The sequence below is a fragment of the Eretmochelys imbricata genome, chromosome 27 (genome assembly GCF_965152235.1).
Source record: "Eretmochelys imbricata isolate rEreImb1 chromosome 27, rEreImb1.hap1, whole genome shotgun sequence".
NCBI lineage: Eukaryota > Metazoa > Chordata > Testudines > Cheloniidae > Eretmochelys > Eretmochelys imbricata.
This window is the reverse complement of record NC_135598.1, coordinates 9,871,476-10,013,724: the sequence shown is the minus strand read 5'-3', so window position 1 is coordinate 10,013,724 and position 142,249 is coordinate 9,871,476. Positions and strand designations below refer to the sequence as shown.

General features: G+C 45.3%; 5 protein-coding genes, 1 long non-coding RNA gene and 1 other non-coding gene across 12 annotated transcripts; 3 read left to right on the top strand and 4 right to left on the bottom strand.

Annotated features, from left to right (window-relative positions):
* The first annotated feature begins 7,697 nt into the window (after positions 1–7,697).
* TRNAQ-UUG (transfer RNA glutamine (anticodon UUG)) lies at positions 7,698–7,769 on the top strand. The gene has a single exon. It is a non-coding gene; the product is annotated as a tRNA-Gln (tRNA).
* An 8,003-nt stretch (positions 7,770–15,772) lies between these two features.
* GNGT2 (G protein subunit gamma transducin 2) lies at positions 15,773–17,949 on the bottom strand. Its single transcript, XM_077806301.1, has 2 exons — positions 17,866–17,949; positions 15,773–15,923 (listed from the first exon to the last, which is right to left on the bottom strand). The coding sequence occupies exons 1-2, from the start codon at positions 17,947–17,949 to the stop codon at positions 15,798–15,800; spliced, it is 210 nt and encodes a 69-aa protein (XP_077662427.1). The 3' UTR covers positions 15,773–15,797.
* Positions 17,950–26,297: 8,348 nt separating this feature from the next.
* Positions 26,298–77,427, top strand: ABI3 (ABI family member 3). 2 transcript variants are annotated; one of them, XM_077806061.1, is made up of 8 exons: positions 26,298–26,479; positions 31,324–31,491; positions 34,200–34,376; positions 41,769–41,854; positions 43,794–43,889; positions 44,609–44,805; positions 46,179–46,316; positions 71,629–77,427. In XM_077806061.1, exons 1-8 carry the CDS (start codon positions 26,363–26,365, stop codon positions 71,682–71,684), a joined length of 1,035 nt encoding a protein of 344 aa, XP_077662187.1. In that variant the 5' UTR covers positions 26,298–26,362; the 3' UTR covers positions 71,685–77,427. The 2 variants fall into 2 exon arrangements, with proteins under 2 accessions (XP_077662187.1, XP_077662186.1); XM_077806060.1 differs by lacking the exon at positions 71,629–77,427 and adding an exon at positions 48,224–49,929 and having other exon boundaries at positions 26,301–26,479.
* PHOSPHO1 (phosphoethanolamine/phosphocholine phosphatase 1) lies at positions 51,272–64,202 on the bottom strand. Of its 5 annotated transcripts, none has more exons than XM_077806063.1 (4): positions 63,498–63,817; positions 61,944–62,173; positions 55,467–55,586; positions 51,272–54,309 (listed from the first exon to the last, which is right to left on the bottom strand). In XM_077806063.1, exons 3-4 carry the CDS (start codon positions 55,509–55,511, stop codon positions 53,548–53,550), a joined length of 807 nt encoding a protein of 268 aa, XP_077662189.1. In that variant the 5' UTR covers positions 55,512–55,586; positions 61,944–62,173; positions 63,498–63,817; the 3' UTR covers positions 51,272–53,547. The 5 variants fall into 5 exon arrangements, with proteins under 5 accessions (XP_077662189.1, XP_077662190.1, XP_077662192.1 ...); XM_077806064.1 differs by having other exon boundaries at positions 62,109–62,173; XM_077806066.1 differs by lacking the exons at positions 61,944–62,173; positions 63,498–63,817 and adding an exon at positions 64,184–64,202.
* Positions 77,428–78,637: 1,210 nt separating the features above from the next.
* ZNF652 (zinc finger protein 652) lies at positions 78,638–112,895 on the bottom strand. Its single transcript, XM_077806059.1, has 6 exons — positions 112,549–112,895; positions 90,401–91,556; positions 83,552–83,699; positions 83,146–83,261; positions 81,981–82,125; positions 78,638–81,519 (listed from the first exon to the last, which is right to left on the bottom strand). The coding sequence occupies exons 2-6, from the start codon at positions 91,307–91,309 to the stop codon at positions 81,005–81,007; spliced, it is 1,833 nt and encodes a 610-aa protein (XP_077662185.1). The 5' UTR covers positions 91,310–91,556; positions 112,549–112,895; the 3' UTR covers positions 78,638–81,004.
* A 2,811-nt stretch (positions 112,896–115,706) lies between these two features.
* On the top strand, positions 115,707–118,961 carry LOC144257875 (uncharacterized). Its single transcript, XR_013344609.1, has 3 exons — positions 115,707–115,910; positions 118,056–118,214; positions 118,796–118,961. It is a non-coding gene; the product is annotated as an uncharacterized LOC144257875 (long non-coding RNA).
* A 12,362-nt stretch (positions 118,962–131,323) lies between these two features.
* Positions 131,324–139,567, bottom strand: PHB1 (prohibitin 1). The gene is made up of 7 exons (XM_077806449.1): positions 139,482–139,567; positions 138,285–138,409; positions 137,503–137,664; positions 136,522–136,664; positions 135,222–135,338; positions 133,343–133,438; positions 131,324–132,537 (listed from the first exon to the last, which is right to left on the bottom strand). The coding sequence occupies exons 2-7, from the start codon at positions 138,370–138,372 to the stop codon at positions 132,325–132,327; spliced, it is 819 nt and encodes a 272-aa protein (XP_077662575.1). The 5' UTR covers positions 138,373–138,409; positions 139,482–139,567; the 3' UTR covers positions 131,324–132,324.
* Between the last annotated feature and the right edge of the window lie 2,682 nt (positions 139,568–142,249).

The window sequence follows — 142,249 nt, the reverse complement described above, 5'->3', positions numbered from 1 at the left end:
TCAGGAGCCAAGGGTCTTTTATACAATTCCAGACCTTCCTTGATAGGTCAGAGTCCTTAGGCAAACAATAGGCAATCAGGGCAACTTTGAAGTAGGTTTATTTCCTGAGCACCAGTAATTAGCTACATGAATTAACATAAAACAATTGCCTGTTTTTCCACCATTCACAGATGATTTGCTATACATTTCAAGGAGAGATGAATACAGCGGTATCCTTTGCAGTTCATTTAAATGTTAAGATGTTCTTTTGATCTCCGAATTAACAGAATACAGCAAAGACAGAGACTGTTTGATTATATTGACAGGTTTCAGAGTAGCAGCCCTGTTAGTCTGTATCCGCAAAAAGAAAAGGTGTACTTGTGGCACCTTAGAGACTAACAAATTTATTTGAGCATAAGCTTTCATGAGCTACAGCTCACTTCATCGGAATGCATCCGAAGTGAGCTGTAGCTCACGAAAGCTTATGCTCAAATAAATTTGTTAGTCTCTAAGGTGCCACAAGTCCTCCTTTTCTTTTTGATTATATTGTTGGCCTCTACCAATATATAGATATAAATACACAAAAACACAAACATTATCTCCCCATATGTTTTTAAGAGTTGAATTTGAGTCATTTATCCTGCAGGATGCTTAATACTTTCTAGTCATGTGTCACTGGGAGGCTGTGAAGAAAGGAATTACAGGCCCCAAGAGGTGACTGGGTCCGCAAGCTGGTTTGGGAAATCAATAATACTCCACCAAGCCTTTCATCACCTTCACTACTGTCACCTGTCAAATCCAGTCCTGGATGGAAAATTATTGCCATCTGATGGCTGTTAGATGCCTGCCCCCACCTTTGAAAGATGAGCTTTGTCATCTCAGGCTCTCTCCCTGTCATGTGCTAACCTGTCTCTCTGAGGTCTATTTTTTGGCTCTCTTTTGACTGAACTCCTCTCTAGCCCAGGGCTGTGACTCCTTGGCAGTCACCTGCATAGCATGGTTGCTCAGCTGCTGCTTATACTGTATCTACTAGACCAACAATCCTGGATGCAGCTGTGCACCTAGCATCTTTCCCTAGCATCACCTCCGCACAAGAAAGCTTTTCCAGATTTGAATCTCTCTGGTATCTTCATCACTTACCCCATGATCTAGTCTCATTATGCTTTCCACTGTGGCCTTCCTTGAACATATACACACAGGCACAAAAATCACCTGGGCAGTCCTGGAAGTAGCATTAAAGCCTAGAACCAAGAGTTCATTGGAATGCCAGCATCACTCTCTTCCTTTGTGATGCTTGCTAAGCCCAAGGTACAAGGATCTGGGTGAATGGGGGAAAAATCATCATGAGAAGAAATTATTTGGATAGTCAAACCAGCATGAAACCAGAACCAGTGGAACTGGGGAGCTGTGTGTGTGGTGATGAAAAGCAGGTGGAACAGTGTTAGGCTGCTGGAATCCCATTCTGTTTCCATATTCAGGAGGAGTTGCAGCAGGCCAATTAAAATGGAGGAAATGTAAGCTCTGGCTTCAGCCCCAGGCCCCAGCAAGTATAAGCCAGCCCTGGCTCAAAGGAGGTCACAACCCACTTTGTGGTCACATCCCACAGTTTGAGAACTGCTGAGTTAGAGCAACCTAGGGGCTGCTCTAACTTACCCTCCAGCGCCCAGGACACCCTGTGGGCTTGGGCAAGCAAAGACTAGCCAGAGGGCAACATGCTCCATGTGGCCCTCTCCTGATAGGTCTCTTATTGCGGTGCAATAAGAGGTCTCTTATTGCGGTGCAATGTACCCCTGCCTAACTGACTCCCAATCAGAATACAGGTAGTCCATTCCTGAACCCCTCTGAGAATCTGGGCCATTAGCTTTCCTTTCAAGTTTGTAAAATTATTGAGTTTCCATATAATTATCACTCAACAGCAACACGTATATGGGGTGGGGAGTGGAAACAATACTTGGTGACATGCCAGAGCAGGGAAATAATTTGCTGGGGCTTTACCAATGCTTTCAAGATCTGAAGGCACTAAGCCAGAATTCATGAACAATAGCACTTTGCTAGGTTCAGGGCTTGCCTATGCAACAAAGGCTTTGCTGGAATCAGTATGCCAGGAAAGCCCTCTAGAAGAGATGCAGCATATACCAGCAAAAAGACTTCTTTTGCCAGCATAGTTAAACTTCCTCCCTGAACAACATAAACTATGCTGGCAAAAGGACACTTTAGCCAATATAAACTGCATCTACAGAGGGGAAATTGCCGGCACCGCTCTGTCGGTGAAGGATGTGATTTTTCCCCCACATTCCTAGCAGACAGAGCTGTCAGTAAAACTTTGTAGAGTATACCAGGCTTCAGAACCCTAGAAATACCACCCAACTGCACCCAGCATAAGTCACCTGCCCATCAACGAGCAACGAAGCTGGTGGAATTTCTTCCTGCACTAAAGCATGGGATAAAGAGGACAGAAATTATCTGAAAAAAGAAAAGGAGTACTTGTGGCACCTTAGAGACTAAACAATTTATTTGAGCATAAGCTTTCGTGAGCTACAGCTCACTTCATCGGATGCATACTGTGGAAACTGCAGAAGACATTATATACACAGAGACCGTGAAACAATACCTCCTCCCACCCCACTCTCCTGCTGGTAATAGCTTATCTAAAGTGATCACTCTCCTTACAATGTGTATGATAATCAAGTTGGGCCATTTCCAGCACAAATCCAGGTTTTCTCACCCTCCGCCCCCACCACACAAACTCACTCTCCTGCTGGTAATAGCCCATCCAAAGTGACCACTCTCTTTACAATGTGTATGATAATCAAGGTGGGCCATTTCCAGCACAAATCCAGGTTTTCTCACCCCCCCGTTTTTTTCCCCCCCCAAAAAAATTCCACCATGATTTCAACAATTTCCATCCCACCATCAACCTCAACCTGGTCCAGTCCACACAAGACATCCACTTCCTGGACACTACAGTGCTAATAAACAATGGTCACATACACACCACCCTATACCAGAAACCTACTGACCGCTATTCCTACCTACATGCCTCCAGCTTTCACCCTGACCACACCACATGATCCATCGTCTACAGCCAAGCTCTGCAATACAACCGCATTTGCTCCAACCCCTCAGACAGAGACAAACACCTACAAGATCTCTATCAAGCATTCTTACAACTACAATACCCACCTGCGGAAGTGAAGAAATAGATTGATAGAGCCAGAAGAGTTCCCAGAAGTCACCTACTACAGGACAGGCCTAACAAAGAAAATAACAGAACGCCACTAGCCGTCACTTTCAGCCCCCAACTAAAACCCCTCCAACGCATTATTAAGGATCTACAACCTATCCTGAAGGATGACCCAACACTCTCACAAATCTTGGGAGACAGGCCAGTCCTTGCCTACAGACAGCCCCCCAACCTGAAGCAAATACTCACCAACAACCACATACCACACAACAGAACCACTAACCCAGGAACCTATCCTTGCAACAAAGCCCGTTGCCAACTGTGCCCACATATCTATTCAGGGGACACCATCACAGGGCCTAATAACATCAGCCACACTATCAGAGGCTCGTTCACCTGCACATCCACCAATGTGATATATGCCATCATGTGCCAGCAATGCCCCTCTGCCATGTACATTGGTCAAACTGGACAGTCTCTAAGTAAAAGAATAAATGGACACAAATCAGATGTCAAGAATTATAACATTCATAAATCAGATGGAGAACACTTCAATCTCTCTGGTCACGCAATTACAGACATGAAGGTCGCTATCTTAAAACAAAAAAACTTCAAATCCAGATTCCAGCGAGAAACTGCTGAATTGGAATTCATTTGCAAATTGGATACTATTAATTTAGGCTTAAATAGAGACTGGGAGTGGCTAAGTCATTATGCAAGGTAGCCTATTTCCCCTTGTTTTTTCCTACCCCGCCCCCCTCAGACGTTCTGGTTAAACTTGGATTTATGCTGGAAATGGCCCACCTTGATTATCATACACACTGTAAGGAGAGTGGTCACTTTGGATGAGCTATTGCCAGCAGGAGAGTGAGTTTGTGTGTGTGTGTTTGGGGGGGGGGGGTGAGAAAACCTGGATTTGTGCTGGAAATGGCCCACCTTGATTATCATACACATTGTAAGGAGAGTGGTCACTTTGGATAAGCTATTACCAGCAGGAGAGTGAGTTTGTGTGTGTGTGTGTGTTTTGGGGGTGTGTGTGAGAAAACCTGGATTTGTGCTGGAAATGGCTCACCTTGATTTTCATACACATTGTAAAGAGAGTGATCACTTAAGATGAGCTATTACCAGCAGGAGAGTGGGGTGGGGGGAGAGAAAACCTTTTGAAGTGATAATCAAGGTGGGCCATTTCCAGGAGTTAACAAGAACGTCTGAGGAACAGTGGGGGGGGGGAGGAATAAACAAGGGGAAATAGTTTTACTTTGTATAATGACTCAACCACGCCCAGTCTCTATTCAAGCCTAAATTAATAGTATACAATTTGCAAATTAATTCCAATTCAGCAGTCTCTCGCATTCCACACAAAGATGGACTACAAGCCATCAGGAACACTATCCCCAATAATGTCACGGCAAACCTGGTGGCTGAACTTTGTGACTTTGTCCTCACCCATAACTATTTCACATTTGGGGACAATGTATACCTTCAAATCAGCGGCACTGCTATGGGTACCCACATGGCCCCACAGGATGCCAACATTTTTATGGCTGACTTAGAACAACGCTTCCTCAGCTCTCGTCCCCTAATGCCCCTACTCTACTTGCGCTATATTGATGACATCTTCATCATCTGGACCCATCGAAAAGAAGCCCTTGAGGAATTCCACCATGATTTCAACAATTTCCATCCCACCATCAACCTCAGCCTGGACCAGTCCACACAAGAGATCCACTTCCCGGACACTACAGAGCTAATAAGCGATGGTCACATAAACACCACCCTATACCGGAAACCTACTGACCGCTATTCCTACCTACATGCCTCCAGCTTTCACCCAGACCACACCACGCGATCCATTGTCTACAGCCAAGCTCTACGATACAACCGCATTTGCTCCAACCCCTCAGACAGAGACAAACACCTACAAGATCTCTATCAAGCATTCTTACAACTACAATACCCACCTGCTGAAGTGAAGAAATAGATTGACAAAGCCAGAAGAGTACCCAGAAGTCACCTACTACACGACAGGCCCAACAAAGAAAATAACAGAACGCCACTAGCCGTCACCTTCAGCCCCAACTAAAACCTCTCCAACGCACCATCAAGGATCTACAACCTATCCTGAAGGATGACCTATCACTCTCACAGATCTTGGGAGACAGGCCAGTCCTTGCCTACAGACAGCCCCCCAACATGAAGCAAATACTCACCAGCAACCAAACACCACACAACAGAACCACTAACCCAGGAACCTATCCTTGCAACAAAGCCCGTTGCCAACTGTGTCCACATATCTATTCAGGGGACACCATCCTAGGGCCTAATCACATCAGCCACACTATCAGAGGCTTGTTCACCTGCACATCTACCAATGTGATATATGCCATCATGTGCCAGCAATGCCCCTCTGCCATGTACATTGGGCAAACTGGACTGTCTCTACGTAAAAGAATAAATGGACACAAATCAGATGTCAAGAATTATAACATTCATAAATCAGTTGGAGAACACTTCAGGCTCTCTGGTCACTCGATTTCTGACCTCAAAGTGACTATCCTTCAACAAAAAAACTTCAAAAACAGACTCCAATGAGAAACTGCTGAATTGGAATTCATTTGCAAATTGGATACAATTAACTTAGGCTTGAATAGAGACTGGGAGTGATTGAGTCATTATAGGTTTCAGAGTAACAGCCCTGTTAGTCTGTATTCACAAAAAGAAAAGGAGTACTTGTGGCACCTTAGAGACTAAATAAAATAAATTAGTTAGTCTCTAAGGTGCCACAAGTACTCCTTTTCTTTTTGAGTCATTATACTAGGTGAAACTATTTCCCCTTGTTTATTTCTCCCCCTCCCCCCCCCACTGTTCCTCAGATGTTCTTGTTAATTCCTGGAAATGGCCCACCTTGATTATCACTTCAAAAGGTTTTCTCTCCCCCCACCCCACTCTCCTGCTGGTAATAGCTCATCTTAAGTGATCACTCTCCTTACAATGTATATTTTTTCATGGTCTGTGTGTATATAAAATCTCCTCACTGTACTTTCCACTGTATGCATCCCATGAAGTGAGCTGTAGCTCAGGAAAGCTTATGCTCAAATAAATTGGTTAGTCGCTAAGGCGCCACAAATACTCCTTTTCTTTTTTATAAATGCTTAGTATCCCAGCGCTGCGAAGGTAGTGCCCTCTGGTGGAGGATGGCTTTTTAAGGCACTCCTCAGAGTCCTATCCCTCTGATGAGGAAGGGTTTTGCTGTCTGCCTGATGACCCAGTCCCTGCTTTTTAACTGCAGCCCTAGAGTATGCTGCCCTAACAGTCTACAGAATGCAAAATCTTCCTCCCAGATCCCTACAGTGGAGCATGCCCACTGGTCTCAACTTTGGGACCGTTTGAAAATCCTTTCTCAGAAGGAAATGCCCCATCTGGGTTAGAGAGGTCTCCCACTGCAGTTTGCTGATGTAGGGAAGCAGACTAACTCAGCTGTGGTGCGGCATAGGACCCGGACAGATGAGTTTATAACGCTGAGTGCGAGTATGCACCTTTCTCTCCATTTATATACTGCAAACAGTCTTCCACAGTCATGGTCCCAATCACTCTTGCTTGCAATAGTGTTATTGCAGCATTTAGGGACATCATTAATATATTCTTTCCCAACAAGTGTTTGCACCTGAAGCAAAATTCTCTTTTCGGATCTACACGCTGCAGCTCCACTCTGCGAGCCTGCTCTCCAGCTATGACAGGTACATGTCTTGAGAGCAGAGCAGAGCCGGGATGTGAGCAGAGAATTTCATCCTCGGAGAACACGGCTGTTTTCCTGTCCATAAAACCAAACCAACCAGCTCCTGTCCACAAAACCAAACCCGTCAGTGCTCTAGAGCCATGGTTGCACACTGCAGCTTGCACCAGGGGGTTGGTGAAGCAGCAAGGACCAGAGCTTTTTAAATAAGTGTTTCCACAGATCAAAATCCTCCTCTTGGTAAAGGTTCAACTGTATCCAAAACAGGGATGGAGGGAGGACTAGGAGAGACTACACAAGTCCTCACAAACGCTGGGGAGGTCCCATCTGCCTTTTCTCATGTCTGCAGTTTTTCCTTCCGAGGGGTGCACGGTTGCAGCCTAATTCCCCAGCGCCCACGTTCTGCTGTCCAAGCGTGAGAGAGCCCAGCATGGTTCAAGCGCAGGAGAGACACGTGCAGCAGTATCCGCTCCCGCTGCACGCCACGGGAAGCGACCCTGGTCCCGTTAGCCCTAGTGTCTCCACAGCTTGCAAGCCTGCAAGCGCAGCACGTGGCTTGCAGAATCTTGCTGCAGCATTTAATCAGGGCTTTCTGCGGGGAGCAAACTGCCCTGTGGAGGGTGCATGGTGCGCCCACGCTGGGCTCTGCCTGCCTGGTCCCCACAGGACTGAGGGGGCGGAACGGCTCTTGCAGGGTGGGGGAGAGGATGCTGCGGGGGAAGGAACAAGAAACAAGGGTGTTTTTCTGCAAGGCAGCTAGTAGAGGCTGAGGAAGGTTTCCACGCAGCATATTAACCAGCTGGTCCCATGGTGTAATGGTTAGCACTCTGGACTTTGAATCCAGCGATCCGAGTTCAAATCTCGGTGGGACCTCTGGGGACTTTTTGCCACCGAGTTCGCAGTAAATTCACGGACAGCGCAGAGGCGGGAGGGGAGGAGCTCCAAACTACCCCTCTGGCTAATTTCAAAGGACGAGGGGGCTAAAGTGGGACTCCATTTTGTGTATCGGGAGCAAAGGGTAGCGTTTGCACGTTCTTGCGCATGCGCGAGGAGGTGGGGTGCCGAGGAACCGAAGAAATCCGAGTGATGCCGAAGGGCCTGGCCCCGCCCTCCCTAGCGCAGATTGGCTGAGTCGGGGCGGGCGCCCGCCTGCCCCGCGCTGCTATTGGCTGGGCAGCGATGCCTTTCCTCGCATTGGCTACTTTCCTGTGGCCCGCTGGGTCTTGGTGCCGCCGGGTTCGGGGGCTGAGCGAGGACGGAGAGGGAAGGCTCGGGGGCCGCGCGCCGGGTCGGCGTCGTAGCCTCTTCCCGCCCTCGCCCCTCAGCGCCCCCGCCCGGGCACCGCGGGCTCTGCTGAGCGGCCCGCCCCCGTCTCGCGGGGTCTGTGTCTGTCTCCTGGGCATCCCTGGTGGGCCCCTCAGATTCCCAGCCCCCGCCCCCTTAGCTCTGACCCCCAGGTTCAGGCAGTGTTACAAGGGGGCTTTGCAGCCCGCCTCCCCTCTGTTCAGAGGCGGATTTACCGTGAAACAAGCCGTGTGCCCCCCCCCCACGACAGCCTTCCCCCACCCCCCCAATGCAGGACAAATCTCATCTGACAACCTGCCTCCCAAGTCCCGGCCGGAGACCCGCTGCCCCCCTCCCCACAAGGGGCGCGCCGAGACATGCCGGCAGCCTCCCCCCCTCCGCGCCGTGCCGCTCCCGGAAACGGCCGGCATTCCCCGGTGGCCCCTGGGGGGTGTCTCCGCACGTTACCCGAGCGCCGACTCCGCAGCTCCCATTGGCTGGGAACTGCGGCCAATGGGAGCTGTGGGGGCGGCGCATGGAGACCCCTGGCTCTCCCCGCGCCTAGGAGCTGCTGCCAGAGGGGTGGGGCGGTCGCTTTGGGAGCCGCACTGTCCAAGGTTAGTGACGCCCCCGCTGACCGCACCCGAACCCCCTGCCCCGGCCTGCACCCAAACTTCCTCCCAGAGCCCGCACCCCTCCCACACCCGAACCCCTGCCCCAGGCCAGAGCCTGCAGACAAACTTCCTCCCAGAGCCCGCACTCCTCCTGCACCCGAACCCCTGCCCCAGGCCAGCACCTGCACCCAAATTTCCTCCCAGAGCCCGCACCCCTCCCGCATCCCTGCCCCAGCCCAGAGCCCGCACCCTGCTCTCAAACTTCCTCCCAGAACCCGACCCCCGCACCACCTCCTGCACCCCAACCCTCTGCTCCAATCAAATACCTCACTTTACTGTCATTTACTTCCTATTACTTATAATATAGGAGGAGGATGAAGAAAAAAAGAATGAAAAACGGGGGGAAGATAAGAGAAAGTTCTTTCTCTTGGCTGTGTCCTGAGGGGGATAGGGGGGGCAGCGAAAATGAAGCTGCACACAGGGCCCCACTAACTCTAAGTCCGCCACTGCCTCCGTTCGCAACCCTGCCTGTTCTCTCGCGCTCCCCACTCTTCCCCCCTCTTCTCTTGGTACCCCCTAGCCTGAGCTCAGCTGCAGCTCCGCTCTTGGAGGGAGATACTGGAATTCACTGGTGAGGTACTGTGGCCCAGTGGGGAGTGTGCTGGCCTGGCGCTTGGGAGACCTGGATTCTGGTCCTAGCTTGGCCACTGACCTGCTGGGTGACCTTGAGCAAGTCACTGTCCTGCTCGGTGCCTCAGTTTCCCCTTCCCATTGACCAGCTGTGAGTCTGACTCAGTGGGGTGGGTACCCTGTTTGGCCCTCTCACCTCTCCGCTCATACTCCCAGGGCCTGGTTTTTAGAGGTGTGTACACCATTGACTTGGACTGGAGTGATGGACGCGCAGTGCTCCTAATAAGCAGGCCTGAAGTAACTTGCCTCTTTTAACCAGGTGTTTGTGACGGCCAGCTGATGCAGTGGCTTTGAAATACTGCAACTTCTTAAAGCACAGGTTCTTCAAATCCCAGCCCTTCATCCTTCAATTCGCTGCTAGGTCTGCTGTGTGCCACGGGCAACTGCCTTTCCGGAGTGTCGTGTGTCCTTAGAATGAGAGATGCTAGCAAATTTTAAAATGCATCGTGTAGATTTCAGGATGATTTTTAAGGGCCATTGATGTGTGGACAAAAGTTGTGTTGCAAGAGAAAGGAAGCTATTTGTAAAGAGGCTGTAGCATTTGTTGCCATACTGATGTTGCTTACAAATGAAACATTGGAGTACTTCAGTAGCTCTCCTGGTATTTGAAACCGAGATTGCTCTGACTGATTACAGTGAAGGCTTCCTAGTCTGGGGTGAGATAACTGGTTCTCTCTTTCCTGGCACCTGGATAGATGATACTACCAGCAGATGGCAGACTGGCCACAGGTGGAGATCTGACTGATTTTGTGACTCCTGGTGTCTGTCAGCTCAGAAATCTTGGGAGACAGGCCAGTCCTTGCCTACAGACAGCCCCGCAACCTGAAGCAAATACTCACCAACAACCACATACCACACAATAGAACCACTAACCCAGGAACTTATCCTTGCAACAAAGCCCGTTGCCAATTGTGCCCACATATCTATTCAGGGGACACCATCACAGGGCCTAATAACATCAGCCACACTATCAGAGGCTCGTTCACCTGCACATCCACCAATGTGATATATGCCATCATGTGCCAGCAATGCCCCTCTGCCATGTACATTGGTCAAACTGGACAGTCTCTACGTAAAAGAATAAATGGACACAAATCAGATGTCAAGAATTATAACATTCATAAACCAGTCGGAGAACACTTCAATCTCTCTGGTCACGCAATCACAGACATGAAGGTCGCTATCTTAAAACAAAGAAACTTCAAATCCAGACTCCAGCGAGAAACTGCTGAATTGGAATTCATTTGCAAATTGGATACTATTAATTTAGGCTTAAATAGAGACTGGGAGTGGCTAAGTCATTATGCAAGGTAGCCTATTTCCTCTTGTTTTTTCCTACCCCCCCCCCCCCGATGTTCTGTTTAACTTGGTTTTAAACTTGGAGAGTGGTCAGTCTGGATGAGCTATTACCAGCAGGAGAGTGAGTCTGTGTGTGTATGGGGGTGGGTTTTTGGAGGGGGGGTGAGGGAGTGAGAGAACCTGGATTTGTGCAGGAAATGGCCTAACTTCATTATCATGCACATTGTGTAAAGAGTTGTCACTTTGGATGGGCTATCACCAGCAGGAGAGTGAATTTGTGTGGGGGGTGGAGGGTGAGAAAACCTGGATTTGTGCTGGAAATGGCCTAACCTGTTGCTCACTTTAGATAAGCTATTACCAGCAGGACAGTGGGGTGGGAGGAGGTATTGTTTCATATTCTCTGTGTATATATAAAGTCTGCTGCAGTTTCCACGGTATGCATCTGATGAAGTGAGCCGTAGCTCACGAAAGCTCATGCTCAAATAAATTGGTTAGTCTCTAAGGTGCCACAAGGACTCCTTTTCTTTTTGCGAATACAGACTAACACGGCTGTTACTCTGAAACTTGAAATAAGATTGAGTGAGACCACTGCCTGTCTTTTGTCTATGACCACCTTTTGAGAGGGCTTCACCCTTCCTCTCTCCACTTGTTTGCAGGTGGTTCTGGAGAGTGTGTCTGAATTGCAATGTCAGAGTCAATGTTGCTTCATCCCGTGAGTCTGAAAATGGGGGCAAAATGCAGACTGAGGAATGAAGATATGCCCCCAAAAGGGCCTGAGACCAGGGAATTAGCTGATTTGGGAATATGGCAGGCAGAAAAGCTGAAAACACTAAATTACCTGATGGAGACACTTATCCTTTGCTCTTACTAGAATGTTAATTTCCATGTACTAGTTAGTCTGCAACAGTTTGCCACTTACAGTGTGGTTTTACTTGCAGAAGGTGGCTAGGTAAAAATGCCCCGCTTAGTCAGCAGATCTACACTGCACACCCTCCAACTGTGTATGTTCAGAGTCAGAAATATTGGTTTTTAGTGGCAAAAATAAGATTCTCTTAGCTCAGCTGAAACACAGCAAAGAGATGGAGCTGGGTTGTCACCATTAACAGAACTTTTAACTACATTCTAATTTGGGGCCAAACTCTGCCTTGTTATACTAGTGCTCCTTCCCTCCTCCGCCCCCCCCACCCCCCCCCCCCGGAGATAATGGGGCTAACTGAGTGTAAATGAGTGCAAGATGTAAAGACAACAGCATTACACAGGCGAGGGCAGAATCTGACTTGCTGTTACTGGTGATGATGTATGTCAGAAATAACCCAGCTTGATATTCAGATCCCAAGACAGGGTTGGAGACTGGCCACTGCTGGTAAGCAGAACAAACTTAATTTGGAGTCGCTGAGAGAAGATAAACATGAAGCCCTGTGGTAACATGTCTGCAGAATTGCTTTTCAGATTAGAGCTCCACTCTTCATTCGTGTGTCTTTTAAAGAGAGACTTGCAAGTTGTAGAGGGGGAGCTATATTGCACCGTTGACTTTTAGGCAGAAGTCTCCGTGGAAGAGAGAGAGCAGTTCTGTCTAAAACCAGATGGTATAGTTGACCTGCTTGGGCCATCAGTGGGATCTAAATCTGGGACCTTCAGATCTAAAAGCATGACTCTTCTCTTTGAGCTAAAGGACTAAATCACCTGGGATAATAATAATATTATTCTTGTAAACATTTTGTATGGACAAGGCACTAAAGCAGAGCAAACGCCCACATTCTTTTAGGATGGGTTACACAGACATTATAGGACACTGGACTCTTTTTTTAGGACCCTTTATATTGGCACAAATAAAGTTATTTTCCCTTAATTTTCTGCAGAAATATAACTATGTAGCAGCCTGAATCATAATGGCCATAGTTATAAGCAGGGAGTCACCATGCTGCGCTCATTTTAATTTCCTGAGGGCAGCACTTCTTGTGTCACACTGGAAGGGTGACTTTGGTTTTTCCCCCATCACTATTAATGCATTGTTAGTTCTCACCACCTACTGAGTCTGCTGCCTCTTTCTCCACAACTGTATTGTATGTATGATCCTGGACCTTGGAAATCCCGCCTGCCCTATGGAAGACTTATGACCTGTGGAGGGTATTCCATTGACTAACACTGAGTTCCTGTACCAAGCTGGTGGAATCTTAAAAGTTCCAGGATTGGAGTTGCTTGGTTGCTTCAGGGGATTCTAAGGACGCTGCAGGCAGGGTTCAGGAGGCCCTTGCTTAAACAAATTTCGTAGGCTGGTTACAACCCCTGCTTTCAGTGCTGTTGGTAAATCCTTTGTAAAGACCAGAGACCAGTCAAACAGGAAAGGTCCAGAAAGTCAAATCCCTTTAATACAGATTATTTCACTCTGACGCAGGTTACAAGGAGCTCAGCTTTGATTAAATAGGTCAATCTCCTTTGAGAACGGTAATACCTGGGTATATTTGATCTATCTCCCTCCTCCCCTCCCTCTCAGGTTGGAAATGGAGACAAAGAACAAAGCTCTTATCTGTCAATGGGCAAGTTTTAATTTTTCATAAGTGCCTGATGGTGACATGATGGGTGACACATTCCAGCAGAGGCTGTTGGGAGAGGAAGATTTGGGGGAGGGGTATGAGAAACTGGGTCTTATTTTTAACCTGAAGATGCTTGTCTAGATTAGAAAACAGCATATTCTGTGTGCTGATTGGAAAGACCCTTTGAAAGGATGTCAGATGCTTTGCCCTTTCAGTGCCAACAACGGGCCAAACCGCGCTAATCCTGATTCGGGATAAATTTCCATGAACTTAAATTGGAATTTCACTCAAGGAAAGATTGCTGGGTGGTTTTGCCCTGTGTCAGGTTAACTGAGCAGAGGGTTCTGTGTTCTGAGCTATAAACTCAGGAACGGGTACTTCTCGAAACTACTACTACCAACACCAAAAAAAAAAAAAAAAAGAGGAAGAATGATGAGCAATGTTTAAAATATTCAGCAGATTTATTTATAGTCCACAACAGAATGAACAAAACATCTGCTAATTGCATACAAGACATTGAGCAGGATGATGTCGGCTACTGAGGAAATGCATAATTCTCAATTTGGCTTAAAAAATTAGTTTCTTGTTGTTCCCCCTCCCCACGCTCATCTCTTCTATGGGAGCTAGGCTCCTTTATGATGCATGTAGGGCCTGACCCTGAGAAGGCTGAGCCCCCCTTCCACTTCCATGAGGTTCAGCAGTGGTCAGGAGTGAGCCTCAAGTTAGTGCGAGTGGTGGCTTGGCAGACAGAAATCATGCCAACTACAGAGATTTGTTCGTACGTGGTGCTGACTAAGCCAGTTCTGATGTGACTTCTACTTTGCCGCAAAAGTATCAGAAGCTGGTACTTTGGCATGTTCCAGCGCAAACACTTGACATGCAGAATTGCTACAACAGGAACCAAAAGATAACCCTGCCACCTCTTCCCACGTGACAGTTGTGTTTTATACGGGAGGGAAGAGAATGGACAATTCCTTCACTGAAAAAGCCTTTATTGTCTTTAACGCTACTAAATCTTACACTGATACGTGCCTGCTTCAAACATATCTTTTGTACCTCTAAAGTAAAGTGTTTCATATCCTTTAATATCAAATACACTATTACAGAGAAATCACAGGATGCAGCAGGGGTCTGAGTCGTGGTCTTGGCCACACGTCTCACTCAAAGGGGAAGTGGTAGTGGTGTAGACAGCTCTGCCTCAGGAAGCTTGGATTCCTCGCTGTCTTATTTTCAATATACATTTTTTTCTGTTGATTTAGGTTACTGCACAAATCATTTTTTGAGGGGGAGGGCTCCCCAAAAAATGAAGACACCCATAACCGCATCGGCTCTTGGAACATTTCAGTCTTGGTGGTTGCAGACGGATACACTTCATCTGTTGGACGGGTAACAGCACGGGAGGTGGCAAGGTGAGTGCCTCATGCTGCCCTGCCAATGCCTCAAATCTGTTGTAGGAGGCTCAGTCTCACACTATAGCTCATTTAGTGCTGAGCCTGTTAGCAAGTTAGTGCTAAATGTGGGGCAGCTTAGGGGTACTTGACCACTGGGGATTTGACTGAGATCCACCCGCTAATACCACCCAAGCCATGGAACTGCAATCTGAGGAATAACTCTCACTATCACCCCAGGCTAGGTTTGAGCAGATGGAGCCTGCAAACATTTCTTTGTGGTGCCTTTCCCCATCAATGCTTACTATTGGCTCCTTATTATCTTCCTCTTCTGCATACCCCACACCAGACTCAATTTGTATTCTAAGAGGGTGTTTGTGTTTTAAATGGTTAAATTACATATTATTAAATATTTGTTCTTGCGTAGTGATCTGAGCGCATTGCTGGGGGCAGACGAGGTAGGGGGTGGGAGGGTCTCTCCCCAAATAATGTAATTAATAAAGGAGCAACATCCAAGTAACTGGTAGCCTGGAATGTGGACAGAGTAAATATGTCAATTTATCAGTTCCCCTAAAATCCTTGGGCGTGATAGCTATAATAATACTTAGCACCATTGAAACTTAGATCTCTACGTGCTTTGCCAAAGGCGAGCAAGCATTATTATCCCTATTTTACAGGTGGGGAAACTCTGTCACAGAGGTTAAGTGACTTGCTCACAGTCACCCAACAAGTCAAGTGGAATTGGCTTCCACCTTGTGCTAGAGAGGTCAAGTCTGAAGTTAAGCTTTATAGTCTCAGGGTTTTCTTAATGCCTGATTTAAGTGTTGATTGATAGAAGTGCAGCGAGTTCAACAAATGTGTATGTCTATTAAATTAAATGGAAATCAGCTGTGACGGCCTAGAGAAGAAGGCTGCCTTCTTGCTGCTAAATTTAGGTACGTCTCAAATATCCCTTTTTTTCGTCCCATAAATGTACTGCATTTCAAAAGGGCTGCCCCACCCAATGGAAAGATCACTCTACAGTGGTAAGCAAAATTCTCACAGTCTTCGTTTTGTAGGAGGAAAGGGTCCGAAGTTTGTGAGTGGTGGGGATCAACTAATTATACAGCCTCCCTTCTCCTTAAAAGGGTTCTTATCCTCAGGAACACCTTTCAAAAGAGGGTCCTCTGCTGCCATGGATTCTATATACTCCTTGAGCTCTTTGCCCGTCTTGGAGACCTGGAGAGAAAGAAGAATCTCTTCTTAGGTTATGATAAAGAGATCTCATTACATAGGATTGGCCAGACTGTATCAGACTCATGGTCCCTCATACTCCACTGTTGGAGAGAGGACAGTGGTGAGTCCCAGATGATTCATAAGAAGGTGCATGAAACCTCTCCCTATGTTGGAGTCATCCTAGCCCCTAATTGTTAGAGATTGGCTGAAGATTTTGGAGCATGCCGTCTTAGATCCTTACCAAACCCGTTTCTTAGCATTAACTGTTCTAACTCTGAATAGCCTTGTTATCCATATAAATGTCCAATCCCTCTCTGAATCTTGCACCTTGATGGGAATTATTTTTCTGAAGCAGGCCACTTCCCTGGATCAGCAGCAGGAATTTCCCAGAGCCCCGGGGCATGGTGCTGAGAACCCTCAGCAAGCCAGTAAAGGCTCACTGGAGCTGAGGGTACTCAACACCAGGAGGAGTCAACAACTTCGCTCCTCTGGCACTATGGAACCCTCAACAATAAGGGTAAACGCTCATCTGTACGGGACACAGAACCTTCTTCGGGGCTGGTCCGAGACTATGTCATGAATTTCCCCAGGCACTCAGGGCTAGAACAGGCCTCATCACTTTTCGCTCCAAGTGCAAGGCACGTTTTTTTGACCATACCTTCTCTAATGTAAATGTGTACAACAGAGATATATTTAACAAATAAACCAAAAACCCTAGTAAAGCATGACATTCCCCTACACACACTTCTCCCTCTGGGGAGAGGATAAGAGAATAAACACGTGACAGAGATGTAGTCACGTTGCTTAATGCACTATAGGAAGGTACTCAGATACTCTGGTGATGAGTGTGCTATAAAAACCGATATAGAGTAGACTAGCAACCCTGGGCCAATGAAATAGCCAATGAATTCCATGCAGAGAGACCGCATTGCTACCCCTGCTCCTGTTTTAAGAACTCTGGCCATGTTAATTCAGCTGGGTTATACTGTAGTAATTTAATGGTACAAGATGGAAACTGGCTAAGACTTTTCAGTCATCTAGTCAATCTCATCCCACAGCCAGTGCAGGATTTTGTCTTCTCTAGCACCTGACTTTGTCTTCTCTGCACGATACAACTAGATTATTTTATGGGGTCTCCTATACAAACTAGTTCTCCTGCCCCTTAACCTTTTTTTTTTTAAACCAAGTGGAACATTGCATATAAGTGTCTTAACTCTAATGTCATTCTCCATCAGTTTGGGCCTGATCCTGCTATCATTGAAGTCAGTGGCAAGATCTTGCTATTATCCAAGCTCCCATGGACTTCAATGGAGCTGGACCAGACTTTTTATGCAGCAACAGACACTGTGGGCCAGATTTTTCAAAAGATGGTGGTGTGTTGAGTGCTGAATGTCAGGATGAGGCTAAACTCCTAAAAACCTAGCCCTGTGAGACCAATCCTTCTTTGTGCTGAGTGCTCTCTTCTCCCATATACTGTAACAGGAGTTGAGGGCACTTGGCACTGTACATGATTGGACTGTGTTGGCAAACTGCTATTTTCCATCTGTCTTTAAATACTCAGATGGCAGCCAGAGAAGACTGTGTTCCATATACTCAGGGACCAAGATCCTCATGCCTCATTGATTTCAGTGGGAGTCAGGCACCTAAGTGCCTTTGAGATCTGGGCCCAAATCATTTTCTCTTTGTGCTCTCACTAATTGTCCTTTCCTCTAGCCTTTTTATATGCACTAGAAGCCTGAAATTTGCAATCCTGACAAGTAAAACACAAGGCTAAATCCTATCTTTAACGTGGAAATGTGAAAACTCAGTGACTGGTTTTGTATTTGAGATTTAATTGAAGGCCCTTAAATTGGAGCACACTTTGCCTGGTATAAACGTTGGTCTAGATGGTTACCCCAGAGATTAATTTATCCCATTGTGCTTAGACCCTAATAGAAATACTTGCCATTTCCCTTTCATTCTTCACTTCCTTTTTTAGCTGGTCAAGTTCCATCTTCAGCAGTTCTTTTTCTGTGAGATCTTGAGCCATGTTGCCCTGCAACCAGAGTGGAAGCCCTGTTACTGATTTACATACATCTTCTGGAAATGCTTCTCCTAAGGCAGCCCAAAAGCAGGTATGATCAACAGTTTAGCTTCTCTTAGGACTCAGTGAAGTCAGTGGGGCCTGGAGACACACTAAGGCTATCTATCTGTTTCCCCATTCTGAGCTGGTATGGAAAATCCTTGAATTTCTCCAGCATTCCAAATAGAAGATATAAGCAGATCCTCAGCTGGTTTAAACTGGCAGAGTTTTATTAGAGCCAATGTTGCTATGCTGGTTTAGGTAACATAGGAATTTCCACATTAGATCAGACCAGTTGTCCATCTAGTCCAATATCCTCACCAGCTGTGACCAGTACTAGGGGAAGGTAAAAGAAAACCTGCAGTGGGCAGTTATGGGATTAGCTGCTACCAGAGAGAGTCTTCCTGACCCCCTTGTAGCTAGGCTGATGCCCTGAAGCATGAGGGTTAAGAAGCATGAGGGTTAATAGCTCTTCCAAAGCTTTTTTTTTTTTTTTTGTTACTATAACTGGTTTTTTTGTTACCCAGAAGAACATCTAATGGTTTGATGCTGATTTACACTAGTGGAGGACCTAGACTGATATTAAAACCCCCCACCCAATTCAATATATATATATATATATATATTAGGTGGGAGATTTTTCCCAGGCACAAATGGCAATTAGGGATTTACCTACCTTTGACTTTTATTGGGTGTTAGACTCCTTACTACCATATGTGCCTTCAACCTGACCCTGAACCTCTATTACCAGGCAGCTTTAAGAGGATTCAATGATTTGAGCCTGGATATTGCCTAGAATTGCCCATTTATCTTAAATTAAAAGAATGCTCTAATCGCTAACTGCATCTTTTTGAACTCAGAGCGTACTATACTGAAAGGGAGCGATTTTTCTCAAACCCTATTCCTCTGGATAGGTTTGTTACCAGGTTGCTATTTCCAGCTAAATTCTAATACTTTGCCCTTCTCTAGCACCTTTCATCCAAGAGTCCCAAAGCACTTTATGAACATTAATGAATTAAGTGACATAATGCCCCTGTGAAATACGTAAGTATTATCCCCATTTTACAGACTTGGTGACCTGAAAATCAAACAGCTCTAGTCACTTGCTCACGGTCACAAAGCAAGTCAGTGGCAGCGCTGGCCATGGAACCCAGGAGTCCTGGCTGTCTGTCCTAGCCCAAACCATTATCTGTGCTCTCATTGTATAAAGAGCAACATGAACACAACTTCCTGGTTCTAACTGAAACACTGTTCTTAAATTCATCTGGTATATTTAATTATTGAATATCTCTCAGAATGCTGTGGGCTGGATTTTCAACTGGAGTAAAGCCGCATAACTCCCTGGAAGTCAATGGGTCTGTGCTGATTTACATCAGCTGAGGTTCTGGCCCTTGGAGTCTGAAACTAGTTTCATAGTTGATGTGGATGGGGAAAACAAATGAAGTATTATTCTGATTTTTCCCCCCTGGCCTTTGTCAGTTTAAACCAAAACTTAAATATCTCTAATGCTTTCAGGGTTTGTATTTTATTTTTATTTTTTTTTGGCAATTTTGCTTTAATTTGCAATAATTTAACAATTAACTTGCAAAAGTATTAAAAGGAAACAGCACTATAAGGATATTTTGAACTGTCCAAAGAAATTGAACTTGTTCTGAGTATCTAAATATGTATTTAGACTATACTTCTGATCTTTATTATTTATAAGCTGGGAGATAGCAGATGCAATTAGTTAAGCAACTCCACATAAACAGAATCCTGTTTATGGAAATAGAACAGGGGATATGGAATCTGTGAATAAATTAGGGTTTGCAAAGAATGAGGAATCTTTAGAATAAGTGATGTGCGTGAAATAGTCATTGTTATCTTAGCAGTATTCAGTAAGGCTTCTGGCAAGAATAAGCGTGGCTGCAACTGGTCTGATGTTTGGGTCTAGTTCAGAGAGACTTTTTAAGCAAGAGTGATGTCTTTTACATAGTGTCTTTTTTTTTTTAAATGTTATTCAGAATACCAAAATTAAGTGGCCCACATGATAGATTAATCAGTTTCATATTTAGAATCAAAACATGTTTGGAGGTCTGAGTGCAAAATGTATCTAAGTATAAAGCTGAATGGATTAATTTTAACACACACACTGTGATTCTTCCTGTATATTGCTAGCACTGTTATTGCCATTTTTCTTTGCTCCATCACTTCGTAAGAGTGCACTCTCTATAATGCACTGCAATAGAAATATTCAATATGTCTTGCCCTACCTTCCTCTACCTAGAGTGGTATATACATACTGTCAAATTCCATAGCTGAGACTGTTACACTTTCGTGCCGACCTGCAACTCATTGACACCTGAGTGATAAACCAAGGAAAAGCGAGGCTTTGAAGAGAAGCCAGGACACAGCCTGGAACACAGTGACACAAATGAACGCTGCCACAAAACAGCCCATGCTCTGAGGAAATGAAGGAAACTTACCTACTGGGGTGAAGGCTTTTTCCTTTCCGAAATGCTGAGAAGTTTTAGAGATACATCTGTACAGGCTGCTGAGAGGATGGCCTCTGCTCTCTCCTTCTGCTTCCCACTTGAAGACTTCTTCAGACTTACCAGATGGCCAATGGAGCAGATGTCTTCAGTTCCTAATCTGATAATAAACTCCGTTTATTAAGCTGGTCAGGTGTCAGGCATTAACCTCAAAATCCAGGGTAACCAGACAGGGGGCTGCAGAGGCAGATTTTAAAGCTGATCAATAATTTCATAGCTGGCAACTAACATGCTGCTTGAGTGTTGGTCCCACGATATTAGAGAGAGGTGGATGAGGTAATCCCTTTTATTGGACCAACTTCTCTCTCGGAAGTAATGCTTCCTTTTTCTTCATGTTGTGGCATTTCTATTTCAGGCAGCAAAATTCGAGATCTTCCCTGGTTGTTGGCAGAGTTCTTGTAGCTGTGTGGGTCCAATGAAAGCGGTTACCTTGCTCACCTTATGCTACATAAGGGCAGTCTAGAAAGCACCTCCAAAAGCTTGGGAGTCGGATTTCCAAGAGGCCCCAGAGTGCTCATGTGACCAGCTTCCAGTCCAGGCTGGTCATGAGTGAAAAAAATTGCTAGAGATGGGCACAATAGCCTAAGTTATCTGGGACTTTGTCCGAGGGCCATCTTGACCCATTGCTGCCTGAAGGCTGCTCAGTCGCTTTGTGAACTGAGCTTGGTGGGTCTGAATCAAGTTCCTGGTGAGCAGGGGTCAGTAATCTAAACTGCCCTCTCTTCTCCCACTCCCACACACAACCACTGTTGGCGGTCTCCGCAGAGGGAGGTAAGGATCGAGTGGGCCTCTTTGCCTCCTCCAAGCCAGGACTGAGGAATGCTGGTAGGGCAGCATGGGAAAAAGTTTGCACTGCTTCTGTAGACAGGAAACTGACTCCCCGTGTAGACACGGATAGGTTGACAGACGGATTCTTCCATTGATCTAGCTACCACCTCTCGAATTAACTACATTGATGAAAAAACATCTTCTGTTGATGTCAGAGGCGTCTACGCTGTGGCACGGCTACTGCACTGTCGTTCTGCTGTAGCAGCTGTAGTGTAGAAATACCCTGAGGGCTTGTCTACACAGGGAGCGATTCCAGAATAGCTACTCTTGATTATCTCCATGTGTGGATGGTCTTCATCTGCTTTAAACTCACACCCTACCTTATTCTGGATTAATTTTCACGTGTGGACAAGTCCTGAAACTTGTGACCTCCTTCCCCAACTGCCCCCAGGGAGAAGCAGTGATCTCTCCCTTGTCTGCAGCCCTTCCCCTTCAGCAGAAGAGCAGCCAAAGGCTGAGACCAACTGAGAATGGAGTTGCATCTACTTACTGATCTGGCATGGCGAAAGCAAGTAGGAGGGCTCCTGCACTTGAGACATAAGAGGAATTTGCAGAAGCATTTAGGGTGGGATTCAAGATGGTGCCTAAATCCCATTGATTTGAATGGGAGTTAGGCGCCAAAATCTTTTTCAGTTTGGCATACCTCTGCTGCTTTTGGAAATCAAGGTAAAAGTTAAATTTCCCTGGATTTCATCACAAGCAGTCAGGCTCACTGAAAAGGTTAATGAGATTAGAACCTCAGCCAGTGGTGAGCTGGAGCCAGTTCGCACGGGTTTGCTAGAACCGGTTGTTAAATTTAGAAGCCCTTTTAGAACCGGTTGTTCCATGAGGGACAACCGGTTCTAAAAGGGCTTCTAAATTTAACCGGCCCAAAGTGGCTCCTTAGGGGCCGACTCCACAGGTGCTCCAGGGCTGGAGCACCCAAGGGGAAAATTTGGTGGGTGCAGAGCACCCACCGGCAGCTCCCTGCCCCACCCCCGGCCCCAGCTCACCTCACCTCTGCTCCGCCTCCACCTCCTCCCCTGAATGCGCCACCCCTCCCTGCTTCTCCGCCCCCCCAGGCTTCCCACGAATCAGCTGTTCGCGCGGGAAGCTGGGGCGGGCTGAGAAGCAAGCAGCGGCTTCGGGCTCAGGCCCAGGGAGGCAGAGAGGAGGTGAGCTTGGGCGGGGGGCACGAGGAAGGCCACCCGCGCCGCAGCAGGTAACCGGGGACGGGTGTGTGTGTGTGTGCAGGGGAACCACTCCCCGCCCCAGCTCACCTCCGCCACCCTCGGCCTGAGCTGGAAGCCACCGCCTGCTTCTCAGCCTTCCCCGGCTTCCCGCCGAACAGCTGATTCGCGGGAAGCCGGCGGCAGGGGCGCAGAGAAGCAGAACGGGGTGGTGCGTTCAGGGGAGGAGACGGAGGCGGAGTGGAGGTGAGCTGGGGCGGGGGGGGGGCGCGAGGAGGGCCGCCCGTGCCGCAGCAGGTAACCCGGCGGGGGAGGGGGAGGCGCAGGGGAACTGCTTCCCGCCCCAGCTCATCTCCGCCACCCTCGGCCTGAGTGGGCAGCCGCCGCCTGCTTCTCAGCCTTCCGCAGCTTCCCGCCGAACAGCTGATTTGCGGGAAGCCGGGGGCGGGGGGGGCACGGAGAAGCAGAGCGGGGCGGTGCATTCAGGGGAGGAGGCGGAGCGGAGGTGAGCTGGGGCCAGGCATGGGGCGGAGAGCTGCCAGTGGGTGCTCTCCACCCATCAAATTTTCCCTGTGGGTGCTCCAGCCCCGGAGCACTCAGGGAATTGGTGCCTAAGGCGCCACTTTTGATGTGATCAGTTGGGGGAGCAGCTGCTCCCCCCGCTAGCTACGCTCCTCCGCCCCTAGGAGCCAGAGGGACGTGCTGGATGCTTCCTGGGAGCTGCCCTAGATAAGCACCACCGGGACTCCCCACCTCGTCCCCCAGCAGGTGCCTCTGGCTCTTAGGGGTGGGGTGGGCACCCACTACAGTGGCCCACGAGACCCTCCTGCCCGCCTGGTTCTGGGGGCAGTCAGGGGACAGGGGAGGGGGGTGGATGGGGAACGCAGGGGGGATTGGATGGGGCAGGAGTCCCGGGAGGCGGGGGTGGGCAATGACCCCCTCGTGGGGTGAGGAGGGAACCCGTTGTTAAGATTTTGGCAGCTCATCACTGACCTCAACACAATGTATATTAACAACAAGGGGAAGGGAATGCAAGCCAAAATAGGGAAAGATCAGGGTAAAGAATATTTAGATCAAGTCAGAAGGGCCTGAAGAAATTCAGCCTACACTACTTAAGAAATTAGTTGATGCAATCTCAGAACCGTTAGCAATTGTCTTTCAGAATTTGTGGATGATGGGTGAGGTCCCAGAGTGCTGGAGAAGGACAAACATAGTATCTATCTTTAAAATGGGGAACAAATTGGACCCAGGGAATTATAGACCAGTCTAACTTTGATACCTGGAAAGATACTAGAACAAGTTATTAAACAATCAGTTTGTAAGCATTTAGAGGATAATAGAGTTATAAGGAATAACCAATATGGATTTGTCAAGAACAAATCATGTCAAAACAACCTAATTGGGAGGGCTTATATAGTGGGATCTTGGGGCACAGGGGTCAGTCCTAGGTTTGGTACTGTTCAATATGTTCATTAATTACGTGGATCATGGAGTGGAGAGTATGCGTATAAAATGTGTGGATCACACCAAGCCAGGAGGGGTCGCAAGCGCTTTGGAGTACAGGATTAGAATTCAAAATGACCTTGACAAATTGGACAATTGGCCTGAATTCAACAAGATGAAATTCAATGAAGACACAGGCCAAATATTTCACTTAAGAAAGAAAAAAATCAAATGATAACTATAAAATGGGGAATAACTGGCTAGGTGGTCCTGCTGAAAAGGATCTGCAGGTTATAATGAATCACAAACTGAATATGAGTGAACAATGTGCTGCAGTTGTTAAAAAGTCTAATATCATTCTGGGGCATATTAACAGGGGTGTTGTATGTAAAATGTGTCAGGTAATTGTCTCGCTCTACTCAGCACTGGTGAGGCCTCAGCTGGAGTACTGCGTCCAGTTCTGGACACCGCACCCTAGGAAGGATATGGACAAACTGAAGAGAGTTCAGAGGAGAGCAACACAAGTGATAAAAGGTTTGGAAAACCTGACCTGTGAGGAAAGATTAAACAAACTGGCCATGTTCAGTCTTGAGAAAAAAAGATTGACAGGGGAATCCAGTGAAGCCCTTCAGATATGTTGAGGGCTGTTATAAAGAGGACAGTGATCAATTGTTCTTCATGTCCACTGAAGAAAGGACAAGAAGTAATGGGCTTAATTTTCAGCAAGTGAGATTGAGGTTAGATATAACGAAAACTGTCTAACTCTAAGCATCGTTAAGCTCTGGAATAGGCTTCCAAGGGAGGTTGTAGAATCCCCATCATTGGAGGTTTTGAAGAACAGGTTGGACAAACACCTGTCGGGGCTGGTCTAGGTTTACTTGGTCCAGCCTCCATGCATGGAGCTGGACTTGATGACTTTTCAAGATCCCTTCCAGCCCAACATTTCTATGATTCTGTGATTAGAGCAGCCTAGGAGCTGCTCTAAAGTGCACCAACTGGCTGCGGCCCCCAAAGGGCCATCTGCCAATTGTAGAATAGCTCGAGCTCAGCAGCACTGTGGTCGCATCACCTGTGCTCTGGAGAAGAGTAGGAACAGACTAAACTGGCTGTCAATGGGGACTTGCTCACATTGGGAGAATCCCCAGCTGGGGAGATAAAGTGGCAGTGCAGCACAGAGGGGTTGGAATAGAAGAGCCCCACTGTTGCACTTTATAGTGTAGACTGGACCATAACCAGGTTAAAGCTGTGTTTATGACTAAGTCAAGGGGCAACTGCTATGTAGCATGTGGAGTGATGCCAGGCCCTGCATGATCTCTGGAAAACAGAACTGAGCTCATGGCACAAATATCTGAGCCAGATGTTGGGTTTTGATCTGCCCGAGTTCAGAGCTGTTTCGAGGGGTTGGTTCAGGCCTGTCTCTGCTGGAAACCTTGGTCCCACTGAATATGAGGAACCCCATTGCTTTATTGTATTCGTCTCTAAGGTTTCCCTACTCGTTGGTTTCAGTAGGGCCAGGATTTGACCCCCTAGATGTGCTATGGAGGAGCTGCAGCCGTAGAGAAAACTGAGCATGGCATCTAGGTTCGGCTGTGAACACAGGAACAAATGCCTCAAGCAGATGACAGGAGTGGGACACAAGTCGACGCCTAAGGAACCTGCTGTTGCCTGATAGTTTAGCTTCCTAGCTGTTGGATTCTTCTTGGAAATGCTTCTTTTTCCATCGCCGACTTACTTTTCTGCCAGCGGGAACATGACTCACATCCTTTATCGCTGCTGCTTTTCTCTCGCCTGGTCCCCAGAGCTTCCCATGAGCATGTCTGGTGGCTGTCTCCATATCCCTGCCTCCATTGCTCCTTTTCCATCCACCCATTCCCCAAGAGGATCAGATCAATGGTTTGACACCAGCTTCCTCCTTGCTGCAGCCCAGTGCATGTTGCAATCCCTCTGTCCTACAGAACGTGGGAACCCATTTGTAGCAATCAGTAAACAGACCCAGGGCTAAAATAATAGTTTCCTCTCCTGGCAAGTCCTAAGTTTCCTGAGTTATTCCGATCACCTTGGTTTCTCGTTGTATCAGTCAGCCTCCAGATCAGGGGCTGGGATGCAAGGAACCAAGGGTGGTTAGCAGAGTGTTAGGGGCTGGAAGTCGGGTGTCTTTGAATTAACCCCCAAGATGACTGGGCAAGTGACCAGTGCATAGTGAATCTGAGGCAGATGACTGAGGTCCTCCATTCTCTATGTGAAATGCGAAGGAAAAGGGTCACTGCTGCTGAAGGCAGTTGAAGTGTGACTGAGCTCCTCCCCAGCCAATGACTGCACCAGCGTGTCTGAGAGCTGCAAGGTTCAAAACCCCAGGCTAGGACAGCAGCTCTCTCAGAGAAGGAAGTGGGAACAGAGCAAAGCAGCAGCATGTCTGAACTGCAGAAACTTCAGCAGCATGAAATCCCCTCTGCCAGGCAAGTCCTGAGGGAGAATTACAGCAAACTTCACAAAGTGGCTGACTACTGTGAGAACAACTACATGCAGGTAGGTGCATGCTGTCTGCCCCCACACACCACCCCGAGCTCTATGGTACTGCAGCAGGTCTTCAGGGGCTGGGGAGAATGTGTGCTGGGCATGTGGTGGGCTTCCCCTAATTTGATTGGGCATGTGCCAAAGAGGGGCAGAATCATGAGGCTGCAGGTGCAAAGATCTTGGGCATGCTGTTAGGGGCATGAAAACTTCAGAGACTCTTATGCAAAGGATCAGACATTGCTGTCTGTGCAGAGTTAAAAAAGAAGGAAAGAAAATCATCTTACCTTTTGGAGAGACCAGGACTTGGAAGACCTGGATTCTGGTCTCTGTCATCTTAGGGAAACCACTCCATCTGCTGTGCCTTGGTGTCTTTTGTGTCCTTAGATTGTAAGCTCCGAGGTGCAGAGAGACCATGTCTTCACTGTGGTGGGGCATAGGGGGGAAAGGTATGTTCTTAACTCAAATCCGACCCCAGGGGAGCCTGGTCTTCAACTTGACCTGCAAATGTCTGTGAGACGTAGCATTTGCCTTCTCGTCACTAGGCTTCTACCTTGCACTAGCTAACTTGAGTGAAGGACAAACCTTTTTCCATAGTGAAGACAAGCCCTGTGTGTTTGCAGAGTGCCTAGCACAATAATAATATGTAGCTCTTATATAGCACTTTTCCTCTTTAGAGCTCAATGAGCTTAGCTAAGCAGAAAGCGTTACCCCCATTTACTGATGGGGAGCTAAGGTACAGGCAGGTGAAGTGATGTGCCCAAGGTCACAGGGTCTGTGGGTGGCAGAGCTGGGGAGTGAACCTGGATCTTCTGTCTCCACATCCAGTCTTAATGACAACCCATCCTGATGATCTGTAAGTATAAGCACTGTACTATATGGCAATAAAGACTGGATCCACCCTAATAAGGTTTTCCCTTTGTTAATTTCTAGATAGGTTTTTAAAGGGGAAGAGTGACCAATTATTCACATACAACTGGGGCAGGAGGGGGTGGAGATTCAGTGGGAGGGGGATTGTTCCGCGTGGTGACACCAAGAATCATGTGTCAGGAAACACAGAGGTAAAAGCTGAAACTCTGTGCTCAGCTCATGCACCTGTGAAATAGCAGAACCCCCAAGAGCCGCAAGCGGCAGCCTTGGCTTTGCAGTTTCTGGCTTAGTCACTGCCACAATGCTTCAGTGATAGCTCCTGGGTGAGCAGCGGTCTTCTTCTGTGACTGCTTCATTGAAGAAATTGCAGCGTTGTTCCCTTCCATGTTCGACCTGGGAATTAAAACCCACCTCCTTCCCTTCTCCAGATGGGAGTGGAGAACGATCTTGGTATCTATTCTTGTTTCCTTTGCATTGTGGTAGCACCTAGCAGCCTCAGCTGAGATCAGGGCTCTCGTTGAGGGGTGCTCTAACAAAGCAGTTACAATCCAAATAAACAAGGGGAGCATTATCCTGATTTTATAGGTAGGAAACTGAGGTACAGAGGGTCTCTGGCAGAAGCAAGATTTTAATCCTGGTGTGCGGAGTCAAAGTCCAGTGTGTCTTAACCATCTTTGGTCCATGTGGATTCTAAAGGGATGTACAAACTCTTGGTTTGAGGGATTAAACTAGTCACTCTGAAATGCAGCCACTTCTGGGGTGGAACACAGATGGTACCACACAACCATTCAGGGCACAAAGAGAAGAATTACAATGTGTCTAGTTGAAAATAGAGGTGGAATTTCAATACACAGAATGTAATTGTTCGGGCTGGAATTTGGGCAGGACACCAAGGGTAGCACTTGCACTGCTGTGAAAATGGCAATGGCTGAAGTGGATCTTGAGTGACTACAGATGGCCAGCCGCTTGGTTTTATTTCTCCTGTGAAAATCAGCACCCCCAGCCCCGGAGGTGTGCTAACACCGTGACCACACACTGACTCAGAAAACGTTATCTACCAAATGGCTAGCACTGCTGAGGGGTTCCCGAGAGGATTGCGTCTAAGAACTAAGCTTACCTGACCCTGCTTAGCTTGAGAAGAGGACAGCTTGCAGTGGCACAGCAACAGGCAAACAGTGCTGTAGCCTACCTAAGACTCTTGGGTTGTTCCCTTCAGTTCCCGCAGAACATGGGGGTTTTACAGCCTGATCCAAAGCCCATTAAAGTCAATGGGAGACTCACCATTGACTGCAGAGCCCTTTGCATCAAGCCTTCATTCGTTTCCACCCAGGTCATCTAGAACAGAAGATCCATTTCCAGCATGTCCTGGGCTCGGGGTGCAGGATTCTAGGGCCATGTCTATCGGTACAGCGTCACAGCTGTACCAGTACAGAGAGCTCTCCCATCGGCATAAAAAAACCACCTCCACAAGCGGCGGTAGCTATGTCAGCAGGAGAAGCTCTCCCACTGACATAGCACCATGTACACAAACATTTATGTCGGTGAAATATTCACACCCCTATGCGACATAAGTTTTGCCGACGTAGGTGGAAGTGTAGACGTAGCCTAGCTGTTTTGTTTCCCCTTCCCAAGTGAGAACACCCTGGCGTCCCTGTCCAGAGTAACAGCAAGACGAGGCAAGCAAGGGAATATCTTTTATGGCACCAACTTCTGGTGATGAAAGAGACAAGCTGTCGGGCTACACAGAGCTCTTCTTCAGGCCTGGGAAGGTGTGTGTAGCTCGAAAGCTTGTCTCTTTCACCACCAGACGTTGGTGCCATACAAGATATTCCCTCACCCGCCTTGTCTCTCTAATATCCTGGGACCAATATGGATACAATACCGGCAAACGGGGATTAACAGCTGCCTTTATCCTCCTGTCAAGGCCAGGGTGGGGCTGGAGTAATAGTGTAGTTTCAGGCAGACACAAGTGTCCCTGAGTAATGGGTGTCAGTGACCTGCTCTTGTTCTGTTGACGCAGCTGAAGGAAGTTTGATGCATTTGGAAAGCAGAAGGAAACATCTTAAAATTAAGCCCAATGCCAATTAAAAGACGCTGTCTCTTCGCAGAGTCAGTTGGTTCCGCTTCCTGAGAGCCCCACCCCTTGCCAGCTATGAACTATCCTCCTCGGGGTCTAATTGAGCAGGGACACCACCCGGTTTGCTCCTTGTAAAAGGAATCACGCTAGTGAGCTGGGGCTGGGCTATGGGACCTTTCAACTCTGCCTCTGGCCCTGATTGAAAATCATTGTAACAAATCCAAGGCTGTTTAGGAGTTCATTGTTGTCTCAAACTCTGCCCTCTCAGAACTTCAAAGTGATGCTGGGGATAGAACATGGGATTTTCCTGCTCCAAAACAAGCAGGCATTTAACCTTTGAACTAAAGGGGAATTTCCATGTGCAAAGTAATGCACATTGGTAAACATAATACCAATTATACATATAAAATGATGGGGTCTAAATTAGCAGTTACCGCTCAAGAAAGAAATCTTGGAGTCATTGTGGATCGTTCTCTGAAAACGTCCATTCAAGGTGCAGTGGCAGTCAAAGAAGCAAACAGAATGTTGGGAATCATTAAGAAAGGGATCGATAATAAGACAGAAAATATCGTATTGCCTCTATATAAACTCATGATATGCCCACATCTTGAATACTGCTTGCAGTTGTGGTCGCCTCCTCTCAAAAAAGATGTATTGGAATTGGAAAAGGTTCAGAAAAGGGCAACAAAAATGATTAGGGGTATGGAACGTCTTCCATATGAGGAGAGAGTAATAAGACTCGGACTTTTCAGCTTGAAAAAGAGATGTCTAAGGGGGGATATGATTGAGGTCTATAAAATCATGACTGGTGTGGAGAAAGTAAATAAGGAAGTGTTATTTACTCCTCATAGCACAAGAACTAGGGGTCACCAAATAAAATTAATAGGCAGCAGGTTTAAAACAAACAAAAGGAAGTATTTCTTCACACAATGCACAGTCAAACAGTGGAACTCTTTGCCAGAGGATGTTGTGAAGTCCAAGAGTATAACAGGGTCCAAAAAAGAACTAGATAAATTCATGGAGGATAGGTCCATCAATGGCTATTAGCCAGGATGGGCAGGGATGCTGTCCCTAGCCTCTGTTTGCCAGAAGCTGGGAATGAGCAACAGGGAATGGATCACTTGATAATTACCTGTTCATTCCCTCTGGGGCACCTGGCATTGGCCACTGTCGGAAGACAGGATACTAGGCTAGATGGACCTTTGGTCTGACCCAGTATGGCCATTCTTATGTTCTATGACAGTAGAGGGCTTATGACACATACAGCTGAGCAGTTCTGATCCATCCAGCAGAGGGCAGTGGTTCACATAGACAGTAGCCAGTCTGTTACACCACTGACAGCTGAAGGCTGATTGGCAGGCTGTGTGAATGGAGTTGGTGGTCGTAGATTAGTTCCTAGGTCCAAGTGTCCATGTCACATTTGCCCCCTGGTTGGCTGTCTTAGAAGAGAAGTCAGGAACAAATGGCCCATGGAGATAGAGGGCAGTTTCTCCAGAGCAGCATCTAGACGTGTCAGCTGGGGATAGTACAGGGAGGAGAAGGAGTCTGCACTGACACTACCCAGGCTGTGTTTATCCCCAGGGCAAGTAGTCTTCAGAGCGGTCCACTCCTGCACCTTACACCAGCTCTTCATCCCATGTAAACGAAAACTGGCCTCTTTGATCTCCTCTTGAGACACCAGAACTGTTGGCCTAGATATCAAAGGGCTGGTATCCAAGTCCTGAGTCTCTGAGCCTCTCCAGTACAAAACATCTTAAAGATTATAGTGGTAGAATGTCAGAGAAGCCTGTGGACCCTGAGACCACGCCAGTCTCCTGGCTCTCCCGTTCGGTTGGGTTCTTATACTGTGCCATCACAATGGTGTCAGAGTCTGGCCAGGGTGACTCCCAAACATTTTTGTTTTCTGTTCCAGGCAACAGACAAGAGGAAAGCCCTGGAGGAGACCATGGCTTACAGTGCCCAGTCCTTGGCTAGCGTCGCGTACCAGATCAGCAACCTAGCCAGCAACGTCCTCCAAATGTTGGACCTGCATGCAACTGAACTCCACCAGGTGGAAGCCAACGTCTGCTGCATTGCGCAGGTGGGTGGGAAATGCCTAGAGACAATGGGGGTGGTTCACCCTGGGTATGTCTACACTGCAGTCAGCGGTGGGACTACAGCACACGTAGACCTCCCCGAGCTAGCTTTGATCTAGATGGTGAATAACAACAGCAAAGAAGCCGTAGCCACATGGGCTAACCGCTTGAGTGTATGCCCATGGTGCCGCAGCTTCACTTGTTATGTGAGTCAGCTAGATCACCGCAGGCTCTGGTGTGTCTACATGTGCAGCAATCGCCCCTCTGATTGCAGCGTAGACATAGCCTCCGACTCCTCACTCGCCGTCTATGACTTCTGTGCTGCACACAGGTCGGCCACGCTAAACGTGTGGATCTTTGACGCTGGGCTAGGGGTTGGTCCACGTAAGAGGTTTATATTAGCAGCTGATGAAAGTGCTCCTTTAGCTCGTGTGGTAGAGGCTCGTGTTTTCAGTGCTGAAGGTCTGGGGCTCAAATCCTGCTGTTGGCTCAAGTCGGGTTTGATACCCGCATGTGAGGGATTTCTACTGTACATGCCCCGCTCCGCACTTACAGCCTGCAGTCATTGCTATTGGCGGAGCTACAGCCGTCCTCAGTGTATCTGGGCCAAGCACAGTGAGGCTGTCATCCCTGATCAAGCCACTTAGGTGCTGTCATAGCATGAAGAATAATTGGTGATCCTTCAAAGTGCCCCAGATCCCTTTGGGGAGACAGTGGGGCCTGATTTTCACAGGGGCTGACCACTTGCAGCTCCCGCTGAGTTTGAATGGAGTCGTGGGTGCTCTGCACCTCCTGAGAATCCTGCACTGGTACTTAAGTGATGGCAGTTTTCGAGCCCATGTGCACACCCTGCAACGCAGGCAAACGGCATGAAGACCTCTTTGCCCCACAAGTGGGAAAGCCCTGCAGGAATGGGTCCCAGGAGCCCTGTTCATTTTAACACACAGAATAGCGAGCTGCTAACTTCATGTGGGCTCTGTCCCTTACTGCACAGGAAAGACGGCCCCATAGCTGACTGAAGGGTTTGACTCTCTGCCCAGCAAGACCGTGTGTATCTGACTGCTCCCCCACCCCCATCCTTATCCTTTTGGAGTCTACGGATGTGTGTGGAGCATTCAGTGACAGCCAGCCCTTTTCCTGTGCATGAAAGTTGCCTGGTAACTTTCCTGTTAGCTGGAGAAAAATAATTAGGGGGTGGGGGGGGAAACCTGCTCAGGAAACTGCAGAGGAATGGATTAAATGCTGCGAAGAGCTGGGGCCTTTGCTTGTTTTTAGTGAGGCTCTCAAAGGACTTTCTGAACATGAAGGGCCAGATCTGGAGGATGGTGTGGATTGCACTCTCAGCAAATTTGCGGACGATACTAAACTGGGAGGAGTGGTAGATACGCTGGAGGGGAGGGATAGGATACAGAAGGTCCTAGACAAATTGGAGGATTGGGCCAAAAGAAATCTGATGAGGTTCAATAAGGATAAGTGCAGGGTCCTGCACTTAGGACGGAAGAATCCAATGCACCGCTACAGACTAGGGACCGAATGGCTAGGCAGCAGTTCTGCGGAAAAGGACCTAGGGGTGACAGTGGACGAGAAGCTGGATATGAGTCAGCAGTGTGCCCTTGTTGCCAAGAAGGCCAATGGCATTTTGGGATGTATAAGTAGGGGCATAGCGAGCAGATCGAGGGACGTGATCTTTCCCCTCTATTCGACATTGGTGAGGCCTCATCTGGAGTACTGTGTCCAGTTTTGGGCCCCACACTACAAGAAGGATGTGGATAAATTGGAGAGAGTCCAGCGAAGGGCAACAAAAATGATTAGGGGTCTAGAACACATGACTTATGAGGAGAGGCTGAGGGAGCTGGGATTGTTTAGCCTGCAGAAGAGAAGAATGAGGGGGGATTTGATAGCTGCTTTCAACTACCTGAAAGGGGGTTCCAAAGAGGATGGCTCTAGACTGTTCTCAATGGTAGCAGATGACAGAACGAGGAGTAATGGTCTCAAGTTGCAGTGGGGGAGGTTTAGATTGGATATTAGGAAAAACTTTTTCACTAAGAGGGTGGTGAAACACTGGAATGCGTTACCTAGGGAGGTGGTGGAATCTCCTTCCTTGGAAGTTTTTAAGGTCAGGCTTGACAAAGCCCTGGCTGGGATGATTTAACTGGGAATTGGTCCTGCTTCGAGCAGGGGGTTGGACTAGATGACCTTCAGGGGTCCCTTCCAACCCTGATATTCTATGATTCTATGATCAGCAGGTGTAAATTGGTGTAGCTCCATTGAGGTCAGTGGAACTGTGTCCATTTACCTCAGCTGAGCATCTGCCCCCACATGCCTGATCCTGCAGCATTAAAGTGTGGGAACTGCACCATGGAGTTCAGGAGCAAGCCCTCATTAAGTTTCACCACTCCTTCCCGGGAGGCAGCAACCCTTCCCTGCCCCCTCCACCCCCAACTTTATAGATGGAGAAACTGAGGCACTGAGAGGCATTGGAACTTAAGGACCATTGCAGAGCTGGGAAGAGGACCCAGGAGTCCTGGCTCCCAGGCCTGTGGTCTCCACACAAGAGCCTCTCATTTAGGGGGAAGAGTGCTTTTGGAGCCCCACGAATTTCAGATGGAGAAACTCATGCCTCTTAATGGAATAACTATGGGGGTTTGAGGTTCCTCCAAGAGGAAAGGCCCTGGCGGGGAAGGTGACGGATGGCGATTGTCTCTCTCTGCAGATGGTAGATGTGCACAAGGAGAAAGTGGCTCGTCGAGAGATTGGAACGCTGACAGTCTGCAAGAGGCCCCCCCACTACCAGAAAATCATCTATCCAACATATCAGGAACCCCTGGAAGCTTACTACAGGAAACCCCTCAACTTTAGCACCCTGGATGATGTTGGTCATGGGATAAAGGTCAGAATAAACCCCCCAGGTGAAATCCATCCGGATGGATCCCAGGTCACAGGGAGCTTGAAGTGACCACACTCAGGCTCCGTAATGAGAGAGGCTCTAGTTCAGTTGGGAGTTATTGGGATTGATGGTGTTGCTTACGTAGCAGGGAAGACTAAATCCACTGGAGGACTCCCTGGGTGAGATTCTGTGGCCTGTGTTATGCAGGTCAGGCTGCTAGATGATCACAATAATCTCACCCGGCCGTAGAAAAGTATGGTCATCGGTTTGAAAGTATTAATTTTGTTTGAGGTCCTCCAATTTTTCTTTGGGAGGCCAACTTGACACATCTGAAAAGGCCAGGTTTAGAAAGTGCTGAGCACCTGCTCTGGGAAAATCAGCCATCCTCAACATCTGGCAAGTCAGGCACTCTGAATCACGCATTGCCTCTGAAAGTCTTGGCCTATTAGTCTAAGGTAAAGAGCTCTCAGCTTCACTGAATTCTTCTTTATTCACTCTTCATAGTTTCATCTAGTCTGACGTCCTGTATAGCACAGGTCAGAGAACTGCTCCAAAATCATTCCTGGAGGATTTTCTTGTAGAAAAACATCTAATCTTGATTTAAAAATTGCCAGGGATGGAGAATCCACCATGACCCTTGGTAAATTCATCCAGTGGTTTAATAACTCTCACAGTTAAAAATGGTTTCAGAGTAACAGCCGTGTTAGTCTGTATTCGCAAAAAGAAAAGGAGTACTTGTGGCACCTTAGAGACTAACCAATTTATTTGAGCATAAGCTTTCGTGCCACAAGTACTCCTTTTCTTTTTACAGTTAAAAATGTGTGCCTCATTTCCAGTCTTAATTTGTCTAGCTTCAGCTTCCAGCCCTTGGGTCATGTTAGACCTTTTTCTGCTAGTTGAAGTGTTATGGTGAAGAGTATGTAACTTTCCCCTTTGATCAAAGAGGCTCCACCATGTTTTACAGACATTAATTAACCCTTCAAACACTCCTGCAAGGTAGGGAATTATTATCCCACCACAACAGGTGGAAGACCTGAGGCATAGCGAGGTGAAGTGAGTTGCCTGGGGCCGCAAAGTGAGTCAGTGGCAGAAGTGGGAACAGAATCCAGAATTCTCCCAGAGCCCTGCTCTAGCCAGTAGCCCACACACCTCCCTGAATGCAGCCAACATTGCTGCTGATCCAAATGACGCAACAATCCCAATCCCAAAGCGTCCAATCCCAATGTGCAGTAGGGTCTTGTATAAAACCTGGGATGGATCTTGTGATGTCTGTCTCTAAGTCAGCCGTTCCAGAGTTCCAATAAAAGGGATGGAAGGGATTTTAACCAGGCATTACAATCCAGAGTCACAAGAAAATTGCTGTAGAAAACACTAGAGTCCAAATCTTGCTCTCATGACTTGGGCAACCTTCGTGAGTTTGGTGGGGTTGCGTGGGTGTATGTGAGACACACCAGGAGTTCTGATGTCTCATGCAGAGACAGGCAGACAGACACAGCGTCTCTAAGCGTTTCCTTTGTGGACAGCTAGAGTCCTCTGATGAACCACAGCCCAGCCCTCCTCTTCCTCTTTGAAAGGAAAAAGAGCAGAGCTTGATGAGAGATGGAAGCCTTGGCAGGAGCTGGAGCCAGAGTGGTGCTGGTGTTATTTGCCCTAACCACTGGGCAACCCTCTTCATCTCTCTGGGTGCTGCATTTCTGTCTCCCAGGCATGTGTTGCTCAGATTCTGTTGGTAAAGATCATTTGCCAAAGAAAAAGAAAATGGATTTGTGCCGTTTCCCCGCCTTTTTATATGACGTAGTAAAATGATCTGCAAGGGTTTCTTTTTGCTGCTGCTTATTTTATTTTTTTTGCCTTCCCTGTTTTTGATGGAGAACTTCTTGGATGCCTCAGAGATGCGTGCATGTCACTTTCTCATCCCTGAATGGAGTCGGGGGGCGAGATGCTGAGCCCTTACCATGGAGCTTTGCTCCCCCAGGTTTACAATTCAATAGCCATTATGCACTTTGTTGTTGTTGTTCTGAGACACCGACTAAAAATCCTTTCTTCTCTCGGTGACCCTGATGTTACTCCCTTGGTATCTGTAGTGTTATAATCCTCCCAGTTCTCCAGCTGCCCAGCGAGTTCTTCAGCGGAGAAGATGTCTGAATCCCTTCTGGTATCTCTTCTGAACGCAGCAAAAGTGCCACAACAAGCCCTATTTTTTTCTCCTTTTGTGAGTCACCTTTAAGAAACCAAAAGAAAAAAAAAATCCCCATGCAGGAGGGTTTCATCAGCTAGGTGCCCAGCGATCTGAGACGACCGTAACCACCCGAGATCGAAACTGCCATAGCTAGCTTAATGCAGACACGGGAAGTTGTCTGCTCGGGCTCTCTTTTCCCACGATCGCCTCCACTTTCTCAGCAGCGTGCTCACCACAGCTCTAAGGGCTGCTTCCTCCACCCAGCTCTTGCATGCTTTCTGCTGCTCCCTGTGGCTAAGTGATCAGCCCCATTGGTCTGAAGGACCTTCTCGGTGCTATTTTGTGCATGGCAGATGTCAGACTTTTTCCCAATGAGCTTCGCTTCCGTCAAGGGAGCTAAATAAAGGCCAGATCTTCTGATGTGCTCAGCTCCCCGTGCGATGCCAATGGCCATCTTGTCAAAGCATCAGCACGTACTGGCTGCGCATGAATTCATGTGACAGTCTGTTCCTTAAGGCCCGATCCAAAAGCCATTGAAGTCAATGGAAAGACCCTCCCCCACCCATTGACTTTAGATCAGCTGCTTAATGGTTCTGATCCATTTTTTTCTTGCTAATTCTGGTAGCCTGTGGGTTAATGTTCTCTTGGCTCCTGGCCCCTAGTAAAATGCTGCATTTACCGGAGTAGGAGCATTTTTCTTAGGGTTTGGGCTTGTCCAGTTTGTATTATTTTTCCCTTTAAATATTTTAAAGGGCAGGTGAATGTGGCACTGGTGACAGATGCTGGCTGCGTGGCTTTACAGCCTGGCTAGCCACAGAAAGATGTGTAGCCATGTACCCAATCTTGTCAATATGGTGGCCCAACCTTTTTCCACCTTGTCCTCAGCTCATGCCTCTTGATCCTGTTAGTTTGGCTCTCTGCTGAGAGAGCCACTTTCTGCTGATCGCATGGATGCTTGTCCACCGGGAGCTGGGCTGAAACAGAGCAGACTGGGCCCTGAACAGCTCTTGGATGCTAAGACCTTTTGGTTGCTCACTAGAACATGGACTTAATTCCAACTCGGAGGTCACTGGCTCTGTATCCCAACTGCTTGAGCCATCCAATCCCAGCTTTGGGACAAGCTGTCTGGCCTGCTTGTTTTATTCTAGACCTCAGGCCAAGTGACAGGAAAATTTTTCCACTCTTACATCTTCCTCCTGAGCCTTTCAGATAAACTCATTCGCTGCACTCCGGCAGGCACGACACTTTATAAGAGGAGTCACGCACTAATACGGGGCGGCAGGTTCAGAAATACCCTAGTGCCTTGCTCAGCAGGAATGTCCCGAGAAAGTGAACAAGAGTCTGAACAGATCAAGAGGCCAGATTTGCCCCTGCTGTTGCTCCACTGGCTTAGTGGAGTTACCCCAGGGGAAACCCGGCCTTTTGCGTTCATGTGTAACAAGGTGTAGGACACTATCAGCCCAATGTTACAAAGTTTGGGCTCTGTTCCTCTGGAAAAGTGCCTGGCAAAGGGAGTGATGCACCATGTGCCAATGCTCACCATTTTGAGGGGGCGTCTTTCCTGAGAGCCTTCTCACCAGTGGTGCATTGGCTTGCTGGCCTTGTCTCTTTCACCGTGTGTCTCCTAGCAGCTGCAGCTGTGTAACCTCCTCAGTGGATTGACAGCATGTCCTGTTTCGTTTTGATCTAGCACTCGGTGCTGGCAGGGTACAAAAGAACATGCAGTGATGCATAGTGAGGAGAGTGGCAATTCTGAAATGCGTATTAATATTTTAGGATGTTTTGCCTGTTGGTAACAGGGGAAAAAAGACTTCATCCTATTACTGGCGCTGCCAGGGCTGCTGCTCCGAAGCAACAAGATTGCAGGTTGTGACAGTTAAAGGAGGAGAGCATTTGCACTTGAAAGACGCTGTAGTTGTCCGTCTAACTTACTTTACACCTGTGTAGCCATGGCAGGAGACTCTGGATTCCTTGGGTGGTGTGGTGTAGCAGGAGCCCTGTGAGACAGGACTCCTATGTCAAACTCTGGGAGGGAGTAGGGTCTATTGGTTAGGTCAGGGAGCGGGAATTCTGGGGTCCTGGGCAAGGGAGTATAGTCTGCTAGCTAGAGCAGGACCTCAGGAGTCTTGGATTCCATTCCCAGCTCTGGCTGAGAGCATAGCACGCTGGCTATGAGAGACAGCTGGAAATCATGACTCCTGGAACCCATTTTCCAGTGCCACCCCTTCTGACCCAAGCAGCTAGCCACAAATTGGGGTCTTGTAGGCTGTTCCAGCTGGAGTCAGGGGCCCTTTGATGCAATCTTGTGTAGTTACAAAGTCCTGATTCCATGAACACTGCAGGAACCAAACAACCGGAGATAGTTTCTTTGATTACAGCCCCAAGCCTCTTTTAGCCAGCTCCCCACTGTACTTGTCCAGGCTGTGTGTGTAGCTCTGTCTGCTTCTGTGTGCTTTCTTGCCTTGTCTCATCTCTCTCTCACATACACACCCCCTTACCCCAAAAGATCACCAGCAAAGCCCTCTGCTCACATAGTTCTATTTCCAGGGCAGACTTGCATGTTTGGAGTGGGGGCTGCTATAAAGGAGCTTAACCGTTTCTTAGTACTATCTTAAATGAAGGGCGGTGGTTACACCCACTAGCTCCATAAAGGTTTACCCCAGCCTAAGCACTGGCTTTGCCATGGCTTATTTTGTGGCCTTGGCCAAGCACTTTACTCTTGCCCCTCAGAAGGTGGCATGGGATGGTTGGAGAATTCATGAAAGTTTGTAAAACGCTTTGTAGTCCTTTTTTCAGAGGCCTGGTATGAGGCCTAAGGCCTGAGCTAAAGTAACGGGCAAGACTTTGCTGATATAAAACAAAGTTAAGCTGTGAGCAAGAAGCAGGCCCTGCTCACAGAATCTGGCATGAAGAGGGCTGATGCTGCAAAAACACACATACCTAAAAGGTAGTGGGCACAAGTGGTGTAAACACGTGCCAGGATGGTACCAGAACACTCCAGCACAAGCACATTCCCCCTCAGCTAACAGGAACATGCTGACCCATCCTAAAGACAGGGTTAAAAGGATAATATGATGGATAGAGTTGTTTTGTTTGAACCAACATGTACAAGGTAATAGGCGGCACCTGGACATGTAGAGGGGTCGTAGCTCAATACGTCAGGAGTGAGGTGTAACTTGTTTGTATCTGTGTATAAAAATGGACCTCTGAGGGGTTGTCTTTGTCTGGCCTGGGGGGCAGTGGTAAATCCCGCCACTGACTGAGCCAGTCCATTGTCAGGGAGCACATATTTACTAGCAGAACTGTAGACAGCTGATCCGGAGAGCTAGAGACTGTGTTTCGTTTGGCAATAAACCTGGATGGGTGCCTTTGTAACTTATCGGCATCTGTGGTCATTGGGGTTTCTCTTGGGGTCTGCTGTTCCAGCTATCTGCGCAGAGCCAGGCCAGCACATAGAGGGAACACACCCACTCAGCCGACTGTTATCAACATTGGACAGAGCAGAGCACCACACTGGTGATGTCTGACGATATTCCTCTGATGAAAGATACAGGAAATACAAAGCATTATTATTATTAGTGTAACCCTGCTGCCAGGTGGAGCTGGCAGCAACCATGGCCAGGTTCAATAGCTAGGGGTTCCTTTTCAACAATACAACACAGAAATGGCTTGAGCCCCCACCCAGTGACCTGGGAAAATTATACACCACTCTGGGCACCTCTTGGAGGCAATACTTCCCCACTCGCAAGCACAGAGTCTGAGGGTAGAAAAGAAACGTTTAATGAAACGAGGGAAGTCATCCGACATTAATCAGGGAGAATGCCACAAGCAGGATTCATAATCATAAAACTATGAGCAGGACACCCACCCCAGAGTGTGTGGGGCAGAGCCTTCCTCCTCATGTTCTTGAGTTCTACAACCAACAGTTCCTTTTCTGTGCCCCTCACTGCTCCCTCACCATACCCCACTCACAGTGGTTGTCCCAGTCAGAGGGGGCCCAGGGTTTAGAGATGCATCTGTGTGAGTTCACCTCCCACCTGGGGAAGAAGGCACCTTGTTTGCACTTGCTCTGGCTGGCCACCCTGCCAGATGCAGCTCCTTGCCGCCTGGCTGCCCCGCCAGCTGTGGTTCCTCACCAGCTGCATGTTGCCTCGCCAGCTGCTCATTCTGCTCACTGCCTCACTAGCCCACTCATTGACTGTCAGCCACCTTCTGCTGCCACCTGCCTCTTCTGCTGTGACTACTGCAGGTCAGTCTCTTGGTAATTTTCAGCTCTTTGCAGGCTGGGCGGAAACATTGCCCCATGTCAGGTGATTTCAGCTCTCATTTGAGCACTTTAACATAACAAAGAGGTTCCTAATGAAGCCTGTTTAGCTCTGTCATTGAACAGTGGAGAGGAACAGGTTAAACCAAACGGAGGACCCTTAGAGAGAGGCCACACCTCCTGGCTGAGACACCTGTCCCCAACTCTCTTTCTTTCACAGGGCGCTGGCATTCGAGCCCCTGGCTTAACAAGGTGCTTTCAGCTGAGGGTGGACCCCCTCATTTTGGACAGGTTAAGCACAGTTCTGCTCCCCTTTATTCATACAGTAATGACAACAACATTGGTAACAGCATTTCACTACCCCTGCATTCAGTACTAAAGTGATTTGTATCCCAACACCAGCCAGAGTTGATCACTTTGAGCAACACCGCTTTATCCGCTGGATATCTAAGCAGAGTGGGTATGTTCATGTAAATACAGTTTGCTTCTGAAGTCTTTCCCCCTCCCAGCTAGCTGTCAGGGGAGAATTCATTCAGATCCATCTTACATCAGCAAGGCCTTGTTGTCTGTGTAATCTAGAAGTGGAGACTGTTGCAAGCGTCCTGGCACAAATTAATTCGTTTCTCTCTCAGGGCCCTGGCAGCACTGGAGGGTTTTTTGCACTGCCACAGTTGTACCACTGCAACTGGTAAATTACCTGGGCTAGTTGCACTGGAAAAATCTCCATGTTTTGCGCCCATGCAGTGTGTCTGCATTATGGGTTTGCATTGGTATCCAGCGCAAATATCCCTCGTTTCAACAAGGCTTAAGAATCAGAATGATCTTGGCCACACACAGCTGTACCTCTCTGTGGGAAACCCCCCCGGATTGGTGAGTCTTTGTAAACAAGCTTCTCAGGGTTTGTTCTCTCTTGGCAGCCACTGATTCTTTCTCTCTTCTTCCCTGGCTGTAGGACCAGAGCACACAGTTGTCACGAACGGGAACCTTGACTTGGAAAGGATCCAAGACATCATCTGGACAGTCTACGGGCACCCTGGGGTGAGATGGCACCACTCTCTTGCACTCGATGCCTGGCAGTCCCACTGCCCTACTTTCCGCCCGCCATCCTGTACTAAAAGAGACACAAGCCTGATAAAGAGGTGGCAAGTTTCCCCCCTCCCCACTGGAAAATAAACCTTTCAGATTAGCTCCCGAAAGTCTGACATCTGCCTGAGACTGCCCCTTATGCAAATAATGGTCATGCTTTTCACAGTAAGGTTCCATTTATAAATGGTCTAGAAAGGGTTAATTAAAAATTGATAGATGCTTTACTAAATGGTTGATCGTTTGTTGTAGTGTCCATTAGGTCAGGAGGTTGCTTTTAGCCATGCCTTATCACCCTCTGTAACACCTACTGGTCTGCATATGCCCATCTATAACAGATTCTACTCATGTCAGTAACATGCTTATGGCATCCACAAATAATTTATGAACCCTTTGTAAGCATTTGTAGGCCGTTTATAAATGTGCCCTGACTAGATCGTGACCAAAATAATACTAGTCCAGACATAGCCACAAGCCTTGCAGCAGAGCTGGTCAAAAATGAAAGTGGTATTGTTTGTATTTGTGTTCCAGGGAAAATGCTGAGATTTCAAAATTTACTTTCATTCTGCATTGGGATGATAAAGTAAAAACCTTGGACTCTTTTGCGAGATGATATTCCAGAATATTTCATTTAGGGAAAAATTCCATTTAGACCTTATCAAAACGTTTTGTGTAGGAGATTACAGAGTAACTATAACATACATTATCAGATACAAGATGAAACGTTTCAACTGCATCAAAACAAAAAGGTTTCAATAATTTTCTCTTGGAAATGCAGACAACAGCAGAAGGTCCCCAGAGCAACATTCTGATTTTTGCCAAATCAGTATTTCCAAACATTGGAAAATCTTCCTCCAGCTGTGCCCTGTAGTGTCATTAGTGCAGCTGTAGCATTTTGGGGAAGAACTGTTGATAAAGGACACGCTGGGCTACATTCACGAAAGGTCTTAGGCACCTACCTGCCACTTCAGGCACCTAAATCCCAGAATCGGGGATTCACAAACCCCTGCCCAACTGCCCCCGTACTCTGTAAGTGACCAGCATTGCTCGGCACCTACATTTCTGCAGGGAAAGTTCCCACGGCACCGAGGATTCTTCATGAATGTAGCCCACTGCCTTTAAGCGACCCAGCATATTGAATGGGCCTGGAGACTGACCTCCCTTCTCGGGCCCTCCAGAGCCCTATCAATGCCATGAAGTTGGTGCTTGTTGCAGAAAACGGTCATCATCCAGTTTCCTGGTGTCCGCAGGGCGTGGGTGTCAGGGTGAGGCACACAGGTGGAGTCCAGGGGAGGGGAAAGGTGGTTTTGCCCCTGCCTTTGCGGGACCTGGGCTAAGGCGAACAAAGGGCCTCAATTTGTCAGGCTGAAAGCGCACGGAGTAGTTTTAATCTAAGGTGAAGATTTTCATCTCTGGGAAGCCGGTTTGTTTTTTTCATTGGCTGTCTGGTTGTGCGGAGCCCTGCTCTATGCAAAAGGCCATTTGCTGTTACTGTTTCTGTTATGGGCAGCACGGGACCCCTTTGTGCTTGGGGCTGTACAAGCACATAGCGAGACACAGTCCCTGCCCCAGTAGACTAGACAGGCAAAAAGTGCGAGGGGAAAACAGAGGGGGGAAGTGACTTGCCCAAGGTCACCCAGCAGGTCAGTGCTAGAGCTGGGAATAGGACCTAGGTCTCCTGGGTCCCAGTCTAGTAATCTGCCCACTGCCTCACACTGATTCTCTTTATACCATCATGACAATCTAACACTGAATCACCACAGCTCTGGCATTGATACTTTCAGGCCAAATTCAGAATAAAAAGTCTCTCATTCAGTGGAGAAAGGGCAATGAGTTTCTTCCCCAAGATGCACTGGGGATCTGATGGTGTATTCTGTGTCTGTCCTGACTGCAGGAAAAACCCTCGTATCCCAGAGCCCATTCAACTGCCTGTGGTTCCGGAAGGCAAACTGTCAGCAGCGTCCTCCACATCATCTTTAACATCCCTCAGGTAGCTTGCGTGAGGGCTCCGGCTGGGGGTGTGGGCTCTAGGGTGGGGCCAGAAATGAGGAGTTCAGGGTGCAGGAGGGGGCTCCGGGCTGGGGCAGGGGGTTGCGGTGAGAGGGAGGGAGGAAGGGCTCTGGCTGGGGGTGTGGGCTGTGGGGTGGGGCTGGGGATGAGGGGTTTGGGGTGCAGGAGGGTGCTCTGGGCTGGGACCGAGGGGTTCAGAGGGTGGGAGGGGGATCAGCCCCTGGGGCGCAGGAGGAGGTCAGGGGTCCAGGCTCCAGGCAGCACTTACATCAAACAGCTCCCGGAAGCGGTGGCACATCCCCCCTTCCAGCTCATACGTGGAGGTGCGGCGCTGGCCAGACGACTCTGCACACTGCCCCATTGGCAGGTGCCGCCTCCGCAGCTCCCATTGGCCGTGGTTCCTGGCCAATGGGAGCTGCGGGGGCGGCGCTTGGGACAGCGGCAGCATGCGGAGCCCCCAGCTGCCCCTACACATAGGCGCTAGAGCAGGGACATGCTGCTGCTTCTGGGAGCCACACGGAGACATGGCAAACGTGGAGCGGGGTAAGCTCCTGCTCTCCAGCTGGAGCTTGAGGGCCAGATTAAAACATCTGATGGGCTGGATGCGGCCCGTGGGCCATAGTTTGCCAACTGCTGGCATTCACTCCTTGAGTATGGTTACATATGATTCTGTCACTCTCTCATTTATACCCACAACAGTTCCAGTGGAGCAGCTGGCAACATCAATGCCAAGGTGCCTATCGCACAACCTATGCCGCCCTCACTGCCTCTTCCATTGGACATAGACACAATGCCGCCTCCTCCTCCCCCTCTGCCTCCTGTAGACATGCCCGAACCTTCACCCATTGGTTTTGAGATGCCGCTCCCAGATGTCCCGCCACCATTCGCCATGCCAGGTGGGGCTTGTATTTGACACAGCTTATCCTCAATCAGCTAGCAACTAGCGTGGTATCCCTATGCTGAGCCGTGCTGGGAACTTTGCACCATCAGTGCCCAAGCGTAGCACTGGGTTGTTACAGGCAGAACTGGTTGAAAGAAGATAGAAAACAATTTTTTGGGGAAAAAGATGAAATGTGGAAGTTGCTTCCATTTTGCTTCAAAGCTGGTTTTTCGGTTAAATTTTTTTCCACAAAAGTGTCTGAAAAATTGTGAATTGTCAGAACACAACGGTTTCCCCATGCCCACCTCTTTTGGCCACTGCGTGCAATGAAATGAGTGAGCTCTAGGTTTTATCATCGTTGTGACTCTGTAACCTTTTCCAAAGTTGGGGCTGTTTTTGAAAGTGACAGCATGGCACAAGGGGCAAATGAACCCCTGAAACTGCGCTCCGTAACTTTTCGAAATAGCCCCAGCTTTTCCACATAAAAGTGGCAGAGTTTGAGTTTCATTTTTCCTTTGGCCATGCAATAACCTTCCCCCAGCTGAGGAAGTTCTGTAAAAGTTGAGTGGCAAAATAATGAAGAAAAAAAAGAAGTGGGAGAAAATAGAATAAAATCAACCTAGATATCACTTATTTGATTGTATTCAGTAACAAAAAGGGTGGAAAGACTGAAAATTCTTTTTTTGTTTTGTTTTGTTTTATTTTAACACTCCCCCCCCCCCACCAAAAAAAAACAAAACCCAAACTCAAAGTTTTTTGGTTTGGAAAAAAAATACCATTACTTGTTGAACAAAAATTTTGTCCAAATCTCTGGGCTCAGCTGTTGCCCCTAGGACCTCAGCAAATCTCCACTTACAGGGTGAAATTGCTGTATCAGGTGTATGCACCACTTAACAGAGGAGGCTTAAGTGGGACCTATGCAGCACCTAACCCATGTGCTGGCTCTCTGTATAGGGGTCAGTTGCACCCCCAGTGAAGTTATTCTATGGCGGAAAAACAGATATTCACTGGAGGAGGCTTCCCTAACTGATCTGTTTGCTCCAGTCGCACAGTGGTCAGCCCCACGTGTTATGCTTTTTTCTAAACCATGAATCAGGCTCCCACAAATTGATAAGCTTAAAAAGAATCCCATTTGGGTTCCTTCTGATTTCTGGCGTTGGAGGCTGAAGCGGCCCTGCTGTCAAGCTGTTCTCCACCGCCACGAATCACCATTTTTTAAAAATGAAAGCTGTGTGTCCCGGTTAAGATGATGCCAGGTGGCGGGGCTTCCAGACAGCCACCGAGTACCAGGACACTTGGGATAAAAACAACCACGGCTGGCAACACTTGACCTCTGTTTTGCGATTAGGACTTCATCCCCCTCGTGATTCTCTGGGGATTTTTCTGCAGATGCCGACTTCCTGGAGCTCCCCCCTCCGCCCCTGCCAAGCTTGACAGAGTTTGAAGATTTTGCCCCTCCTCCTCCTCCTCCTCCCCCCCTGGGTACAGAGGAACCTGCGTGGGCGCCAGACAGCTACTTGGAGAAAGGTATCTTGTCTCCCCGTCACTCTCCCCACTTCATTTGGTTGCAGCAGTGGGGTGGGCCAAGCTATCTTGGCTTTAGCAAAGCTTTTGACACGGTCTCCCACAGTATTCTTGTCAGCAAGTTAAAGAAGTATGGGCTGGATGAATGCACTATAAGGTGGGTAGAAAGTTGGCTAGATTGTCGGGCTCAACGGGTAGTGATCAATGGCTCCATGTCTAGTTGGCAGCCGGTGTCAAGTGGAGTGCCCCAGGGGTCGGTCCTGGGGCCGGTTTTGTTCAATATCTTCATAAACGATCTGGAGGATGGTGTGGATTGCACTCTCAGCAAATTTGCGGATGATACTAAACTGGGAGGAGTGGTAGATACGCTGGAGGGCAGGGATAGGATACAGAGGGACCTAGACAAATTGGAGGATTGGGCCAAAAGAAATCTGATGAGGTTCAATAAGGATAAGTGTAGTGTCCTGCACTTAGGACGGAAGAACCCAATGCACAGCTACAGACTAGGGACCGAATGGCTAGGCAGCAGTTCTGCGGAAAAGGACCTAGGGGTGACAGTGGACGAGAAGCTGGATATGAGTCAGCAGTGTGCCCTTGTTGCCAAGAAGGCCAATGGCATTTTGGGATGTATAAGTAGGGGCATTGCCAGCAGATCAAGGGACATGATCGTTCCCCTCTATTCGACATTGGTGAGGCCTCATCTGGAGTACTGTGTCCAGTTTTGGGCCCCACACTACAAGAAGGATGTGGTAAATTGGAAAGAGTCCAGTGAAGGGCAACAAAAATGATTGGGGTCTGGAACACATGACTTATGAGGAGAGGCTGAGGGAACTGGGATTGTTTAGTCTGCAGAAGAGAAGAATGAGGGGGGATTTGATAGCTGCTTTCAACTACCTGAGAAGTGGTTCCAGAGAGGATGGTTCTAGACTATTCTCAGTGGTAGAAAAGGTCAGGACAAGGAGTAATGGTCTCAAGTTGCAGTGGGGGAGGTTTAGGTTGGATATTAGGAAAAACTTTTTCACTAGGAGGGTGGTGAAACACTGGAATGCGTTACCTAGGGAGGTGGTAGAATCTCCTTCCTTAGAAGTTTTTAAGGTCAGGCTTGACAAAGCCCTGGCTGGGATGATTTAATTGGGGATTGGTCCTGCTTTGAGCAGGGGGTTGGACTAGATGACCTTCTGAGGTCCCTTCCAACCCTGATATTCTATGATTCTATCTGAATGGGAGGGGGGGCTACAGCTCACCAGCCGACCACCTGGTCTCATTTATTGATTAGATTCCTTGGGCGCTGATAGCCTAGTGGCATGTTACATTGTAGCCTGCGACCTAGCTCATCGCTTGTAAAGGGATCAAAGGGCTAATACTCCTCCGCCCTCCCCTGTGCTTCTGAGCATAAGCAGATGAAGAGCTGTGGTCAATTAGGGAGCATCACCTGATGGATAGAGTGGGCAGCATGGTCTTGTAGGTAGGGCTGGGACTTAGGTGACCTTCCCAGTTCTGCCACTATCCTGCTGTGTGTGGACTTGGGGAAAACCCCCTCCCCCACGGCCTCCGCTACTTGAGTTTCCCTATCTGTGAGGGGGTTCTGCGCATGAAAAATGCTGCATTGGGGCTAATGATCTGTAGTTCTGGAGCCTGTCTTTGCCACTGCAAGGTGGAGCGTCTCTCTCCTTTCACAGCTTCCCCCCAAATCAGCATCGGGTCAGGAAACCCCATTGCGGAGGAAGTCCTGATTTAAACCGACCTGCTCCCACCCTCTCACTCTCTCCTCCAGACCTTTTTGGCTGACTTGCAGCCCGGGCAGTGCTTTCTGACTGGGTGCAGGCTTAGAGCTCCCACCCACGTATTTTCACAATGATCCTGGCTCTGTTTCCTTCCTTCCCATTCTGAGCTCCTCCTTCCCCTTTCAGTGGTGACCCTCTACCCCTACACTCAGCAAAAGGAGAACGAGCTCTCGTTCCCAGAAGGAGCCGTCATTTACATGACCCGGAAGTACTCAGACGGTTGGTGCGAGGGCGTGACCAGCGAGGCAGAGGGGTTCTTCCCAGGCAACTACGTGGAACCTTTCTGCTGCTGACCCTGCGTGGATGCAGGAGATGACACCACTAAGGACCAGCAGACGTTTTCCTCGTTCACCCTTCAGGGTTAATGGAGCCCATTCTCTCTGCCAAACCAGGGAGGCCACCTCCACTGCCCCTGGCTACAGAATTTATCACTATCCATTTACAATGCAGATTGATCAGATTATAGATTCCCTATTCCCCGTCCTGCGCTGGGGTACAGACAGACCCACCTCCCTGGCAGACGGCGACAGGGAAAGGTAGCGCTCCGCATCCAAGACTTATCAGGAGCAGCTTTGGAGGCCCAAGAAAGTGCCCTGCTTTGGCGCTGCTACTTTCAGGTCAAATCTTAGTCCCCCAGAGCTCAATATGAGTTTTTCCATTGCTTACCCCTGGGGACCAGGCTTGAAGCCTTTAACCTGGAATCCCTTTGCTTGAGGCTTTGATTATTCTCAGCTCTTTTATTTCCACCCCCTGCACGTGCACCATAATCAGAGGATCCTCTTCCAGGTTCCCCAGGGAGCCTGCAGCCAGTCCCTCCCCCTCACCAAAACGAATGCGGCTGAACAGCAGAATGCTGTTGACTAGCTGGGAAGGGAGTCCGAGGTAGGCGTGTGGAGTGCTCGGAGATTCCCAATGCTCGGGGCTGCTCCAAGGCTTCCCCGCTCATGAGTCCTGCAGTAGCTTAGAAGGTGCTGAGCAGGCTCTCGTGGGTCTAGAGAAGAGCCTTTTCCCCAGCAACTGGGATAGTGGTGCCCAAACACGGAAGCAGCAATGGGCAAGAGACTGAATCTCAGTTCCGACAGTCACCTGGTGACCTTGGGCAAGTCTAGTTTCTCAATTTGGAAAGCAGGCACAGTGCTTCCCTGCCTCACAGGGCTGGGCTAGAGATTAACGTGGGCGCGTGGAGTGCCTTTGGCACAAAGCGTGATGGCAGAGCGACCGGCAGCAGCCTAGACAGGCAGAGACACGAGAAATGGAAAAACAACTGGGGAAGGTGGTTGGAAGATAAGAGGATGTTTTGCAATGAGCTTTGGCAACGAGACTAAGTTGTATAAACCAGAGCCAGTGGATCCAGGCTCAAGTGCACAGGAATAGCCCCCTTGTTTCCGGCTCTGTAAGGATACAGAGCCATGTAGTACCCTATCAGGTTGCTGCTTGGGGTATTATGAGCCTTGTCCCCAAAATGCAAATGTTAGCAGAGCTGCAGCTTCTGCTTTGCCTCCCTTGATTCTTTACTGAAAAATGGCAGTTGATTGCCTTGAGGTTTAGAGTGAAAGAAAGGCAGCTCTGCCTTTAAGCCCCACCCAGGGCCTTGCCTCATGGAATTTTGGTGGGCAATCCATGCTCTGAATGCGCTGTAGGGACCCACCTCGCCGATGTCTCACAGCACATTGGAAGTGGAAAGGGAGGCTCATTGAACCTGGTCCCCTCTAATGCCAGGTGCTGTTGAGAGCATTAGTGAGCAGGTCCTCTGCTGCGTGCTGTTGCTCCTGCCTCCCAGCTCCCTCACTGCTTAGATAAAGGTGCCCACTTTTAATAAAGAGTTCTAAAAGCTTGTGTCTCCCCCGGCTGTAGTAGATGGGTGGGAACGTCAGCTGCAGGCTTGCCCCTGCTTAAATATAGCTGAAGTGTACCAGCAACACACCTGGAAACGAGGGGTTAATGTACCTGCAATACCCTTTGTATTTTTTTTTGTTTTAATGTGAGGTTTCCAAAGCGGGGATAGTGGATCATGGGTGGTTTATGGTGCTGGCTCTCCACCTTGTTGCCAGCTGCTAAACTGCAGACAAAAATAATGATCTCTAGGCCATTTAAAGCCTCCTCCAAGAGCAGCTGGGTGATGAGGGAGGGGAATTAATCATACACCTCCCAGCTGGGTGTGGGAATGGCAAAAAAGGGAGAAGGAATCTTCCAAAGAGCTGGCTGTATTATTTTCTGCCATGAGCACGCTCCATAGACCTAGCCCTACTCAGTCACTTTGCCCTTGGCCTGTTCTGTTTACCCCCCTGCTTCATGGGCGACAATGAGAAATTAACACGTTTGTCCTGGAACTCGGGAAGGTAAGTGATGAAGGGAAACGTGGGGAAAAGGACAAGCTCCAGGGTCTACTTAGCCTAAGAGCAGTCAACAGGAAAACTCTCCCCAACTTGACAGATGACCAACAGTTACATCACCTGTGCAATGTTTGCCTTTGGCCTAGTTGTAGCACCTTGGGGCCCCAGTCAGAGACCAGCCCCTTTGAAGTCAAGTGTTTACAGGACTCAGCCCCTGGTAACACCTGGGTGGGTGTGTGGTAGCTTTTAAACGAACAGCATCATTGCAAGGAGTCAGACTCCACAGGAAAAGCCAGTGGCTGATGGAAGTGGATTAAACCGCCTAACTGCCACGTTTACATCAAATGGTCCCAGTGCTAAAACACACTCACCCTTCCCTTCATGAGGGTAGTTGCCTCTGCACCTGCTAATTAAACCCATTTTACAGAGGGATCTAATGAATATGCCAAAGTCCCAGTGAGCCAGGAACAGATCTCATCAGAGGCCCTGCTCCCTTTTCCTGGACCACAGCAAGTCAGTCGACATAATTACCAGGCTTTGCCAGGAGTAAGACACATGACTAGTGGCTAGTGCTAATGGGACCTCTTCCTAAGCTAGTACTCTGGTTTCTGGCACCAGGAAACGTCATTTGCTCCCCCTTCCTCCCCTACAGAGAACCTGCCCCCCCCCAGCCTACCTTCCTTCTTCTGCGTCCTGGGCAGCAGCCCATCAAAGATGAGTGACTAGAGCCAGAGACTGCACAAATGGCTTCTCCAAGTGCCACCCGCACTGCTTTCAACAGCCCCAGGGAAAAGCTGAGAAAGTGAAGTCACAAACCTGTAGTCGCCTGGGCATGTGCATATAGAGATATATATTAATATATTTATGATCGTTAGGGGCAGGTGGGGTGTTCGTTTAAATGTCCACATCAAAATACAACATGCTCAGCAAATTCCAGACAAATGTTTTGTACCTGCTGTTGATATTTACTAGATAACGTTCTGATATTTGTTTTAAAAAATTCCATGGCTTTACGTTCCACATGATTGGAGGGAGGAACAAACAAACAAACAAACTGCAAAGAGGAAGGGAAGCTGGGGCAGCTTTGGTTAGTTCTGTACTGCGCAGAGTTTTGGTCAGGGCTATCGGCTTTGGAGTAGACAGGCTGCAGTTGATCCCGGTAGAAGCCACCATCATGGGCAGTCAATGCTGCGGCTGCGAGTGCAATCACGGGGTAGTTAATACTGCGGTTGCCCAGGGAGAGAATACCGACAAGCAGAGTGGAGAGAGGCTTTGATCCTCTAGCAGTCTGACCCCTCAGGGGATGCTAAACACCACAGGTCCCCTTGCAATCAACAGGAGTTTCAGCACCTCCAGGGATCAGGCCAAGGAAGCGGCTCCATCCTAATATAACCCCCATGCCACGATCTGACCGGTGATTAGTCTACGGCACAAGGAGAGCTTGGTTTATTCTGCTACTTGCTGCTCCACGTGCACTGGAAGCAGCCCGTAGCTTGGGAGAAATAGCTCTCCTGGGTGCTGTCCACCAGGCATCTCAAAATTGCCTTTCAGGAGCTGCTTCAAAGCACAGCTGCAGCACTGCAGTTCAGACAGGGCAGTGGTTAGGCTAGATTTTAAACTAGTTCAATAAACAGGCTTTGGGATCCAGTATGGACATGGGCTACTGAGCACAGGCAGCTGATGAGTAGAAGCTTCAGCTTTGGAAATCAGCTGTGTGTGTAAAAGCATTTGAGGAGGGATGCTCACTTTCATGCTTAAAATAACAACAGAGAAAGATGTTTAAGTTACTATGGAGAAATTTCTGCCCTGGGGGAGAAAATGAAAGCAAAATGGAAGCAAAGTGTAAGGACTTGGCCCTGACATCAGGACATCCAGGAATGGTAATCCAAATTAACTAAGGTGCAAGTTAAAAGTAGATTAGTTAAACTGCATAAAACCCCTGTGTGGGCACACTGATTCAGAATTAAGGTGGCCTTACTTCACTTCAGTTTAATTCACGTTTGAATTAAGCTACATCAAATTAACGCCACTTTAGTTCAGAATGAGAGTGTCCACGCCGGGGTGTAATGGGATTTTAAACTACTCCACTTTACTTTCCTGAGTATGCTTGTGCAAACAAGCCTCAGAAATCCAGATTCAGTGGAATGTTTTAAATGCAAACTAGTTATATTTTGGTGGGGGACAGGGCTTTCCAGCTACATATCACACACTGCCCCCTACATCTCATTATTCCACAGCCCTTTCCTACTGTGATCTGCTCAGAGGGGACAGGGCTGGGGAACTGGAGCCTTGGGGGATTTTCAAAGGTCAAAATGACAGTGATGTGCCTAATTCCCATTGGCACTTGTGGAAAATCTCACTTTTGCTTGCTTAGAAATGTGCTTCAGTGAACCACCCATAACTGGAAACCTAAATCAACAGTGTCCTCCTAACCCCACACCTGAATCTGGTACCGCACCCATGTCTTCTTGTTGTAGCAGCCTTCCTGGAACAAGGGGATATGGGCAGGGTGGCTCTATGAATAGAAACTGCCCCGATTAGGCTTCCACCTGCCTCCTGGACAGAGACGAGCCCCGACAGGGATTCTCAGGAGGTCAGTTTCAAGTCACCTGATGTGGTGAGAAGGAACAGAGGGGTCATGCAGGGGGTGATGACATAAGTGGACCCCAGCTGCTGTGATCAAGTTACAGATTCGGAGACCTCTGCCCTGGGGCTAGCGGGAGCATGGGCACTTCGTAGCCGTAGTTTGTTTTTGTTTCTTTACAAAAATAAAAGAATCATTTGAAAAAAGAATTCAAGGTGAAGGTAAAAATAAAGATCTTGGATAAACACCCACTCTCCTGAACGGGTGTGCAAACTGCATAGAGAACACCTTGTCTCCAGATTGGGAGGAGGGGGCAGAAAAGGGGATCCAGAGAATGTGCTTTTTAAAAGAAAAAAAAAGTAGGGGCCAGGGGAAGAAATCCAGAAGTTCAAAGAGTCCAACTCTGCAAAGCTAGAAATGGAGTCACATCAGCCACTGGGTATGGAGATGCTCCTGAACCTCCCACTTTCCTGCACACTGCCCCCAAGCTGCCTCAAGGGCAGCAGGAGTCTCTTCTGAACCATCAGTCCCTCTCAGCATTTCCTCTTGAGGAGCTCCTGCAGATAGCGGCAAACTTCTACAGCCGAATCCCAGGGAACCACACTGGCCTGGAAGGCTCTGGGTTGCTTTTTCTCCATCTCCTGGGTCATCTGGTGCATGGGGTAGCCCTTCCGCGGGAAAGCAATATCTGTCGAAGTCAAAGCCACGGAAGGGCAGAAGTCATTGGCCCCGTCCCCGACATAGAAAATGCTCTCAAATTCGGCTCCCTCCTGGGCCCGCTCCATCAGGTACTCAGTGAGGATTTTGCGCTTACACATGTTTGCGGGGCACTGGGGGCACTTGTGAGTGTGATAGGGCCCCAAGGTGAGGTAGCCCCTCTTGTCAAACCCAGAGGGGTTGCTAAAGATTTTGCGGAAGAGGGAGTAGACACCGGCGGCTCTCAAAGTGCACTCGATGCCAAACATGTTGGCGTCGGAGAGGAGGATGATCTCAAACTGGTCTTGGTTCTTGGAGAGGAACTGGAAGAGCTCTGGCATCCCAGGAGACAGCGGGATGTTCTCATAGACCGTTTTGTAGTTCAGCATCTTGACCCCTTGGTCTCCCAGGTACTCGAAGACGCGCTGCATGTACTCGTTGTAGAAGCCATCCCGGAAGGTCTGGCGGATGTGCTCTGGAAGCGCCTGGCCTGGAGCGGCCCTGATGATGGAGTCATCGCTGTTCTCATTGATGATGGTCTCATCAAAGTCAAAGGCTAGGAGGTATTTTGGAGGCTTGGGGGCAGCCATGCTGACACCCTGTGAGTTGAACCAATGAGACATGTCAGTTACTCAAGACAGGGGAGAACTCTTTACCCCAGACACCCTGGTGTTGTTAATGGAATCAATCTGACATGGGTTGAGAGCGATCAACGTAACGCTATTTAGGTAAAACAGGGCCATCTCTCCCTCTCTCTGTGTATTTTTCTGTCCTAGCTGGGGACCTAATCTGTTCCTTGTATATCCTAACCCTGACCTGAAGAGGCTTACACGCCCTGTAAAGAGATCATTTTGTCACTCTTAATCCTGGACTTCCCTGCCCTCAAGACATGCCGAGCGGCGTACTGGACTCCCTCTCACAAGAGGGTCTAGTTAACCCTAGGGCAGCACTTTGACTCCACAAACCAGCAGCTGCATCATCTGTGTGTATCTGCCTCTCAATAAGTCCCAGTCACTGTGCTGGGTTACATGCAGAATAGTACGTGGGGAGGTTGCCCCTTAGAGCTGCCAGATTTGCAGGCTCACCCTGGCCTCCGAAAGCCAAGCTAGACTCTTGGGCATCGTCCTGCCACTGAGAGGTTCTGCAGGTCGAATTCTGCTCCCACATGCAACTTTCATCACCTTCAAGTTTTGGGTCTGATTCACCCCCCAAGTCATTCCATTGACACCAGACATGGGCAGTGGCCCTCATGTCTTCAGTTACCCAGGTGCAGCCCCCAGTGCCTCAAAAGAAGAGGGGCCCAAGCATAAGGGAGCACAGCGTCCAGCCCTGCCATTTGAATGCAGCGAGCAGAATTTTGCTGTGGCACATGAGACAGGACAGGACAGAATGCAGCTCAGTGTCCCAGAGCCACATTTTCTCTGTAGGGCTAAGTTTAAGTACTGAAGTGGCAGAACTGCGCTTGCTTGGAACCCCCTGACTTAAAACGGGACTCTGCAGGGGTGTGAGACTCTGACCATGTGGAGAGAGACAGGCAGGCTCGGGGCCTTATTTCTGTCACCAGAAGCCAGCAGCTGTGACTCTGAATATGCACAGGGTGAGTCGATCAGCTGAGCCAGCTTTGCAGGCACTTTTCAGGGCAGGATTGCGCACCAGTGACAGGGGATCTTTATTAAAACAGCTGCTTCATAAGCCGGAGAGGGAGGAGGAGACAGCCCTGTACAAAGAGATCAAAACGTTGGAGAATTGCACTAACCTTAAAAAGGCATCGCAGCCCAACACCCTCAAAGCACCCGTTCATTTTAAGGACACCACTCGCCAAACACCGCTTTTCCTGCTGCTACAGTTTAAGGCTCCCTTTGTGCTGGTCACATCACTGCAAACCACAAGGGTAATTTGGTTAACAACCACTTTGTAGGCCCCCTTGCACTTCAGGGTACTGTGTCAAAAGTCACAACAGATTGCTCCAGTTCCAAAGGAAATAATCTCCCCTCCCTGTCCCGGATGGAACATGCTGGCCTCCAGCACCAAGAACTATAACAGTTATTGTGCAGGGGAAGGGCTGAGTGGGCAGGGAGAGATTGTTTAACGCAGCCGATCCCTCTTAACCCCTTCAGATGCTAAGGGCTTGTCTACACTGCCTGGCATAGGTACTCCAGAATAGCTTTCCCAGGTGGAAACACTCTTCCCAAATAAAAGTGACTTTATTCTGTAATAATTAATGTGCTCACAAGAACAACAAGTATCGGGGGTAGCCATGTTAGTCTGTATCCACAAAAACAACTAGAAATTACTGTGCTCACAAGAGAAAGTCACTTTTATTCTGGAAGAGTGCGTCCACATGAGCTATTCCAGGATAGCTATTGGAGAACAGTTATTCTGGAAGAGCTATGCTGGTCCATTTCCCCATGTAGACAAGCCCCTTAAGCAAAGTGAAAATCTAGGGGAGCATAAAATGCACTGGGCTGTGCACTTACTCTTCCTGGGTTCTGCTGACCCCTTGTGGCTGGTAACTGTAAAAACTGGGCTCTATAAACAGTCAAACCTGCTGGTAATTTTCTGCTGTACTGAGCACCTGCAGCTCCTATTGGAGTCTAAAGTATAAATGGGTGCTCAGTGCTCCTGGGAAATCAGGCAGCTGTTAGCCAAGGGACTGTTCTGGGGGAAGTGAGCATTTGTTGCTCAAGAATTCTGATTTGATGGGGAGTGAGACTTCAATCAAATTCTGTCGGCTTCCTGATCCAACTTTTTTTTTTTTGGTGGCCTCAAAATCATTTCTTTTAAGTCTGTTTTGTTCTAAATCCAGTTTCATAGATTATTCTGGCCAGAAATTGTACTAGGAAGAGTTTTTGCCCTGAACCCTTGTGTTGAACTAATTGCTGCTACTAGAATAAACAACACAAGTTATTTGAACACGTGAAGGTATTTTTAAGTGTAAAGGGACATGGACAACTAAAGTTAGGCTCTAAATTGAAAAGTTGTTAAAATGAGCTTTCCTTGAATCTAGAAACCAAAGTCGTCTTTTCACTTTTAAAAAGATAGCCATTGAAAACATGGCAAGCATTCCTGCACCCAAATATTGCTGCACTAAGAACTTGAAAATGAAACTGACTATAAGCAAAAGTGAAACTGACCTCCTTGATTTTCATTGTCCAAGAAGAGAGAAATGCAAAAAGTAAACAGTACAAACATGAAAAAAGTCATTTGGATTTTTAGAAATTCTTTTCTTCTTAACAATGATTTAATACTAGTGGGTAGCAGAGGTGAGGAAATGTTTGTTTACATCTGATTAAGTGGACAATGTCCCTTTAAAATAGCTTCTATACATGTTCAGCAGTTATAGGCTATGCTATTTTATACCAACTTTCCATTCACAAAATTCTAACCAGTGAGAGTCTCTGGAGAGCCAGGGCCAAGAATTAAATGGTGGGGAAATAATTTCAGTCTAAGCCCAAAGAAGGTGTTAAGATATCAGTGTGAAAGCGGCAATGAAAAGGTGTTGGAAGGGACGTTAATATGTCTCCATAGAAAAGAGTTACTAGTTAAGCTACACCTAAGGGAAAATGGGTCAATCCACACAGATGTGGGAAGCAAACCCGTGTTTTGAAAAGCTCTGCAGGGGCCCAATATTTCTGTGTTTACTCACATGGGTAAGGGCTGACAGATCAGACCCTTGGATTCTTTAAGCTTAGCATGTCAGATTACACACGGACATTTAAAGTCAAGAAAAATAATCACAGTAAATAAGCAGAGTTTTTTTTAAGTCACGCCTTTCACTGGAAGATCTCAAACACCATGCACACAGTTGCCTCCTTTGAGCTAAGTGTTGTTACACAGCAGAGAAATCCTGGTTCAGCAATAAGTGAAAACAATTGAGTCAGTTAATTTCTATTCTTCATCCCATCCATGAACAATAGTTCTGAGGTCTGCAACAGTGTGAGCCAAGGAGATCACACATGGTGATTGTCTGCTTGTCCACAGAGGAGTTCTTGGAAAGGTGGTTGCTTCTTGGGAGATAAAATTTTTCTCTTGGACTTCCAACTTTATCTTCCCCTTAAATGTGTTATTTTCTGTGGAACAACTTTTGAAATTTGTGGCCACCATGGGGAGAATTCTAGCTACTTCTGATGAAGGCTGCACCATCCAAACATATGTAACAATACACATATCAACCTCATGTCCATGAAGGTAAAACAGTGCACTGGGATCAATAAATGTTGATACTCACTGCAGTGTCACCCCTCCCCCATTTTTACATAGGGGCAAGTGAATCATGGACACATTTAGGCTGAAGTTTTCAAAGTGCCTAAAGGAGTCAAGTGTCCAAATTCCACTGAGTTTCAATGAGATTGGGTGCCTAAGAGAGGCAAGCATCTTTGAAAATCCCACTCTAAATGACTTGACCAGGGCCATATAGGGAGTTGGTGGCAGACCCAAGAACAAATCTCCTGCAGAAGTCCTGGCTCCGGCTTCTCCTCTGTAACCACTAGCCCACACTCCCTCACCCCACAGCTTCATCAGAGAAGCTAGACTAATAATACATATTCCTAGCAGGATGTGTCAAGGTGCAGGGTTAGGATCACGTGGGAATAGAACAGACACAACATGGGGCCGGGGAAGGCGATGGCGCACCTAAAAATGCTGTAGAAAATGGTGAAGGCAGGTCATACCTGTGCAGTTAACTTGGACACTTGGTGCCATACCATCATTTTTGTAAACAGCAACGCATTAAATTTCCCCTCCAAGCACTAGCAAGGAGACGTCTCTCAGACGTCCCCTGTACTGTGATTAACAGAACCCAGTGTGGGTCTTTTTGGGTGAGGAGAGGGAAGGCAAAGGAACACAATCTAATCTCTTAAAATCAGCAGCAGTGTGGCCTAAAGGATAGGAACCTGGACTGAAACCTGGGCTTGGCTAACTTGGCTAACTTGGCTAACTGGGCTAACCTTGGCTTAGCCACTGGCCTACAGAATGATATTGAGCCTCAGTTTCCCCATCTGATGATACTTCTCCTCTTCTGTAAAATCTTCCAATTAAAAGTGCTAATTTTTATTATTAACCCAGAGGTTGTGAACATCTTGCCATTCTCATATTGCTAAATGGGCTAGGTCCTGGCTAGCGTGAGAGGGAGGGGAATGGTACGGAACAGGGGTTCATGTTATGGAAGGTTTGAGAACCACTGACTCAGCCAGTTTAGCAATGAATTAAGATCACGTCTGGTAAAATCCATGTCAAAAGCTGGCTCAGTCTGTGAGCAGGAGGGGAGACCAGAGAAGAGAAAAACACTTAACAGGAGTCTCTCTTCTCTCTGTCCTGAATTACCCCATCTAGTAAAGCAATGAGCATGTGTAATGTCCGGTGGGTGAATCAGCAATGCCACATGTACAAAGCATGTGTACATGGACACGAGCCATTGGTTTTGGATTTGCCAGGGGTTAACCACAGAGAGAGAGAAAGAGCGTGAGCAAGCTGTCCACAACCATCATCTTCCTTCACAACAGACTCAGGGCTTGAACCAAAGGTTAGTCTTCCTCCTTGCGCCCCACCCCTACCTTTTTGAAGCCAGATGTTGGTTTGGCTGGAATCAAACAGGCCCACGTAGCACCAGCTGCTGGCACTTATTGGTCACGCAGAATAATAGTGTGGTCAGTGTTAAAACAGAAGGGAAATGAGGGCCTATGAACTCACAGTCAGCACACTACTTAGTTTTTTAGGCTGGCATTTCATAAGAACCCTGCTATGCACTGGTACTGCAACTTTTATCAAAAGGCTATCAAGTGGGTATTACCCCTGTAAGGAAACGGACGCACAGAGAGATGAAGTGACTTGCCTAAGGACACACAAAAGTCAGTGGCAAAGCTGGGGATAGAATCCAGGTCTCCGGACTCCCTGATCCTGTACACTAGCCATTATACCACATTGTCCCCCATTTTGCCCCAACAACAGCCTTGGGCTCCTCTTGAAGGTAGGCTGGATTGCTGTTAAAGAACTTGTGGGTTTTCAAAACTTTTAACAACTGTTGTCAGCTTTCCTTTAAGAACTTTCTGCTTCGTGGCTGGGCCAAGCATGGAACCTTGGGTAACACTCTCGCCAGAACTATTTATATATTGCAATGACTCACCTAAGGGCTGCTTCCTGGGTGGTTGTTCTTCCACCTTCTGTAAAAAAAAAGTAGTCCCTCCAAAATAAAATAAAAGTGGCCGTATTTCCTAACATTATTCAAAGCCTGAATGTTGAAACAGAAAATAGAACAGAAGTTTGCTTATTAATTGCATGAAATACTGTTTTTTGGAAAAGGTTTAAAACAAAATTAAATTTGGGGCAAGGCTCACGGTGCAAAGTGGGGCAGCCATGGAAGGAAGGGTCAGGAGGAATCTGTCTCATGGAGAGGAACTGGTCATTGGGGGAGGGGGCAGATGGAGCTTCTCCCCAGGGTCCCTCACCTTTTTTCACCCTGGAGTAAAGAGAGGCACATACAGTACCTCCAAGCCTTCCTACAGGATCCTCCTGCATTCACTGGGGGGGGGGGGGGGGGGGAGAGGAAGAAAGGGCCAGCAATACTCCTCCCCTTGACTATTTCAATTACAGTGCATTCTGGGGAAACTCTGTGCCCTCCTGTCATTCTTGTTAACCGAGGGCCTAATCCTGTAAAGGGGTAGACATGTGAACCCTGGGAGTCGTAGGAGCAGTCCCTCACCTGCGTAAGCCTTTACAGGATCAGGCCCATAACTAATAAAAATCACATGAAGTCGAGCCTGCATAGGATTTATGCATGTGCCTACGACTTTGTGGGATGAGCCATTTATTTCCAGAATCTAGAATCGCTGAACTTTGGAATCATCTCAGGCCATATAAATTTCCCAAGGAAGAAATAAATAAATAAATTAAATAAATAAATATACAGACCATTAAACGTTAAGTGCAATTGTTTTTCAGGATTCAGTCACACTGTCCCTGTGCTATCTATTCTCAACTCGCTTTGGTCACATCATGTAAAACAAAAGATTAAGACTAAACAAAACTCTGTTTCTCCTGAATGCTTGAAACAATGGGGGAGCTTTCAGGTCCTAAGGGGCCACAGGATCCAGATCCTCAAACCTACTTCCTCAGGTATCCCCCACAAAATCAAAATCGAGACAGAGAGAAGCAGAAGACTACTTATTGTTGCCCCGAATGCAGGCAACTGAAAAACCATATGTCCTCCTCAGCCCGTTGTCAATTACACTAATATTTTTACATGCTAGAGGACTCCAAAGGTGACCAGAGAGCCTGTTTGCCTCACTGGATACTGTTGCTTTTCAATTTATGGGTGACAAGCACAGAGGCTTAGGAACAAGATTTTCAAAAATAGGAGCCTAGAATTAGGTACCTAACAATGGAATTAGGGTTGGATTTTCAAAGGTGCCTATGTGACTTCGGAGTACAAATCACACTGAAAGTCAACTCATGTGCCTTGTGCTCTTAAGATGTCTCAGTGCTTTTGCAAATCCTACCCACAGAAGAGTAAGGAACTAGTCTGACTTTGAAAATTGCCAACACCCACCAGCTTAACTTCATCAGAGGCTGTTGGGTGTTCAGCACTTTTGGACATCGGGGTAACATTTTCAAAAGCATCTAAGTAACCCAACATCAGTGGGTCTTGGGTGCTTTTGAAAATTTTACCCTAGCCTGCTTATTTAGGAGCCTACATAAAGAATTAGGAGTCTAAGGTTTTAGGCTTCGGACCAAATGATTATAGTTTGTTTTACTTCGGCTCTTTAAGAAACTGAACACCATGACCCAAGCTATCTGGGAACTGAATTCCCACCCGCCCAGATGAACAACAAAAAACTCACACAAAAACCAAAATTCAACCCCCCCCAGATCTGGATAGTTTGTGACACTACCAGAGGGTTAAACAGATTTGTGGAAAGCTCTAGGTCAATGCATTATCAGGGTTACATTTTTAAGATGCCCCACAGAAAATTAACCACCAAAATATTACATTAAGCTCAGTGGCTTTTGCAGCAAACTTTGAGGCTACGTGTTTGATTTAGTAATAGATCTAAAAAGTGCCTATTTCTCCAGTTTTGGTGTCATGTGCTAGATGCCTCACAGGGAAACGGAGGCATATGTCAAGTTGGCTCAATTTTGAGTGGCTTGTCGCTTGCCCTTCAGAGGCAGCACTATCTGTAAAGCTACTTTAAAACATGGTCTTTCCAGTTCGTAATATGTAGCAAAGTTACTGCCTTACTTTTTAATTTTGACATTGTGAGTTTTCTTTTGGTGCTTCATTTTTAGGGGAGGGATTTTAATTTACAGCGGATTCAGTTTAGTAGGGAGCTTCTACACATAGCGTTCACTGTTGATCTCTCTTTTAAATATTCAGTACAGTTTGAACTATCTATTCCACACGCACACAAAATCAGGCCAGATGGCAGCTGGTTTGTGGGAGTCCCACAGAAATGCCTGACCCAGAAAAACCTGGAGAAGAACAAACAAGAGGGAGGGGGAAGGGAAGCAGGGAGTTAAATAAATAAAACTTTGTATAGCAAAGTCTGTATTTGTATTATATACTCCATAAACCTGTGGGACACCCTGCTACGGAAAGAGGATCACCTAGGAGCTATATTTAAAGAGTCTGGAATAGAGTATTTTTGGACACATCTCAGTCCAATGCTGTTCCTGTCCTCTCCCTACCCCAGGCTGAGGGATGAATATGCGTAGTTTGGTGGTACAGTGTTACTCACCTGAGGCAGAGGGCAATGGGAAGAGGCAAAGAAAGCAAAGGAGAACAGGATCAGGAGTCAGAAAGGGTATTCTGGAGTGCATGTGTGTGCAGGGGAGGGTAATGGGGTAGAATGGGACTTTGGAGCAGTGAGTGTAAAGATAAAAGGTACCCGGAAAGGAGCAGGAATGGGATATTAGGGACATCAAAGAAGTCCAGACCAGGGCTGAGCCAGAGAGGGTGTCAGAACCCTGTACACATGGATTGGGTGCAATGAATGCAGCATTTGCAGCCCCTCCCCACAGAAAGTACTAGGGTCCTTCCTGGACTGGGACCTAGTTCATCAGCGTATTGACACCTGCTAAACGCTTTTCTCCAATACCAACCCCTGGATCATTGTTTCTGGACCCCCACCCTCCATCCTGGTATTGGTCCAACTCACAACCCATTGCTCCTAGGCACCAAGACCCCTTCTGGTACCAGTGCCAACTCCTGGTCCACGCTTCCGGGATCCCTCCCCCCGTCTCCCCCCTCAAAAAAAAACCCAAAAACCCCCAAAACTTCTGGTTTCAGAGTAGCAGCTGTATCCGCAAAAAGAAAAGGAGGACTCTGTAGCACCTTAGAGACTAACCAATTTATTGGAACATAAGCTGTTGTGAGCTACAGCTCACTGCGTCGGATGCTGTAGCCCAGGAAAGCTTATGCTCAAATAAATCTGTTAGTCTCTAAGGTGCCAAAAAAACTTCTGTTACCAGTGCTACGTCCAGGCCCGCCGCTTCTGGGTGCGCCTCACCCCTCCAGTACACGAAGGGAACCAGCACCGCCTCCTGGCCCATTGCCCCCCAGCATCTACGGTACCAGTCCCAGCTCTTGGTCCATTTTGCCCCCGTATCCCCCCCCCCTTGCCTTCTGAGCGCCCGCTGTTTCATTCATGTCCCTTGGCCCCCTGTGCCCTGCTAGTACAAACATCACCTCTTTGGCCCATTTTTCACGGTCCCTGTGGAACCCGGAACCGGCCGCCCCCCGCTCACCGCCCCTGACCGCCCCGCGCTGCTCCCAGGGGCCAGCGTGCAGACTCACGTGCGATGCCCCGGGGCTCCTGCCCTGGGCGGCCGTCTCCAGCGCCGGCCCGCTTCGACCCGGTCGTGGGGCGCCAGGGGGAGGCTGCAGCTGTTCACGGCAGCATTTTCTTCCCTTCTCCCCGCCCCGCTCGGGAGCCTTGCCCCGGTTCGGGCGGATCAATGGGAAACCCGGCGCCTGGCCTCCCGCTCGGAGCGGGCGGGTTTGCCCTCGCCGCGGGCGGGGAGGCGGGCGGCTCGGGCCGGTCTCCCACCCCGAGCCGGATCTCCGGGCTCCCGCCGCCCCGCGAGCCTCGGCCCCTTTAAAGGGAGGGGAACGGGGCCCGGCGCGGCTCCAGGGGACAGCCGCAGGCCCCGCACGTCACAAACGGGCCAGCCAATGGCAGCCGCGCCGGCGCGGATCAAAGGGGAACGGGAGACCGCCGCGGAGCAAGAGCCCCCCCCCCCCGCCGCCAGCCCTAGAGGCCGGGTCTCTGCCGCCGCCCCGGCGCAGGGATGCCAGCGAGCCCCGCAACCGGGCTGCCCCTCACGCACGGGTGGGCCACGCTGAAGGGGGGCGGGGGCCCCCCCCCATGCCTGCCCGCCTGCCAAGGGGCCGGGAGCCTTGACAAAAGGCAGCTAAACGACCGGAGCCTTTTGCACGGGGTTCGGCATGTCCCCCCACCTGGCTTCCGCATGTCCCCCCACCTGGCTTCATTCCTTCTGCATTGAAGGTCAGTACAATTACAGGCGGGAGGCTGTCCTCGAATCGGTCCCCGCCGCAGCTCTGAAAAGGTCTGGAAACATCTGGCTTGCAGACAGGGCACAGCAGGCAAGGCTGCCCACTTAGGCCGGGCAGGGCTGTCCCTAAAACGCTAACAAAAAGAAAGAAAACAAATAAGGCAAGCCTAAACCCAGAGACTGCAGGAAGTGAAGAAAGCGACCTTAGCCTTTTTAACTAGCCTAGGAGGTGATGTGAACTGGGAAAAGGAAAGAGGCCAAACTGGGTAAGAAATACATTTACTTAAAACTCTTTTGCCATCAGAAACACAGATGTGACCCTCGGTACTGTAGCGCTCTAGTAAGACATTTGTACACCTCTTGCGTCCCATCGATTTCTGTAAGCGTTAGATCTTTGGACTCTTTTATATTTAAGTCAAAACCCTACAACATAGCTCCCTACAAGATAGCCAAAGATAAATGATAGAAGTCAGTGTGCTTCACTGTACGTATTTCTTCCCCACAATTCATCTCTCTTTTTTTGGTTCAATTTTAACTTAAAACGCCCAGTGAAAAAATTGGAGACCAAAAGAACACAAATACGCTCTCTTTGGCTAAACAAGTTGCCCACAACTGGGCAATGGTCTGGTATTAATGGCTAATTTTAGATCTCAACTCTGCCACAGAACAGGGGATTACAGAGAACTCTTCCAAATCAGTCTTCTACAACTGAAGACACATTAAACAAGTTTGTCCACATCCTAAAATATTATCAACAACGCTGTAGGCGGTGCCCTAAGTATCATCGTTGGTTTTGCAGGACTTTTTAATTTGTACCATGGGCTTCAAAGATAAAAGAGAAGCTTGTTCTAAAATTGGAAGGCATGGGGAGAGAGGGAGGGAGTGGTCAGAGCAACATGACATTAAAAACCAAATAGGAGAAGGTTACAGAAGTATTTGTATTTTCTTTTAAACCAAGCTTCCAAAAATGAAAGGACCAGACCAAAATCCAAAAGGATCCCCTCAAACAGCACAACTCCCTGGACCCTGAACCCTACGTTTTGATGGTGTCACTGTATTAGACAGCATACATTACACAAAGCGGTTCTGAATTAAGCTCGATCCCCCTACACTTTCAAACCTTGGCTTGGACTTCCACACTGAGCAAATTTCCCCCTTTTGGTAACGGGTTCAAGGTCCACAGGTGGGAGCCACATCAGGAGCCCTCTGGCAGCCAGGCCGCTGGAGTTTTGAGCACTGCCTTGATCTGACCCTGCTGTTAGTAAAGGTTAGGTGGCACAGTACTTCAAATGCTGGTGGCAGTTGATCCACACTAAAATTTCCAGCATTGCTATCACTAGTGGTAGTTACCATCATTGGCTGGTGTTGCTGACAACGGAAACTAGTGAAGACAAGTCCACTGACTCCCTTCTACACTCAACCTCCCTTACACTTAAGTGTAAAGGAGTCTAATTAGCATGCCAAGGAGTCAGAAGGATGTGTAAACTAAAGTAGTCAACCCCCTACTTGACTTAAACCCATCTGTTGGTCTCTTTTCTTGCTATACTCCTATTTGCTAGCCCCTCAGATTGAGTTACACCATCCTGAACTCTCACACACAGATACACACACCACCTAAATTTTGTTTATGTGGGTGGGAGTCTAAGGACCAGATTCACTACTGCGCTACATCCCCCTGCTAGTGGATAGCACCAGTGCAGGTGGCCAGTGCATCATCTCCACAGAAGCTCCCAGCGCAGGGGGCATTCCAGGAAATCAAAGGAAGGGAGGACCATACTCCAGGGTAGTCGTGTTTCCCAGAGATTTCCCACTGCTGCAAACCCCTAGAGAGCAAGTGACGACAGCTTTATCCTGCATTGAACTAATCCCTGGAAACCCCAGAATAGATGAGATGCAATCCATCTCATCTGTTCCTCTGTGAACACAAAAATTCCCTGTAATGGTGTAACAGGTTGGGTGCAAAGAGCCAAACTACACAAATTTACATTTACTTCTCTTTGAACTTTGGTCACTGTTCTGAACTTGTGAGAGCTTGTGTGTAGTCTTAACAACTCAGCTACAAGCCCAGAAACATTCATGCATGCATGTTCCTTCCAGCTGTTTTTCGCTAACTCTTGATCATATTTTCAAGTGGTAAAAACCGAGGCAGCTTTAAAGCCTGAATTGGTTCAGTGGCCTACAAGAAGTGAGTCTGGCGCCTCAGCCCAAGTGTCCAACACAACTGGCATTATTAATTGGCTCTGATGTTCTCTGGGGAGAGGGCCCCAAAAGTGGAACTAGTTCTAGAGGCAGGTGTTCTCTACAGCACGGACCTGAGGCACACTGACAGGAAAATCAACTGCAGCTACATTCACATTGTATCAGCCTTTTTCCAGTACAAAATTCCCATTACCAATGTTTCTTTTACTATTGTCAGTGATTTGGCATCTGCATAAAATGTATATGTTCTTATGCTCCAGTGGCTAGGGCACTGGATTGGCTAGCTGATCTATTCTACAGCCAGTTTTTCCATTGACTTACTGTGTGACCTGAAGCATCTCTCCTCTGTGCTTCAGTTTCCCCATCAGTAACACAGGAAATTGCCTACCCACTTCTGTAAAGCACTTTGAAATCTATGGATAAAAAGTGCTATATAAAAGCTAAGTATTAGTCAACTGATGTAATGCTACAGTTAGATTTTCAAAGGTTCCTTGGCTGGGAAGTAGCCTCATGGTGTGCTGGGTTATTGAAAAGGACTACCTGCTGCTGACTTACGTTGCACACCAAATGCAATTAGTATTGGGCTAATAAGCATTTCATTAAGAAGGGGAGAGAAAGAAAAGGGCAAAAATGAGTAAAGAACTCTGAGCCAGGGACATGTATTGCTAATTGAGCAGTGGTGGAAAGGCAGTTTGAAGACTACGGCCTACACATTTAAAGCGTAGATCCCCAAGAGCAACTACAGAAGCTGCTGGCTAAGAGTCTCAAGGCAAAAGCCACACAGTGTATAAGAATAGTAGTGAAGAAAGCATGTAACATAAGGCTATAATTCCATCAAGGGTGTATACAATAAAAATAAGCTGTAATGGATTGTTAAGGGAATGCCAAGTTATGATTACGCAGCCATACATAAAATAGGCAACAGGAAAGGGGCCACTTATCAGCTGGCAGAGGTTTCAGCTGTGGTGGTACATACGTACACGCAGCAGTACAGGTCAGCCCTGGCTAGCCAGTTTAGCCACCCTCACAGCAGTATGGTGATGAAAAAAGACTAATAAAGCTCCTTCTCAGCAATGGCAGTTCACACTGTAAAATAAGACCATGCATTTCTACATTTAATCAGATAGCCGACTTCTTGTGCATGCAAGTAAATTCAATCTTGTTCTGTAGTACTATCCTATCAATTCAAAACTAGGAATCACCCCTCCCTCTCTCTTTTGTCAGTTCCCCATAGCTCCCACAGGGTAGCACACAGCTACTGTTGTGATGGATGCTATAAAAAGCCTAAGCAAGACAGACAGGTAAACTACATACTTATCAGGATCCAGCAAGCACTGGTTGTAGATACCGCTAGAAAACCCAAGAACAGCACGCGCAGGAATTGGATTCAGTCTGTGCAATTCACAAGTGGTCAGACAATCCCGCTATCAGAACAGCTGCCATGAAAATGGATACAGCGTCACAGAAATTGAATTGTGGTGCTTTACACTGATTAAGAAAATCAGGTTACATGTGACATTAGCATCCCCAAAGGTAGGATTGTAAGCATTAATTTAGGAAGCAATGAAAGTTTAGTGGGATTAGTATGTGATAATTATTTTGAGAGAACGAAGCCCAAACAGTAGAGCTCTACTAAACCACTATGTTCCTTCACCCAGGGGTTCTACAACATCAACACCAAAGCAATGTGTATCCTCATTTTGTCTCCTTAGTTTGCTTGTTTTAGGGTCAGCAGTAGGTGTGGATCAACTCCACCCACTACCATCTTCTATCTATCGCTCCAGAACTTATTCCTACTGCTTGCTCTCTCTCCTCCAGTTCAAAAGTGGATCCCAAATCCTAATCCCCTGTTGGATGCTTTCCCCAATCACTAGGACTTGGGAGAATGAAGTACAATGGTAATAGCAAATGAGGAGTTAATGCAACTCACATTAAGTCAGTCAGTCTCCACAGTTAAACCAGCCTAAATCACACTCTCCATGGCGATCTAATGTTCATTTCACTAGAAATGGGGAGGGCAATCAACCAAGGATGTCTGTACTCCGATTATACAGAGATTAAACCAGAGATTTGTACTCGCTTTCCCAGCAGTATCTACAGATTTAGAATCCAAAGTTTGTAGTGCAATCCCACTAAATCACTTGGAGTTTACATACGGAGGAATTCTGATTGCACCTGTATTCAGAAAATGAGGGGGTTTTAATTTTAAACTTTAAAATAATTTAAAACGCTAACAAGCATTGGAATACATACTAGATACCTGCAGTGGAACTGGACCTAAGGTTTCCATCTAGCAGGGATTCTATCTAGCTAGAATTACTTCCATTTAAAAGCAGTTATGTGGAATGTATTACATTCCATTTATACAAATAACTTGTATACAAATGTGGAAGGTCACAATTAGTACATATGATTGCATACTACATCATTTGCGACTGTTTAGTCTGCTGAGTCTAGGAAAATATCCAGAAATAGTCCAACATTTCTTTGAATGTGTACTTATTGATATAAAGCCATTGTGTTTACTTGACAGATTACACAAATTATATATCACAAGATATAACTATTATTTGAACATGTAATCAACTATTTATTTCAACCAGTACACATTCAAATACAGGGTATATACACAATATATTTTTATTAAGAATGGTCTGTAATGAAGTACTTGGTATCAATGGCTACCTGCTCACATGTATCTCTCAGCGCTGCACATTGCAGAATGTACTTTGCATGCAGAGTATAGTATTTTTTAAACACTTCGTTTAGTTCTATATCAAATTTCTTTGAACATGTCAAAAGGCGCAGAGGACTAACTATGATAAGTCATACAAATCATGCTTAAAATCAAGGTGAACAAATATACACGAAGCTGTATGAGTGTGCAAGACGTAAAGAGTTATATTCTGTAACATAAAAAGGTCCAACAAATATATCCGACTTTCCATACAACTTCACAGTTATGAGCAGTTTCAGCTCCAGTAGGTATTTTCCTTCAGATGCTGTAATCACCTCAAAACAAGAAGATTTATACATGCTTATTTCTAAAACAAAAAGTCTCAACTCTAATTATAGGGTTACTGGCATATTATAATATACAGTCCCTTTCTTTCTTGGTGATTGTATCATTTTCAGTTACAAATTTGCAACTAAACTGGTCAGATAAATAGGCTTCTTCAGTAGCCACACTGAAGATGCCCTCTTATATTGCCAAGGCATCCAGCAATATAAACAGTCCAGATAGAACAGGAAGTATAGGATAACATACCTAATTTAAATCACAAGGCCCATGTAACGAGACAGAAGAGTTATAAAAACTGGAATTTGACCAGGACACAGTAACTCATATCATATGAAAACTGCCATAGGATCTTTATGGCTACAGATGGTATTTGGTATTTAGGCTTATCTGATAGAGGGCACCATCAGCAGCTCTGAACTTACTAGACCTGAAACAGAGCTTGAAGTGGATACGGTTCCGGGTCATAAAGTAAAATGTGTCATCCCTTTTGTCTATGGCTTTTGCCTTCACATATCAGTTTAAGTGGAACCTCACACTGAGGTACACTGATAGTATCTACCACCTGACTATACTGTATACAATCCATTGTTAGAGAAACCTTACAGAGAGAGGATCATACAAGAAACTGAAGAGAAAAATCTGTGTTCTTGTGATTAGAACATGGGATTGGGATTCAAGATATCTGGGGTCTGGTTCCCAGCTTTACCACTCACTCAGGCAAGTCATACTGTTTTCCCATCTATAAAAATGGGGATAATGTCTTCCACCCAAGAGTGCTGTGACGATGAATACATACATGAGCTGCTCAAATACTAGAATACTGAGCATCACAGAAAACCCTGTAATGCAGGCAGAGATTGTCTGCCACAGCAGTGCTTTCTAATGAACTTCCTTGTTTTTCTCACGTTTATGGAGAAAGGTGTCTAGCTGGCAAAGTCTGACACCAGATATTTCTCTCTGAAGGGCGAAAGGGAGAACTTTTAAACAAACAAGTATATGGAAGCCTACAAATCTAGGTGTCTCACTGGACAGGGATGCACACGCTGCTTCAATTCATTATCCTGTGTTGAGTTACGAAGGCATAAAAAAGGCTGAATTCCTGTTGGAAAGTTGAACAGCAGAGTCTATATTGTAACCTGCTGCCTCATGAGCTCCTAATTTTGCAAGTTTTCTAGCGTGCGTATCCTGTGAGATTTCTGGATTGTTGTGTAAAGTGTGTTCAAGCCCACACATATGCAGACATCGGTACAGCACTTTCCTAGCTGTAACATATGCAAGAATCTGAACTGCTCTTTCTGTACCAGCATAGGTGACAAAAACAGAACTACAATATTTTATAAAAGCAGTTCCGAACTCCAGTCATCTCCTGCCCCAACCACATCTCTCTCAGCTATGGTCAACCTGAAGACGAAACTGTGAAATTAGGACATCAACAGTCACAGCAGCTCACAGTTAAGAACCTAAATTGATTTTCCATACAGTCAAGACTGAAATAAGGAAAAGTAATTATGTTTGATGGATCCTTACGGTTTTAATTTTTTAGTTCAATATTAGAAACAGCAGGGGCTCTTATCAGTATTCTGATTAGTCAGTGTCTATACTGCAGCTTCTCCACTGGTTACTTCTGACCTCTTTCTTTTTATTGCTTACTGGCACCAGCTCCCAAGTGCAATGATAGAGTTATCTGTAATGGGGGGTGAGGAGAAAAAGTGGGAAAAATCTCATCTCCCCTAAATTCTTAAAAGAATCCTAGCTCTAGATGTTGAGTAACTTCTCCGACATGGAAATGTAGTTACTTTGCTTCTCTTTCTGTAGTCTACATGATGTTATTTATAGTATGACTTATTTTATTGGACCTGCAATTTTGGAACTTTCCTTTGGTGTTCAAGATATTACACAAATTAAATTAATTGATATTGTACAAAAGGGCCCAATAAACCTTCCCTCAACTGATTTTGTAAGAAGGGTTAGTGCAACATACACAGTAAAGACGGACATTTCTTTTTACTTTGAACATTTGCAAAATATTGGTTATTGTACATACACATCCAAAGGCTCAGCACGTCAAACATTGCGAAATGGCACACCTGGTAGCAGAGACTCTCAAGAATAAAATATACAATGCAACAATGATGGGCTAATAAAACAGTAGTTTTTACAATGTGTAACTGTTATAAACTTTATTTTTCAGAGCCATGCTTGAGTTGGGGGAAGTGCACTCTCTTGCTAATGAAACTTAGCAACTGAATAAATATAAAAAGAAAAAACTCCAGTCTGACTGGATTCGTCCAGATGCAAACGTCAGAGCATTCGGAGGAAGAAAAATTGAGCCTTGTGAGCTAGTCTGAGACTACAGAAGAGGAAATGTGGGAACTTGCATATAATGAACTGGTGACCCAACAATGCCACTGGTGCACCATAAACCAGAGTGGACACCTCTCCACCCCATCATGGCATCAATCCAAAGAGAGGAGTATATAGTCTCATTCATTTGCAACCATCTCAACACCAAAAGCCCCTTGTATTTTCCACAGGGCGAGGGTTACTGCCAAACACCTCATCCTGGTATAAGCTCCAACTGGCCATCTTTGTTTTCTTGCTAGTATGATCAAGTGACTAATTCATATGACAAAGGGTTCAATCCTGAACATCCAATGGAATCAGTGGGAGATGTGTCCCCAACAACTACAGTTTACCTTTAGCTAGCTTCTCTTTAGATGCCATCTGTTTAGTGATGTTATCACGAAACAGTCTAGCTTATTGCTTAGATCTAGCTTTAAATGATTCACTGGATGTTTTTCTTAACATGTCAGAAAAGTCCAAGGAATTTCTGTACTATATCAACAAATCAATCCTACTATATACAAACTGATCACAGTTTTAGTATTCTTGTTAATTGTAGATTTTACTATAGAGGTGGAATTAGAGAAATAATGCAAGACAAAATCCTCTAATCATCCTTGACTAGAGAGAAGGGTAAACACTGCTCAGTATCCTCTGGGTCATATTAACATCAGTATAGCATCTCAAAAGGGGGCTGGATCAGAGTGCTTCTTTTGAAGAGCTTGCAAGTTCTCCAAGCTTAGTTGAAAGGGAAAGAAATTGAACAAGAGCAATGTTTCTTTTTGGACTGGAAATGTGAAAGCATTTCCAATAGTTCAGAATAATCCAAACTGGGCATTTAAAATCTTCATATTAAAGTACATGGTGAAGTACCCTAGCTTACTGTAGTCAACAGTATGAGAACACTTTAGACAGATCAACACAGATACTGGTTCTTATGCTAAATTAGTAGAGGGTGAGTGGGAGACAATGGACGAGCTGTTTGAAAAAAAATGTTAATAGTATAAAGTAAAAGGACAGTTTCCAAACTTCTAAATGATTAGTTTTCTAACCCAGCCTCGTGCAGCTAGGGAAGCTGTGTACAAAAATTGTTTTACATTGGTGTTACTGTGTCAAGAAACACCTATTTACGGTCATATACAGCCAAATGTAGTCTGTTCACCACACATATGGGGCACAGCTCTTGTGAAAAGGCTGTCACTCCCAATACCTGACACAGTGAGAGAAGAATGATGAAACATTTCTGAAGAATTTCATAACCAGAAGCAATTTCCTACTTCCTTGGCATTTTAAGTCAGTGAAAAGGGCAGCAGAATAAGTGGTTATAATGATCAGGAGGCAGTGTCAAAGAGTTGTTCACAAGAAAAAAAATGGACAGGCCATTATTCTAAAGTTTAGGAGAATAAAAATCACCAAACCCCTCTTAAATCCCTATACTCCTTGAAAAGGCTCAGCTACCAAACGGAATAATCCAACATTGTCTACAGAGAGCTTTGTGGTTACTTTTCCAAATGTAAAGGGTGCCCCCTGCTGCCCACAAATGGCTTCCTCATTAAGCACCAGAATAAATGACTAGGTGGGCTCAAGCAGAAATTCCTGGGGAGAGCCATGAAATTAACATAATTCTCACCACTTTTTACTCAATCATATTAAAGATTAGCAATCACAAAATTATCTGATTGTTACCAGGAGCAAAATCATGAGTGTGTTTCTGAACCTTAAACCGGAAGGAAATTTTATAGAGAGTTCTCTGCCCAAAAGGCAACTCACTACTGAGTGGAAAATGCAGAAAATTGTTTTATCCTTTATTTTTAGCTCATCTTTCCTTCAGAGAAATTAAGCCTTCTACCAGTCCCATCATTTTATACAGTATTTGCCTTAAATTTTCAAGTCTCTCCTTGTGATATCAGTAACAATCCACCATGGACCTAAATGAAAGGACTAACAGATTTATAGATTTTAAGGCCAGACGGGACCATCAGAATCTAGTCTAACCTGCGATTAATAATTCAAAAATTATTCCTCTCTCCAACTTTTATCTGCCAAACTCTTAGGAGTTTGGTTGCCTTGCAAAAACTAAATTAGGTGTTTATGTCAAGGAAAGCAAATGGTAGAAGAATGAATTCAGATGGAATTGATAAACCTTAAGGCTAGACTATTCTCAGTGGTCTAATTTACCCATCCAACTAACCCAGTTTTCAGTCTTTATTCCCCTTTTCAAAAGCAACTAAGATGAGTCCTTTTGTTCGGTTTCAGACAACACAGGGGTGAAGGGAATGGAAGAGAGCTGTTCACTGTGCAAACCCCAGCTGCAGCAGCCAAAAAAAAAAATAAAAATGGTGGTTTTGTTATTATGTAGGAAGCTGAACCTGATGTGTGAACAATATATTATACCACTTATAATAAAGGCAGCTTCTATTGTACAAAATCAGGGTAGAAAAGAAAGGTGGTTTATTCAGAGAATTAAAAAGAGTGACTAGAAGATATTGGGGAGGATTGGGGGAAGTTCAGAAAGACAGCTGCATAAAGTGAACATCAAACTTTCAGCTTTTTGCAGCCATGTGGAGGGGCTGGAATCAAGTGAATGGACAGAGGAGTAAATGGTTGAGTGAGCAAATACTTCTGAAAATAAAGGAAAATTTAGGACTGCATCTGAAGATACTTTGAAGCTAGTGAAATAGGACAGGAGATGATGTGAGCTTACTTCCTGGAACAAGAACAAATTGCCTAGTAGCAGCATTCTGGTCTCCTTGAACATTAGTGAGAAGGACCGGATCTAGGAAGAACTGAAATAGGAAATATAGGAAAGGATTAAGATTTCTGCAGAAGTGTTAATAAATTACACAGAAGGTTACTGAAAAGTGATTGGAGGTCAAGGAAAACTAGATTTCTGACTATAAGAGGAAAGCTAGGAAGAGTGATACAGGAGTTGGAGTCATGGGAAAAGGACTTTAAACCAGATCTATAGTTTTTAAATATTCTGTACTAGAAAGTTGCAGCATAATCACTATCCAAGAGTCAGAAGGGAAGAGAGATAAGATAAGCGGGATCAAAGTGTTGAGATGTGGAGCAGGGTGATGTTCACATGTAAATGATATTCAAAGATGAAAAACTATGAAAGAGAGAGAGGAGGACAGAAGAAAGCTAAAAACAGCCCCGAGGCACTCAGTGGAAAGGGACAAAGAGGAAGCCACCCCATCAGAAATTAAAGGAAGATTTTGAACTGGGATGTGTTTTGGAAACCTGGTTTCCTCAATCAAGACACTGAAGGACAGAAGGGTAGTGCTGATGTTGTACGGAGATAGGGTAGAATTGATGGTAAGACACACAGAGGTTAGCACCAAATAGGTGATTCTATTACTTGAAATTCATAGCTGGTCCTTTGTCTGAAAAGTGCATCAAAACTACATTGAATTTTACTAGTCTGAGTTTTATTTAGATTGTGTGTGTCCTGAGATCATGGCAGAAAAATCAGGTTTTATCTATGTACACATGAAGGTGCTTGATATAAAGCAGCTAAACCTGTCCCTTTTCTTAAAGGGGACAAAGTAAGTGTCAACTACTAGTAAAGACACCTATACGCAAATCAACAAATAATTCCACAAAATTGTGGAATCAAGTAGTGAGCAAAATGAGTAAATTAGAGTGTAGTAAGGTGAACTCTTTAGATGTAGGTTAGCAAATGATGTTGCATAAAAGGATATTTAAATCTTAATGAGTATTTCAGAAATGGCAAGATTTTGTGACAAGAGCTTCCCTATTTAATCCTTAGAAGAGTTAAACTATTACATATTCATAAATGTGGAATTTTGCTTTCTTCAACTGTTACAATTTTGGATGATGTACCTGGAAAAAAAATCGGAGAGTCTAGACTTGAATGTTAAAGTGTTTATCAATAGTGAAAACTGACAAGTTTTTGGCTAATGGCCTTTAAGGTCTAAAATGTCAAGAGCACCTCTGATTTGTTGAGGTAGTGTCCAGTGCAAGATGGTTATCAATAATCATACGTTACATTGCATAATAAAGATAACACTCGCATCCTTAATAAGGTTTAACTATTCTCCGTTATAACACACACATTTTTCAAATCGGAATGTAATATGTCACCCCAGTCTCAAATGTAGTATGCAAGTTTTCAGCTCAACAGCAATTTTTTAAAACCAATTTTGAAAACCAAAACCCATTTGCCCACTTTAAAATCATAAGATTGGGAGAGGGAAAGAGAGAGAGAGAGAAGAGCCTGAGATAGAGAGGAATTGAATAGTCATGACTGAAAAATGGTAGAACTCAAAAGTTCAGAAATGGGTTAATGTGCATGGGTAGTACAATTTTTCCATTCTCCCTCCCCTCCCCCCCATTTTAAAAAAAAAGTATACTGTATTACACAATAGACTGGAAAAGCTTCAAGAATGCTATTACTTGTCTATCAAGTACCCAATATTTGTTATGGAAACTGCCTCATGTATTTACTTAAATGATCTCAATGATCTCTCAGGTAAATGTGTGTCTTGGGTATTATTTCCCCTCAAAGCAGCTTTTTAAAGACACAGTTTAATTAAGCCTCTATTTACAGACAAGATGTTCTATCTCAATGGGTAAAATTGCACAGTTCAAGTCTATAATTATGAGTTTTTTCCTTTTTATTATTAGTCAATGGAAATTAAACCATAAAACATTTAAATATTTTTATGAGAGTTTGGGCTAAATTCCCACGAGCTAGGAAGTTTGGCATTACTGACTTAGTACACTCATGGGCCTCACTACAAGTCACATGGTGTTCTATCACGAGGTCCCTCAACCACTTTCAAATCAAGAGCATGTACATATACAATCCATATGCACAATCATAAAATCAAAACTTTCAGTGCACAAACATTTGTCTCAGAGTCCAAACATCACTAGATAATATGACATATCACTCTGAAAAATACTTCTAAAATGCCTCTCATACAAATATTGTTCGTAGTTGCACCATTAATCATTCTATTTGTACTGCAAAGGGGTAGACAGTAATTCAAGTAACTCTTAGGTGGGAGAGTTACATTTTGTTGCTCACCTACTTGGTTAAAAACAGAAGTGAAAATGACATATGGAAGCGCTTGTGTTTCAGATGATATCACTTCAGTTTTACCTCCTTCCTTCCTCCATCAAAGAGCAACCACCACCAATAATCATTACAAGATCAACAGATTACAAGAGCAAACCAAAGAAATTCACAGTTCAGGGTAAGGTGCAACAATGAGGTGCATAGGAAGCTCCAGGAAAACAGAGAAGAATCCCACCTATCGTGGATTTAACTGGTGAGATATAGAGCCTTTCCCCGTTTAGGCTTGAATCTGGCTCAAGATACTAAATCTAAAATCATCATACCCCAACAACTGTTTCATAATTCATTAACAGTGTTAGTATTAGTTGAAATGGTGGTTTTTTAAGTGGACATCTATCCATTAAGAATTAGACTGACGCTAAACGTTCCTATTGTTAGCAGTATCAGCAAAGTCGACCATTGTGTAGGCAGGCATAGACACAGAACTGCTCTCTCATCTTGAAAGACTGGTTTCCTTTCAGGTCAATCTGAGATACACACTGTATAGGGAAGCTTGCATTGCCACTGCCTTTTCTGAAAATAAATGACTTCTCTCTCCAAGACTAGCAGTTTTGTATCTATCATAAGCACTAAATTCACTGAAGGGGGGGGGGGGGTGAAAGAGGGCAGCTGTCCCACTACTGCTGCTGTCTGACTCCTAACTGTAAGTTAATTTTGCATGTGACAACTAGCGTTGGTCAATTTTGCTGAAATTTCTCCTTTAAAAATGCATTTAAAAAGTTCAAAAAATAAAATCTGAGTTAGGTTCTAGAAAATTTTGGACGGGCCAGAATTCAGTGCGTCAGACTTCAACAGCTGAGTCTGGAATGACAGAAGCGCGCAAAACTTGGAGGCAAATCCTCAGCTAGTGTAAACTGCCTTTGCTGCATTTACTTCAACAGAGCTATGGGATACACGCCACCTGAGGGTCTGCTCCTTGGAGAGACTAAGCACTGCCACACGTATTTTAAAGACAAAGTAGGTAAAAATAAGCTTTAAACAGGAAATCAACTAGCCTACACTGGCTAAAAGCTTCCAAATTTGGAAAGGAGTCAGAGCTCTACAAATGAAGAGAAAGCATCTTGTGAATCCACATTTCCATGTTTGTTATATAGTTTTTTAACTCAAAAAGTATCGAAATCCTTTTCACTCCTGGATTAGCATCTGGGCTGGAATTTTCTCTAGGCTGGAACTTTGTTGAATTTTAATACCTTGCTGTCACCAGAAAATTGAGTAACAAACAAAACACTTAATATAACCTAAAAAACTCTTTAGGCCAATAAAATACACACACAATAAAGCTAACACAAAACTCATGCATATTTTTTCCCCTTCACAACAATGGTAAAGTGTTAGACAAATTCTTGTCATATTTTCCAGTATTGCGTGAACCCTGTAAATGAAGCCCATGTTAATATAATTTAGGGCATATGCCATTAGCCATGGCAAATCTCTCCTTTGAATTTTCACCTACCCTCTGTTACTGCAGTTTGTAGTTTTATGGTACAATATTGCAGCACTTTTAGACAAGCATGTCAGATTCCATTTTAAGTTTGTCCCCAGATGCTTACAGAGAATTTGTCTTCACATCATTTTGTACCATGACATTCTATTAAACATGTGACTATTAAGTTAATTTTTCCTAGCCCAATTTCACTTTCTTCTGCAGAATGGTAGAAGTTCCTATATCTCAGCGGCAAAAATCAGCTGAAATCCAAGATGTACAATTACTGTGTACCATAGAAGAGAAAAACGGTCTCAGATTCTCAAATTTTGAATAGCAGCCTAATACTGTAAATTTATTGAGAAGAAAATCATTTTTAAAAACCGGATTACAATTCATTTACCAAGATTCTGTTTTAGCATTTAAAAACCATTTAATAACAGGCCTGACCACAAAATCGTGGCACAACAGAAACGTAGGGTGTAAATGTCACATGGAATGCATAGAACTTTCCTGGGCGGACATGCCACAGTAAATACAACAGTCATAATCATGAGTGGCTTTATCACCTAGAAGATAAAGGGTGTATATAAATATTGTAGAGAAACTTTTAAAAAACCCGCATTCTTTTATTTTTCAGAAATGGGGGGTACGTTCAGTTCAGTCAAAAATGAGTATGTTGGCCCAAAAGGGCCTAATTCCTGTTCCTAAAATTTCCTATGAAAAAAGAAAGCATTAACGATTAGATGGCAGAAAGTTTGTAAAATATCAACTAAGGAGTTAATTCCCAAAAGACGGAAAATGTGGTGTTTCAAAAAAATAGTGAACAGCATTAAACTTGAAGAAATAATGTTAGGAAGAATTCCCACCATTTCTGCTATTTTGAAGGTATCGATCAGCCACAAAAGCCCAGTCCATTAACTAAAATGGCAGTCTATTGGGGTCTTTGGAGATGGAGTTTGGGTGGGATTCATTTTACAAAGCAGCATAAAATAGTAGGACACATTTTTGAAACTTACAGTACAATGGCCGTGGGCCTCTGTGTCTTCATTGAAGGTGGCAACAATTACCTAGATTGCATAATGCTGCTATATTCAATGTCATTTAAACAAAAATACAAACCTGAAAAACCACCACTCACTGATTAAAACAGATACATTTGGCCTTCCAAGCCCACCACCTCTGCACCAAACTTGTCATTTGCCACTCACTCAGTGCCTCACAAGATTATGAAACAGTGACTTGTCTAAATTCAAAGGTTTCTAACCTACAACTGTCAAACTCCGATTTGCCCAAAAAAGGGGACTATGAACCCCTCAGCATCATCCCATATTGTCTGAATGTGTCACGTTTATGGGACAGAGCTCCATACTGTGGATACATACTGCATTTTCTCAGCAATGTGTCTACTTAAACACCATTTTCCCATTCAAATTTCTCCTCTTCTCATTCTTACAATCAACCAAACACCACATTTGTGAATCTAATTTAATTCCCCTCTCCTAAATCCAGGAATTTAAAAATAGCAATCTGAATGAGCAGCATTTGATATGATCCCAAAATTAAAATCATACCATAAACAAACATTAAAACCAGGCCTTCCTATATCAAAGAAGATATGCTTGGCTGACTTGAAATAGTTTATTTCCCTCTCCTAAGTCAGATATCTCACTCACCTGTGACTTCATAACTCATGAGCTGTTGAGTCTCTTCACCCAACAGGTGTGTCCCTTTCTAACCCATTCCACACTTCCATCTAACTGAACTAAATGAAACTTCTAGAGCAGGAGTATGGTAACTCAATGTCTTTGTTCAATAAGCCTAAGAGACATTGTGGAAGGGGAAAGGTAAGGTTTAAAAACTACTAAATAAATTACATAAAAGTTCTGAAATCAACACCACTTCTGAGGCAGCCTTGCCAGAGACCTCTTGGGTCCCTCTCTTCTCTGAAGCACCTTTTGAGTTGTATGGATGTAAGAATAACTTTAACTATAGAAGCTATTTGCATCTTTTTAGAATCACGTTTTGATGATTATAAAATTTTATCTATTATACAACATAGGTCCAGCTACACTGAAAAAATTACACCGCTTATTGAAATACATTTCATTTTAGAAACAGACTACTAAATAGGTCTATACAAAAAACTCTAAAATAATTTCTGTAGTAAAATAAAGAGTGCGTTAGGAGAGCTACACAAACAAATTTTTTTGTCTTTCTCTATAATGCTTGATATACTGTGATACGTGGCTGGCTCACTCTGTAGCCAGCACCAAAAGCTGAAAAGAATTCATTACGATACACAGTGATACAATTAATGCTCTGTATTAATCTCACAGCCTTTCCGATTAGTACAAAGGAAACCAGGCCCATCCCCTCTTTGAGGAGAAGTCCAGGATATAAAAGCAAGCATACCTCATCAGCTGATATGAAATTATAAAATTCCACAAGTCTCAGTATTTGAAATTTATAAAAGTCATCAGTAGAACGCAAGCAAATTGGGTTTCAGTCCCTTTGGTTCCCCTGGTTCAAATGATCACTGCTGATCCAATAGAATTTTCTTGTTTGTTAACTGATTCATGGGAGTACCAGGAGAGATTGAAAGATCTTCACGAGCTCTCCCTCTGCAATTTCCAGGAGGGCACGTTTCCATGTGCATAAAACAGGAAAAACAGCTGGCAGGAGGCAAAGGTGTTAGTGGTGTTGTGCTGAAATGTTTTTTTCTGCCAGGTGTCGCAGAAAGTTGTCCTCACTCTGGCCTCTATGATTTAAAGGCTCACTCTTAAAAAGGGCTGGAGGTGGGGGTAAATGAGGGACTGGGGGGACTGGGAGATGGTGTGGATGGTGTGGGTGAGGGTGGAGATGAAGGTGTGAATAGGGATGCGGGATGGGACGTGGCGGGAGCGTGTTCACTGGGTTCAGGTTAATGGGTGGAGTTGGGGAGGTGGGTGTGTTTGCTACAGAAAGGACTGCGGAAGCAGGAGAAGTTGTGGTAAGTGGGATCTGAACAGCAGGCGGCACATTAATGGGGCTTGTGACTCGGAAACACTTCTCCTTGTGCGCCTTGAGCATGTTGGAGAAGCGAAATCGCTGGCCACACACATCACATGGGTAAGGCTTCTCCCCTGTGTGAGTTCTGCGGTGTCTCTTCATGTTTGGGCGGCTGGTGAAGCTTTTGCCACAGATTTCACAGATAAAAGGCTTCTCTCCTATAAGACAAACACAGCAGCCAGTTAGGCTGAAAGCTTCTGCTAACAATTTACTTCAGCTATAAGTGGTCAATGAGTTGTATATTCCACAGACTACACTTTTCCCTACTTACGGCCAAAATAAAATCACAGACGACACTGCTTTCCCAAAAAAGCCCTCAATCTTTGTGAGCTCCTCTCCCAGCTTCATAGTATGGTGCATGAGGAGACCTCTAAAAAGGCTAGGTAACGGGCTTCTTCAAACCACAGTAACGTGAACAGAAACATGCACAACCACTCATCTTTGCAGTTAAAATACAGTATACAGTGCAGCGGGAGAGGAGGTCAGGTGTCACTAAGCTACTGGATGGATCTGGGTTGAATCTGGCTTTAGGCATAAGTTTGGTGGGACCGATACACGTGGAAGACTTGGCATGTTTATGCCTTGGAGGTGTGTGCATTTCTCTTCGATATGTTCTTACCAGTGTGTGTTTTCATGTGCTCATCGAAGTACTGTTTCATGTTGAAGTCTTTGCCACACCACTGGCACATGAACTGTTTGTGCCCAATGTGGATGCTCATGTGGGAACGCAGCTGGTACTTGTACTGAAACCTTTCATCACAGTTCTGCAACAGACACAGACCTTGACTTTCAGGCATCTCAGGTAAGAAAACAATGAAGTTGCAGAAGGGTGTTCTACTGTTGCATATATAGAAATCCAGAAGACCACCCCAAAGCAGTACACACGCCAAGATAACATACAGTGAAGAGATGATTTTACAACAGCAGGGCATCTAGTTAAAAATGCATATATGAAACACACACACACTATTGATACCCACAGTTTTTTGGTTTTTTTTTGGGGGGGGGGTCCATTATTAGGAGCATTATCTTGTGTACCCAGGAGGTACAGCCTTAAAGAGATTTATGAAAAATCAGGGCTTTGAAACTGCTCATTGGATACCTAATGGCCACAAGTAATATGAAAAATGACTCTTCATTTTACTAACAGGCTGTCTCATTAGAAAGCTCAGTGTATTCCTTGCACTGCTGAAGAGGGAAAACAATGGACTCTTCCAACAGCACTTTCTCTGGATTCTGTTGAGTCCTATTGTAGTTTGGCATGTAGATGCCTGGTAAGTTTAGAACTACACCCACCCCTCCAAAGCTAGGACAGAAAGGGATGTTTTGTTTCTTCATCCTCCCCAACACTGATGGCAAGCTTTGTTTTCCTCCATTTTTCCTGAAGGTGCTAGGAAGAGAGATCTGGATAACTGGTCTAAAGATTTCTTCCTACCCTCCTTCATTCCTGGTTTTGGAAAGAAAGGGAGAGCTTCTTACCCGCTTTACCCTCTCACCCCCCAAACCAATACCCCTTTTCTGCCCCCATAATATTCCCAGTAAAGGAAAAAATGACACACCGTAATTGGCTACTTCCACTGCAGCATTGAACCAACCCAGATTTCTTGACAGTTTTGCATTACTCCTATCTGCACTTATGCTCTGCTCTCCCCAGAGAGTACATTTTTTCCCAAAGCCTTAATACAACTGCATCTCATTACATAGATAAGACATTTTCACATTTGTAGCTACTAGATGCATATGCCTCATACCCTGTCAACACATCATTAAAGTGGCTGCCTCACCTCACATCTGAAAGGTTTCTCTCCAGAATGCTGTAGGGAATGCACTTTGAGCGACATACTGCGTTTGAATGATTTTCCACAGGTTTCACATGTAAATGGCATATCCTTTGTATGTGCTGCAACATATATATAACACATTATGAAAAAAGGTTACTAAAAATGCAACATAAACACATTACTTCACTCAAAATCTCTCATTCTGGACTCCTGAGGAGAAAGACTGGTACTATAGAGGTGAATACTATCTGGTGTTCCCAGTACTACGGACATACATTTTTAGTTTCCCTCTAACAGATTAAGCTAAGGAAGTTAGGTTACTTGCATTATAGGTTATATATTAAAAACAGTTAAGACCAGGAAGACAACAAGCTATCAGGCTCAGCAAATATAAGCAGCAAGAACTCACCAACCATGTGCTTCCGCACATGGGCCATTGTGTAGAACTTCTTTTCGCAGATCTCACAGGAGAACTTTTTCTCTGCATATCCATGAACAATCTTGATGTGTTCATGGAGAGACCAGAGCTTCTTGAATGATTTCTTACAGGAAACACACTGAATGAATGGGACAAACAAGGAAGCTTAATTCACAAAGAGTTTCAAAGCCACAAGTCACATATCAACTTGATCAAGGAAGAATGTCCCCAAAGCAAGGAAGGCAGTAAGAATCCCAACATGTACTTCAGCCCATATTCACTGTTTTTAAGAATTTGGAAAATTTAGATACACTTACAAGGAGTACAGAACAAGGAAGAGTGGAATGAGGGAACAGAGGTTAACACACTTGCAGTTTGGTGCCATCTGCTGACGTCTCAAGAGCAGTGCAGCTACTATATTACAGTATCCTGTTTCCAAAACCCAGTGGGATCTATAGTGTCAGCTCATGTTAGGTTGGCCTGTCCAGTCAGATTCTAGTATTGGAAGGAGAGGTTTAGAATGTCCATATCAGGGTCCTTGTTCAGCGCCAGAAAGCAAGAAAACTTGCAGGCTTTGCATAACTCTTGGCATGGCTCTTTACTTTTCTTGGCAGCAGGACTACATGGGAAGAAACATCTTAATGCCAGAGCTCAAACTCCAGCAACAAGCCCAAAGGAGACAGCAATACATGGCCAGATTTCCCCGTTTCTGGAACTTTAGGGCCCTGAAAATTGTAAGGTCAGAAGGCACTATGCAACCATCTTAATACTGACCTGGTGCACTTCTGGACACTGCTATTCTAATCTTGATCCTTAATTGAGCAGGGACCGTCAACTGTGTGGTGGTTTTATGAGGTGGATAAGTAAGGCGTAAAGTCACACTGAAGTCATTTTCACTAATTACCTAATCCAGACGGCTGGATGCCAGATAGTCATGAGTTCTAACCCTGGCCTGTACAATGACACTGTGTGATCTTGGACAAATCACTTAACTTCTTTGTGTCTTACTTTCTCCCTCTGCAAAATGAGGATATAACCTGCAGGGGTGTTGAGGAACAGTTAAATTCTTTATTTCACTTTCAAGAAGGAAAGCACTATACAAGTATACTAAGCAAGAATTTAAACCCAGTTCTACAGAGGTGAAAGCCTAATACACTAACTCACGTAGACAAACTACTTCTAACCCAAGAACCTTGTTTGCCTTGCCTTCAAGACCATTTTATATTGGGAAATATGCAGTACATGACCTCTCAATTCAACCCCAAACCCCAACCCCAGCATTACCATGAAATCTCCAGACAGGATCAAGGACCAGCATCTCATGTACACCCCCATTTTCAAAAGAACATTAATGATAAACACATTTAAAAATCTTTGTACAATTTTATACATTTCAGAACAACAGTTGTAAATGGAGCAATATATGAAGATACGAAACATTTTTTATCTTTGAAGGGAAAGGGAAGGAGTTCTCTAGAAATTTTAATCTTTCCTGGCTGTCATTCATGCTGCTCATGTCATCCTGCTCATGCTCAAAGTGAGCTGGATGCAGTTTTCTAAGGAGACAGTCAGTGCCACTCCTGTCAACATGAGGTGTTCTTCCCCCCTCATGGGCAAGTCATACTGCCTTCACAGTGCACCCAACCTTTGCTGGCCTGGGAGTTTGCATACCACACTGCCACCAGGAAGAGCCTTCTCCTTTCAAAGGACCTACTTGGAGATGTCAGGAACAAACTGCAGTCGATGGTGGAAAAACCCTGGAGAGTAAAGCAGTGCTAAAAAGTGATCATTTGATTTAACACAAAGTTCAGCCATTGGGATATGGAAATCTAGCATTTCCATGAGCGATCAACAGCAAGTAATTGGGATACACCAATTTAATGTCTGGATACAGCCTAACACAACAATAAAAACCTTTGTAAAGGCACTAATTTTGAAAAGGTACTTATCCAACAGAATACAAAGGCTCTTTTGGAATGGCTACAATCCATCATATAGAGCTATATTTAGGTTTACACATGACTGAACAGCCATTATCATCAGTCCAACTGGCACTTATGTAATCAAGCCACATGGGATTTGTTCGAGACAAGGCTCCATGTCTTACTTGGCATATTAGAACTATATTACGCAACTCTCCCCCCACCTCTTCACTGCCTTCCCAATCAAATTAATTTTTTAAAAAGCTGCTCCCAAATTTTCATTTTTAACATGCTGCAAGTTTTAGTACTGACAAGGTATAATTGCATAATAGATGTTTACAGGGGAATCTGAAGAAGATAGTCAGGCACCCATGAAGTTTTGGGAGAAAGTTTTTGGGTTCTGAGGCTTTTGATACGGGAGAGGGAATATATTCTCCTCTTTCCCTCTCCCTTTTGGGCAGAGGCAGAAGTGCCTAAGGTATTGCCTACATGAGAGATTTTTGCATTAGTGTAGATACACCAATACAGCTAAACCATCGCAAACTCCCAACACAGATATTCTGCACTGGAATAAAGCAGGTTTTATAGGTGGGCTGACTTATCCTGGGTACAGTAGTGCAAAATGCCTTGCACCAACATAAGTCATGTCTATGTTAGGAATTTGGCACTACAATAGCTATACCAGTGGCTAAAAATCAGCATAAACAAGGCCTTATGTTTGGCTCACATTTAAAAAATTATCTGTGTAACCAGTAAGGGCGAGACTTTTAAATGAACGCTTAGATTCTGGAGCACAAGATGCAGCCATTTATGTGGCTGCATAATAGCACCTACTAGCCCCTGGGTCCTACAGTTTACATATTATATTATGATAATATATTATATAAAGGCAAAGATAAAATTTTGCTGAATTTGAAATAGGTCTTGGATAAAATTTTCATAAGCACTTAAAGACTTAGGAGCTTAATTCTCATTTCATAAGTGACTCAGTCACTTAGGAGCCTAAATCTCATTGAAAGTCAACTCCTAAGTGCCTCAATCACTTTTGAATGTGTGACTTAAGCTTCTAATCCATTTTTACTCAATATACTGCATACTAACAATGGTCAAGAGACTAACTTATTGTACCAATGATGCCTTTCAAGTGTGGTAAGTGTCCTGACAAATACTTCTGTTCAATGTCCCCAGAGTCCCCTATATACCATAGGTTAACTACTTATATAATCCCACTGACAGTTCTAAAAGATTATTTGCTGTGAGCTGAGTCACCTAAATGACTCTACCATCCTGTAAATTTATACTTAAGTGGTCTCTGCTACACTACAAGCTTTAGAAATGTTTCATTTAAGAAGTGCAAGGATTTTTTCAATTCATTGATAGTCATGAGGATGCAGCAGAATGTTTAATTTTTACACACACACACTCAAAGGCAATGATGTTTACATTTCTACTTAGATGACATAAGGGGCATTTATAGTGCATCCATAGTCTACTATGCACTAATTGATGCTACAGATACCTCATATTAATTTTATACAAATATTTATCGGCTTTTTTCTTTCTGATCTATTACAGGTAAACCAATAGGTCTAACTTCTCCTAGACTATTGTCTGCCTTGAGGAATTTTAGGAAAAAAATCCTACTGGTGCTGTCTCTGGTTCAACTGCACCTGGTGTTAGCATCAGTAAAAGTCTTAGTGTAAACAAGGCTCCAGTGGGTTACAAAGCTTTTATTACCATGTCAGTTAAACTTCTTGAGAAGCAGGTTTATTTGACAGTGGTAAAAATACCAGAAGCTGCTGCTGTCTTGTGTACACTAGGTCTTCAACTGATGTTAACACCAAATGTAACTGAATTCGTTGTAGCACTGCTGGATTATTATTTTTAAACACCAAAATGCCCAGGTATAAAATGGCTTTATACTAGGCCACTTCATTACATGGCTGTCTCCTGGATATATGGTTATATACATTGGCTTGTCATTAACAGACCGTGCCCAACTGTTTTACTGCAATTCTAGCTCCAGATTCTACTTTGTATCCATTCTCAAGCCCTGTCTGCTCTTAGAAATAGTTCTCACTAGGCCAGGAATGGCCACCAATCAGTGTAGCTGCATCAATCCTGACCCTTATTTGTAGACAAGGAGATACAGGTGGGTTTGCACCAACTGAGGTTTACCCATGTTTGTATTGGGGAAAATCCAGGCTTGCCTTGCCTATATTTAAGAGTCAGCACCAATGGCTGAGTCAGGGGTATTTCTAAGCATAGATATGGTCTCAACTTGGCAGTGAAAACCATTCTGGAATTTGTGTGGTCCAAAGCCTAACCCATTGTAACCTCAATTTTTAAAGCCCAGTGTGGCCTAATGGACAGAACACTGGATTGGGTTCCAGGAAACCTGGATTTTCCTTCTGGCTTTGACACTGGGCCGCTAAGTGACCTTGGGCAAGTCAGTTCACCTCTCTGCCTCAGTTTCCTCATTTGTAAAATGGAAATAACGATGCTGATCTTTTTTGTAAAGTGCTTGAGATCTACTGAAGTGCTCAATAAGAGCTAGGTAGTAATAATAAATAATAATTTATCCTTCCTTTCATCTCCCTCTTATGAGCTGGAACATAAGGTAAAACAGTTCAGTCAGAAATGTCACTTGAAATGTACTTCTACAAAATTGGGAAGTCTGCATTTATTTAAAAATTGTTACTTTTTCCTATATATATTCAGTGTTTTCTATTGTTGTTTACTAACACTGTAAACTGCATATCAGTACAGGTGCAGAAATGCAATTTAAAATAAAAGGGAAAGCTGTTCAGAGACTTCATAAGCAAATTCTAAGTAAGGTCAAAAATTATTGGCTGCTGTACCAAAAATTTAAGATCCATTTTAGGTAAGAATCCAAGCTTCATGGCTAGGATTATTTTCAGAATACTGGAGCAGTCCAGTAACTTGTTCAGAAACAGGCAACAAAAATGATTAGGGGTATGGAATGGCTTCCGTATGAGGAGAGATTAATAAGACTGGGACTTTTTAGCTTGGAAAAGAGACTATTAAGTGGGGATATGACAGATCTATAATATCATGACTGATGTGGAGAAAGTAAATAAGGAATTGTTATTTACTCCTTCTCATAATACAAGAACTAGGGGGTCACTAAATGACAATAATAGGCAGCAGGTTTAAAACAAACAAAAGGAAGTATTTCTTCACACAATGCACAGTCAATCTGTGGAACTCTTTGCCAGAGGATGTTGTGAAGACCAAGACTTGAACAGGGTTCAAAAAAGAACTAGATAAATTCATGGAGGATAGGTCCATCAATGGCTATTAGCCAGGATGGGCAGGGATGATGTCCCTAGCTTCTGTTTGCCAGAAGCTGGGAATGAGCAACAGGGAATGGATCACTTGATAATTCATTCCCTATGGGGCACCTGGCATTGGCCACTGTCGGAAGACAAAAACAAAAGGAGTACTTGTGGCACCTTAGATTAACAAATTTATTTGAGCATAAGCTTTCGTGAGCTACAGCTCACTTCACTGAAGCTCACAAAAGTTTATGCTCAAATAAATTTGTTAGTCTCTAAGGTGCCACAAGTACTCCTTTTCTTTTTGCAGATACAGACTAACACGGCTGCTACTCTGAAACCAAAGGTTTTAATGTTCTGGGCTGAAATGGGGCCTTCTGCTTGACTGTCGGAAGACGGGATATAGGGCTAGATGGACCTTTGGTCTGACCCAGTATGGCTATTCTTATGTCACGTTTCAGTCAAATGTACGTATTCTTTTCAAAAAGTGCCCTCTTTTGGTGATACTCATTGGGTGGGAATAATTTACTGCCCTTCTGCCTTTTAACATTTCAACTAAATTAAAATGGAATTCAAGGGGCTTTACCCTGGGGCAGTGGGCCTATTTCACCACTAGGATGCAGCACTGTGTTAAGTTTTCTTTAACAAAGCAAGACTAAATCACCAGATAAAACAACAATGCCCATGGTTATGAGATAACATATATACCTAAGAGCAGAAAACAAGTCACAGATAAGTCAAAAGCTCAGAAATTGTATTCCATAATTTAAATTATTTAAAATGATTCTTTCATGGCAAAGATTTCCACTGTTGTGTATATAACTAAAAGTGACAAACCTTCTGGTGAGATGCAGTCCAACAAAAATCTCCCTACTAACAGCAAATTCAAAAGGCTAATCTATTATTTATTCAGATTTTGCAGCACTGCAGAAATGGGCAGGTTTATGATCAGGTTCACCTTTTGCATTATTAGAAGGATTTCCACATATCTATGTACATGTATACAAACACCATTGTAAATAATATGTCAAGAGAATTTGAATCATCTTAATGTGATCCAGAAAGCAAAGATGACAAATTAACACTTTTCACATCTTGAAGGTGTTACAATTTTTCTAGGTCACTTGTGTCAGCCAACATTCTACACATTGCTGATTCCCTGACACTTGTTACCATTTTGTTCTCCCCTCAAAATCTTACCTTTACACATTATGTCCCTGATTTTCAAGGGTGCCAAACATTCAAAACTTTGACTGAAGCTACTGGAAGCTGCAGGTGGGTCAGCACCTCTGAAAAATCAGGTCCTATTTTGTACAAAGTGGTGCACTGCAGACAAGTTTTCAACCCATTATTCTTGTATCTGGCATTTGTTTAAAAGTAGTCTGGCATCTTCCCACAGTGTAGATTAATCCTAGCAAGAACTCTGCTAAAACAGCACACGGGGCACCCTCTGGTCCCTATTTCCTTTGGCAGACACCAAGAAGTGCTGACAGGTAGAGGCAGATCTCGGTCAGGACCTTGTCTCCATAAAAAAAATTCCCTCTCTGAGGTGTCCACTAGCCGTATCCAGGGCACAACAGAAAGGTGTGGAAATCTGGCAAGCAGGTGAACTAACCTACCTGAATGTTTTTTTCACAGTCTGTTTGCTGGTGAAGGGACAGCTCACTTTCTAGAACAAATTTCTTCCCACACTTGTCGCAGATCTGCATACGCCTGTGAGTGACGTTCATGTGCTTCTCCAGGTACCAGCGTGTGTTAAACACCCTGGGGCACTTTTCACAGGTCAAAGTCTCCTTTTCTTCACACTTTGATTTCTGCACAGGTGCCTTGGGCTCCTTTGCAGCTTTCTTCTTACGCTTGGGGGGCTCCACACTCTTTCTACGGCCCCTTGTAGTTCTGGGTGAAGGAGAAGTTGTGGCTGCTGCAGCAGATGCAGCTCTCCTTGTTCTCCTTTGGGTAACACTAACTTTTTCCACTCTTTTCTCTTTTTTCTTCTGCCTCTCATTTTCCTCATCATCATTACTGTCTTCAGTGGCCTCTTCCCCACTGTCACCCTCCTCTTCCTCACTGCTGGTCTTAAGAACAGCAGTCTCTTTGGACTGGGAGGGGACACCCTTTTCCCCTTTTGATACATTTAATGTTTGGTTGTTAAGGTTTACCTCCACTATAATCTGCTCCCTTTTGTAAGTCACTTCATCTTCCTCCTCTTCTTCCTCCTCAGAGTTGTCAGAGTTCTCTCTATCTTCTTTCACAGCCCGGACCTCTCCCACTGATCTGTTCTCCCTGAAATATGGCTGCTCCTCTCTTTCATGGAGATGTGGTTTACTCATTTTGCTGTCCACCAACACAGAGTAAGGGCTTCCTGACTCTCTTTTGTACACTTTGGTGGACAGATCAAGTTCCTGACTGGAAGCATGATAAAACGTGGGTGGCACTTGACCACGACGGCTTTCCTCTTGCGCCATCCCTGCTACATGCACGGCACTGTTTTCAACCAGCTGTTGGTCAGAATTGGCTGTCTGACTCATTGGGGGGAGGGGCCCTGATTCATTGAGCACCTTTGATCCCAGAAAAATCAAATAAGCTGCTGTGAAATATGATGGGCTTTCAAGATGATGCCTGTTCCATCAAGACAGAATGACTAAAATACGATTCTCTCTCTCCTGGTGTTTAGCACTGAAGTGTGGATCACAGAATTCTGGTATTATGGCAAGAGCAGAGCTGTAGTAAATATTCTTCTGAAGAAAGCGACCAACCAATCTTCAAACATTTTATCTACAAAGAAGAACAGAGAAAATTAAGTCAGTTTCTTAAAAATAATTGAAGAAATATATCCCCCAAGCTCCTTGTTTTCTTTCCAGGTGTACAATTTAGGCAGAGCCCAGCAAGATCTACCATACCAATTATTAATTATTCATTACGCTTAGTGGTCTATTCTTCAAATTGCCAAACAAAAAAAATCTTATTTCCACTGATTACTGGCAACGGTGCAGATCTCAACAGACCTTCCGGGAGAGATAAGAGATTATCAAACTGTAAAATATGAAAATGGACCATACTAGTAGGTCCAGCTTATAGTGGATAATGTGGGATAAAGGCCAGGTGCAAAGAAAAAAAAGGGTGCCCACCATCTTTTTTTTTTTTTTTTTAATTAAACTTATGTCTAAAAGCATCCTGAATGATATCCTTCCTAAAAATCCCTCCCAAATTTTGTTTTTTTAAATCTTTTACATTACAAATTGAAGTCTGCTCTACCCTGTTTTCTGATGATCTATGGAAAGGTAGAGAACTGATAGTATGGCATCTCTCTGGTTATTAAACCTCATTACTTGAGAAAAGTGATTTTCATTCCAATATAGTTTTGTTAAAGATTCAGCACACAATTAAGGGCTGAGAAGTCTTGCAATACTCATCTGAGACGACTACTCGCAAACAAAGTTTCCTGTAAACTTGAGAATAGCAGACTTAATATTCCTGATATATCAAAGATAAATACGAAGTATTTTTGATGGGGAGGAGGGCAGATAATCTTTTCAAATCTTCTCTATATATCATAAAGCAGCAAAAAAGAGGCACAGACCCTCTTTCTCCTTTTCACAGGTCACTTTTAAGTAAGTCAACAAACTCACTGTGGTTCCCAGTAGCACCAAGGACACAATTTCACTGTGCTGCAAAAAAAGTTACAGCAGAACAAGAAAAACTCAGATCAAAAAGGCCATGAAAAATTCTGTACATGTGCCAGCCTGGATGAGATGGGTAACCAGACAGGAAAGTTCTGTAGAACAACTGAGAAAGCATCTCTAAACTGCCTCCTCCCTGTTCTACCCTCCAGGTTGTAGTAGCATGCAAACTGGAACTGATTATGTGCCAAAGGACATTGTATTAATGTACATGTGCATGAAGAGTCTCAGTGAAACATTTTCATCTTGCAGCAGTAAATTAGAGTGGAAGATATTGTGTGTCCAGTTGTTTGTGTTTCCACCTCACAGATTGTTCATACAATCTCTATTTGATTTAAGGGACCTATTCTCTTCTATCTCAGCTTGTGCCCTGTCCCACGGTTACTCACTCCCCAATCTAGTAGCCAAACAATAACCCTTTCTATCCATCTAAATTTTACCTGCAGTTATCAAAGTTGGAGTTTGACCAGTACACCAGGGTTAAAGCTCCTACTTCCTCCTGCAAAAAATACCACGTGATCTCTACCACTAGTAATCAGAACCTCAAGATTTTTTTCCCATTCAGGAAATGACATTTCAAGCAGCGCAATATTAGAAAGACAAACCAAGAATCTGGATTGAATGGATGAGATAGAGGGGTATATCTGAGCCATCAGCATAAATGTGGGATAGTCAAAAAGTCATGCCTGCAGACAACAGTACCTAGAGAGGGTGCAGAAGGAGGGAACCAAGGATAGAGGCCTGGGCAAAGCACATAGGAAGGAGAAGGGAGGATGACAGATCACCAAACAAGAGAGTTTGAAGCAGCAATCAGAGAGCTAGGAGAACCAGAAAAGCCAACCACTAAACTGTTGGGGTTAAGAAGGAACTTCCTCTATGGGAATATTATTACATAACTGTCCACCTCTAAAGTTTGTTCCACCAGTTCAGAGTTGAGGCACCTTTGATTTAACAACACTGTGTAGTGAGACTTATGCTGCTATTCCTATGCAATACTCATCCCATCAACAGAGTAAAGCACCTCTGGGTACAATTCAGCACCATTCACATGCACTAAATTGACTTCAATAAGAAAAAACTACACATGACTTAAGTAGGAAGAATAGTATATTACAGCTGTACATTACACACTTCTTTCCACTTAGCACTGTGAGTTACTAATAAAAACATTCTCCAAACCACAAATATGACAACTTCATTCCAGACACAGCTGAATGCAATTTATATAAAGAAGGAAGTATATGTTGCATTTCTCTATTCGACAACCTTAAAAAGAGTTCAATTAAGGTGTTTGAAAAAGGACGACTTCAGTAATAGTTTTTATGGTAAACAAATTCATTAAACCAGTGGTGCTTCTCCTAGGGTACCAATTACCAATGATCTGCAGAATAAAAAACAAGCATTCTACAGATAGTGTAGGGAGATGAGAGACTGCAAAGCAATATGGACCCAAAGAGGTACTTACAAAGTGGTCTACACAACAAAGTGTTAATTCCACCATTATGTCTCTCCCCTCAACAGAATTTTAAAAATTAGTCATAAAACCTAGCAAACAGTGTTTATGCCATATAGAAAACTATACCTAGTTATTTTGTAAGCTCATTGAACAGATCTAAGTTACATGGCTAACACTAGAAGTGTGTATAATCACTGATAATATAACACCTGAAATAGCTTAACATGCTGCTGTGAACAAGAGAAAAAACAAAATCACCTTTTCATTGAATTTTTGTCTTCATATTTATTAGAATTGTTTCACCTCTGCTCATTTTAGGAACATTCTATAAAATAAAACCACTCTACATGAATGTATTACCACTTCAAAAGCAAAAGGACACATTCTGAACGTATCAAAAGCTGTTTGGTCTTAAACCACTGCACTTTGCAGAAACAGTAACCTAGTTTCACTTTGAATATAATATTTGCAATCCTCAAGGGACCCACAACTTTCTAACAAAATTTCATTAACTGCCACAGAGATGGTAAAGAGAGGGACACTTAATACATTCTCAATACAAATAATGCATTGCATCAGAAGATTAAAAAGTTTGAAATAAAATAGTGCTGAAGTATAACTTTTACTAGCAATTTCTGACACAATATACAAATCTTAATTCTGAAAATACAAAAAAGACAAGAAAAAATCTATTCTTCTTAATGAATTCTTAATGAGCGAGAGTCTGTCTCATATCTTGATGAATTGTTCAGACTCTGAAAGAATGCTTTTCCTATCAGATGGGAGAAACACAGGCTCTCTTTAAATGAAGTACATCCGAATTCAAACTCAGAAGTAGTTTTATTATGAATATAAAATGAATAGTTATGAGGCACCTGCAGGAAATTTGTATTCAGAGACTACACTGGAAAAACCTAAAAAGTGAGGTTACAAGAGTTAAAGGCATAAAGCCCAGAAGCAAAAAGTGCACCAAATCTTGACTTGCAGACAAATGTGTAGGTGGAGGAAGCATCTATGTGGGAGCAGCATTTCACACAATGCCTTTGCTACTTCTAATGAAAAACCACATTTCTTCATGTTATCTGCCAGCTAAAAATAGAAAAATCTACCCAGCAATGAACTCAAACAATTATTTGTTCTAACTTTGATTCAATATCAGCTGTTTTAAATCAAGACCAGTCTGAGTCGGATGTACAGAGTGCTACTGACTATAGATTTTAAATTACATCTCCTCAGAGTAGTGTGGTTAATAGTGACCAGACAGAGTGAGAAAACCTGGCTTTTATTCTTAACTCTGCCACTGACTCACCACGTGACCCTACCTTTGTGCCAAATTTCCCTATCTGTAAAATGGAGATAATGCTTATCCCATTTGTAACACATTTTGTGATCTACAGATGAAAATTATTCCTGCTTAGCATGGTTCTCCATGCACCACATAGTTGTGTAGCTACCGACATACACTGTGAACAACTAGCTGCCTACTACACAAGTGCGCTGAATTACTTCTCGTGGCTCCCATGGAAGACAGGAAGATGACGCATTTTACGTCACTCCACAACCACTTACAGCACTGGGGGAAGCTCTCCGGGGCAGGAGTGACATTGACCTAATTCTTACCAGTTGTGCTGCTATCCATAGGGTTCCCAATATCAGCAGTGATTAACTGCCAAAGATATTGGTGGGCTTTCACTTTGCTGTAGCTTTGCAAACCTACAAGCATTTATATAGAGTCATTGCAGTGGTCTCTGCAGACATAGAAAGACAGCACTGCACTGAGTTTATACTTAGTTATCACTTGGAAGATTATTTTTGCAACCATGAAGGCTAGAAACTTACTTTTTTAAAATGAAAGTTTAGATTGTATACAATTGGTGGCATTTGCTTGGGAAAGCTCTGTACTCACCATAAGGAACAGTGAAGTTTTCAAGTCCTATTCTCTACACTCCTTGCAGGAGCTCTCCAACTTCCATCACACAGTTTTGAGGACTGATTCAAAGAAAGAGAGACAGAGAAAGAAAGACTCCAGTAGCCGACTCTCAGGCTATGTCTATACTGCAGAGCCTATGCCAACGTAGCCCCCTAGTGTAGACACAATATATGCAACAGAAAGGAGTTCTGTGGTATAGGACCAGCACCTCTGCAAATGGCATTAGCTATGCCGACAGAAACTCTCTATTGTTGGAGTAGTTGTATCTCACTGAGAGTTTTGTCAGCACAGATATCACAAGCAGATGTTTTTTCATACCTCTTACTGACACAGCTATGATGGTACAAGTTTTAAGACTAGGCCTTAGTCTTTAAACTCAGTACCTACTTTGATTCAGAAACTATTCATTAAAATGTCTTACGTATTCCAGTATTCCAGAGTTGGAAGCAGAATAAACTAAATTTGTCTATTTTAAACCTCATTTGTGTTGGACTTCACTTCCACCAATGTGGCATAAGTGCCCCCAACTTTAATAATAAAAGGTCACAAAAACCCAGGCCAAAACTGATTTTACAGAAAAGCGCATACTAACAGTACACAAACATTAGGAATTAGTTTTACATATAGGCCCACAGAACAAATAAAACTTACAAAACTGCTTCCTTGTTATGGAATTTATAAAGTAAGCAATCTAAATTTTGCTTACAATGCAGAATAAAAAGCCCTAGTTGATGCAAGCAGCCTACTTTAAAGGGATACATGCAGATTACAGATGTGATCCATTAAATAAGAGACCTACTAAAAATTTCACCGCTAGCATGATAATGTAAAAATAGATTTTAATTTTTTATTTTTAACCTTTCCCCACTCTCCCCCTATAAGAAATTTTTGGTGCAGACAGACTGAAAGATAGGCTTTTTCCTTACTGCTTCAATTAAAAAACAAAAAAAAACAAAAAAAAAAAACAGAGAAAGAGCAACAAGTTTTGAAATGGATATGGTCAAGTTATATCTTGTCATGTTAAGAAGTTCCACTCTGACTTTTAAGTAAGTAGCCTCTCCTAACAGCATTTTGCCATTTGAGAATCTCTTATCCACACAATGAGAATTCACAATCCACACCAGTAGAAAGTATAATTCAAAAGACTTATTACCTTTTCCTCATTCCACTATTAAGCAATCCCACTTTACCTGTGCTTTAGAAATCTGAAGCAGTTAAGAATTGTGAATGTCTTTTAGTTGTAATATGCAGTGTTGTAACCCTGTGGGTCTCATGATATTAGAAAGACAAGGCGGGTGAGGTAATATCTTTTATTTGACCAACTTCTGCTAGTGAGAAAGACAAGCTTTTGAGCTTCCACAGAGCTCTTCTTCAGGTCTGGGAAACTCAGGCCATGTCTACACTTCCACTTATGTTAGCAAAACTTATGTCGCTCAAGGGTGTGAAAGAACGCACTCCTGAGTGACATAAGTTGTGCTAGCATAAGCACTCTTGTGCACAGCACTATGTCAGGGCCGATTTAGGTGGTTTTTTATGTGGATAGGAGAGCTCTCTCCCATCGACACACCGCGGCTACACAAGTGGTCCAGCTGTGCTGCTGTAAGCCTACTAGTGTAGACATGGCCTTACTCAGTGTCTCACAGCTTAATACAGGACAGAATAGATTGTTTAGCATTAGTACTGAACTCACACTTCAAGGGACTACTCAAGGTAAAGTGGCCAGTTAACTCTTTTTAGTTATATTGGCAATCAGCAGGTGCACTAAGTCCCAGGTTATAAATATATAGCATACACCATGATTGGGGCAGAAGAGTGTGTTTTGGCTAAAGAAACCAAATGAAAACTCTTATAAAAAGTGGCATGTTATATATTTAATGTCTTTTTTTTTTTTTTTTTTAAATATGCCTCATCCAAAACACCTCAACATGTTAAAGGACTAAGTCAATCTGCTGGTATTTGAAATTGTAGAACCAGGGAGTCTAAATATTCCAAATTTGATTTTTCGAACACTGAACTATCACACTCTGCAGTTGTCCTTAATTAAAGAAGCTAAAAGACTTCCAGAGACTTAGCACACAAGACCATTAGGTGAATTTAACATTTGCATTATGACATTTACAACAGCAAATGTGAAGATTCAGGTCTCCAGCCATCTCTCTAATGGTTCCACATTATTTCTTTTTGACAATACTTAAAAACTCTCAGACACCTATTTAATCAATTTGGCAAGCAACATATTCGCTATGTGGAGTTGGCCATTTGCCTGCAAATATTTAATATTCCCACGGAAAAGTGGAGCAGACTGGACATCTCCAATTTCAGAAAAAGATACCTTGCATCAGTGTCCTGCAACTGGAGTCTACAAACAAGATTGGCAAACCTGGAGGCCTTCTCCATTAATTAAGTCAGGATCTTATACTATACCTTCAGGTCAGAATTGGGGGACAACGTCTTACAGATCTGTAACTAAAGGGAATCTCCAAATCTATGGATCTGGAATTTTTTGCAAGCAATAAATTCACATGGAAGAAAGTTGAAGAGGATGTTCTGGCAGGATTCTTTAAAATATTATAATCCCATAGTCTTTGCTGTATGATGTAGACAAAATTTTCTTTGCTTTTGGGGTTATTTTTAGATAACACAATAATACACTTAGATAGTTTTTCTATGTCTGTAGCCCAATTACCTTGAAATAGTTCTAGCCCAGAGATTCTCAGACTAAGGCTCGCAAATCACAAGTGGCTCTTTAATATGTCTCCTTCAGCTCCTTGCAGCACAATATGAAAACACTGTGATTTAATTATTAACCAATCAGAATGCTTTTACTACCAATTGTAGAATGCTTGGTCAGTCATTTTGCTATAAGAATTTTATATTATATTTATATAAACAGTAAATGAAACAATTAATTCACTCTACATGGCTCTTTTGGGTAATGTTGATTGCTAATTTGGCTCCTGAATCACTGAGCTCTGAGTGTCACCATAGTTCATTCTAAACCATAAAGTCTAGGTGCACATGTAGAATCAGACTACTATTTAAACAACTAGTGTACGTCTCTACTAATCCAAATTCCTGGAAAACAGACAAAGTCAGCAATGAAACTGCAATTTCCCAATGGCATTTTGATTATAATTTCAGCACTGGCTAAGAAGTCTCAAAAATAAAAAAAGTCCACTAGACTGTAAATTAAATTAGCTTCTTGAGTTGCTTTCAGGAAGCAAAGAATGGAAGATGCTTGAGAAAAAAAATGCAATTACCCTTAACCACTATAAATTTGTGCTTAGAGACTTATGCTTTTAAAGCAGTACCAAACCCGAGTCCATTTAGTACCAATTGCAGAGTCAACTGATTTTAACCAATCATAACAAACAATTGTGCTGGTTATAGTGGGAGAGGCTGTTACAGCGAAGTTGCAGAACTCTCTATTCTGCCTGCTTTTTCAGGCACTCAAAATTTTCTGAAACTCACTTTTTGGGATAGTGTCCCAGGTTCATTCCCTACCCCAGAGTGATTAATTATACTATTTATTATTATTTTAGCAAAGAAGCATTAGCTGGTTTTGAGAATGAGTGAAAAAAAATATTTCCCAAATGCTCTTGCAATTTTTTTCCCCAAACAACTCTACAGCTGAGAGAGTTACAGTCATTACAGAGAAAACTGAGCCAGTGCAAATTGTGTTACATCAGTCTAAACTGTGTATATTCTAGGTGTCCGTACTGGTGTAGCTGCACCACTGGCTGAAATCCCAGTACAGACCAGGTCTTCGCCTATTCTATTTAGATTATAAGGTCTTTGGGGAGGGAGTCTTACTTTTTTTTTTGTGGGTAGTGCCTAGCACAATGGGGCTATGATTTCAGGTTGGGGCATATAGGTGCTAACATAATACAAATAATGTTTTCCACATAAATCAGTGGAAGTATGGCACATCAATAACTGGAAACAAAAAGGTATATGTTTCCAACACAGACCGCTAAATATCCTATGAAATGTGCAGGGATTGAGGAATGACCCTTTCCTTATGAATCTCTTAAGATAAAAGCTGCACACCTAAAATTTGCAGATAATGGATTCTCCTCTGCAAACTCTTTAATGTTCAGAGCAGAGAGCTAACTCTTAGTAGGACCTTGCCAGGTGGATAGGATAGGATGTTCTAATGGTGTCATACTTCCACATTATAACATTTATTTTCTCTCTTTCCTTCTAAAATACATGGAGTTCCATCAAATATTATATTGACAATCTTAAGGTTACCCTGATGTGCATGCACGTCAAAAATTACAGTTATGGCTGCATATGCTACCTTTAATCTGATCCTTATCCATTTGTAAACTCTTTGGGGAAGGGACTGTCTTTTTGTTCTGCGTTTGTACAGCTCCTAGCACAAAAGGCCCTAGTCCCTGACTACTGCTCATAGGGGCGACAATAATATACATTAATGATATTAATTATATGAACATGTACAGTTTCTAGTACTGTGTATAACTATATTGAACATGAGAATTGATTAAAATGATTTCTATGACATGCACACAGTAAACTTTCTTACACAACGTGTAACTACAACAAAGCACTAGTGAAATACACTAGTATATACAAGCCAGTTTTTCACTAAACTATTGCTCTAATTGCCTCATCTCCAAAATGGCACCTAAAGACTGATGGTTTGAAAGAAAAGGTATAGTAAATGGCTGCTGATTAAATTATTAAAACATATACATTAAAGATAGAAAACATTTTAGAAGTCTAAAAATACTAGATCATTTTGGCAAATAAAATAGTGTAAAGATACCAAAATTAAAAAATACAAGATATTGCCTTATCTAAAGTTTTACAATTTTATTTGATATAGTGTATTTGGGAAATAGCATTGGATCATAACTAAAGACTATCATAATGCATCCACACAAGAAGGCAGAGGTACAGTTGCACATGTAACCTCAACTTTGGCATTTGATGATTTGAGTAATTAATCATGCAACTTTAATATTTTTTACCAATAGTTTCTCGGACAATTTAAAAAGTGCAAGAACTAAAACTATTCAATAAAAATCTCTACTTCCAATAGCCTTCATATTACTTGACCTCAGATTTTGACCCCCTTTCCTCCCCAAAAAAATCATAAAACCACATCTGTAGTGGTCATGAAGATTAATTACAGCTGAACAACTTTTTACATAAGAAAGTGCAGAATAATAAATTAATAGCCCAACAAAACAACTCTCAAAATAATGGAAAACAGCAGTGAAATAGATAAAACCTACAAAGGTTTTATGAAATGAGATAAAACACACACTATATCTTGCATTTCATATGTATATTTATTCCTCAAACATAAGACACATACATTGTCCAAAATTAAAAGTTTGCAATGCTGTAATTTATTTGAACATAATCAGTCTATTAATTAGTTATACCTAATGTCGTGATGGAAGGACAGCTGGGCAAACTTGAGTAGCACTGTGACCCTTTGCTTCAGGTCACAACATCTGAAGTGGGGAACCAGCCCCAGCCCCATGGGACAGAAACCACTGCTGTGTGGGGTGAATGCAAGGCATGCTTTCACTCAGACAACACCCCCTCCAAGGAACTGCCCTCCGCCCTGGGCTGGGATTCTGGTTGCAGTGCCAGGGCAGAAGGTGCATATATGTAACAGTGGGTCACTAAAAAGAAAATGCAGTTAGTGGGTCACTTCAGGAAAAAATTTGGGAACCGCTGATCTAGCCTATAATGAAGTTTCACCCAAACCAAACCAATTGTGTTAAAATACACTCAACAGATGTTGAGCTTATTGGACAAGAGTGGAAGTCTTCTAAACATTGAAAAAATTCTGAACTAAACTGTCTTGTCTTGTGATTTTACTTCTACAATTTCCCACTATTTAATGGAATAAACAATGACAATCTCCTTCAAAAGCAGACTGGAGACAGAAATGTGGATTTTCAACTTTAAATGCAAAAAAAGAGTAGAGAATTTAAGATTTTGTTCTAATCACATTTCAGACTTCTTCTTCTTTTCCTGGGCCCCAACTATGACTTTTGTCTTTGGGATCAATCACGTTAGCTAAATAATAAAGAAGGACCATACCTTCTTTTCTTCTTGTATGGTTCCAGTTCTTTGCCATTAATTAGATTTCCAGATTTCCACCGAGACTGAGAAAGAAGTGTTATCAGGCTATAATTTGTCACGTCCCACTGAAACCTCACCCAGTGTAAGTTTAGTGCTTCTCTGTAGTCCCTTGTTGTATAAAATAGATGCTATATTTTGACCAAAGTCCTCTTCAACACTCTTATGGCAGCTGGATACAAACACACAGTATTCCTTAGATTTCACCAAAAAATGGGACATAAAAAAATTTTCTCAACCACTCATAGGCCTAAAGACCATTTCATTGCCTTTTTTTTTTTTTTTTTTTTTTTTTTGGAGTTTCCACAATGTGTTTCAGGTCTGTATTAGTATTACTTCATCCACAGGGCTTAAAGAGCATACTGAACACTGAAACACATCTGATGAAATGGGTTTTAGCCCACAGAAGCTTATGCCCAAATAAATCTGTTAGTCTCTAAGGTGCCACAAGTCCTCCTAGTTGTTTTTGCTGATACAGACTAACATGGCTACCACTCTGAAAACTGAAACATCAGACAGCTAAGAGAAGTGCTCCTGAGAAGACTGTCTTCTTCATTTCAATGCTTTTATATAAGAAAATGTCACATACCTCCTTTTTCATACTTTTCTCTGAAATTTTGGATGCTATTGTGAGCAACTTGGACACAATATTGTTTTCAGATATAGAATTAATAGCACTGTGTATGTGCACATTTCTCCCCTCTATGGCTGCTTCTACTCATTTACAGGGTCATTTCTCAAGAGTATATCCTGAGCAAAGTGCTTCAATTATTTCTTTAAAATACTCATTTTGTGCTATGCTGAAAGCAACATCTACTAGCATAGAAGGTTGCAACTTTATCAAGTTTCTGCCTTTCCGTTGTTTTTACAACAAAACTATCGATTGATATTTGCCATTTGTGAAGGGTCACAAACACTGACTGCTCCTGAATGAATCTGATGTTGAAGAGCTTTAACGTGGCTTGAGTAGTAGCAGCAGAGCGCTGGGAGAGAACTCCCCCAGCACTCTCCCATAACAAGAACTCTTCCAGCACTCTAAAAACACCACCTCCACAAGGGGCACAGCTACCCTTAAGTCACTACTGTCTATACTGGTGCTTTACAGCACTGAAACTTGCTGCGTTCGGGTGTGTGTGTGTGTGTGTTTTTCACACCCCGAGCAAGAAAGTAGCAGCGCTGTAAAGTGCCAGTGTAGACAAGCCCTTAGTTTCCCCATGCAGATAGCCCTAAGATGGATAGGCCTTTAACACCACATGGTGGGCCAGAATGGGGATGGTTTCATTTGGAAGGACTTACTTTCTATAAATGCTCTCCTAGGAGTCACCTTAATTAAAATGTTAACAAGAGTTTTGTTGTTTGACTATAAAATTTTGTCAATTATCTGAAATTATTCATCCTAGCAGGTAATGTGCCCCAATACCAACCATCCACCATCACAACTTAAATCAAAATCTTTACTGTGAGTCCACTATGATGAGGACTCATGCCACCTGAGCATTTGTCTTAACTCAGCCCTCCTAGGTTGACAAAACTATCAGACTCTTTTTGTTTTTTTAAAGACATTTTGACTCACTTCCAGCCTATTAACTGGTTTTATAAATTAAAGTGTTTTAATAAATTAAACATTTCAGATTTGCTGAGGGCAATAAAAGGTAAAAGTTTGCACTAAAATATGAAGCTCTTTCTGAGCTTTGTGGAAGTGTGCATTTAAAACCAACTTTATTTTTTAAATTTATTGCTTTAGAATTTTGAAATATGCCCACAGATCATGGTGTTAAATGTGCTCCCCTGTTCAAAAGAGCCTTATACAATAATAAGCTCGTCACACACCTCATATCCACATGCAAAATTGCTTGCAATGGGTGCATAACTGTTTTATGCACAGTTGGAACCACATTTGCTTGGAACATAACTCACCATCATGAATCTTATACTGAGTCAACTCTGCACCACTATAGTAATAGTGTAGAAAAAGGCTTTGCCTGCAATTAATTCTCTTAAAAATCCCCTTCCATTGCCACCACCAATATAGATTACACCAGTTTGGAGTTTTAGTTTAGATCTGCTGCCAGCATTTAAACCATTAGGTCCCCGAACCCTGCTCAGGGCAAGTCTAGCCAACATGGCGGTTAAGATTTCAGTGGCTGGGTCTCTATGCTATCACTATCACCTGTGGAACTGCAGCCACAAGAGCAATGGTGGGAAGTTTTTAAGAAAGGAAGTTTAGAGTTGACAAGTTCTAAACGTGCTGATGCTACTGCTTCAACTGGGTCTGCTTGCACAGTCTCTCAATGCTCCTGCAAGCTTTCAATGATCTCCTATATTCTTAACTACTGTACTTTGTTTTGACCTACTGAAGCTTCTGTAATTTTATGCATACCAAGTTTGCTTTACAAGGTGAAATGCACGTAAACTGAAGGCTTTTCTTGTTTCAACAAATAAAAAACATGTTTAGGCAATACTTCGAACATTTACTCTGACAAAACACATTTTATATAGTAAAAATGTTATACAGTTCACATCTCAAAATTTTTTTGGTACAACACCTCTCCAGCCACGTAATGCCATTCCTACAAAACCTTACTTTTCAAACCTGTGCTGGAAACTATGGGTTAGGTACTCAGGATGCATTAGTACTGCAGTGGTTGGAGTGAGTGCTATATCTGGACATGCTAAACAGGTCTACATCAGCCACGATGGCCAGTGCAGACACACTGTACCATTAAAATAGTTCATGTCAACCTTCTTTTGTTGGACTGACACAAGAGACACTGCTATACAGGGTTCTTGGATTCTATTCCCAGTTCTTCCACTAACTCATGCCGTGAGGCTGGACAACTCACCTCCCCTCTGTGCAAGATAAGGATAGCACACACCTAAGGTTTTCCATCATTGTAGTACTGCAAACCTAACTCATGGGGTGAGGAGGCTTACGTTCATGTTTGCAAAGTGCCTTCACATAATTGGACTAAAGCACCTGTATGAGCAAACAGTACTCCTGTTACTGGTTCTGGAAGCCCATATAATAAAGAGATGTGATCTCCTAAAATGACCGATTTGCTTAGGTGGGTGTAACCAGACCCTACAATCTCCAAGGATGAGATGGCAAGGAGAGAGAAGTAGTGACTTAACAAGTCCTAAGATGCTTCATGAGAGCTGAAGCGGAGAAACACACTTTTGCCAGAGCCTGAAAAATTCATCTGTCTGGGGCAAATAGGAATCTCTCTCAGACAAATGCCACCAGCTTATGCATAACCTATGCCTTCATTTTAAAGTAATATATTTCAAGCTCTTATAATTGCAAAAACAACCTTCAGCTACTATTCATAGCTTTGGCAAACCCAGAGTGAAACTGCAGGTAGCAATGGAAGTATCAAAATTCAGGTCAAATTCACATCTTGGAAAAGCTATGAATAGCTGTAGAGGTGGGCTGAAGAGATATTTACTGGGGACATGGACCCAAATCAGAGGGTTGATGATGGCTACATTGGAAATACCAGCCTTGTAATAGCCCAGGATGACTAGTGTGAGACTAGTGGAACAGAAAAAGGTTAGAGAACGTTAAACTGATAAACTGCCAATAAGAGCAATCCCAGTATTCTCCCCTTTCCCAATAGTCAGAGGTTTGTGGATGAGGAGGGATGGCTGAGAGACAGTGGGGAACTTTAACTTCATCTAGTTCTTTGGATTTTACAAGTTTGGATGGGAGGATGAATAGAAGTGAGGATGTGCGAGTGGCTAAATGCACAAATGGATGTCTGTGGGAGAGATTATTTTTAATTATTTTAAATCACCCATAAATTGGCTAAGTTTACAGAAGATACATAAGATCAGGAACCTATCTTCAAAGAAAGGTAAAAGTTAGAAAAGAAGGAAGAGAAAGACTGATTTAGGGGAGAAGTAGGAGAAATGGAAAAATAGAGAAGGAAGTAGAGAAGTAGAGAAAGAAAACAGATATAAGGGCATGCAAAACAAAGATCTCAGACATGACTGAGGTACATTTCAAGAAAACAAAGATAAGAAGTTACAATGAATAGCACACAATTTGTTCCACATCTTTAAAATGCAGGAGCCATGGCTTACCGGCAGATAGGCATAGCAGGATAGCAGAGGTGGGGTTTTTTACCGACTAGGTTTAATCCTTCCACTAGATTGAAGGCCTGCACATTTCAAAAACGAGACAAACTAGAGCAGTGGTTCTCATCTAGATATTTGCCTAGTTTTACAAGAGGCTACATAAAAAGCACTAGCAAAGTCAATACAAACTAAAATTTCATACAGTGACTTGTTTATACTGTTCCATACACCGAAACGCAAGTACAATATTTACCAGTCGATTTTATAATTATATGGTAAAAATGAGAAAAAGCAATTTTTCGTTACTGGTGTGCTGTGACATTTTTGTATTTTTATGCCTGATTTTGTAAGCAAGTAGTTTTTAAGGGAGGTGAACCTTGGGATACAATCATGTGGAAAAGCTGAGAGTCCTGAACTAGAGGGCCATAGCAGCCAGTTTTGCCACTACATGACATGGGTGAGGAAGAGTTATTGCTATGTAATTTGGTCCCTGTCTCAAACTCCAAAAATCACTTCTCTGAACAAGAGCTTGTCTTTTCACAGCATAAGTTTACTGAAAGTCATGTTCATTGAAGGCCAATCCCATTCTAGTGCATGTCTCCAGAAAGAAGAAGTATTATTAACAGTGATCTGGATCCAAGTGCAATGCTATATTACAGGAAATCTAGGTGCATTCCTGGTAGCAGATGCCATCCTATTGTGAATTGAGGTTGCAACCAACCGTATTATCCATGTGCCAATCCTTTCCCAGTGTAAATCTTTAGGAAACCCAGATATGTTCACAGATTTGGTCACAGTGAAAGAATAGGGAACCCAAAGAAGACATAATTATAGTAAAAAGAAAAGGAGTCCTTGTGGCACCTTAGAGACTAACCAATTTATTTGAGCATGAGCTTTCGTGAGCTACAGCTCACTTCATCAGATGCATACCGTGGAAACTGCATCTGATGAAGTGAGCTGTAGCTCACGAAAGCTCATGCTCAAATAAATTGGTTAGTCTCTAAGGTGCCACAAGGACTCCTTTTCTTTTTGCGAATACAGACTAACACGGCTGTTACTCTGAAACCTATAATTATAGTAAACTGATCCCATCAAGAAATCTATAAGAAATCCTAATTAAATAAGGTTCCTTCACTGAGTTAACTGTAGCTGCACCCCTCGATCCACTAAGACAGAAAAACAAGAGGAATTAGTTGGAGTCAGGGATACAAATTCCATTTCGTATTTTATGAAAGGATCTAACTTGCAAGGAATAAACAAAAAACAAAATGTGTAGGAAGGAGAGTTATTAAAGTTACTGCTTAAAAAACCCCAGCTTGCTTGATTTTTTTAAAATGTAAGTTGCAAAGAACATTCACTTTAGCTGAAATCCTAAATATGAGTATTCTGTAGATGTCGAACACAACTCTAGTGAAGCTATCAGGACTGTCAGCCTTTAGCAATCAGATTAACATACAGTAAATGTCCAATCTCTCTGCTGATTTATCTGCTGCCTACATTAACCACTAAAATTCACACTAGGCCTGCCATGTGATTTGACTTCAGACACAGCATTCATTGAGACATTGAAGTCTTACAACACCCCTTTCACCACAAACTCTGAGCAGGTTTAAATAAGCAATGCCTCTGAGTAAGTGTAGCATTTGGAGCAGATTTTTTATTGTCTTCATCAAAACCAGCCAGCCACAGTGCAACCAAAGTTCCAATAAGCCCTCTGCATCTGCAAGATTCAGCTATGTTCCAAGTTAAATATTTCCATCTTATTGTGTACAACATTCAAAGAAATGAAGGTATGCAGATCATAGAACGCTAGCCCATAAATTTTCAACCATAAAACCTACAGCCTGAAAAAAGTTAAGCAGATCTGTACTCTTATACTACTTGATTACCTGTCTCCATGATGTCTCTCTAGCTTGGTTACCACCTCAGATATTCCTTTAGAAATAACAGACTAAAGAAGTTTTCAGTATTTGGAAAAGAATAAAATTGCTTGACAGGTTTAATATCAGCTGACTGCGAGGAGCCCAATACTGTTGACACAAGAACTCAAATCTCCTTGTCAAGGAAAGTATAGTAGTCATCCTCAATTCTAAAGGCTTATAGTACATTTTTTAAAGTACACTTTTTGGCAGCCTCTCAAACATTCAGCACAGATAAGAGCAAGGGTGCTTTTAGATGTTTTTGCAACTATATTGAGAAAACTTTTTTGAAGCTTCATAACTGAATGTTAATTTAGTACTAAACCATTTTTTTGCACTGCAACAACAAGAAGCAAGCCCACTACTGAACTCTTTCCTATATTCCATTTTTAACACACTTTCCCACAAAAATAATCAAATTTCCAAATTTAGGAGTAAAACTGCAAGCAAGAACTCCAGAAACTCTGAAGGTAGCTCTGGTTACAGCAGTTTGCAAAGCTTAGGATGGCTAAAATCAGAGTGCTTCTCCTGAGAGAAAACTACTGGTCTGAAACCTCCTTAGGGAAAAAGAAAAGGAGTACTTGTGGCACCTTAGAGACTAACCAATTTATTTGAGCATAAGCTTTCGTGAGCTACAGCTCACTTCATCGAATGCATCCAAATAAATTGGTTAGTCTCTAAGGTGCCACAAGTACTCCTTTTCTTTTTGCGAATACAGACTAACACGGCTGCTACTCTGAAACCTCCTTAGGGAAGAGTGTCTGAAAGTGTCAAGGAAACTAATGCAAGCTGTTTGTACTAATGAGTTTGAGCTGCTGGCACCACAGCTACCTCAAGAGTTTCACTCCCTCTGCAACTGTCCTCCAGCAGAGTGGAGTGATATAAATCACTCAGTTTTATGAAGCCTCAAAACAATTTGAACATTTGTACTATTGCACATTTAGAAGATTAAAATTTATAATGAACTAAATTACAAAGGTTTTCTTTTTAAAAATAACATTACTGTTAGGGTAATTTATTTGAATTTTACAAAATTGCAGAACTTGATCCTGCAAATACTTAAGGAGATAAGTAACTTTACTGACATGAACTCACTTAAAGTTAAGCACGTACACAAGTATTTGCAGTATGAGACAAAAACTGTATTTGTATTAAATATTTAGAGGTATAAAATTTGTTACTTCAAAACAAACAATAGCATCAATGTTAATAATGAAAAGTTATTTAGACTTACAATACAATAAAGTTAATATGAGCTTTTTATATATATACACACACAAATAAAAAAAATCTAAAGTTAGGCTCCTAAACCCATATTTAAGGCATTTAAGGGTAGGATATTCTAAAGCACGTATGTAATTCAGGAGTATAAATCCCATTGACTTCAAACCCTGATGGAGAAGTATTAGCATGGTTGAAATATTTTAGCATTCCTGACTTATAAAAGTTCAATATAACCGAAGATGGCACAGGCTGCAATTACAGTATGCGGTATTTGCTTATCAATTCTGTGACTGAATGTGTGTTCTTACAGTAAAGATGTTAACAATGCCCTGGACTTATCTTTTTCAGTATAGATGAACATTTTAAATATGAAGCTTCCTAATGGACAAAATTTCCATATAAAATCTGAAATTCTACTAACAATTAGGAAGTTAAAGAAACATACAATAATCTACTTTAGTAATTTAAGATTGTAAAATGGGAAGAATGTAAAGAACTAGCAGCACAAGTATTTTTAAAAAATTTTAGGGTTTTTTTAAAATTATGATTTTATCTAGTTTGTCTTCCAGTACAAGCCAAGCGCTGAATCTCACAGAAAGAGAGCAGTTCTCATAGCAGAACACATTACATGACTAGCTGCTCTGTGTTGTAGGAATTTAAGTAAGTAAATGGTTAGAAAAAGTTCTGTAATATTGACCCAAAGAAGCAGGTTTTCAGAAGAGATTATCTTCTCAACAGGTTGCCACTTCTTTGCCCCTACAAAAGAAATTTAACATAACAGGAACAATAGGCTTGCTTTTTGCACAGGCATATTATGGCACTAGTATATATAGAGTGCTAAATAAACGTAAGTCATTTCTAGCATGCAGTTTTGGAATCACCAAAAACATTTCTATCGCTGTCTCAGAAATATGCTGTCTGCACGCTACTCTTCAATTAAACATTCATATATAAAACATGATACTAAGGATGAAAGATGTTCTCTTGTTTACTGAGGTCTATCCAAGTTTAGCTGCATGAGTTTAAAGGATTTTTTCACCAGCTCTTCCTGAGGCTAACACTACATAAGCTCCCCTAGCTATAAATGGGGAATAAACTTCCTATATGTATACACAGAGTTTTCCCCTTTATATGCAATTACTCAACTCTAATTATACTATGATATTCTCACATTCCCTAACCCTAACACTCAGGCAACAAAAGCAGATTCTCCCAGCATCCTAAATGTCCAAATTGATATACTACCCTTAAAATCTAGCTAACTTGTTACTAAACTAGAGATCTCCTCATGAAAGATGTACTCTCATAGGAAAAACTGAACCTCTGTATTTTCACATTTGTGTCAAACAAAAAAGCAGTACCACTTAACCCATCAGATCATTTAAAATAGGCCAGTGATACAGTACTAGCTTAAAAGTGCAAGCCGAATAGCTTCTGCTAGTGTAAATGACATAAGTCCACATTATAAAGCTAAACGATTACACAAGCTACTTCATACTATAGCTTTATTTTCATTCTGAACTGACCTTCACAAATAAACCAGATCTAGTTTCTTGCACATCAGTTCTGAAGTTAGTAGCCGGAGAAACCCAAATCACTAGATACAATTCCGAAAAAAACTGAGAACACAGCTCACTAAAAATTTTACAATAAATGCATAAAAGACCTCTCCCCAGCACTGAAAAACTGCATAGTTACAAAGTCAATATAAACTATCTAATGATTTTACATTTTATGATCTCTCAATTGTACACTTCCGAGAAGCGTCCTATCCAACATCTGCACCACCCCTGACTTATGTTGTCAATATCAGGATATGAGCGTAAACTGTCTATGGAAGCGATTGGGTTCTTTTTTTCATACAGCACAGACACACTGTAGGTGCTTGATTAATCACCGTAAAATAGACAGAGTATCTTAAGCGAAAAGGGGAGGGAAAAGACTCTAGAAACAAGGTACCACTGGTTATACTAAACCACATCAGGTGTTTAAAGTGGAAAGGGATGATTTTTTTTTTTTAAAACAAAACACAGTCCATAAAATGTCATTAAAGATACTAAACTTTTTGAACATTTCAACCCACCCAATCCTTTTCCCATAACATACTCTACGAGCCCAGAACCCATACCAATGCAATTCAGTACCGGCATAACAGGGTTACAGAGCTCAACCCAGTGGACGCACAAGGCTAACTCCACATTAAGATCACGTGAACAAACAAGGCAGGCAGTCAATGCCATGACAAATCAAGGTGCATCAGACCATCTTTCACAAATCAATGCTTGCACATTAGAGCATCTCCTCTATTCAGTGCATACACACACCCCAGCATCATTCTCCTGATTCATGGCGCATACACCACTGTCAACAAAGCATGTGCCAGTTGTCATTCCCAGAACAATAAGGCTCAGGTCATCCTCTGAAAAAATGCACACCCCTCATACCCTCAGTGCACACACTACCTCCCCCACTCTTCCTTAGATCACTTCTACTACACCCAGACCCAAAACCTCAGGCACAATATATAAGAAAGAGTGCACCTATAATACTGTTATGCTTAACCATTTCATTCTTACAATGCAGGTACCAAGACATTCACAGACCCCTGAGCTGCACACAAGACAGCTCCACACAAACGGAAGCATGCACACTGCACGATTTGTCCTGGGATCATCAAGGCAGTGTGCCTTATGGAGTGATTGAAGAAACTAGAAAACATGGCCCACAGCCCGAGAGTAGGAATCACCAGGGGGAGAAAGAGGAGGTGGATACATTTTCCCCTCCCCGCATAACAACTCCAGAGCCAGCAGCAGAGGAGGGAAGGGGATGCATGTTGCAGCCCCCACGCATCCCTGCCGAGCTGGGGGGCATGCACACCCAGTGGGTGGCGGATGCACAGCCCGCAGGTGACAGCGGGGAAGAGGTTGCACCTGATCTCTCTATTGCCCCACACGCAATGCCGCCGCTCCCGGGAAGGAGGACGGCGAGACCCGGGCCCATCACCGAGCGAAGGGAGGGGATGTGCGGAAATGTAACCCCCCCTTGCTCAACGCAAGAGGCAGCACGAGAAGGTTTACCTGCTTCGGGCAGCCCAGCCCCCCACCTGCCCGGGCTGCAAACAGCCGGTGCAACCCCCCCCCCGTACCACCCCTCCGCCCCCAAGGTGCAGCAGCCGGTGCACGCCCCGCGCACCCTAGGGTGCGCCCCCCCCCGGGGGGGGCTTCAGCTGCTGCCGCCTCCCGACTCTGCCCAAGTTCCTTCCCCCACCCCCCACCGAGGCCGGGCCTAGCGCTGCCAGCCGGCTGCCCCCAAGGCCCGACCGGGGTCCCCTGCCGGGCGGGCGGCCCGTACTCACCCAGGCCGAGCCCCTCTGGGCCACCTCCGCCGCCGTCCATGCCGGGCGGTGGAGGGGAGGAGAGGGGAGGGAGGGGGGCGGGCGCCAGGGGCCCTCCCTCCCGCTCAGCCCCCGAAGCCGCCGCGGCGCTCGCGTAGCTGCCGCCTCAGGCCCAGGCCCCGCCGCCGCCGGACGCGGCTCCCGCTCCCCTCAGCCGCCGCCGCCGCCGCAGCGCTACGTGGCCGCCGCAGCCAGTCTCGCGACTCAGGCTCGAGCGCGAGCGATGAGGGGGGAGGGAGGGGAGGGGGGGGAAAAAAGGGAGTGAAAGGGAGCGCGCGCGAGGCGCCTCGCGCCGCCTTTTCAGCCTGTCGCGCGCGCAGCCCCATAGGCGGCGGCGGGGGAGGATGGAGTTGGCGCATGCGCCGTAGGGCGGCCCTGTGCTCACCTCTGCCAGCAAGTGAAGTCCAGCAGGAGGGGAGGAAGCGGGCGCAGGGGGTTCGGTGCACACGTGAGAGGCTCGCCCTGGGGGCAAGTTGGGTGTTGGAGAGGGGTAGAAGTCAGTGCTCAGAGAGGGGGGTGGATACTGAGCTCAGCAGGGTGAAGGGGGGGTCAGGAGTGGAGTGGGGTCATGCTGGGGGGGGGGTGGAGGGGGCGCCAGGCTTTGAAGGGGGATGGGTGCCATACTCAGGGGGTTGGAGTGGGTGCCAGGCATGGAAGGGGGATGAGTGTAGGGTTCAGGGGGGTAGGTGCTGAGCTCCGTAGTCTGGAGTGATTGCCTGGCTGTGGAGGAGGGTTGGTGGGCTAATGATTATTGCTAATGATTAATACTCTTTGCACTCTTAAGAAACCTAAAGCTACTGTACTATACAACTACCGCAAAGATGCAAAAACCTGCAAGTCTTGCCATCGTAAAATCTGGGCCACTGACACCACAGAATCCTGTAGCATGGTTAATAAGGGCAAGCACTAAAGACAGAAGCCACAAAATTGCAAAAGTGTTGCATGCAATTGTTGCAAACGCAGCGCTGTTTGCAGGCATATGTGATTTCATTTTTCTGGGATCCCTCTGTTGCTGCATGGAATCCTGCAACCAGGGGGGCTATGGCAAAACTCCAATAAGAACAGATTTCAGAGTAACAGCCGTGTTAGTCTGTACTCGCAAAAAGAAAAGGAGGACTTGTGGCACCTTAGAGACTAACCAGTTTATTTGAGCATAAGCTTTCGTGAGCTACGATGAAGTGAGCTGTAGCTCACGAAAGCTTATGCTCAAATCAATTGGTTAGTCTCTAAGGTGCCACAAGTACTCCTAATAAGAACAGAGTCAGACACACTGCTGGCACCTGCGTGCGCAGTCTCTCCTGCAGCAAGATTAAAAAATACTTTCAAATGCTTTCTCTCTATGCATGCATTTCTGTGCCCCCATCCCCCAGTTCCTTCTTAGTATTGGCATGCCTACACATCCTCGAACCTCTTATGCTGGAGAAAGAGGCTAATGCTGACTGATTGCAGCACGGATAAAGCAGTCGTGTAAATGATCCCAGGCTGCCTAAACCAACCGTTACTCTATTGTCCTCAGCTAGGTAATTACAGTGAGATTTCACTTAATTAAAGTCATCTGAGCTGGGCGAGCTGCGGCAATGCTCTGAGAGCTTTGAGGAACTGTGGCTAACACCAACCCACGCATAGATTGTCTTTTGGCTCTGAGTAAAAGTGACTGGGTCCTGGGCTTAGTTGCTCTTCAGCAGCATGAGGGTTTATATTCGAAACAGCAGTGACCCCTGTCTGTCAGCTTCACTGAAAGGTGCATGGAAGCATGAACCTCTAGCATAATGCAAATGCTGCCCAATTTTCATTTAATCAAGGGCTTGTTGCACTTAAGTGCCCTAACATTGATACGGAATATATGAAGCATAAAGGTACATGTAGAGAGAGATGTGGTCTGGTTACAGGACTGGGAACCGGAAGCTCTCCTGAGTTTTCTCCTAGCTCTGCTACTGACTCATTGTATGGCACTGGCCAAGTCATTTGATCTTTCTGTATCTGTTTTCCCATCTCTACAATGGAGATAGTAATATATTACCTACATTCCAGAGGGCTTATGAAGAAGAATGCTTTTAATGTGCTTTGAAGGCAAGTGCCAAATATTAGTAAGTGTTCTGATTGTTTCCAGTGTTGTTGTAGCTGTGTTGGTCCCAGGATATTAGAGGTGGCTGAGGTAATATCTTTTACTGGACCAGCTGCTGTTGGTGAGAGAGACAAACTTGCAAGCTTACACAGAACTGTTCTTCAGGTCCTGAAAGATCGCTTGTCTCCCTCCTCAACAAAAGTTGGTCCAATTAAAAAATATTACCTCATCCACCTTGTCCCGCTCTATGTTCATGTAGCACTCTACCCCTGCAAGGTTTGGTTCAGATTTCATTGACTGAGAAGGCTTTGGCCCCTCCATCAATAACAATAACACCCTGCTCGACCTCTCTAGAATAAAGTGATCCTCCATTTTACAGATTGGGAAACTGAGGCAAAGATGCGGTCGCTCAGGAAGGCTGATGGTCCTGAGTTTTGTTTTCCTTGGTGTAAATCAGGAGTAGCTGCATTGACCTCAGTGGAGTTACGCTGATGTAAAACAGTTGTGGTAGGAAAGTCAGGGCCTGTTGTGTCAATGCAGTTAGGATCAGACTTCAGTGGAGTTAATCCAGTTTGACAGTGGTGTGACTATGCAGAATTAGGCCCCAAGAATTTAAGATCTTCAGATCTAGCTGCCTCCAGGTTATATTTGGTTGCAGCTCAGCTGGAAAAGCACCTAGTGGTTATAACAGCAGATTGGGAGTCAGGAGACTCTGTTCTAGTCACACCTCTGCCACCAGTTTGCTGTGTAACCTTGGCCAAATCACCTAACCTTGCTCTGCCTCAGTTTCCCTGTTGGTAAAATGATAATAACGTTTAACTTACTGGGATGTTGTGAGGCTAAGTTAATATTGTAATGTGCATTGACATTCTCAGATGAAAAGTGCTATAAAAGGGCAACATATTGTATTGTGAAGGCCGCTATGAAAGTACAAGTATTTATCTCTCTCACAGAGGCATTGTAAAACTTTTTAGGTTTGTAATTGAGACAGAGAGAGATTCTATGATTTACCCATGTCATTGGCAGTCAGCAAGAAAAAACAGTAGTCTTGATTTGCAGTCTGCTGCTCCAAACCCTACCTCCAAGTTTCTCAATCTTTTTCCACCTAGAACCTCCTCCCCGCAGAATTCTGCCTCTAGTGGATAGCACACTGGACTGCAACCCCAGGGACCTGTGTTCTATTCCTGGCTCTGCCCCTGGCCTTCTTGGTGCTCGTGGACAAGTCACTTGACCTTCCTGTGCCTCAGTTTCCCCACAGGTAAAATGAAGATAATGATACTGACCTCCTTTGTAAAGTGCTTTGAGCTCTACTGGTGAGCAGTGCTAGATAAGAGCTATGTATTCTTTATAGCACTCTTCCATGGCTTCTTACTGTGTCCTGAATTTCCCAGTGCTTTGCGGGAACAGGGTCACTGCAGGAAACTAAGGGGTGGCTCTTTGGTGCTGGTGGGGCTATTGCTTGGTGGGTGGGTGGCTGCTGACTACAGGTGGCTGGTGGGAGATATAGGGCTCGAAGAGGATGCTGGATTGCTGTGGAGCTGTTTTCTTCCTGCTCCTGCATCTCCCGGTGCTCGGGGAGGCCCTGCTTTGAGAGGCTGTGAAGCCTTTCCCATGGCCTTTAGACACACGACTTCCCTTGCCCCAGAGCTGAACACAGTGTAGGAGAGGCAAGAATTCCACTGTGACCAGGTTAGGGGGTAAAAGAGGGTAGGACAAGGGAGTGGGAGCAACTGGAAAGGGGAGGGTTCAAAATGATTAACCTGAGCTGGTTCCTGGTAGCATTTTCCCTGTGGTTCAGCAGTTGGGTTGTGACCCACAGTGAGTGTCGCCTCTGACCATGTATCCTCTGGTCCTTGGGGTTGTTTCTTGTATTGCCTTGTCTGTTGTGCACAGCAGGTGAAGTTTGGTGGGAGGTTCTCTAAGCAATTCTTTTTGTATGTAAATTACCTACAAACAGATTTGACCTGGTCACAATTAGTACAGCATGAAAATGACTCAGAGCTTTAATACAGGGTTACAATAAAGCTCTCCTGAGATCTTTCATTTACAACAGTGATACTCAGAGCTCAGTGGCTCAGGAGCCGAATTAGCGATCAGCATTATCCAAAAGAGCCACAGAAGTGTGAATTAATTGTTTCATTTACTGTAGTACTATATATTCATATTTAAATGGTATGACGTGGAAATATTAATAAATATACAAAGTTCTCACAGCAAAATGACTGACCAAGTATTATTATTTTAATCAATTACAGTTGGTGAATAGCATAGTTAAAGCATCCTGATCGGTTACTAATTAAATCACACAGTGCTTTAATAGCATGTGCTGCAGGAGACGCATTAAAGAGCCCCTTGCGGCTCGTGAGCCTCAGTCAGAGTATCACTGAATTAAAACCTCAAATAAAAGGGACAAGTAAGTTGGAGAGCCCCCCGTGGCATATAGCCAGCATAGCTGACTTTTGTGTCTCACCGCCTACTGCACTCGCTATAGGGACATGGCTGCAGTATCTTTGCTCCCATCGGTTCCTGGACGTCATAACCTACCAGCTGGCTCAGTTCAGAGCTGTCCCCAGGCTGTTCTAATCTATACTGAGGCTGAGGTAGACCTAACTTGAGAGTCAGGGAGCCCTTGCTGTGGCCAGGGAAGAATCTCAGCCTAATAGAATCAGGGCTGCCTCTTTTGACCACGGAGAAGGCGGCTCAGGTGAAGGGTGGTCTGTCTTTGCAAGAGCAATACCTGCCTGTGTGAATTAATTCAATTATAAATAAACGCAGTGTGTGCTCCAAAATTACAACTGAAATGCAAAAATTTAGGAACCTGCAGCTTAGAGAGCTGGATGATTGAGATGGCTATGAGCAAAGAGATCTGCCTACTGGATTTGGTATCTCAGGGAAGGAAGGGTTTCTGATCTGGTCTTCCAGTTCAGGCCTGTTTCTCAAGAGAATGAAATACTTTCCCAAACATCTTATCTGTACCACAAAGGCTGAATGGTGCCCTATAGAAGATACCATTCTAGAGCAGTTTGACTTTTCTCCTAGCCTTGGGCCCCTCTCCTGTACATCTCCTGCAGGCCCCGAGTGCCTTGCAGGACACTCTCTTTGTTAGTGATTGACCAATCCCATTGACGGTTCTCAGTTTCCTCAGTAAGAATCTCTCAGAGACATTGGCTGCCAAACTCAGTTCCTATTCCCACAAAGGACTCTGTTTTGGATACTTCTGTTTTTCTCTTTGATCCAAGTTTTGACATGAAAAGACATGTCAGCCAGGAAGGAAAAAAAAACAACCAAACCCACACCTCTGCCTCCATATGAGCTTCTTCAACACATGGAGCTGCACGCTTGCCAATCAGCCACAGATCCTTATCAGCCCTCTGATTTCCTCATTGTCCTCTTCCCTCTACAGTCTCCCTTCACATCATTCATTGTACAACCTCTAGCGGTATGTAACCCGTACTGCAACCCCCCCAGTCCTCCGAAAGGATATAAATCATAAGCCCCGACCACGTGCTCACTGAAGATCCTGTGGCACGGCTCAAGATATCCTGAGGCAATTCCAGTGTGGGTAATTATCTTCTACATTCCCCCTATGGTTTCAGATGGATATGACATAGTTCTGCCCTAGACTGTTGTGTAAGGTTCCCAAACAGCTGCTCTATCTCACCCCAGAGGTAGCTGCATTTCAGTGGTAGATGAAGTGCTTCCTGTGCATAGTTTGTTGATCAGCTCATTAAATCTGCAAAGCACCTTGGGATCTCATGGGATGAAAGGTGCTATAAAAATGTAAGTAATTATTAGGCTAGCATCATTAAACACGCCCTGGGATTTTTAATATTATCATACATTTATTATATATGAAGCATGTTTTTAAATTAAAGAATCCCGAAGAGCTTTACAAAACCTTTAACAAATTATAGCAGCAGCACGGAGGTGCAGCTGGCTCTGGGGTGGAAAGCAGTGACCAAACACCACGCAGTATACTGCAGAACAGTGTGGGAAGGGAAAGCCAAGCACGCTGAGGTAAGCTCCTACTTTTACAAGAAGTGCAATGGGATCGTAAACATCCCTGTGGCATAGGCAGGGTCTCAGTTTTGACACCTACCATCACCCAATAAACTAAATGGTCTACACTTTATATCTACCTAGGAAGGAAAAAAGGTTGAGGTCAGCTCTGCTGGGATCAGAACTGATGGTGTCAAGGAGCCCAGGTGTCTCAAACCTAATGCTTAGACTGCTAAGCCATCCTTGCTGGTGTCACTTTGGGAGAGGAAGAAGCTACAGACCCAGTATAATAATGGAAGCTCTAATGGATCAGCACATGGTAATTAAACTGTAAATTCACTGGGGCAAAGTGTGTCTTATCATATATGTTTGCACCGCGCTGGACACGGTAGTGATGCTCAGAAAATGAACAGTTATTCCCTGGGGGTCCATGTGTGGATCTTTGGTCTGATATCACTTTTAAACACTTGAAAGTAAGCTAATGAGTCTGGGACTGTAGCAGCTGGACAGGGCTGGGAATGGGAGAGCTATTGTGTGAAAGGGAATCTGGCAGGGGTTGGGGGGAATTGTAACTTACAAATTCTCTTCTGTTGACTCTTTGTTAATATGTTGGTTTTTTGTATCTGTCTGTCTTGTCCTTATTGTAAGCACTTCAGGGCAGGGATGAACTCTTCTAAAGTTTTGACCAGTTATACCAGTATAATTATACCAATGTAGTTAACCTGATGTACTGGTATGACTCCACACACGGACACATTTTTTTTCTGATTTAAGTGGCTTTTGGGGGAGAGGGGTAAGCTTAAACCCCTTCCCAAGTAACAAGCTAAACCAAAACCAAGCCTGCTTATACTGGAATAAGTGTCCACACGGGGGTTATACCGCTATAACTACAGTGCTTTAAAATCACATCCTACCTTATACCAGTATAACTTCCCTGGTTAGACAAGCCCTAAGGCCCAGATCCTCCAAGGTATTTAGATGCCTAACTCCTATTGATTTTAATGGGAGTTTGGCCCAGATTCCACAAGGTATTTAGGCACCTAAGAGTTTGTAAAGCACCTAACCCAATGGCTCCAATCCAGGGTGGAGTTTTTGGGGTAAGAGGAATACAAAGAATCCATAGGTTCTTGCTCCCCACCGTATAGAATTAGCCTCTGGAGTCCTGTCCCCTCTAAAGAACTTGTTTGAATTAATCTCTCTTGGACTTGCTCATTTTGCTTAGACTTAACCCCTGCTTCCTTCCTGTTCTTGCCTCTCTTGAACACAAGAGTATTTTTAACCTAGTACTTTGGTGGCATGTTGAGTGCTCTTCTGTCCAGCCTTGTCCCACCCTTCCTGTTGCAGCCACCACTCTTTGCCCTCCAGTTTAGTTATAACTGAGAGGACAAATTTTGCATCTAGTCAGTGGTACATGGACCCTGAGCCTTCCGCATAGCCCTCCTGAACATCCATAGCTCCCCTCTGCTCCTGATGGACTCTGGGGCAGTTCCTAGGAGACTGGAGGGAGCTTGTTCCTTATTACGGCTGCTACCCATGGAGCTGAGAGTCAGGTCTCCTTGGGTAATGAGACCTTCTCTACTGATGTCTTGCTGTGTGACCTTAGGCATTCTCTGTTCGTCTTGCTGCACCACCATGGGTGTCCTTTCGACTTCGCCATTTCTGTGACCTTGAGCAAGTATTTCACAGCTGTGTCAAATGGGGATAGTGAGGCTTGCCTTGCAGAGTACCTCTACATCTAGAGATGAAAAGCTGCCTCGTCAGTGGAAAGGTTTTTTTTTAATTAATTTCCTCTATCAATCCGGTGACACTGTCTCCCAAGTTGGGGTGAAGTGTCTTCTATCGTCCTGCAGCGCCCATCCTTTACAGCTCTGGTTTTGATTTCATGGGATGACAACACATCAGTGGCATTTTTACTTTGTTCTTCATCACGGCACTTTTTCTATATCTTTGGGTTTTATGCTGTCAACCATCACTGCAATGTCTGGGCTTCTTCCACGTAAAGAGCTAGAACTAACTCGAGTGTTGCCCCTAACTTGAGTCCAGTCCACACACAAAATCCTTTCACCGGAGGGTAGGGGTGCTTTTCCACTCAAGAAGGCTGGCCTGCCAGGGGTGTAGGTTCCGTCAGCACAACTTGACAGCTGCTCCCCCGACTGCTCTGGAGTGTGGATGCAGCTTAGCTTTGGTGGAGCGCTGCTAGTTCTCCTATGCCTTCCCACAATTCCCCCTGTGTGCCCAGAAAGGACAGACACGTTATCCCCCAAGTCACTGGGAAAGAATTCATAGAGTGGTTCAGCTTATTGCCGTACAAAGAACCCAGGGATGTGTCCTCACATGAGGGGCCCGACACGAGTGAGTGCCATGTCAGTGTGGAGACAGCCGCTCCAGGGTTATCGCTCAGTGGGGCCATTCTCGCTTGAGCTTGGCTAGCTCGAGAGGAGCAACCCCCGTGCAAATCTCTCGAGTCCCCTCTGCAGCAAAGGCAGACCAAAAATCAGTAGCGAAGGCTCTAGTGGAATGACTCCTCTCCCTTTTGGGGGTGTGAGCTCTGCTTGGGGCGGGGTGTTTTCCTTTGTTTCCATCTGGGTTGTTTTAGGCTGAGTAGATGTGGGTGTCAGTGGTGTGAGAGTCATTTGTGCTATGGTTAAAAGGCTTTCTTGAAGAGGAAGATTTTGCAGTATTTTCTAAAGATGATCAGATTACTATTTACTGTTTGTATCACCATAGAGCCTAGGGCAGAGGTCCCCAAACTGTGGGACGCGCTCCTAAACATTCAGGGGTGTGTGGCAGGGCCTGAGCTAGCCCCCACAGCGGTGGGGAGGGAGCCTGGCAGCAGCTCCACACCTGGCCATGCAACCACCCTCAGCCCCTGGCAGAGGCTCCATTCTCAGCTATGCTCCTGGCCCCATATGCAACCCTTACTCCTGTTTGTGGTTCCCCCCACCTTTTCCCCGGGAGCCACAGCGCCGCTGCCGGCTCTGGGGAGAGCAGAGAGGGGAAAGGGGGGGCATGACCCTGAAAAGTTTGGGGACCACTGACCTAGGAGCTTCAGTCAGAGACCAGGACCCCGTTGTACTAGGTGCTGTACAAACACAGAACACACAAACAGTCTCTGCTCCAAGGGGCTTACAGTCTGCTAGGATCGTGTCATCTCCTATTCAGGTTTCATCCAGATCTCATTGACTGAGAAGGCTTTGGCCCCTCCATCAATAACATTAACACCCTGCTCAACCGCTCTAGAATAAAGTGATCCTCCATTTTACAGATTAGGAAACTGAGGCAAAGATGTGGTCACTCAGGAAGGCTGATAGTCCTGAGTTTTGTTTTCCATGGCGTAAATCAGGAGTAGCTCCATTGACCTCAGTGGAGTTACGCTGTTGTAAAACAGTTGTGGTAGGAAAGTCAAGGCCTGTTCTATCGATGGAGTTAGGATCAGACTTCAGTGGAGTTAATCCTGACTGACACTGGTGTGACTATGTAGAATTAGGCCCCAAGAATTTAAGATCTTCAGATCTAGCCACCCCAGGTTAGATTTGGTTACAGCTAGGTTCAGAGCTTTGCTCACTCCCTTCTCCCCCACTTTTCCAGTGCAGTGTATTTCTCACTCTCTGCACCTCAGCGTGGTGGTGTTTTATACTGCCACTGTGAACTACTCCACCAGCTGCAAAGCAACGATGAACCAGACCCTAGGTCTTGCCTTACAGTCCCCAGCCCTAATGGCTATAAAACATACCCTTCAGCTGTGCTCTATGATACACGGTACAGCAAACCCAGGGAACATCCTTACCTGGATAGAGTTCAGCTCTGGCAGCTGCTGCAACAGAGAAGAAGCATGTTTTCTGACGGCTAAGTTCCAAGTTACAACCGCTCTGATGATGTCTGGCTGTATGGTTACGCATGGTCTTCTCTTCACAAATCAGGTGAACTGGTTATCTATTTTAAAAAATCAGGGGGGGCGGGAGGGGAGGTGAGGCAGAGAGGAAATCAGGCAGTTTCCTGTTTGTTTGTGCTGAACAAAAGTGTGTTTGGTTGTTCTGAGTGATAAGTGAGCCTGCGAGCTGCCTTTGAGAGACTAGAGCACAGCTATGCAAATTAACATCAGAGAAATTATAAAGATGCAGACTGAAATCTTCCTCCATATGAAAAATCTCAACCATCAAATCATCTTGGGACACTTAAAACAAGGGAGAGAAGGGATGGGGACCTTCACCTTAGCTTGCACACATCCTAGGTCAGCAGTGACTGGAGCCAGTGACCAGATGATTGCCCACAGGCAGCTTTTGTGAAATAAGTTTGGCAGTTCTCAGTCTGGTTCCTCCTTGGAAAAGCACCAGTGCACTTGGCCCCAGTTGTCTCTTGTTGGAAGTCTCCGCTGGCCCAAGATATGGGGCATCCAGCTCAGGCCTGAGAGATGTTGGTGGCGAAATGCTGGGATTAAGCATACACTGCTGTCCCTGTTCTGTGGCTAAATAAATACAGGACCTTGGTCTTAAAGCAAATAGTTGGCGTAGCACTAAGGGCTTGCCTACCCACAGAAGTTGCCCTGACTTAACTTAAATTGGTTTAAAAACCGATTTAAGCTAAACCGATGCAACTTGGTGTGTGGACACTAATGCTTACAGACACGAGCTAAACTGCTGTAAGCCAGGTTTAAACTGATATGAGCGTCTGTGCCCAATGTTGCACCAGTGTTTGAGTCACACCTGGTGGTGCAACTGTGCTTGTAGACCAGTCCTGCTAGGATAACTAGCTTCTTAATAGGGGGCCTAAGAGAGAAATTCTCAGAGAGAGAGGCTCCATTGTCCACATGCCTCATACACCAGCATGTTTTAAAAACCAAATTCCAATTAGCCATAAATCCTCCATCTGATTGATTGATAGATAAGGGCAAAAGTGCAAAGTCCTGCTCCTAAATCCTCGATCCTGATTGGCTACAATAGATACGACTGCCACACAACGTCTGTCCCTCCTTCCTGATTGGCTCAGACCCCAACTGGCTACAGGAGAATGAGGTAGGTTTCATTTCACTTCATGCATCATCTGTGCTCTGAGTGCAGGATTGTTATTACTGGCAAGGCTGTCTGGGGCAGAAAGAACCCAGATGGACTTTCAAATCGCAGGAGAACTGATGTGTATCATTTTTTTGGCTTGTAAGTGGAGCACATTTTTATTGAGGTCACCCAGTGGCAAGAACAATGAACCTAATACATTGTCTTAGCTAGCACTCCCGCCCCCTAAGAATCTCATATGCAGGCATAAACTAATGAATTCTCACAGGCTCCTCATTAGTTTGGTCAACATCATTAAAAATGGGAAGATGGAAACCAATACCTAAGGTCAGTGGAATAGCTCTGGATCTCGAGGTCCACCTTGTTCTTTAACCCCCAGACCAGGGATTTCAAACTCAAATCACCACGAAGGCCACACGAGGACTAGTACATTGGCCCGAGGGCCGCATCACTGAAACCTTTTCACACAGCGATACAAAAGTATAGGCAAAAATGAAAAAAATGAAGAGTAATATAGTATGTTATTAAAAGTCAATGTATTCACTTTTTTAAAACTGTAATGTGAAGAGGGGTTTTAATAAAATATAAACATCTGTAACTATTCCTTATGTGGTCAGTAACACTGATGATGATCTACACTAACAGTCTATCAACATCGCTGTAATGGCAGGAACTTTTTAAAGTAACTATTCGTACAAAATACATTGCCACTTTTAACAAACATCATCCCAACTACTCACAGCAAAGAATCATACATGCTGAACTTTGTATCTCAGACTGCTCGTCTAGTCCATGAGGCCCCACCCCTGTCCCGCCACTTCCCACCCTGCGGCCACCCCCATTCCAACCCCTGTCCCAAAGTCCCCGCCCAAACTCTGCCCCCTCCCTGCCCCTATTCCAACCCCTTCCCCAGATCCCCACCCCGGCCCCACTCTTCTTCCCCTGAGCTTGCTACATCCCTGCTCCTCCTCCTCCCCCCCCCCCCCCGGAAAATGCTAAGCACTGCCAAACAGCTGTTTGGCGGCGGGAAGCACTGGGAGGTAGGCGGAGGAGCGGGGACGCGGCACGCTTGGGGGGTGAGGGAGGGGGGGGCTGGGGGTGAGGGGAGCTTGGCTGCTGGTGGAGTCGGCGCCTATGGCGGGCCACAGGAAATAACACTGCGTGTTTGAAACCCCTGGTCTTAAAGGCTTCCAGGCCAGCACTGTCTACCAGTTCTACATTCATTTAAACAAATTGTGTAGAACGGATCAAATAAATGAGAGTACTGGGTCCTGGTGGATTCCTCTGCCGCTGATAAATTAACTGTAGGCAGCAGGACTCCAGCACAACAGGATTGGTGTAATCCCTGCACAGCTTAAAATTTCTCCTCTCCAGCTCTTGGTTTTATCATTTCTATCCCTCTATGGAGCAGCTGTGAGAAGATCCCAAGTAGATTCCAAGCCGCAGTCTACTGTGGAATGAGAGGTGCTGCACTGGATGTGCAAGAACAACATGTTTTCAACACCATCTCTTTTCTTCCTGCTTGTGGATTCACCATCAGGCAAAAATCTTGCAGCTGGATTTGCTCCTGGACACTGGATGCAAGAAACTTCCTGCAACTGAATTCACCACTAGGGATAAGGTGTGAGGCAGCTGTTAGTGAGAAATATTGTATCTCCAGACTCAGCGTGCACAGGGGATGCTGCCATGTCGGGCATGGAAATTGGCAGGGGAAAGGAGGATTAAACAAGGAGCTGGCTATTGACGGTTTTGGAGAGCTGAGAACAGTTCCACACAGGCAGGACAGACAAGGTCTCCCACAAATCCTAGAATGGCACCTGCTAGTGAGGCGTGAAGAACCCTGCCACATGTATGTCTGCAGGAGCCCGAGCATCAGACAGGAGCCTGCACTTCCAGAGTAGATGCAGCTACACTGGTAGTGGTGGACGTACCAATGCAACATGCTTGGCAAGTACAGGTTTCACGTGCGAGTGCCCGGGTGCGGGTTCTCTGCTGTGTAGATGTGACCAAAGATACAATTAGAAAAGGAGGACTTGTGGCACCTCAGAGACTAACCAGTTTATTTGAGCATAAGCTTTCGTGAGCTACAGCTCACTTCATCGGATGTAGCTCACGAAAGCTTATGCTCAAATAAATTGGTTCGTCTCTAAGGTGCCACAAGTCCTCCTTTTCTTTTTGCAAATACAGACTAACACAGCTGTTACTCTGAAAGATACAACTGTTGTAGCTACCAAAAGCGTGGCACGAGATGTATTAAACAGGGAAAAGGGCAGCATAGCTTGAATGAGACGCCTTAGTAGAGTAGCAGTAAACCAGTGAAATGAGCAAGGGAGACTGGTTTGGAAAAGCCTGCCCTGGCAAGGCGTCTGGTATCACGAGTTTAATGGGATAGCCTGGCACAGAAGGGGTTAAACAGGCAGCTGAGCACCCAAACTTTGTTTGCACATGACCGTGTGACAGATTTCACACCAGTGGTTTGCATGTTTAGTGCTGGCCCAGCACTTTCTCAGTATTGTCTTTGCCCTCAAGGTCTGGGAAGAACCTTTCTCCTCTGAGGGTACCTTGACCTATTTACTCACCTGCCCTGATTGCAAGGGATACACCTTCTTTCTTTTCTTTTCCTTCCCTGGCCACAAGTTCTGCTCTGCTCCTAAGATTTATTGCTGCCATCTAGTGGTGCTAAAAGGACAAGGCCTGATCATGACTGCCGCCCCCGCTCTACCAACACAGCGTGGGTCTGTGAAAAACGTATTGTTCCCTCTGTAGATCTGTGCTTTTCGGTGAATGAAATGACCTGTCCTGGCTGGAGGCTGCAGCCCTCATTTCCCATCTGGTGAAAGAGCCCCCCTGACTTTCAGCATCTAAACTATCTTCACAGATACCCGTAAGAAACTGGAGGAGCCATGGATTTTGTCCGAACACGATGTTGCTATCCGTGTCAGTCAGTGGGGTAGGTAGCTACAGGGAGACTTTGGAGAAACAGAGAGGCATTTTTTGTTGTTGGTATGGAACAATAAACAGGAAAGATTCTGGACTGGGCATTGCTTTGAGCAACTTCCGTTTTTGTTTCTAGTATATTTTTAGTGATAGTGATATGCCTGGAGTTCCCTCCAACATTCACAGAACAGATGCACTGATGTGAGGTGGACACATACCTGGTGGAGAGACCAAATATGGCAGGGAGAAGGGAGTTGAGTCTTCATGGTTAGGTCAATCCCCTTTTCTGAGAAGGATGCCCATTAGTGGTGATAGTGGTTTTTGATTGCAGACACCTTATCTACTGAGAATTAACTAGAGGTCTTTCAACTTCATTTCAGCTAGCTCACCCAACCACCATCCATCTTTGGTCACCACTTACTCATGTTGGATTCTAGCACAAAATTACCTCCATGCTTGGCACCTTTGGATGATAGGCAAGTACCATTGTTTCCTCGCTGCGTAAGGCTGATCTCTCAGGAACAGGCTTCAAGCATGTTGGTGAGGCAAGATGGAGGAAGCTAGTGCTGCGACTTTCCAGGTTGCACCAGTTCTGCTGGTTAGTAGAGATCGGACTGCCTCCTTCAAGGGTGCCAATCCAGCACCTCTACCACTGAGTCAGTTCTTCTTTCATAACTTCCCAATGATTGCATGCACTCTGCTATGGCTGTCTCTCCACTAATACAGAATCCCTTTCTTAGGTAGGAAAGGGTAGAGACAGGTGGGTCTAGCAACTCAAGCCAAATTAAGCCTAGGGGGGGCTCCCATAGGACTCCTCAGTAGCTGGAGGAGGGTGTTAACAGAAAGGAGAGAGGGGAATAAGAAACAGTGTGCTTTAACTGGAGATCAGGGGTAACAAAATAACCCACGTTGCACTGAGAAGCTCAAGATGTACATGCCTCTAACCTGTCCCCATTTTTTGACTTTCTTGCATCTTAGTTCTTGTTGGTGTTTCACTTTTATTATTTGTTATTTACATCATAAATGCTGAACCAAGAGAAAGCCACATTCTTCAAGAGGGTATTGGGCTGCTGATTTTTACAAGAATTCTGCTGGGAGTTGCTGGCTTGATGCAACCTGAGCCTGAAGTCCTCTCTAAACCCCTCAGGCCAAGTACAGAATGGGTCATGGCACTGCAAGTGTCCTCCAGCCTGCCCTGCCAGCATCTTAACCTTGGTTATAGAAGCTCCCAGCCTCTGGGGGTGGGGAAGTGAAGAGAGGAGTGAAGATCAGTCTTTGGCTCAGTTCAGGCCTGGAGTTCTCTGCTGAGACTGTCAGGGAGGCTGCTAATTAGGGTGGTGTTTTGGGGTGACATGGACAACTGTACACAGAACTGGGCTGACAGCTCCAAGCTTGGTTGTCATAGCCAACGAGATGCTGATGGCTTTGTTACAGCTGAACTCAATCAAAGCAGCATCCATCAGCATAGAGGCTCTGTATCCTACCCTGATCCCCCAAGCCACCCACTTACCCAGCCCTCATTTCAAGCTTCCTATGCTGCTATTTTTCTCATGTCCCTGATTTTGGGGTCATTGCCCACTGCTGGAGCTTGGCCAGGAGACATGATGCCACATGTTCTACCAACCTGGGAAACTACTGTAGGCACGGGATAGCCAAGAGATTCTCCCTGCACGTGGTGGGACAGATGCAGCTTTCAAGAGGAGCTTTGAAATTCTCAGGCTCCTGGCAGCTCTGGCTTAGAACCAGAGGCAGCTGGAGGTAGGGTAACAGGGCAGTTAACAGTTAGAGAACATTTGTGAAAAGAATTACATTCAAAAGTGGAGGAAATAGTGAGTAATAAGGCCCAGAAGCCACCATTCGGGCCTTCAATCATCTCCTCCAGCGAGGCTAACAGCAAAAGCAGCAGGAAGCGTTCCACTTCGCTGAAAACATGAAACTGGAGGAAGAAGTAACACAGAACAACAGAAGCTGAGAAAGGGATTTCAGATCCACTGTTCTGAGCCCAGCACCTGGCGCATGAAACTTAATCTAGAGAAATGCAGGAAGCACTAAGGGTCTTTAAAGAGGGCCATGGGAGAAGAGTGGAAGCTTCCTTAAAAGACTGTCTAAAGCAATAAAACCCAGAACTAAAGAATGGGACCAGTAGAGGGGAAAGCAGGTCTGGAAGTTATTTGGGAATTATGTACCTTTCTGCTCAGATGTTTAAAATACTTTGAAAGGTCAGGCACTTCATCACTGAAAGATCTTACCTTGGCAGCAGAAAGAGGACTGGATGGGACAGGCAGCCTTTTTACCTTAATGCGGATTCCACTGCAAGGATCAAAAGTGGCCATCAGATTAAATCAGGGCAGCATTCTCAGATCTGGTCCTACTAGCCAGGTGTTTACACCACCACAGAAATGTAGTGGAGTGAGAGGGGCCAGTGCTAAAGCATTTCATTGAGACTGCACTTCACTCATGCCTAATGGGTGCTTCCTTTAGAACAAAGGAGACACTGTCAGTGGGGGAGATATTTGTTTTGGCGTCCAAGCACGGTCATGCCCCAGACTTGAAGACGCTCTAAACGTTGACGTGATTAAGATGGCCAAATACCGTGGTTGGTGGCACTGACAACCAAATGTGACTAAGACAGTTTCAAGTATGTTCCATCTTTACAGTGCCAGAACAGCAAAAGAACTGAATTGCTTTCTCAATGGTCATCACTTGAAACACATCCCACCCAGTCTACCCTGGAATAACCCTAGATAGATCTCATATCTTAACCTTCTGAGGAAAACTGCATCCTGGTGAGGTCATGTAACCATCTGCTAAACAAATTGGTCAGCAAACAGGTTTGCTCTATGGGGAGCAAACACTCAAACTCTCCAATCATCTGCTTTAGCCCTGATACTCTGCAGCAGCATATGGTGCTCCAGTCTGGCTCCATTCATCCCACGTCAAGTTGGTGACACACAACTATATTCAACCATGCGCTTTGTAACTGGCACGATTCGACCCACACGAATATCGTGGTTCCCCATATTAAGCAACATCGCTCCTCCACACATCTGGCGTGAGGATGCTACAGCCAGAATGGTTGAGAAGATCAGACCAAACCCAAACTGCTTTGACCACCCAAGAGGGCACTTATCAGTGAGGTACCCATTGTGGGCCCACTTGCCCTGCTCAGATTTCTCTGTGATATCACTGGAGCGAGAAGAATGTTCTGTAGCGGATGTCAGAAACCAGTCTCTTGTAACTGACCTGACCATGTGTGTACCTGGCTTTGATTTGCCGTGCCGGTCCTGGGCCCTTCTGAACCGATTTTGAATGGGCTGGGGTCTATATGCAGCTAGCCTTCACACTAGAGGCTAATGAAAGGATGCCACCTGTGGCTGCAGCCAAAGACGGATAATGTCACATCACTCACAACTGCTCTCTGACCAGATTTGAGGGTGGTCTGAGGGCTCCGCACTTTGCTGATGAGGTGGTGGCAAATAAGGCAAGCTCCACATCAGATAAGAAGTGGGGGAAGAGAAAAAGAAAGGGTCTCTTGAGCTACTACTGCAGTATCTTGTGGCAAAGTAATTTTAAACTTAACCGTTCTGTGGTGGTTCTGCCTTGTAGAACTTAGTTCTTTCAAGTGCCACCATTCCATCAGGATGTCTCAGCTATCTGGAGCAAATAGTAACTTTAAGTGGTACCACCCTGCAGAGCTTGTTGCCAGCGAGATAACCAGTAGCCCAAACGATACCATGCAATGAATGAGTTTTTTAAAAAGCCTTTCACCTTGAAGGCTGATACCGATGTGGAATTGACTCTTGTCCTCAGAGGAAAGAGTTGGGAGTGGAAGGTGGGGTGATGCTCTCATGGGGGTAGTTTTCACCTGGGAGAAAGCCATTCAGCCACAGAAATATCCTTTTTTGGCCTGTAGAAATTCTCAGGTTAGAACTGAGCTGGACTGTATACAAAGAGAAAGGGCTCTCCCTTTCTGAGCTCCAGCAACCAGCCAGGAATTGTTTTTACTCTGGGGAGTGAGATGTAGTCAGTGTATTATATGTAAGCTCTTTGGGGCTGTCTCTTTGTTCTAGGTTTGTACACCACTTAGCACAATGGCGGCATGGTCCAGGCCTGGGAGTTTTGGGTGCTGCCTACAACTAATGGATCTTAGAGCTCTGCCACGCACTGTATGAAGGAAGGTGATAAGAGTCACTTAACAGATGGACAAACTGATGTGCAGGGAGGTGAAGTTACTTGCCCAAGGCTACACAGTAGATCAATGGCACAGCTGGTACTAGACCCCAAGTCCAATTCCCAGTCTAGTGCTCTACCCCCAGAATTGAGATGCATTAGTCCTCTAACCTCTGGAAATCCCGTTGGTGCATCTTTGCAGCGGAAGCCTTGCAAGATGTCTTCTATTCACTGGTTTCAGCGAAGAGTCTCACCCCAGCTTCTCAGGGCATTTTGATTCTCACACTAAGTACAAACAGGAAGCCCAGCAACGGATACGTGAAGGTTAGTATTTTCTGGTGGAAGATGGCTCAAGTTTTAATTCAAGAACTCCATTGCTCAAGCTAAGTTTTATTTAACCAAAAGCAATTTGTTCTGTTCAAGGCACACCCTTCTTTTGAGCCAGAGAGAATCTTGCTGCTGGGGACTTTTTGCTTCGTGTCCTGAAATAGCAACAGCAAGAAGCACCTTTCTTCAAAACTTCGGTCTTTTAAGAAACGAACATGAGAGAGCTGGGCAGGGTTGTGGTTTCATTTATTGAAGGCTGGGTTGTACAATTTCGTCTTTCACATCCTCATTGTAATTCAGGTTCCCTAAATAAAAACACAGCGCTGGTGCTGCAGCAAATCATATTGCCAAGATCAGACTGTCTGAACTGTGGAACATTAAGTCAGACCTTCTTTGTCCAAAGTAGACACAAATGCAAGCACATTTACCAACCTTAGTAGAGACCCAACCTCGTGTACAACAGGGAGTCACTGGAATCGGGGCACCAAGGAGGGGGAGGAGGCGGAGAGGGAACTATTTCATTATGCACAGAAGGAATGTTTCCTGTATAGTAGAAATAGCTTCACTTCTACATCAGGAAAGTTCCACCTTTTGGGGTGGAACTCAGCTGCTCCGACACCCGCGGACATGCCATAAGGATACACCTCCTGCCTACAATGCCACAGTTCAGAAAGCCAATCAGAGCAGAGCTGCTAACCTGACAACAGACGTCCTCTTAGCTTCAGCTCACACCTGCAAAACACTGGGCTGACTAAGGAAGAAGGCCCTCAGCACTCCCATTCCCTTTCTGCAGGCAGCAGGGACAAACAGTGGTAGTCCAAGGCATGCGTGCCATTGCCTGTATTGACCATGCTTTGTGAAGTATGACAGTGAAATCTCATTGGTACAGAATTTCTGTGGTCAACAGAGAATGGCCTGGGCTTCTATGGATTCATCCAAGAAGCGAACACAAGACATTCCCCTCACGGCACTCCTCAAACTGCTGGAAAAGGGGCAATTTCTTCCATTTAGTTTACTGACCATTGCAGCTTCTGCACTGAGTGTACAAGGCCGTTGGAGAAACTCAGTATTCTCGTCAAAGAGAGCCGAGCGTTATGCGATTAAGGACTCGATTGAGGATGCATTTAATTTTGTTTCCTTTGCTTTACCCAATCAGGAAATCTCAATGATTTTTTTTGTTTAAGGGATTATTTAGAGGCGATTAGGTAATGACTGGCTGCAAAGCTACATTCATTGGGGCAGCTGGAGCAGCACCGACTGGCCTGACGGCAGGTAGGTGATGTTGCGGGACCGTGAGAGCTGGTAAGCAATGTCTTCGGCTGCCTCCAGCTTGCGGAGTTCAATCAGGCCGTCACCAGCTGCGGTCAGCGAGGTGGCAACCAGCTCGGCCGCGATGGAGTCCCCCTCGGCAGTAATGACAGCTGCCTTTTTCTGCTGCTCAGCCTGCAAGGGAAGCGAAAAAGATGGACTGAAGAACCTGAAAAGCAGGAGGAAAATGCAGCTGCCATCCTTGGTGATTTAAGACCTGAACTTCCCCTCTCCCGCACAAACAGCCTTAATAAGGGAGCTCAGCCAGGTCATTAACAGACAAGGAAAGAGGGATACTGGGAAGGTAAGAGATCCCAGGTAAAGGTGCACAGACTTGCTTCCTTACCTTCTTACAACTGGAATGGTTAGTTTCACTTTGTTTCCATTCAGTTTCACTTTCAGCATGGGTCAACATGAAACTTGTGTTTCCAACACTGCTCAGGAGTTTTTAAACAAGACTATTTTCTATTGAAACTTACCATGCTTTGTGCTCAGATCAGCCAAGGATCTCCCAGTACAATGCAAAAAATTAAGCCACACAGCACCCACCTGAAGTAGGTACTATGCCCATTCTCCAGATTAGCACATGGAGAGCTTACTCGAATGTTTCAAAGATTCAGCAAGTCAGAAGCAGAATCTGAGCGCCCTCAATCTCTCACCCCAGTTCTTGCAAGAGAGGACACTCCCCCCTTTAAAAAACCTCCAGAGAACATTGCTATTCAGTAAGTTTGGTAAAAACACCACAGCTGATTTCAGAAGAGTGGAAGCTTTGGAGTGTGACTTAAGAACAGATTGAGCTTGTCCGTTCTGTGGCAGGAATTCCTGGTCAGAGCAGTCTTAAACGCTTCAGACCATTGGACAAATGAACGTTACTAGTCAGGGTAGGAACTGGATGACATTGGAGTCAGTCCGCAGCCTAAAGTTGTCCACGGGCACTCACCTTTTCCACTATGAATCTGGCTCTCTCTGCTTCCTGCTGGGCCACCTGCTTCAATTCTACTGCCTCCGTGAACTCCTTCCCAAAGGTCAGATGTGTCTGGGGCAGGGGAGGAGAGAAATGAGCAAGATGAGAGTACCCATTGGGACAGTTCTGCTGCTAGGAACCACTCACCATCTGACAGGCAGGAGGTCCCTCTTCCTCAGAGATCTTATTTGGTACACTGGACCAAGAAGGAGAGCCACACCATGTTCTACAGTCTGAACTCAGATCTGATGTAAACAGGCATAGCTCCATTGATGTGAATAGAGCAGCAGCCTCTTCACTCAGGTTTGACTCAGTTTCTCCCTTCAACTGGTTTCTGTTTTGAATTTAATGGGTGGTGGGGTGGGGGACAGAGCTGTAAAGCATTTACTAAGTAAAACCACCTAACGCAAAAAAAAAAAAAAAAATCTGGGTAATGGAATCCTCCCACAGTAGGCTTTAGACTCAAAGAAACATGACACTAACCTCCCAGAAAAAGCCTATCCTAACTTCCCAATGCAGCCAGCAGGTGGAGCTCATTGTAGGTCAAGCTGTCCTGAAACTGACCTACCTTTCCTGCTCAGTTCTGTACTTGTATTCTCAGCACACTATTTGAACAGCTGCACTCTGCCGAGATGCAATGGGGGAAAGGGTGAGCCTCCCTCAGCAGCATGTTCAGAAGGCAGCCGCATCAGGCAGAAAGAGCCAATACTCACTTCCAGGAGGGAAATACTGGGACAGGGAACACACCTCACCAAGAGAGTGTTTTTCTAAGGAACACATCCTGCACATCCAAAGCCAAGTCCAGAGTATGCTCTGATAGGTTATCGTAGGGAAATCCCAGGAAGCAATGCACGTAATAAAGGGCCAGATGACAAAGGGTTTCAGTTTACAACAAGCACTAGAGCAGAGCTCACTTCAAGGATGGTCTCAGAACAGGGGGCAGCTAGGAGGAGGAATTAATTATTGACAGAAAACTGAAGGGAAAGATGCCGAACAAGGTTTGGATTTTTTTTACTGGACGCTCAGGGTCCTGTAGCTTGTCCTTCTGCAGGCTTAGAGAAGCCCTGGTGAGAGATCCCCTTACGCACATCTAGGGCCTTCCACAAGAATCCCTAAACAGTTTATAAACGGAGGCACAGTTGCCAGCCAGCAAGTCAGTATGGGCCAGGTCCTCAAGGATTTGCTCAAGTCACAGAAACTCAATAACAGAGCCGTTGACAGTAACTTTAACTATCAGCATCCTGTCCTAGCCACTGATGGTATGTCTACACTGCAAAAGAACAAAACAAAAAAACCCAAAAACCTGTGACACCAAGGGTCAGCTCCCATGTCAGCTGACATGGGGCTAGACTCTGCAGGGCTAAAAATAGCAGTGTAGACCAGGAGTTCTCACACTGGGGGTCGGGACTCCTCAGGGGGTCGTGAGGTTATTATATGGGAGGGTCACGAGCTGTCAGCCTCCACCCCAAACCCTGCTTCGCCTCCAGCATTTATAATGGTGTTAATTAAAAAGGTTTTTTAATTTATAAGGGGTGAGGGTTGCACTCAGAGGCTTGCTATGTGAAAGGGGTCACCAGTACAAAAGTTTGAGAATCACTGATGTAGATGTTTGGGCTCCAGCACAAGCCCCGAGACAACACCCCCATGCAGAGTCTAGCCCCACAGCTTGAGTCAGCTGACTCAGGCCAGACACGCGTATTTTATTGCAGTGTAGACTTACCCAATGCATCACATTCCTCCCCCGACATTGGATTAAAAACCACAAGTCCCAACCTTCAGTCCCCTACTCTAGCTACCCCGCTACGCTCTCACTGGCTCTTATCTGAGCAGACTCCTAAAAAGAGAGCAGTCTTACCAAGGAAACGTCATCTAGGATGAGGCCAAAGGTATCTGCTCGCTCCGTGAGGTCTTCACTCACTTGCCTGGACACCAGCTCTCTCTGTGTGATCAGCTCTCCTGCGTCAAAACGAGCCTGAAGCCAGGACGGGCAGCAGAAGTGAGAGGGGAAATAGACATGCAAAAACAACATGCAGATTCTAACGAAGGAAAGCTCACAATATCTTGAGCTTCTCCACCCAGCTTTCCCCACCACAGACAAGGAGGTTTTCGGGGCTGCAGCCTAAAAGAGAATTTCAGCCCTTTTCAGTTGGCGTCTACTTGCAACTGATTTTCAAGGACACTCTTTGTGCCCCTTATGCCATACCCTATTATGCCAGTACAGTTCCTGCTGCTATTCTCCCTTTCCATCCAATTCCTATCGTTCTTTGTTCTTCCTTCTCTTGTCCCTGTCCCAGCCCCCACCCACACGCCCATTTCTTTTTTCTCCCTATGGTGTGTTTGTAACGTGTGGCTCCTCTCCCTCCACTTTCCAGAAGGCCACATGTTTTTTGCAGCTTAATGCTACAAGACTGGGGAAGAGAAGCCTAGGTTGGGGAGGGGGCTGCCTGAAGCTTCTTGACAGCCAGCTAGGAGAGCTGAGAGGGAAGGGAGCAGTTTTCAAGGAGCTGCCTGCGCCCGATGCCAAGGGGTGAAGCAAACAGGTGTGCAGAGTGCATGTAAATCAGGGTTCATTCAGCTTTCCTCAGATCCTGCACACACACCCCCGACCCCCAGATTAATCTGTTGTCCCCACACCCAAAGAGCAGGAAATGCTGAGTTACCTGTTCCATTGAATGAAACAGGCTCCCATCAATTCTTTAAGCACAAGCTATAGCAGTGACTGTCCAGCAGGGCCTACATGATGGTGTGCAAGCTGTACTGAAAGTACTCAGTGGGTGAGTTTAAGTACTGTACATACAGAGGTGGGAAGAGGGACTCCCTTTGCTGGAGAGGCTGGGAAGCCCCACAGCAATTTGAGGCTGGAGAGGGGGCTGAAGATAGCCCCACTCAAGAGTGAACAGTTTTGAGGAGCACCAAAATGAACTCAGCTCCCCATCATGCTCGACAAGACTGTATCTGACGCAACTATCAACTCTTCCCAAACGGGGATGGCAGAGAAGCAAACAGCAGTATGACCATTTTCATTCTCTGGAGGACAACTTGCAGGAGGGTGTCTCTAGTCTGGAGCATTGAATGATCCATGCTAAATTAGGTCTCTCACTGCTAGAGGAAGATCACAGCATCACAACTGGCACAAGCCGTTGCATGGTCCTTACCACAACAGACTTCAGGATCTCGGTGGTGATGGATGGTAGTACGCGCTCGTCATAATCCTCCCCGAGGCTAGTGAAAATTCGAGGTAACTGGGCAGCAACTGGTCTAAACAAGATACGCAGTGTGATGTTCACATTCTGTAGATCTGCAGAGATAGGTGCATGAGTTAGACAACATATCACAGGGACAAGGGATAACATGTGATTGCTCTTTCCACGGTCACCGAACAGGGAAGGACAAATGTGTTCAGAACTCTTCCCTCCCCCAAAATTTGCTCTCCTGCCCAATTTGTCCTTCTATCGTCTCTTTCACTGGGGATCTCAACACCTTTTACAAACATGACTTAACCTTTGTCTTTCTTCTGAGGCTGGGAATTATTTACCCTACTCTACGTATGGGGAAACTGTCTTTAAAGGACAGCCTGAAGGCCTGAGGAAAGGGTTCCCTATCACAGAACAGACTGCTGGCAGAGGCCACATGCCAGACTGACGCCAGCACCCATAGAATTGCCACACCAGAAAGGACAAGAGCCCTATCCTGATTATGATTTTCTGTAAGGATACAGACCATGAAAATCAGGCCTTACCATTCCTCTGGCCCTGCCTACTTAGCCCTATTTTGTCCCAGGGATCCCATCCCTGTTAGCTTATTTTACTAAGTCACCCAAAAGCAACATGAGAATAAGGGACAGGACATATGATCAAAGAGGCGCTTCGAGGAGCTACAATCTCGCAGGGCCTTAACTTTGAGGCACTATCCTGCGAGGCACTGAAAACCTTCTGCCATTACCTTCATGGGGAGTACACGGCAGCCAGCATTTTGCAGAACTGAGCCCTAGTTGACATGGGCACTAAGGGTATGTCTACACAAGCTGGCATGGACTAGCCTTGGGTATCTAATTGCAGCGTTGACGTACCCTAAGGGACTCTGAGTGAACAACACCAATGTTGCTCTCACAGCTGCCACTTGCCCGGAATGCTTACCTTTGCTGCCAGTGATGACAGGGACATTACGTGGGCGGGAACGACAGTCAAAGATGATTGGTTTCTGTACCCAGGGGATGAGAAAGTGGGTTCCTTCTCCTACCACCACATCTTGAACACCACGGAATCGATCAAAGATAACGGCTCTGTGTCCTCCATCGACTAGAGGAGAAAAAAGAGCACATCAAGTACAACTTTAACCATTACCATTGATCATACGTTGCACGTTACCAGAACACTTCACAGAGGATATCAGAGACCTATCCACATTAGTTAAGCCTCTCCAACTTCCAGGGGCTAATCAAGTATTCTTATTTTACATGGGGAAACTGAGGTACAAATAAGTTAAGTGACTTGCCCAAAGTCAAGCACGTCAGTCAGTAGGAGAGCAAACAAGAAAACAACTTCTGGCTCCTAGTCCCCTACTTTCAATCACTAGACCAGTCTCCTTTCAAGAACACCACAGAAGACAGTTTTCTAGGCAGGAGATTTGATTCTCTGTTTTTCTGCACCTTGTGTCGTCAGTTACACTGGTATCAAATACTAGAAGTTAAGAATGCTAATGTCGTACACCCATTTTGCCCTGGTGTGAGTGACAACACAAGGAGCAGAGCAACCAAGAATGAAGGCCAGGAAGGCCAATTAATTAGTTCTCCCAATCCTCAGAGTAGCTGACCTTAAGAACTATCCCAAGGCAAGTTTATACTCTCTTATAAATATCTCAGCTTCGCTAATTTTTAGTAGAGAAAGATTATTTCAGCTCCATCTCTTCTGCTCCTCACCATTATAGAGAGCGGAGTTGACAACTCCCCCTGCAATGGCTAATCCCAAACCAAATTTGCCAATGTTCTCAAAGAGTCTGGAAGCCATTTGTCAGTCCAACTGCAGCTTCTTTGCAGAGTCACACCTGCAAAAATCCAGTAAACATATTAGAAAGGTACTACACAAGGAGCCTAGGTTTTCCCCTCTCTCTCTGTAGGACAGAGCAATAAATAACTCCCATCCCCACTGACAGCATTCATCACAGCAGGAATAGCTGCAGCCCCAGGCTCCCGTCCCAGTCAGATCTCACCTCAATCCTAGTTGAAGGTTGTCCCCTTCCCACAGAAACACCGCTTTCCTTCACCGCACCCGCTGGTCCCACAAATCCCCTTGCATAGCCCAACACCTCAGACTAGCCTCTCCGTGGAGCTCCCCTTCCCTTATCCTAGGGCTCCAGACTCCCAGAGCTCAGACCCTGCAAAGGCCACAGATTTCAATCCACTCCATGCCCCCACACGAGGGTAAGGCCCTGAAATGCTCCTCCTCTCCTCACCTTACTGTGCTTCCTTCCAGAGACATCCCATCACTAGGGCTCCACTGCTTTGTCCTCCCCCACAGGGCCTCCAAACCCTGCCCCCCGCCCTTCCCCCGGCACCAGCCCCCAAGCTAGCCAACCTCCCACATCCCCCTCCTTCCCAACTCCCCCAGTCCCCTCCTCCTCCTCCAACAGCCCCACATCTCTTCCTTCCCAACTCCCCCAGGGCCCTCCAACCCCCCTTCCCCAGCACCCCAGCCCCGCTCCCCCAGGGCCCCCCAGTCCCCTCCTCCTCCTCCTCCAACAGCCCCACATCTCTTCCTTCCCAACTCCCCCAGGGCCCTCCCTCCTCCAGCCCCGCGTCTCTTCCTTCCCAACCCCCCCTCCCTCCTCCAGCCCCGCTCCCCATAGAGCCCTGCAACCCCGCTCCGCCTCCAACCCCCAGGGCCCTGCAACCCCCACCTTCTCCAACCCCGCTTCCCAGCCCTCCATCCTCCTCCAGCTCCCTCAATCCCCCCGCCCACAGCCCCGCTCTCCCGCCAAAGGAGGCCCCGCTCCCAGCTCCCATCCCCCCGGGTGGGCGGGGCGACTCACGCGCTCCGGTTCTGACCCCCGGCCTTCCCCCTCCCCCCGCCCCGGCAGGGACCGGACCGAACCCCCACCTACCCCCTCCCCCGCTCACCTTCGGCCACAGCCCTGACCTCCACATGAAAGGCCAGCCAACAGCGCCTGCGCAGTCCTCCGCCAGCGCGTCTCATTGGCTCCCGCAGGCGCAAAGCACTCTGGGATTCGTAGTTCTCCGGCCGCTTCCTGCTCGCCCCTCTCCGGCGAGGCCGAAGCTGGCTAGACTACAACGTCCAGCAGGCCGCGTCCTGGCTCGCCCGCGGAGCAAAGTCTCTCTCTATTGGCCTCGGCCCTGCCTCGCTAGGCGCACGGCTTCTTGGGAATTGTAGTCCTGCCGCGGGGGATGCACGTGTTGGCGGAGCTGGTGCCTGAGGGGGTTCGGGTTTGGCTTGGACTTGGCTCTTCTCTGTTCTCTCCCCGCCCGGTGCCAGGCAGCCAGCCACCCAGTGTGTGATGGGCAAAGAGCCATGCTCCAGCCCACGCCACACTTCTCTGCCAGGCAGGGAATTTTGCAAAAGACCATGCCCAACCAACGCCCTCCCCCATTTCTCTGCAGGGCAGGGGTTCCCCAAAACGACCATGCTCCAACCCCCCTCTAAGCTTCTCTGCTGGGCAGGGGTTCCCCAAAAGGACCATGCTCCAACCCCCGTCTCAACTTCTCTGCTGGGCAGGGGTTCCCCAAAAGGACTATCTAACCTGACTGTGGCTCAGAAGGGCCCCTTCAAAGAGTCATTATAACACTGCCCTAGAGTGCTCTTTCTTGTAAAGGGATCCCCAGAAGGGGATTTCTGCTCCCCCCGGAAAACTCTGCGGAGTCAGGCTGTCACCAGAAAGGACGATGCTTCAACCCTCAACCCTAGCTGCTCAAGGTAAAGAGGCTTCTTCAGGGTGGAGTGCTCTGATGTCCCTCCACTCGCATGCCTTCTGCAAGGTAAGTGTGTCCCTAGAAAGGTCATATTCCCCACTCCTACCAAAACCCTTTGGCCAAGTCAGGGAATTCCTGTCCCAAGCCTGACTTTATTCTGTTATTCTGTTGCTATGCGGTTAATTGCTGTCAGAAATGCTGAATCATGGAAATGAAGGAGTAGAAAACTCTGTGCATGTTAAACAAATGAGATCACAGGTCTTTTCAAGTTTCCGCCCTACTGCTTCGTAGTGGGGAGCTCATCATGTGTATTAGTCAAGTGTGTGCCCTTCACTTGAGCCTTGGATGATCTTTGGAATGAAATTTTAAAAATCAGGGCCTCGCTCAGTTAGGGTATTACTGGAAGTTTCAAAAGAAGCATCTCTAAATATTTTCGGTGGTGGAAATAACCAAGCATGGCTAAAGGACAGCTGCTCGAAGAGACAAAAGGTAACATGGCTGAATCTTAACCCTCACCTTTATGGCTCTTTTGAAAACCTGGCTGTATGTGTCACACTGGGGGCTGAGCACTTTGAGAATCGGGCCCACGTTTAGGTGCCTAAATGAGAGCTGAGGTCTCTGGAAAATCTCCCTACTGAGCACCTGAAAATCAGACACACACCCTCCCCCCCCACACACACACCTGATAGTTGCATCCTTAGCCCTAATGCGGTAAGAGAGTCAGGGGTCACCACTGTACAGGGTGAAGGTGATCTCTGAAAGGTGTCTTTTCCTAGTTGGGAGGAGCGATGTTCACATAGGGGAAAGGAAGAAGAGTAGGGCGCTCTCTAGGAGCAAGGGTATTTTCATAGCAGGGAGCGTCTTGAAACCAAGAAAGTGTGCAGGCTAGGTGGGTCTGCGGGGTGCCTGGCATGTGCACCTTTAAGGACCATTTTGGTATGGGATGATTGACACGGCTGATGACAGTGACGCCTGTGTCGATTGACGGCAAGAGCCGCAGGGCAGTGAGCGTGGTGGTGAATGTTCCATTGTGCTTCAAGGAAGACCTTGGAGTAGGTTGGCAAGAGCACTGGGGGAAGGGGCTGGGGAGGGCAGAGCAGTGGCAGGGCATGTGATAGTGTGCTGGGCTCTGAGCAGCATGGGGTAGTTGGCAGTGGAAGATGCCAAGGCCGCTGGTATGGCGGGTGACATAGATGGGTACTCTGGAGAGTGCAAAGAATGAGGCATAGGAGGGTGAACTTGCAGTTCTGGAGCCGTTGGCACAGCAAGGGTGCCCGTATAGCAAGGCGGCTGGCATTTGGCGAACTGGCTGATGGCAGCGTGTACTCTGGGGAATTATTGGCACTTCTACCACCAGCAGGGGCCAGAGGGTTTGAAGTCTGTGAGCCATGTGGCCCAAAGGTGCACACAGTGGAGAAGATGTAGGAGTTGGCAGAGCTGATTGTGTTCTCAGATTACGGCAGCCAGCGGAATGGCTCTGGGTGAGTACTTGGAGCCATCTATCAATTTCGAGTCTTCTGGCGTGCTCCTCACTCTGGATTCTAGTGGGATGACTCGGGATGGTGGATAGAGTGGTGGTACCGAGCTGTGGGTGTGATATCGTGCAGAGCATGTGAACACGGAGAGAACAATAATCTCTAAGAGGCCTAGTCCAGTATCAGGATTTTGGTCACAGAGGAGAAACTTGGTAGGTCTAAGCAAGCAAGGTAGTCTATAGTCCTGCTTCGCCTTTGTTCCTGCCCACCTAGGGCAGCACATGGTCACGCGGATCTCTTTCTCATGCTCTGGCATATCCCCCAGTTAACTGAAGCATCAAGTCCCAGAAGCCCTAGCTAAACATAATCACAGTAATCAGCCATAACATGTTCCTCTCCTTTCATCAAATGAGAGAAAAAGACCTGAAATTGGCTTTTTTCCCTGCTGAATAAGCAGCATTCCTAGGAACGTGGGAAGCAGGATGC

What these genes read in the sequence shown, in the direction of transcription:
- GNGT2 (XM_077806301.1), bottom strand. Translation starts at nt 17,949, where the DNA reads ATGGCTCAAGATCTCACAGAAAAAGAACTGCTGAAGATGGAACTTGAC. An exon ending in TGAAGAATGAAAGGGAAATG is followed by an intron (nt 15,924 to 17,865) that starts GCAAGTATTTCT and finishes CTTTCTCTCCAG; the next exon opens with GTCTCCAAGACGGGCAAAGA.
- ABI3 (XM_077806060.1), top strand. Translation starts at nt 26,363, where the DNA reads ATGTCTGAACTGCAGAAACTTCAGCAGCATGAAATCCCCTCTGCCAGG. An exon ending in ATGTTGGTCATGGGATAAAG is followed by an intron (nt 34,377 to 41,768) that starts GTCAGAATAAAC and finishes CCCTGGCTGTAG; the next exon opens with GACCAGAGCACACAGTTGTC. An exon ending in GCCACCATTCGCCATGCCAG is followed by an intron (nt 44,806 to 46,178) that starts GTGGGGCTTGTA and finishes ATTTTTCTGCAG; the next exon opens with ATGCCGACTTCCTGGAGCTC.
- PHOSPHO1 (XM_077806066.1), bottom strand. Translation starts at nt 55,511, where the DNA reads ATGAACGGGTGCTTTGAGGGTGTTGGGCTGCGATGCCTTTTTAAG. An exon ending in GGCTGCGATGCCTTTTTAAG is followed by an intron (nt 54,310 to 55,466) that starts GTTAGTGCAATT and finishes TTCAACTCACAG; the next exon opens with GGTGTCAGCATGGCTGCCCC.
- ZNF652 (XM_077806059.1), bottom strand. Translation starts at nt 91,309, where the DNA reads ATGAGTCAGACAGCCAATTCTGACCAACAGCTGGTTGAAAACAGTGCC. An exon ending in ACTGTGAAAAAAACATTCAG is followed by an intron (nt 83,700 to 90,400) that starts GTAGGTTAGTTC and finishes CCATTCATTCAG; the next exon opens with TGTGTTTCCTGTAAGAAATC. An exon ending in GCACATGAAAACACACACTG is followed by an intron (nt 81,520 to 81,980) that starts GTAAGAACATAT and finishes TTTGTCTTATAG; the next exon opens with GAGAGAAGCCTTTTATCTGT.
- PHB1 (XM_077806449.1), bottom strand. Translation starts at nt 138,372, where the DNA reads ATGGCTTCCAGACTCTTTGAGAACATTGGCAAATTTGGTTTGGGATTA. An exon ending in AGATCCTGAAGTCTGTTGTG is followed by an intron (nt 135,339 to 136,521) that starts GTAAGGACCATG and finishes TCCTGGCTTCAG; the next exon opens with GCTCGTTTTGACGCAGGAGA. An exon ending in CCAGATTCATAGTGGAAAAG is followed by an intron (nt 132,538 to 133,342) that starts GTGAGTGCCCGT and finishes CTTCCCTTGCAG; the next exon opens with GCTGAGCAGCAGAAAAAGGC.